General features: G+C 44.7%; 3 protein-coding genes and 1 long non-coding RNA gene across 6 annotated transcripts; 1 reads left to right on the forward strand and 3 right to left on the reverse strand.

Annotated features, from left to right (window-relative positions):
• Positions 1-16,800: 16,800 nt before the first annotated feature.
• LOC311521574 (uncharacterized protein) lies at positions 16,801-38,084 on the reverse strand. Of its 2 annotated transcripts, XM_084629943.1 has the most exons (4): positions 37,853-38,084; positions 19,063-19,138; positions 18,035-18,442; positions 16,801-17,350 (listed from the first exon to the last, which is right to left on the reverse strand). In XM_084629943.1, exons 2-4 carry the CDS (start codon positions 19,078-19,080, stop codon positions 17,240-17,242), a joined length of 537 nt encoding a protein of 178 aa, XP_084486069.1. In that variant the 5' UTR covers positions 19,081-19,138; positions 37,853-38,084; the 3' UTR covers positions 16,801-17,239. The 2 variants fall into 2 exon arrangements, 1 of the variants encoding a protein (XP_084486069.1); XR_014711915.1 differs by lacking the exons at positions 16,801-17,350; positions 18,035-18,442; positions 19,063-19,138 and adding an exon at positions 32,439-33,050.
• LOC311521573 (uncharacterized protein) lies at positions 25,236-74,752 on the forward strand. Of its 2 annotated transcripts, XM_084629941.1 has the most exons (5): positions 25,236-25,401; positions 50,565-50,824; positions 62,112-62,204; positions 72,569-73,628; positions 74,211-74,752. In XM_084629941.1, exons 4-5 carry the CDS (start codon positions 73,016-73,018, stop codon positions 74,291-74,293), a joined length of 696 nt encoding a protein of 231 aa, XP_084486067.1. In that variant the 5' UTR covers positions 25,236-25,401; positions 50,565-50,824; positions 62,112-62,204; positions 72,569-73,015; the 3' UTR covers positions 74,294-74,752. The 2 variants fall into 2 exon arrangements, with proteins under 2 accessions (XP_084486067.1, XP_084486068.1); XM_084629942.1 differs by lacking the exons at positions 25,236-25,401; positions 50,565-50,824; positions 62,112-62,204 and adding an exon at positions 67,886-68,008.
• On the reverse strand, positions 53,593-57,225 carry IRF2BPL (interferon regulatory factor 2 binding protein like). The gene has a single exon (XM_084632022.1). It carries the CDS (start codon positions 56,529-56,531, stop codon positions 54,330-54,332), a length of 2,202 nt encoding a protein of 733 aa, XP_084488148.1. The 5' UTR covers positions 56,532-57,225; the 3' UTR covers positions 53,593-54,329.
• Positions 74,753-111,358: 36,606 nt separating the features above from the next.
• LOC311523007 lies at positions 111,359-115,606 on the reverse strand. Its single transcript, XR_014712239.1, has 3 exons — positions 115,479-115,606; positions 112,726-112,922; positions 111,359-111,980 (listed from the first exon to the last, which is right to left on the reverse strand). It is a non-coding gene; the product is annotated as an uncharacterized lncRNA (long non-coding RNA).
• Between the last annotated feature and the right edge of the window lie 28,573 nt (positions 115,607-144,179).

A 144,179-nucleotide genomic window follows, 5' to 3' on the forward strand; every position in this document is an offset into this window, starting at 1 on the left:
TCTGCAGGCAGGTCCAGGTGAAGGTGGTTGGGGCTCAGCGGGGAAGGGTCTGGGTGTAGGGGGATCGAGTTCAGCAGGGGGTCCAGATGCTGGGGGAGTAGGGCTCAGTGCGGTGGGGGTCCAGATGCAATTAGCTGGGGCTCGGTGGAGTGGGGATCTGGGTGCGGGTAGCTCATCGGAGTGGTCCAAGTACAGAGGGAGCGGGGCTTGGGGCATGGGGGGTGTGTGGCTCTGAGGGAGAGTCTGGGTATGAGGAGGTCTATGGGTGTTGAGCGGATGGGGGAGCAGCTCCCCATACAGTGATCTCTCCCTCTGCAGCTGAAGAGTAATGGGTGGGGAGTTTGCAGAGCTTCCTGAAGCCTGGGGAGAAATCTGGAGGTGGGTCTGACCCATCCCCAGATGCAGTGCAGGGGAAGATGAAGTCCCATCCTCCCCAGCCCAGATGGGGACTAGCAGCTGAGCCTGGTGCACGGTAGGAGCCACCAGTTGGGTCTTCCCCAGTCCTGCTTCCTACCCCACAGTGATTTACCTCTCTGCCAGCTGCCCTGGGCACCCAAAAGACTCCCAGAAGCTTGTTCTCAGGTCACACCTGTCTTCAGGGCCCACCATGTTTCAGATGGTGCCCCTGGAGGTCATTACCAGTGGTGGCCACTGGAAAATCATGAAGTTCAGGGTGATCTGTGCCTTGCATTTACCAGTCATCCTTGGTGCCCCGGGTTTATTATCCACAACCCCCTAGTCTGCTGGTAATCAAGGACAATGGTCTTCTGCTCCCTGTGGTGCCAACAAGGATGCTTCCTGAGCCCCCATCCACAGTCAACCACACTCTATGGTGCATTCCAACCCCCCAAGATTCCCAGGGGAGCAACAGATCTAAGATTCCTGTCAAATGCCTGGAGTTAATCTCGGTGTTCAACAAACAGAAGGTAGACACCCTATCACCCCAGTGCAGTTATGACTGCCCTACTGAACTCCACCCAGAGACGGAGGTTGCATTTGGATGCATTTATGCTCTCTTTGAGTCAGAGCTTCCAGGCCCTCTGGGAGTATCTAGAGGAAAATCTACGGAAGGGATTTATTCATCCCTCCACCTCCCCAGCTGGTGCCCCTATATTCTTTGTAGACTAGAAGGATGGTTCTCCCCAACCCTGTGTCAATTACCAGCCATTAAATCAAATCACAGTACAGAATCAATATCCCCGTCTCCTTATCAATGAGTTCCTTGTGAGACACTGATCAGCCCAAGTCTTCACAAAAATAGACCTGCATGGAACTCATAACTTGGTCAGAATCTGGCAGGAGGATGAGTGGAAAATGACATTCTGATCTAGGTACAGCCATTTTGAATATTTGGTCATGCTATTTGGCCTCTGTAATGCACCTACTACTTTCTAACTTTTTATGAATGACTTCTTCAGGGATATCCTTGATCAGTTCATGGTCATATATCTAGATGACATTCTCTCATCTTCTCTGAAAATCAAGAGCTCCATGGCCACCACGTACGTATCATTCTCGATTGGCTTCACCAGAATCAACTCTATGCCAAGCCTGAGAAGTGTGAATTTGACAAGGACATAGTGGAGTTCTTAGGTTGTGCCCTCTCCCCAGCAGGGCTTCTCATGGACCCCTGCAAAGTAGAGAGAATAACAGATTGGAAGGCACCCTCAAATGTGCATGGGGTTCAGTGATTCCTAGGTCTTGCAAACTTTTACAGGTTTTTACATTATGGGGTTTTCCAACCTGATAGTTCCCTTTACATCCTTTCTAAAGAAGGGAGCCAAATTTGTCTGGTCCACTGATGCACAGGCTACATTCAATCACCTGAAAGGATCCTTCATATCTGCCCCCATCCTAACCCACCCAGACCCTATTGAGGCCTTCATCATTGCAATCCCAGGCATCAGTTTCAATCGGCATAGTCTTTTCCCAATTCATGGGTTCCTGACAGCTACTTCACTCCTGTCAAGGTTTCTTCCCCACTCTGAATGCTAGGGTACAGATGTGGGGACCTGCATTAAAAACCTCCTAAGCTTATCTTTACCAGCTTAGGTCAAAACTTCCCCAAGGTACAAAATATTCCACCCTTTGTCCTTGGATTGGCCGCTACCACCACCAAACAAATACTGGTTACCGGGGAAGAGCTGTTTGGAAAAGTCTTTCCCCTCAAAATACTTCCCAAAACCTTGCACCCCACTTCCTGGACAAGGTTTGGTAAAAAGCCTCACCAATTTGCCTAGGTGACTACAGACCCAGACCCTTGGATCTTAAGAACAATGAACAATCCTCCCAACACTTGCACCCCCCCCTTTCCTGGGAAATGTTGGATAAAAAGCCTCACCAATTTGCATAGGTGACCACAGACCCAAACCCTTGGATCTGAGAACAATGAAAAAGCATTCAGTTTTCTTACAAGAAGACTTTTAATAGAAATAGAAGTAAAGAAATCACCTCTGTAAAATCAGGATGGTAGATACCTTACAGGGTAATTGGATTCAAAACATAGAGAACCCCTCTAGGCAAAACCTTAAGTTACAAAAAAGATACACAGACAGAAATAGTTATTCTATTCAGCACAATTCTTTTCTCAGCCATTTAAAGAAATCATAATCTAACACGTACCTAGCTAGATTACTTACTAAAAGTTCTAAGACTCCATTCCTGGTCTATCCCCGGCAAAGACAGAATATAGACAGACACACAGACCCTTTGTTTCTCTCCCTCCTCCCAGCTTTTGAAAGTATCTTGTCTCCTCATTGGTCATTTTGGTCAGGTGCCAGTGAGGTTACCTTTAGCTTCTTAACCCTTTACAGGGGAGAGGAATTTTCCTCTGGCCAGGAGGGATTTCAAAGGGGTTTACCCTTCCCTTTATATTTATGACAACTCCTGTGTCTTTTTCTCCCAGAAACTGATCTCCCCACAGGTCACACAGGAAGTCTGAGGAAGAGCAGAGACTTAAGCCCACATCTCCTTAACCGCTGGATCATTCTTTCTATACTAGGTAAGCACTAACACAGGTTATTAATTAATATGTTAATTAGGCTAATAAAATGGGTCGGTGCTAGCCTGTAGACACAAGGACTTTTTTTTAAAAAAGCAACACATACAAGGAAACACAATAAATGCAGCCTCCTAATAAATCAGGGTCATCAATTTGACCCCCATACATCCTTTTCAACCCATGCATAAAAGTCTGCATGAATGAATTTGTTGAAGTCAGGCTCTAAACAGTGTGACCTAAAGTCCAGAAGACTCTGGTTCTTTCTCACCAAGTTCGGAAGTGATTTCTAGAGTTGAGGAACCCTCATTTAGCCCTTCCCTCAGCCCCCAACCATTTAAACCAGAAGACAGTTATCTCAAGTGCTTTCATGGATATCAATTACTGTGAAACTATATCAGCAGGTAGGTAGGTCTCGGAGACATCTAGAAAAAAACCTACTAAATCTTCATAGGCCAAAACTAGGCCATTCAGTTCTTGGGATTGGAATAGTTGAATTTCAAGACTGAATCAGCAAGTGTGTCTGGAACACTTGGAAATAGAATAATCATTAGGTTTGACTTGTCAGGGAGGAGGATATAGAGTGGATAAGGGAGAGGCTGAAAAAACAAGTGTACTTAACCTCTCTCTCTCTGGGTCCTTGCAGCACTCCCAACTCCCACCCAATCAGAGACCACTGATGACCTAGCATTCAAGACTGGGAACACAGGAGGAGATTCACAGGATTATAACAACAAAAAGATTGGTTTCAGAGTAACAGCTGTGTTAGTCTGTATTCGCAAAAAGAAAAGGAGTACTTGTGGCATCTTAGAGACTAACCAATTTATTTGAGCATCATGCTCAAATAAATTGGTTAGTCTCTAAGGTGCCACAAGTACTCCTTTTCTTTTAACAAAAAGATTATGTGTAGTTTCAATAAAGATGAAACCAGGAAATGTCATTGTGCACTACAGGGGTCATGACGTTACCAGGAAGCTTTGAAGGCAGACCTCAGCCAGACTGGGATAAACCTCAACTCAACATGTTCATCTTAACCTCAACCTGCAGCCTCACCTGCTATTCTAGCCCAGGGCTTCCCAAACAGCTTTGCTAATGCACTTTAATCCGGATCTGCAACACCCTCTTCTATTCCAGTCTTGGGCTTCCATTGCACACACTCCCTGCCCCCTCCTAAATTCTACCAAGGCTCCTCAATCCTGGTCTGCAGCATCCTTATCATTCTAATCCTGAGCTTCCCCCCCCCCCCGCCCCGCCCCGCTTCTCTCAAAAAAATCACCTCCTCCTCCTGCTTTCTATCAATACTCTCAATCCTGACATACAGCATTCCCTGCTCTTCTAGCCCTCGGTTATTCCTATATCTTTTTCAACACACACCACTCCTGACCTGTAGCACCCCCTACCATTCCAGTCCTGGGCTCCCCTGTCCCCCAGCCTTACTGATACATCACCATTCTAAGAAGCTCAGCATATTACATTCCTAATGGCTGCAGCCTGCAAGCCTCTGAAACAGAAAGTCAGGAGACTGCTGCATGACCTTGGGAATGCAAATTTCCTTTGTGAAGTCAAAGCAAGTCATTTCCTTCCTCAATCCCTTCTCTCTCCTTGGGCATGCAAGCCTGGCTAACAGGAAAACACACACACCCATTCGCATGTGCATGAACGCATACACACAGAGCTTTGTCAATGCTAATTGCCAGAAGCCAAGCCCCAGTCATCCTGTTGACTAATTTGTCAGACATTACTGACTCAGCATTTCTGGGGAACAGTTTTTTTGAAGCACTAAATGCAATTGGAAGTAAATGGCTCTTATTGTTTTTTCCTTCCCTTCACACGGGTGTCTGCACTTATGGATAATTCCTGCCCAAGGTTTGATCTTGGCTTCAGCAGTGACACAAGAGGCCTGCTTGCCAGGCTGGGAGAGCCTCTCATTAAATCTTAATGGAATGAACAGGCTCCAGAGTGGAGGGAAGGATGGGGGAGTATGTGACCTGGATTGGGAAACAGAGCATATGCATGATCAGACAGCAGCAAGGAGACAAGTGCTGACCTGAATTATAGGTGCTGTGTGGAATAAAGACAAGAGACACCAACAAGCAGGTTCTGTCTCGAGCAAATGCCCCAAAATCTGCCTGAAATATGCAGCACTTCCTCACTTAGTGTTGCTACTGCTTGTTGCTTAAACAGCAGCCCTGGATCTGTGCCCAACCAAAAGACTCCTAGCCAAGGGCAGAAAATTTTGCTGATGAACTGCAAATGACATGGAAAATGAACACACACCCATATGCACATCCATGCACCAATGTTCCATACACAGAAACACAAACCCATGGAACTACTCCACAGATCCATATGCACATAGACAACCATGCTGCAGACATATAAATGCACACCCATGAACCACTCTGTAGACATAAAAATACATGCCACATATACACATATCCCAAGCCACATTCATAGGAAAGCACACTCATGCACCAAAATCAGATACATATGTGCACATTCATGCATCCACATCACATTCATATTCATGCACACTCATGCCACAAACATATGCATGCTCATGTTCCTATTCCACATACAGTACTCACACATTCACTCATATACACTCATGCCATATACATACATACATGCCTATCTTTGCACACATGCATGAACCCATGCCACATTCACATACATGCACAAACATGTCACATGAACACATATATACACACACACACACACACCTAGACCCCTGCTACATGAGTTCACTGATTCTGTATTTTGTGAGAGTCTGTGTGTGCTCTGTGAATTTTGCTGTAGAAAAGTAGTCTGTTAGAGCAAAGGTCTTTATTCTAGCAATTTAGCTTCTTAGTTTTTTTATGACCTGTTCTTTCCATAATGCTTTCTACTTTCTTCAGGTTTTGGTCTGTGTATGAATATGTTTGCTCATTTGCTCATTATTCATTTCTCAGTTGGACTGTTTGTATCATGAGTCTTAGTAGTTAGTTAATAACAACTGGCTAAGTCCTGAGGTTTATATTCAGTTTTTATTTAGTCCTTACTAAAGCAAACTAGCACTGACGTCAATGAAAATTCTGCCTGAGTAAAAACTGCAGGTTTGTTAGTTGTGGTCTGAATGTGAAACTATTTAAGAGTGAAGTGTGTTCTTACTGCATTTAAGTTTTTGGCCTCCTAATGCTTTGTGAGGTAGGAAGCATGTGTTACTTCAGCTGAGTTGGTACCAGAAGTGCAGAATCATTCCTGTATATTGAGTGGCAGAGGCAATCCTGGCTCTGCCTGTAGGATTGTTGGGAGAGTGCTTGTGTGTGCATAATACCTGTTTTCAGAACTGTATGGGCAGGGATTCAATTGGAACTTTGTCTGGAGCCGATTGAATAATTCATTGCAAGTAATATTCACTATGAATTTTGGACTCTTTTTTAGTTGAATAAATATCACAAATACATATTTCCATCATTTGGAGAGCTTTGGCTTTGTTCCATTCAATTTAGTTTGCATTTACATCTGACTTCACTCTCACATAGTAGAATGAGCTGGATTCCATGGGTTATGTGGATTTCATTAAGTTTTAGCCAGCTATATCATCAGTAGATTGTATTTTTATAGTTGTCTCTTTATAATATAGAGAATCTGCAGAGCTCTTCCTCACAATGTTTTTTTAGACAGTCTGAAACTCCTTACTGCATAAAAGGTCCAGAAGTGGATAATTTGGGGTGTATTCAATTTCTGTCTCTAATAGAGTTTGTTTTACAGCTTTTCTCCAAGAATTATGATTTTGGTCTCTTGCAGGTTGACTTGTATGGCTCATCTGTTGCTGAATGTTTTTAGCAAATTAAGATTCTTTTGAAGGCTGTCTGGTGTGGATAATAATATGATCAGGTCATCAGAATATAGCAGACACTTTATCTGAGGGTTATTGTTTTGTGGGAGCCTTAAAAACCAACGAGTATTTCAAGTTGTTTTTGATGACAAAGTCCTTCAATCATGTCAGTTCAGCTACAGATTTAAGGAACTTTACAGACTAGTCCCATGCACTTCTGAACCTCTTCGAATTCAGCCAGTTCTTCTCCTTCCAGGAGTTTATATTATAATTAGTATGTCAAGAGGTCTGCTTTGGTTACAGACTCTGAGAAGTTTATACAGCAGGCTAACTGTGGACTTCTTGCTACCCATCCCAGTTTAGCTCTGCGCCCTTATGGCTCTCTCCGCCCCTGGGAATTTCTAAACTGTGCCAGTGAGCCTACTGACTTTATATCGTTTTATATATATAGTTTTATATAGACTTTATGTAGTTCAATACTCCACAATGAATGACTCAAAAAAGAATAATTCAACCTCCCTAAAATATTCAAAGACACTAACCCTGCCCTGGGAAACTCCTCCAGAGGTCAGTTAAAACAGGTCTAAGTCTCAACAGAATGTCAACAGAATGGCCCATAAATAACTGGTTCCAAAGAGAGAAGGTAAAGCTCCTTGGGCTGTATTGTATGTCAAGTGTTATAAAATACCAGACTCAGATTATATTTTTGTTCCTGCTGCAAAAATTCCTCAGGTTTTCCAGGGAAATTTTAAGTTCTATTTCCTTTGCCTGAGAATATTTTTCAGATGCAGAGAGAAATTCTCAGGAGGAGAAAATCCTGTCTCTCTTATCTCAGTGCATGTTCTTTCATTTTATTTATGAAAGGAAATGGCTTCTGCTTTCACCAGCTTCACCTAAGGAACTACTGCTACAGAAAAGTTGGAGCCTGCCAAAAAGAGGCCAGGAGGTGACCCTGTAATTCCATAGTCTCTCTCCCTCTCTCTCCTTTCCCTCTGCTCTCAGTCTCTCTCCAATATTTTATTAGTTTTTTTCATTAGCTGGGAATCAATTATTTAAACGATAAGAATTTTAGGGCCATAAACTGATCTCTGTAGGAGTTGCATGTGCATATCCAGGGCACTACACCAGCTAGTTAGCATCTACTTCTTTGAGCGCTGCTAGCATGCCCTTCAGTCCCTGCAGAGAAATAATTACACACATTAAATTCAGCAGAGGGTTCAACCCCTGCCCCTCTGCCCAAATGTAAGGTTGATCAGCCAGATTCCCATCCCATTCTTCCACTTCTTTTCCCTCCCATTTCCAGTTGTGACAGCTTATCCCAAGAGAGCTGAGCTGTGTGTCCTGCCTTTTCCCTGGCTGAAGAATGAGTTGCTAAGTTACATTCATAGGCCCCCTTCTGAAATTAAAGGCCTTTCCTGTCTGAACAGGCTTACCAAATTAAGGAGCTCAGCTTCTGGTGTTGTGGTTTTTAGTGAAGTCATGGGAGGCACAGGCAATGGTGTATATTGTCCCAGATCAGAACTGTTCACTGCTCTGAAGGAAGGAGAGAGAGCTACAACTCCTGGAGACTTAGGAAGGGAGAAAGCATAGATCCAGAGGTCCAGTTTCCCAACACAGAATGCAAGGAACTCTGTTTGATTTCAGGAGGAATCCTTCTTGCCACACATTAGGGCAACCTTGGGTGCCTAGTCCTGAACACGGTATCCTCCAGAGTCCATCAACACCACTCGAGAGAGTGGCCCTAGTGGAGCACTAGAGAACACCATAAGGTACTTCCTACTCTTTGGGTTTAGCATGCTCCCGTCAGCACAGCGCCTAGGAAGGATGAGACCTGAACTTGAATCTCCCCCACGAGACACATTTATTGGGAAACAATGATGTCCACTGGTTAAAGTAGGGGACTGGAAATCAGGACTCCAGGGTTCATTCATTATACATAATCCATCAATCAATTGATCAATGACATTTCTGATGCGCCCATCACTATACTATCTAGGCACCAAATACAAAATTAAGAGTTGTATTATATTTGTCCATAAACTGCTCTACTTTCCTCTTTCAGTGCTCCTGCTGCTATTCTGTAAAGATCTTTTTTTTTTCTTCTTTCTCTCCCAAAGTTTCTCCATTAGAGAGACAAGGTGGGTGACGTAATATCTTTTATTGGAGCAACTTCTGTTGGTGAGAGAAAAACAAGCTTTCAAGCTTACACAGAGCTCTTCTTCAGGTCTGGGAAATTTACATCACAGCTAAATATAAGGTGAAACAGATTATTTAGCATAAGTAGTTAACACATATTTCAAGGGACCATTCAAGGTGAAGTGGCCTGTTAACATCCCTCCAGTTGCAGAGGTGGTGGGGGGGGAGGAGGGGAAGGCAGCTGGGAGGGTGGTTGTTTCCATGATATTTATGTCCATTCTGGCTCTCTCTATTGTCACCTGTCACTGTCTTCCTCTGTGATCTAGGACAACCTCTCAGTGCCTCAGGTTCTCCACCTGGAAACTATAATTCTGACCTATGTCCTAAGGGGGAGGTTTCAGAGTAACAGCCGTGTTAGTCTGTATTCGCAAAAAGAAAAGGAGTACTTGTGGCACCTTAGAGACTAACCAATTTATTAGAGCATAAGCTCACGAAAGCTTATGCTCTAATAAATTGGTTAGTCTCTAAGGTGCCACAAGTACTCCTTTTCTTTCTAAGGGGGAGGGGTTCTGATGATTAATGAATTCATGTTTGCAAAGGACTTTGAGATCCTGTGATGAAAGTTGCTGGAGAACGGCAGAAAATTACTTTGATTATTACTCATCCTCCGTCAGGCTGCCCCTCTGTTTCAGACCAGTTTGGACCAGTGCACAAGACACAGGTATCCATTTTAACTGACTTCTTTTCCCTGTATACTGCCTTCATAATAAAAATTATGTCTGTATCACAGCTGCTGTATACTGGCTCCCGAAAGGTACTGCAACCCAAGAAAAGGTGATGCCTCCTTGCCCCGCCCTCCCAACACAGGCAATCTCCTACTTGTTGAGCCAGACAAGAGAGGGTGCTGCTGTTTTGCTCTCCACATTGTGAGCTGCTTCTTAAAATGTTTCCTGTTTCCCCTCCCCCATGTCTCCTGCCATGAAAACAAGTGATTGCTTGTGAGCTAATCCTGTGTAGGGACTTCATTAAATAAATACAACTGGTACTAGGTGGCTTGTTTGTCTGGAGTTTCTTTTTTTGCCTTTGTTATCTTTGGAAGGCTAATCCTCTGGAGGTCACCCAGCAATTTCAGTCACCTCCAAATAACACTTACTAATAATCTTAATAAATCTGTCTCCAAAGCAGCAGCCGCTTCTGCCTGGCACTGGAGTGTGACAAGCCCCTCAGCAGCACTGCTTTGGCTGACACCCTTGTTTATTTCAGTCATAAATGAAAACTAGCATTTACTCAATAAAATTCTGAAATCTTCCAGAACATGTCCCCTGGGCAGCCGTGATTGAATATTTGCTGTTAAGGAGAAGATGGTATTGGGGACCTGAGCTACATAGATTTCTTCCCCTTTTCTTCCATCAAAACAGTCAGCTGAGCCCCTCACTTATTCTCAAAAAGAAAAGCCTAGGCTTGAATAGAGACTGGGAGTGGATGGGTCATTACACAAAGTAAAACTATTTCCCCATGTTTATTCCCCCCCTCCACCCCCCACTGTTCCTCAGATGTTCTTGTCAAGTGCTGGAAATGGCCCACCTTGATTATGACTACAAAAGTTTCCCACCCTCCCCCCCGCGCTCTCCTGCTGATAATAGCTCACCTTAAGTGATCACTCTCGTTACAGTGTGTATGGTAACACCCATTGTTTCATGTTCTCTATGTATATAAATCTCCCCTCTGTATTTTCCACTGAATGCATACGATGAAGTGAGCTGTAGGTCAAGAAAGGTTATGCTCAGATAAATTTGTTAGTCTCTATGGTGCCACAAGTCCTCCTTTTCTTTTTGCGAATACAGACTAACACAGCTGCTACTCTGAAACCTCACTATTCTGCTTTACTTGGGTAACACAGAGTTGCAGCTGCCTAAGCTACCTCCATAAACCACACAAAAACATTGCTTGATGTTGTCTGAAAAATCAAAGCCTCCATGCCCCCATGGAAATAAGGTTACTAACAAAATTGTTGGAACCTGGGGTTATAGTCCACAAATTTCAAGACAGTGCTCTACTGAGCAGTGTAAGAGACTGGGAGTCAAGACTTGTAGGTTTTATTGCCATTTTTTTACTGTGGGCTTGTCTACACTTACAGAAGAGCTGCACTACTATAGTGCTTAGTGAAGACGATACCTATGCAAACAGGGGAGTTTCTTCTGTCGGCGTAGGTACTCCACCTCCCCGAGAGGCAGTAGCTATGTTGACGGGAGAAGCCCGCCCATTGACCTAGCAGTATAACTATGTTGCTCAGGGGTGTGGATTTTATATACACCTCTGAACAATGCAGTGATACCAACATAAGTTCTTAAGTGTAGACCAAGCCTGACTTACTGTGTGCTATCGCACAAGTCACTAAAACTCTGTTGTCTCAGGTTATCCTGTCTGTTAAAGAAGTCCATATATCCATTATTATATCCATCTCACAAATTGATTTTGAGGATTCATTAATACATAATAGTAAATATACAATTAATACTTATAGCACTTTGTATCTTCAATGAGCTTTAGAAATATTAATGAATTAATCCTCACACCCCCTTGTGAGTTATGAAGATGTTACTTGGGGGGAAACTGAAGCACAAAGCGGTGAAGGGAGCTGCCTAAGATGATATAGCAGTAGTAAGTCAGGTGCAAAGATGGAAATTAACTCAAAATTTCATGTGCTCATATCACTAGACTATGTTCCCTTTCCCAGGAAGCCTACTAGCACTCTAGTTTCAGACCCATCTCAAGTTCTTTTGTTTAATGGCTTAATTGGTGCTTGCTATGCACTCTAAGATCCTGGGATGACAGGCACTATGCATATTACTACTATATTCTGTCTATATGCCTCATTACATTTGGTTGACATGTGGGGCAGATTCCCCATTCTACCACTAGTGAACTACAATGTCTGTTAAGACCTGCCCCAAGTTTTCTTGACAGCTTTTCCACCTTCCAAGTTTCATAAGGGCTGAGTGACCATGCACTAGGGCAGGGCATGAATTCATCTTAGCAAACAGAGGAAAAAGGCACTTGAGAGCAATGCCAGTGGCTCAGCTTTGATTACACTAATGGGGCAGCTAGGTGGGTCCGACCCTCACTGACAGAAATCAATACAGAAAATGTTCACTACTGATACTGATCAATACTGGAACTGGCATAGTGGGGGCTGGACAGAAAGAGAGAATCCTGTTTCTAATACAAGCTCATCCTCCCTTACAGCCATCTCTGCAGAGTCAAGGCGAGGTTAAGCCGAACACTGAGAGATTTACGGGGTTTGCATTTTTATCCTACATTAAACTTTTGGCCTCACCCCTTCCAGCACCTGATTAGGGTTTTACCAACTAAACCTGCCTCCAAGATCCCACTGAGTCACTGGGGACAGACAGCTGCATTTTAGGTAAGTTATCTTTGTTTGCATCCTTTTCTATCTTTCCCTCCAAAATTATGAATCTTCTAGTCAGGTGCCAAAAGAAAGGGGAGACACATAAACCAGAACTGCCCACAGGAATTTGTGAAGTTGAAGCCTTCAACAAGTTTAAAAAGGAAAAAAAAGAAAGAGAAGAATGTACAAGGAGCACATTGTGGAAAGGAGCCTGACTCTATGAACAACCATGATAGATTAATTTTGAGACTTTTCTACAGGAACAAGAATTTAGATGGAAAGAGCTGAAGAAAAGAGGAATCAATGTTTGGGGGGGGGGGCGGAAGGAAGGAGAAGAAGCTGGAAACAAAAACAAAAGGGAGAGAAAGAAAAAGGTGACTGAATTTCCTTCTCACTCATGTTACTGAATCCTGAAACCTCTTGTTAACCAAGAACTATCCTCAAATTCACCGTTCTGTAGAATAATGGAAAATACATGCACATATACATACAGAGAAACACAGACCTACAAACAAATGAGACATACACAGAAATATAGACACAGAATGACAGACAAATATGGAGACATACAGATAACATATAAAGCGCCATATAGATACAGGAACACACACACAAATATGCAAAAACATAACACATGCATACATAGATATTATCAATAAAACCATCAATAAAATCCTGTTATTACTACAAGTTTCCTCCAACACTTGGCTCCCACTCTAAGGAGAAAAAAAAGCTTCTTTTTGCCAGAGATTCTCCAGAGCATTTCATTCCATTCCAACATGCAAAGATATCCCTTGTAACATGCTCTTTATCTCCATCAGCTGGGCGTGAGCAATACAACCCACTTGTGACCTTGCTCTGCAGGAGCAATAAAACCCACTTGTGACCTTGCTTTGTCACAAGTGCTTTAAAAGGGCAGCACTAGAGAATAAAGAATGTTTTATTCTGTTTACAAGTTTGAATTTTCTTTCTCCTATTTTCCTAACCCCCAACTTTTACTTAATCTATTTCCAACCCTTTCTGGCTAGCTCACATGCAATGGCAATGGCTGAACTCAGTACTGAAACATTCACAAGGGAACTGTATCTTAGCTACATGAATATAGACTGTGCATTCCCCTAAATGTGTTTTTCTCAACGAGATCGACATAGATACCTAGTGCCAGGCAGCGAAAGCTGCAGTTAGTTTCCCATCTGTCTATTTCTGCTGCAGTGTATGTGTGTGTGCATCAGGCTGTATATATATATATATATATATATATATATATATATATATATAACTCCACATGTTTTAATCTGAAGAGGTCATGAAATAGCAGCATAAACGCTCTTATTGTGGTAGATCGGAATGCGTTGGATCATCCACATTGTCAGGCAAGGGGCCCTGGGCAATGGAAGGTAGTGCTGACATCATTGTCTCTCTCTGGGTTTTGCTTGGAGCTGCAGACAGAGAATGCAGTGCAGTCAGTAACCCCTTCGTGCCCCAGTCCAGACTCTGTCAGGCTTTCCCCTCAATCCCTTCTTTCTCGTTCTGTTTCTGCAGACACAGCCAACAAGAACAACCACTGCTGGATTGGAGGAAGGACATTTTTGGAACTGAAAAATTCCCTTCTTTGCCTCTTTGGTGATTTCCTATCCCCCAAGAAATAAACACTACTGATTTCTACCAGAAAGGGAACAAAGGGAGTGTTTCATCTCAGTTTTACAACATCACAATAACTTTATGAAACCAGTGGTATTTGTCACACACAAATATACAGGCACACACAATGTATATATGATACATGTTATACATACACACATCTATATCTATTTATAGAAACTATGTAAAATTTGACATTTAAAAACCTTAGTCTTGAAGCAATTGATCTAGATCCAAGAAAACCCCCAAACTCTGTTCCTTCAGTATCTGTAGTGGGGGAAAGGAGGTTCCAGTTGCAATTTGGGCTTCAGGTAGTTTATTTAAATGTGAATGGCCACGTTATTGTTGACTAGAGTCTGCTTTGCCTCCCAGACAGCTGCTGTTTCTGACCTACACATGCACACATTAATCTCACACTTGGGCAGGTATCCACAATGTCACAAGAGTCATATTATATGGAAGGTGGCACTGGATCTGGGCAGCAGCCTACAGGATTTTCCAGAGGAATAGAGAATCCAGTGCTAGGTCTGAACAGTGGCACAGGGGACTTCAGGGAAATAAGGAAACCAGCATAGTTCAAGCACAGCCCTGGAGATTTCAAGTCACGTTTTGAAATGTCATTGTGCACCTGTATCACTGCATGGTTTTTAGGCTGTGTGACAGCTGGTACAATAGCAATTGGAAGAACTTTGCCCACTATGGTCTATGCAACACCTCATGGGAGAATCACTGGGGGCCCCTGAAAGCTCCTGGGCCTTAACCCTTTCCCTCACCATCTATATCTCACCCTTGTAGTGTTGAAACTGGTCAGGGAAGAATGGTCTTCATGAAGATGATTTGACTGTATATTTGCACAATTCCCAGATCAGCAACCCCCTGACTACCAAGTAGTCTCAGGGCAATTTTTTCTCTGCTCCTTTTTACTCTAGTGTAATGCAAAAAGAGAAACTAAAAAACACTTAGAATATGTCTACACAGCATTGGTAGTTACAGTGCCGCTCAGAGAGTGCTGAAGGGAAACTGCTGTTGTGTGTTCACACTGTCAGCTGCCTGCACAATAGCGTGTTCACACTTGCAGCACTTGCAGCAGTATTCAGAGCAGTGCACTCTGGGCAGCTATCCCACAGAGCATCTCTTCCTCTTCTGCTGCAAAGAGTTGTGGGAAGGCGGAGGGGGTCATGAGGCAGCCTGGGTCCTGTCCCAATGCCCTGCGATGCATTGCTTCGCCTCCCAGCAATCCCTGTGCTTCCATCCGCATTTGGCGCCATCTTTCAATGGTTTGTGTACTGCGCGCTCTGGAGGAATGGATCTCGCACTGTTGACCAGTACGCTGCTCGCTCTGACTAACATGTTACGAGTGGCAGTGGAATTGTTTCTTAAACTACAAAGGCAAGAGGAGTGCAACATTGATTTCCCCATGTGTAGTAGCTACAACACAAGATTGCTTGTGGCATTCACGGAGGTGCTGAACACAGTGGAATGTCGCTTTTGGGCTTGGGAAACAAGCACTGAGTGGTGGGATCACATCGTCATGCACGTCTGGGATGATGAGCAGTGGCTGCAGAACTTTCGGATGAGGAAAGCTACATTTATGGGACTGTGTGATGAGCTCGCCCCAGCCCTCTGGCACAAGGACACGATTATGAGAGCTGCCCTGCTGGTGGAGAAGCATGTGGCAATTGCACTGTGGAAGCTGGCTACTCCAGACTGCTACCGATCAGTCGCTAACCCATTCGGACTGGGAAAGTCAACCGTTGGACTCGTTGACGGAAGTCTTCAGGGCCATAATCGCATTCTGCTCCAAAAGATGGTGACTCTGGGCAACGTGCGTGACATTGTGGATGGCTTTGCACAAATGGGCTTTCCTAACTGCAGAGGGGCGATAGATGGCATGGCATATTCCAATTCTGGCACCAGACCACCTAGCCACCGAGTACATTAATCAGAAGGGGTATTTCTCTATGGTTCTCCAGGTGCTTATGGATCACTGTGGGCATTTCACAGACATTAATGCAGGCTGGTTCAGAAAGGTGCATGATGCATGCATCTTTCAGAACACTGACTGTTCAGGAAGCTGCAAGCAGGGACTTTCTTCCCGGACCAGAAGATCACCACAGGGGAAGTCAAAATGCCCATTGTGATCCTGGGAGACCCTGCCTACCCCTTAATACCGTGGCTTATGAAGGCATACACAGGGCACCTTGACAGCAGCAAGGAGGGGCTCAACAACAGGCTGAGCAAGTGCATAATGACTGTTGACTGTGCTTTTGGCTGTTTAAAGGCCCGCTGGCGCTGCCTATATGGGAAGCTGGACCTGGCCGATGACAGTATTCCTATGCTTATATCCGTGAGCTGTAGACTCCATAATATTTGTGAAGGGAAGGGTGAAAGCTTCACTCAGGACTGGACCACTGAGGCTCAACGCCTGGAGGCTGCATTTGAACAGCCAGAGACCAGGGCTATTAGAGGGGCACAGTGTGGGGCCATAAGAATTGAGGCAGCAATTTTAAGTTGAAAGCCACTAATATTTGTTGCTTTGCTCGGGATTGCAGTGCTTGTAATGCTAAGAGGTGATTCTGATTGGTGCAGACGATGCACTATGAAGGTTTAAGAAAATTGCCTATTGCTTTGCAGGGCTCTGCTTTCAATTAATAAAATAAAGATTGCTTTCAAACCAAAACAATTCTTGTATTAAAAACAACAACTGGAGGAGAGAGACAAACAAAAAAATACATCAGCACTGTGGAGAATGGGGGAAGGGAGGGTCCAAGAGAAGGAGGGATCCCAGGACGGTTAAAGATTTGTGTATGTCCAGGTATCATCTCCAACCTTCTCCTTTGGAGTACAGTGCAGCGGGTACTTTACTTCAGCAGGGCTAAACTGCAGAGGGACAGATGTTGAGTGCAGTGAGTACTGGGAGTCTGCAGTGCTGGACTGTGACTGGGGAGGAGTGGAATGCAGCAGGGACAGACTGGAGCCAGGAGGTCGATAAGCATGTGTTGGTGGTGTCTGTGGGGCACATAGGAAAGAGTTTTGCAACAGCGGCTGCAGGGGAGGGTGGGCGCGCAGCTGTTTGGTTTGCCATACTAGTAGCATCTGGAGCATGTCTGCTTGGCGATCCATAATGTTTAAGTGCCATTCGTGGCTTCGTTCTGGTGCACCGCATTATCCTTTCAGTCCCTCTTCTTGGTGTCCTGCCACTCCTTCAATTCTTGTTTTTCGGCCGCAGAGTGCATCATGACCTCACGCAGAAAGTCCTCTTTAGTTCTTCGTGGCCACTTTCTAATTCTGCACAGCCATTCAGCCGGTGATAACAAAGAGGGAGGCTGGGCTCCCAAGGTCTTATCTGTGAAGCCAAAATGCAACATTTTACAGAAGCAGTATTGTTTGCAACACAGAGACCACTGATTCAGTGATTTAAAACACAGCCACTATTCACATACCTATCATTAACTGCCTGACTCCAGGCAAGCACACATGAGCCACAAGACCCCCAGAACGGTGAGTAACCGCAGGGGCAGGGGAAATCCATGTTCCAGGACTGTACTGTACATGGGGCACGGGGCTCTTGGGGAGAGCCAGCACTGGTGGGGGGTTTTATAATCATTCCTGTCCCCACATTTTCCACAGGCTGTGTTCATTATGGAAGATATCTTGCTCTTGAGGGTGAGTAGGGAATCAAGGGAGGATCTTCTCCAAGACTGCGGCTTCTGCCCTGGCCTTTATGCGGCTCGCCTGTGTGCAGCAATGGTACCCCTCCCCTCCGGCCCCAGTGATGGCAGAGTGGTGCAGGAAAGTTACCATTAGTGGGGCAAGAAACAAAGCAGCGGATTGCCCAGTATCTCCATGAGAGTTTCCTGGAGATCTCTGAGGTAGATTACCATGAAGTGAGGGAGTCAATCAACACTCTGTTCCACAGCTTAGACTAGGCATGTGGTGGTACACGCACCATACAGACACAAGCCTGCTTTCTGAAACCTTCCTTCCCCCAACAACTCACTTCAGCAATCTGCAAAATCAAATCACTTACCAGGGACCTCCTCTCCTGTTTGCACTTTGCCAAGATCTGACAGCTGTGACTGGCTAGCTTCCTCCAGGATAGACAAGAGCTCCTGGCTGCATGCATCTCTGAGTCATCCTCTGCCTCTGGGTCCTTCATCCACCTCCACATCCTCATCCAAGTTTTCCTCCTCTGGCTCGGTCCACTCTTGACTGGCACGTGAGCCACCGAAGTATCCACAGTGGACTTCACAGTGGAGGTGGGGTTGCCACCGAATATCGCATTCAGCTCTTTGTAGAACTGGCAGCACGTGGGCACAGCACCAGAGCGATGGTTTGCCTCCTCCGCCTTGTAGTAGGTGTTCAACAGCTCCTTCACTTTGACCCTGCACTGCAGTGTGTCCCGGTCATGGCCCCTTTCTGTCATGTATCGTGAAATCTGTCCGAAGGTATCATAATTCCTACGGCTAGAGTGCAGCTGGGACTGGACAGCCTCCTCTCCCCAAATGCTGACGAGGTCCAGCTGCCCAGCATTGCTCCAAGTGGGGGATCATCTGGTGCATGGAGCAGGCATGGTCACCTAGAAAGATGCGCTGAGACCACTGCACTTGTCACCGAGCAAACAGGAAGGGGACTTTCAAAATTCCCAAGGAATCTAAGGGGTGGGGATGATGGTTGGTCACCTGAGGGCAGGGCAGTAGAGTTCAAACTGATGACCAGAGAGGCAAGAACAGGCATTGTGGGACACCTCCCAGAGGCCAGTCACAGTGCTGTAATAGACCAGGGTGTCTACACTGGCACCATAACACTATACCCCCGGCGCAGAAAGCTGCACGCCTCTCGTTGGGGTGGTTTTTTTACAGCACTGCAACTGCACAGTTTCTGTGCACTAAGTGGCTTGGCAGCGTGTGCACCTCAGGAGTTACACTGCAGAAATCTCCTTTACTGTGCAGAAAATTGCCACTGTAGACAAGGCCTTAGTCACTATTCAAAGAACCCAAAGGGACTAACTCTCCCCTCCCCCCCCATTAATGCCATGGAATTGACAGAAACACTGACCTTTCCTCCACTCCCCATTTTGACCAGGAATTACAGCAGTTTCACTGCAGGCTTTTCCATACATGGATCATGATTCCTAGACACACAAGATTATTTATTAATGTATCAATCAGCCTTAATTGAATTTCCCAGATTTTCTGGATTCCAGCCAGACTTTTGATGCAAAAGTAATATACATGGTAAGGTCTTTGGAGCAGGAACCTTGTCCTTTTACCTGCTTGGAGAAGTGCATGGTCCTCTACAGTGCTATATATAAAGAATAATAATTTGAAATTGCACATACTGGATAAACCTACATGTAGGTTCATTCAGTATGTGCCACATGTATTTAAGTAGCATAGATATGTATCTTAGTAGTGTTCACGTGTGATAACAGTATGTGGTATGTGCTTATACAACATATTGCTGGTGTGTATGCAAGATATACCGGGTGTATGTATGGATGTATATACTTTATAGGCTTTTGTGGTCCCCAGCCAGCTTCAAACAAAAGCTACATTTTTGTTACAAAGTCAACCTCATCCCTTCTGAAATCCAGTTACATTAACAAAATGTAATTCTAAAATAACACTTCATGATCCTCAGCCCAAACTTTACCCCTGAACTCAGCTTCTCCAAAGGCAACTGGAACTCATCCTCCCACCACCAGACTCCAACCATCTCCCTTTTATTCAGGGTGCAGTCTAATGAGTCACACCTGCCCAGTGAGTCTGTATTAATTGAATCGCCAGTCTCTCAAGGGTTCAACACCTCTTAACAGGGTGTGATAGGAGAATCCTGGTGCTCTGTCACGAAGTGTATGTGGGTGGGGATTATCTGTTTTTATGTTATTTGAAAGGGGTATGGTGTAAATATTTGTATGTGTGTATTTGAGCACACGTGACTACTGGGCAGAAGTTCATTTTGTTCTTGCTGGAGTCACCAGAGAGTTTTGATTTTTATTGTTTTTGCCAGGAAGGGGTTAACTAGAATGCCCTTGCTGAGCTCCACGTCTCCTTGCATTCCAGGGTAAATGGTGTTTTGCAAAGCCTGGTTACCTATGGCAACAGCAGAGGGGAATATTGCAGACGAATCTTTTGAATCACAGGATTTACAGCCCATATGTTTATTCTGCAGTGAAACACTTCCAGCTCTCTGCTTCTGATGTGAGCTGGGAACCACGAGAGGACTTTGCAGAGCCATTGAAAAGACATTGTGAGTTGGAAGCAAAGGACTTTTAATCAGAGGACTGCTTCAAAGAAGAATAAAAAACAGCAAAATTACCGCAACCTTCAAGATGGGCTAAACTAGCACTATACATAGCTATATCTAACCCCGGGCAAAGACATATACATTCTCTCTCTCTATATATATATGTGTGTGTGTAAAGCTTCTCTGTCCAAGTCTTAGATTTCAATCCTCAACTGTGCCGCAGTAGCTTTGCACTAACCACCAATGCAAAGTGGCCCTGAAGCTGGCATTGCTGGCCATAGGAGGATCAACTCAGCATGAGGTGTCTTTCTAGTGCCATAGAGCCTCTTACGGAACTCCACTCCTGTTTGAGCTGTTGGCAGCTGGCACAAATTAAAGAAGCCCTCAGGCTGCTCCAATTTCTGCTGAGGGACTACTTTGGCGCAAAGGTAGTCCAGGATTGGAGGAAAGCAAAACCAACTTTGCACTTTCTTCCTGAGTTGTGCTTCAGGTTCCTTGGCCATAGCCCAGGATCACAGTCTCAATCTACAAAAAAATCTGCAAATATATACTTTAGAATTTAGATACAACCTGCTTTTATATATAACATGTGCATGTACTAGTGATATCGGTCTAGATCCACAAAGGAGACTTAGATGCCATGTTGCAATGGGGGGAACTACAAAGGGGACTTAGATACCATGTTGCAACTTTATGTGACTCAGGCATCCAGGCTCCCTATACTATGCACAGGGACAGTTAGGTGCTTAAGAATGGGGCCCACAGAAGTCAGCACACTCAGCAAAGAGCGGCCTAGCTAGTCAACAGGAAGTACTGAAGCTCCACCCCTCAAAGCTAGTTAGGCACATAACTGTGGGCCAGAGGGAGATGCTCGCCTCTGCTCAGGATTCACAGCTACAAGCCCTCTCCTGGAGTTAGGTGCATATGCCCTTTCTCACAAAAAATTGTAGTGGTGATGTCATCATTGCTCCTCACATATACTCAAAAACCAGTGGTATTTTCCACTGAATGCATCTGATGAAGTGAGTTGTAGCTCACGAAAGCTCATGCTCAGATAAATTTGTTAGTCTCTAAGGTGCCACAAGTACTCCTTTTCTTTTTTTCAAAAACCAAGTAGTTCAAGCACTCACTGACAGCACAGGTTCAAATGCCCCCTCTGCCTGCTGTGGAGTAAGGTTTTGAAGCCAGGGCTTGCTATTGCTACAGGTACCCTAACCACTGAGCTATGGGGTATTCTTAGAGAAGGTTTGGCAATCTCTCTTGTTAAAGCTGTTCCACGTTGTATGAACCACTTAACAGTCACTGGGCTAAAGACTGCACATAAATGACTCTGTAGCTCAGTGCTTACAGCACTTATCTATGATACAGCAAACCCAAGTTCAAGTCCCTGATCCCATGCTGTATACACTCATTGGAAAAGCTTTTCAACAGGAGAGCTTGAGACAGTGCCTCCTCTCCCCCCCCCCAATAATATGCTATAATGCAGTTATTGGGGACACTCTCCTGAGAAGTGGGAGTCTTAGGTTCAAATCCCTGCTTGATATTGTGTGAGGGGGAGTGAACCTGGGTCTCCCTTGTCCTGTATGAGTGCTTCAGCTTGTGGGTTAAAGGTTATAAGGGCAGCAGGTGTATTCTGAGTACACCTGCCAGATTGGGACTCACAGGCAGGGCAACATCTAATTTGAGGATCCTGCTGAGGCTTAGGCATTTGTACGTTAGGACTGAGGCAGGAGTACATATGCCGCGTGGCAGATATTCAGGCACCATGGGAACTTTGCCAGTGGAAATTAGCACCTAATAACTTTAGGTAGCAGGTGAGCAGAGCTTTTGAGGATATAAGTTTTGGATTTAAGTGTCTAAAGTAGCAGTTAGGTTCCTAAATCCCTTTGTGGCTCTAGCCCATTGTTATTTGTTCTCATACCTTTAATTTTTGGTTTTATATCAATCCAAATTAGATTCTAAAGCCCTCCTGGTCAGGAGTATGCCTTATATCTGTAAAGCAACATGCAAATCCATGGCGCAATATGGGAAATAAATAAATGTTTTAAACGTAAGGCTAAGATTTAGTCATGGGTGTTTTTAGTAAAAGTCATGGACAGGTCACGGGCAGTAAACAAAAATTCATGGCCTGTGACCTGCCCATGACTTTTACCATAAATACCCCTGACTAAATCTTAGCTGCTCCTGGGGTACTGCTGCTTGAGGGTGGGGGGAAGAGGTGCCACTGCTCTGGGGGGCACCGCTGCTCAGGCGGGCCCTGGGGCACTGCTGTTTCTTGGGGGGGCTGCTGCTGCTGGGAGGTGCAGGGTGGGGGGGCTGCTGCTGGAGAGGCGGGGGGCCTGGCACCGCTGCTGCTCCGGGACTGCTGCTCAGGCAGCCCCCAGGGCCAGCCACACTAGCCACTGCTGGGTGGCCCTGGAGCCAGCACCACTAGCTGCTGCGGCTGCGGTTGCGGAAGTCACGGCAGTCCCAGAAAGTCCCAGAATCCGTGACCTCTGTGGCAGACTCGTAGCCTTATTTATACACATTATATGTTAGTGTTCAAGGCAATAACACTACTGTAGTTAAGGCTGAGAAGAACAATTCATTGTAAACATGGACAGACAGACACATAAGATTAAATTCACATGGAAACGTGCAAATTACAATTTTCTCTTTGGAACTCTTGTGCCCCCATATGTTGTTCTACAACTTACTCAATAAAGAAGTAGCATGTTACATATTAACCCAGTTAATCTAGATGTTTGGGGGGGGGGAGGCTATTTTTGTTGAATGAGAAGCTGGACATTTTGAAGGAATCTTCTGTTTGTTTCTAGAAGATCAGAAGGCAGGTCATTGCAAACTGTACTTGCTGTAACCTAGGAAGGGTTTGCCTTGCTGGTAGATATTTAACAGTCATAAAGGTCTATTCTGTGATGCTGTCTATGGAGACCCTTTCAAAGATGTCTTTGTCCAGTGCTGCAGTTGGAATTTTGCACTCTTTGGGAAAAGGAAATACTAGAGAAAAAATAAAATACAAAACGTTTTTGTTTAATCTTAGGATCTTGGGGTTCTTGTAGCTTGATTAGAACTCTGACATGGGTGTACCTGTCTTACTAAGATTTTTTTTTATGAATGATTGATATTAAAAAGCAACAATTTTTTAAAATTAATTCCTTCCCCCAATTGAGAAAACAAAAGCAGAATTTCGGGTTATTGTTCAGGTCATGATTTATTTGTGACATTTCTTTGACGCTGTGGACCAAGGTAGATAGTTCATAACATATTTAGGAAATGATAATGCAAATAACAGAAAGCAGAGAAGAGGGGAGGAAGAATCCATCCTCTTGCTGGGAAGAGAATGGCTTTTTAGAGTAAGGGAATAGTTATCTATTTATCTACCTATCCTCACTATTTAATATACTCATCACCACAGTATCTAGGCACCAAATACAAAACTAACATTTGGATTAGATTTCTCTATAAAGTACCCTGCTTTGCATTACTTCTAGATTCAGTTTCTTTACTTGTTTTGTTTTTATTTGTTCTGTAGAATTCCTTATAGCAGGGTGGATTTCATTAAAAGGTAGGGTTTTCAGTGTGCCATCAAAACAGTCAGGCTTGGGCTCATTTTGATCTAACTAGGTTAGGGGGGTTTTTCCATACAAATAAATCACTGAATTTACCATTCTGTTTTCCTTGCTTCTGTCCACCTAGAATTTTAAAGCTTTTAGGAAAAGAATCAGAGGATCTGGAAGCACTAGGAATTGTGTATGGTTGAAGAACGGAGACTAAAAAGAGCTTTTGTTCAATAGTGTGTGTGTTAGTTTCTCATTCTCTACTATTTCCTGAAAACAGGGTTTTGCGGAAAAAGCTCACAGACATTTTTCCATTAGCAGAGCAAGCGGTGGGAGGTAATGGGCTTGGGGGAGGGAGGTGATAATCAGAGATCTGCTTAGTCTTCAGAGAAAGAAAAACGCTTGGGCGCCTGCTTTGCCATAAATTGCATCTGGTGGTTGGAGCTACAGCAAGTTATTAAAGCGACTGCATTAAAGTCATAATTCAGCAGGTCAGCACCAAGCACACTCTGCAATGCCTCCTCCATCATCCCTCCCAGCCCCATTTTTGGAGAGGACTAAACACCAATGGCCTGAATCAGCTCTTACTGCAGCACTTAATGACTTTTTTTGGGGTTTTTTGCCCCTTGAAGGGGTGGGGGGAAAGGGCAGAGACTTGAGGTAATTTGCTTTGGAGACTCACAGGGAGATGGAGCTGCCCATCCAAGCCTGGCTGAGGGGGAAAGGTGGAATTCCACTCCCCAAATTTAGTTTTCTCCACATGATGTATGAAGCTGTGGCAGCATCAGCACACACATCCACCAGCCCAGTGCCCCATCCATGCTGTCAAAATTCTGCTCACAGAGTGTGTTGTTTGATCCTGCTGAATGTAAGGGCTGGAGACTGAATTGCACAAACACCAAGATGGATGCAAGAGCATCAAGATCAAGGGCTGTGAGCTGCCAAGTTAACAAATAACATTTTACTATCATTTTGTTTTAATCTGTTTGTAAAGCTCCCATCCTTCTTTATCTGAGGAAAGCACCCTCCAAAATAAAAGCTTCTGTGTTATTTTTTTTTATAAAAACCAAATAAATAAAAACTCTATCAATGCCCCACAAGTCTGAGCAACCTTACATCATCCAACTTGGGTGCATCATCCAACCTTGTGATTAAGAAGAAAATCTGAGAAGAAAAAAGATCAAATAATAAAGCATATTTCAGCCTCAGGCTTCTAAAAGACCTATTATAAGCATGAAAAATATGTATTTTTAAAATGGTGCAAAACACCTTGTTGAGAGATCCTTCTAATTGCCATTTGGTGGGTTCTGAATGTTCAAGGCCACCATGGCTGGGGTTTGGTTGTCTTCTGTAAATGTGAAGCTTTTCTCTCATCTTCTTAAGGGGTAGAAATGCCCTGGAATCACTCTTAGACCTTCAGTATATGCTTCACAGAAAAGTGCTTTGGAGCTCTGTTTTTATGGGCCTGGCTGTGAGGAGAACAGCAGGACAAGCTTCTGAGACCACAGGGTCCCTTCCTTTCTTCGGATGTTAAATATTTTCTTCATGAATCTAAGGAGGAATAGTGAAGCTGAAACTGCTGAGATGACAAGTAAGTGCATGAGGTCACCAATGATGCCAGCTTAAAAAAACTCTGAGCTCTGTGTGTGTGTGTGTGCGAGAGAGAGAGAGAGAGAGAGAGAGAGATTATGTGAGAGAAACCGAGAGAGAGGTTTGCTCCAGTATTCTCAGGGACACAACAAGGAATGATTTCTGGATGCAGCAACCTGTGTATTAGGTATACAGTATTTGTTCTATCTTTCCTGAAAACTGTGTTTGTTTTCTACTGAGTGCATAAATACATCTCTTTTGGAGATAACACCAAAATACTGGGATTCTCTTTCCATTGCCTATCAAGTCTCTAACAAATTTTCTCACGGTTCCCTTGCTGTATGACAGCTACTTTCACCCATGAGTACTGAGGACAAACAACATCCCACTTCCTGCTGGGGTGTGTGTGTTTAATTTTTATTAAGAATTTAGTACAGGCTTAACATCTCAGGAGACTAAAATGTTCTGTTAGTTCACAGAACAGATAATGGCAAGGCAAACTTTCCATATCACTGACTCCTGCCAACATGACTCAGACTTGATCTACCTACCTTTAGAGGACAGAGTGAAGTTCATTCTCTATGGTCCATTCAGTCACTAGCCTTTCCAAACAAGGGGACAATTTAGAATCAATTGTGGTGATAACCTGCCAATCCAGAATTGGACTATGACCTGCCAAAATAATGTCATTTAGATTCCTGAATATACTACAGATGGCTCTACAGATCAAGACCAGCATGGAACCAGTAACCTGGAATTAAAAAGCTTTAAATCCTAACTCCCATTTTGTCTAAACTGCCCAGGACTGTGTTTTCTATATTCTGCAGGAGACATTTTATCATTAGAATCTTATTCTTGAGAATTCATTAATTTCATTCATGTTCAGAAAGTACTTTGCTAATGTAAAGCATTAGATACATGCTAAGCATCATTACTGTAGTTAGTGTTGTTATTCCAGGCACCAAAACAATGAGGCAGATATTCTCATGTAAGAGCTACCACATCCCCCAAAATGTGAGAATATCACTCAAGCTTGTAACATCACAACTGTGAAAATATTCTCCTGACAGTCTAGATGTTATTTTCACTGCCATTTCCAGCAACAAGGGGGCAGCAAGGAGCCTCAGTTAGAATTTGGAATTAAGCAAGAGCCAACATTACCGCACGGATATAATTTTTATTCCTTATTTATGTTATCTCCTTAGATCAGTGCTAGAAACCTCACCCCTTGAGATATTGGACATTTGAAATAGGCAAAGCCCAGGAGATGGTACAGAATCCCACTCTGGCTTCCAGCAGATGGACTTAGATGTGACTCAATAGGCCTTTCCAAATCTTTCTTCATTCAGCATTTATTATCATTTACAGTAGAGGCTATGTGTGCACTGCAGGCTTTGGTTAATAAAGTGGTTGAAGTGCTGAACTTTCACAAGCATGGACTGAGGTTCACAAATAGTGCCCTTACAATTCAAGTGGATTCAGGCTTGATACCAATATTTCACACATTTCTATCTGCAGATGCTTTGATCAGTGGACCAGAATTTCATTTACTTTCTGTGGGATTCTCTAATGCCCTCAGCAAACCCTAACCCTGCTAGCTTTAGGAACCCTGGATACTTTCTTGAGACCTCACCCAGTTTAATAGTGTACTCCTCACAGCATTATACTTCTGGCAGTCCCTCTGCACTCTCCTCTGAAATGCCATGTTGGATCAGTTCCAGTGAAATGCCCCTAGCTTTTGGGAAATGCTTAGGACCCAGATCTAAAAATATTTACTGAGGGATTACAGAAATGCTTGGGAAATGCATTGACAAACAATAGCAAACATTAATTTCAAATCTTTAGACAAAATGTAGATATGTTTGGGAGAAATGCTAAGGACCGTTTCATTTTTCAAAATGCAGTTTAGATTGATATGGGAACTTATGTAACTCTCTAAAGCAGTGTTCTCAATAAATCACAGCAGCTATCCCTCTGCCTCCTACTGCAACAGGACATAAGAGGAACTATTTTCCCCCTCTCTCTCCCTCCAGCAATGGGAGAAGCACACCAATGTCACAAAGCTGCACTAAGTCCAGGCTCTGCCGCATAGTCCATTTCTGAGACTGCCTCGTATTCTAGGCACATCCCTATGGCAATAAAATCCTCAGCATCACATCCCGGCCATGACAGCAGAGGGAATCTGGAGTAGCTAAAAATACAGATCCTACTGCCTCAAAAGCTTGCACACAGCAGGGGACTGCTTGTGACCTCCACACTCCCTTCCCCTGTGCCTGATGCAGACACCAAAGGCAGGTTGTGAGCAACCTCAGCTCCAAAGGCAAGTAAGAGCACCATTATTACATGGTGATGGGCACTAAACACAAACACATCAATAAACCCTTTTGTGTCTGTTGGGAAGAAACAGAATTCTTCTTTCCCCCCCAGACCTGCCTGGCACGTCAGGACAGACAGGTGGGGTCTGTTGCTTTGTTGTTGTTTGTGCGGTGATTATTTCTCATTTTGCTTTGCATAGTTAAACACCCCAAAGATCCCTGGCATTAGCATGCACTATAAATCTCCAGGACACTGCAGCTGTGACTGGATTATTTATAGCTCTGCTCTTACATTACCAACTCCAAAACATCACACAAAGAGGAAGGTAATGAAATCTCCATCTCCCCAGCCGTGCTCTCTAATCTGAAACGACATTTCTAGGAGCCATTTTCACTGAACCAGGGAGTCTAGAAACAAACACATTCTTATCCTCCCACTCACAGTCAGACAAACTCACAACTCTCACGCACGTACACAATCACACATTCTTCCTCTGCTTCTCACACACAAACTCAGTAACAGTCTCATATATTCACAATCTATTCCTTTCTCACGTGTACACATACACACACATATATATATCTCCTCTTTCTCTCTCGCCTGCTCATACAAACACAATCACGAACACACCCTGTACCATAACGAGGAGCAGAATTTAGCCCACTGAAATAGCCCATATTTACACCTATTAAAGGCTACAGATTTACAACCTTGTAAGTAAGATCAGAATCTGCCTCTCACTCTCTCTCAAACATAAATATCCATAGCTGCTCTTGAAGTTGTCTCTTTCCTTAGCACCCTCTCTATGCATTAATCATTCAACATTTAAATCATTATCCACTTGCTTCTTTTTGCTTTGTCAATGAAAATTTTTAAGCATTAATTATCAAACTCATTCTCTATGAGGTTTTCTTGGCTCTTTTTAATTAGTGGGTGTAAGTGTCAATTTATAGTCATCTTGTTCCATCTTCAAAAATATCCTGTGTATCATCTACATTACAGAACACATTTTGTGTGTGAGAGAGACTGTGAATGTGTTTGAGATTATGAATGTGTGAGCTTGTGAATGCATGGACGAGATTGTGAATGTGTGTGTGATCTGTGTGTATGTAGAAAATACATGGAGATGTTTCAGCATTAGAAAGCCTAGAGTCTTGAAGACTTTATTTTACAGTTTGGATTTTATCCTATGACTAAAAAATGCTATGGATTCTAATCCCAGTGACACACTGCATTGGATCAGCCAACTTTAGGTTACAGAGCAGGAAATCTGCTTTCTGAGCTGTATATGCTCAGAGGAAACAGTAGGAGGAGGATCCAATTTTATCTGGGGGTGCTCATGACAAAGCACTCAAGCTTCACTCTCATGGTTTATAATGGAAAAGATTGGACTTTTTGGGTCCAGCACTCGTGCAATCCTGCAGTACCAAACTTGCATATGCAATCCACTGCACATGAGCAGCCCTAAAATAACAAACTAGTTTGGTGCAAACAATAACAAATCATAGTGTAACAAAATACATAGACTTGAGATTTTAGGTTATAGTGAACATTATTTTGCCATAAAGATGGGGAAAAAGTGTGAGAGAGGCTGAACTGCATTTGAAAATATAAGATCATTAATTATAAACTGATTATGGTCACTTTTGCATGTACAGTAGACCCTCAGAGTTACAAACACCTCGGGAACGGAGGTCATTTGAAACCCTGAAATGTTTGTAACTCTGAACAAAATGTTATGATTGTTCTTTCAAAAGTTTACAACTGAACATTGACTTAATACAGCTTTGAAACTTTACTATGCAGAAAAAAATGCTGCTTTCCCTTTATTTTTTTAGTAGTTTATGTTTAACACAGTACTGTACTGCATTTGCTTTTTTTTTTTTTTTTTTTTTTTGGTCTCTGCTGCTGCCTGATTGTGTACTTCCAGTTCCAAATGAGCTGTGGTTGACTGGTCAGTTCGTAACTCTGGTGTTCATAACTCTAAGGTTCTACTGTATAACTTTCACAATTCTGAATGTTGTAGTCAACTATTCCAAAGCATAAGCTATTCCAGAGCATAAACGGTTCCCAATTTCTTTATTATGCTGGTAGGCTGCAGTTTGTATTTAATACAATGGGATGGATGTAATCAAGAAACAATTCGCTCCTTGGCAATCGTTTCCATTACCAGATGCATAGAAATGGTGGGGGCCCCATAGCTGCCAGTTTGGGATAAGACAGGCACTAGGGGGAAAGCCTTAGTTCTCTGTAAAAATAGATCACTAGACAATGTTAGATCTGAGTCAAGAAAGTAAAGTAAATAAAATCTCCAAAGCAATAGTGAAAAGGTGAGGGCTCTGGAATGCTTTCCCTCTGTTCAGACAATGTTCAGGTTTGCCTGTTCCAAGTACAGCTATTATGTCATCCCTTTTCATAAAGCCTCCACTTTGGGGGGAACTAGATGGTTAAGGGGATCAAGAATGTGATATGAAGCTTTTCACCCAAGGGCTACAGATATTAATTCTATCCAGATTGGTTAGTGACCAAAATGTGTTGCCATCAGATGGCTAATCAATAGTCTGTGTTTGCAAGATTATGATCATTTGTATTATCGTAGCACCTAGGAGTCCTACTCATGGACTGTGACAGAGAGACCACTTGGCAAAGGGTCCCCTGGCTTTACAAACTCATTATACCAAACACATGGTTTATAGGATATTTTGTATAAAGAGTAATACCTAAGGTTTATATATAGAAAGCTTGACTTGTCAAGATTAATAATCATTGTGAGATATATGTACAGGTAATATTTAAGGAATAATGTATTTATACTGAAAGTATGCTTTATGGACTTGGAGTAACAATTAGTCATCAGGGGAAAAAATGTGTCTAAGGATGGCCCATTCAGATGGGCCAGGGTGTCACCCCACTCCACTTGGTTGGTGATGCAATTGTTTAGCCTTGTGCAATACTGAGACTTTGAACGGGAAACCATCAGAAGCAAACAATCAAACCCACCTGAATGTAAAAAAGTAACTTTACAACAAGATGGGTTCACCTGTCTATAAAGAGAAACAAAGGCTGTTTTCGGTACAACACAGAGGAGGGAGAAGCACTCTGTATTCAGTCACTGAGGAAACCCCTTGTGGAGCACGGGTGTTTTCATGAATGTTTGGATCCTGGTTCTTGTGAAACCAGCCAGCTCTGCAACACACTGAACTTTGGGGGGAAAACATACTTTATTAGATAGGAAAGGCAACTATTAATAAGTGTGTGCCCTAGTTCATGTTTTATGATTTTATTTTGTATTGTAACCATTTGTTTCCATCACTCCCTCTTGTTTCTAGTTGAATTGCTATTCTTTTTTAAATAAACCTTTGTTTTATTACAAATGCTGAGTGTGATACATGAGCAGTGGTTTATGGCAGTAGTTCTCAGCCAGGGGTACGTGCATCCCTGGGGATACGCAGAGGTCTTCGAGCAGGTACATCAACTCATCTCTAGATATTTGCCTAGTATTACAACAAGCTGTATAAAAAGCATTAGCAAAGTCAGTACAAACTAAAATTTCATATGGACAATGACTTGTTTATACGGCTCTATGTACTATACACTGAAATGTAAGTACAATATTTATATTCCAATTGATATATTTTATAATTATATCGTAAAATAAGAAAGTAACAAGTTTTTCAGTAATAGTGTGCTGTGACACTTTTGTATTTTTATGTCTGATTTTGTAAGCAAGTAGTTTGAGTGAGGTGAAACTTGGTGGATACGCAAGACAAATCAGACTCCTAAAAGGGATACACTAGTCTGGAAAGGCTGAGAGCCACTGATTTAAGGTAAAATTAGTAAAATGGGTTATACTGCTCCTATGGGGCAGAGGAACTGGGATTTCTGTGAGTAGCCAGTGTCAGGGGCTGGATAACACAGAGGAATGATTCAAAGGGACTTGGTGACTGGGGTGCACCTCTTGTTAACCTGCAAGGCAAAGACAGGCCTGGTATAGCCCCTGGAGAGTGGCTGAAAAGCTAGTGGTGTTAAGAAGCTAACATCCAGTTACCACAAGCAAAACTCCCTCACACTGGAGGCAGGGGGTAACAAGCTGACACACAGTCCTGGGTGCCCCAAAACCCATCACATGGACTCCACTGTGCTAGGTGATATACGAATACAGATGAGTTTGTAGTTTCAGTTCAGTTGAACAGGACTGATGCCTGCCACAAAAAATACATCTCAACAGGCTCTAACTGATCCCTTTGCTAACAGCTTCAGTGAAGAGGCCAGGGTCTGAATGAGCCATGAAGACAAAACTAGCCGGTCACTCCTAGAGGCAGCCTCTCCAGTTAAGAGGTGAGGTACTGGAAACTGTAGCGAGTAGGAAGCTGGCACTGGTGTTACCCAGGCTATAGTTCTGTGAATAAACAGAAACCTTCAGTTTCCAGGGCTGTCAGCCAGCACTTTTAATTAGTACTTAAAAATAGAATAAATAAAGTTTATATTTTGTTCTACGGAGGAATATAAATAAGCAGAAACAACAGTATGTTTCCAAATAATGGAGCATCTCTCCAATGTAATGGAAGTTGTGTTGGGAATACAGCTCATGATTTTATTGCATTTATTTGTATACATATCTCTTCATGTGCATCTCTGACATGGTTAGCACACTACCAGAGCAGCAGTATAATGTGTTATTCAGCCAGTAACATATTCAAATGCAATATTACCTGTGTCAGTAATATGAAGGTTTAAAAGAATATGAGCCCAATTCTCATTTTTCACTAATGCCATTTTACTGGTTTGGCAGCGTAAAGGGACCTGCCAAAACAGTGTAAAGTGGTCTTAGCGTAAATGAGAATTAGGGCATAGATAAGCATATCTGCCTCCAAGTCTCTACTAATTTCTTTGACTGTTTATTCTGGTGTTATCACATACTGACCAGTGTATAAATAAAACACGACAAGGAATCTGAATAAGAGGGTGACAATAGCTTAATAGTTTCTCTTAGAATATAGCTGGGATCAGTGTAGAGACCATAAAAAAATTCTGGAGTTGATTAGTATCAGTCCAGTTCCTGGTGGACAACTGTTCATGTCATTACAAAAACCATCTGCAGCAACACAATTGATCCCACTGTTGGAAACTCAGCAGAGAGGCCAAGGATGAAATACGCCATGGAGTGTGATCTCCTCTTCTTCCCCTGGTATCTCCAGGTCAGGGGTGGAGTACATTGGTTGGACAGTATGGGTGAAGTTTGTACTTCCACTGCCTATGCTTTCTTTTTTTCCCCAAGGATAACTTCAGTCATTAGAGCTGTCAGTCCAATGCCTTTCATCAGCATTCAATTCTCTGAAAGAATTTTTAATGCACTCAGTTTTTCAGTATTGTATTTTTATAGGCTATTTTTCTTACCTTTCATTTTCTGTAAAAACCAACTTAGTCTTTTAAACTCACATTTCCTTCTGATTTTATCCTTTTCCACTTGGCAAGTGTTGATATTTTTCTGTGACTTTCCAATGATAAATAAAAGGGAATTGAAATCAGCACGACCCCTTTTTATTTACTTATCTCTCTGGGCACTTCCATCATTGATAATATCTACAGAAAAGTGCACAGGTCTGGGGTTTTTGCTCCTGCAAAACCATCAGAAGAAGCTTACATATAGTTTAGTCTGACCTATTAAAATGGTGATGAATTTAAGTTTTGTCTTTCTTAGAAAAAGAAAAATGAACTTGACAAATCAGAGAATTGATCTGATATCAACAAGATGAAATTCAAAAAGAACATGTGCAAAGCACTTCACTTAGGAAGGAAAAATCAAATGCACAGCTATAAAATGGGGAATAACTGGCTGGGTGGTAGTACAGCTGAAAAGTATCTGGGGTTATAGTGGTATGAGTCAACAATGTGATGTAGTTTTGAAAAAGGCTAATATCATTCTTGGGTGCATTAACAGGAGTGTGGCATATAAGACTTGGGAGGTAATTGTCCCGCTCTATTCAGCCCTGGTGAAATCTCAGCTGGCATACTGTGTCCAATTCTGGGCACCATGCTTTAGGAACAATGTGGATAAATTGGAAAGTCCAGAAGAGAGCAACAAAAGTGATAAAAGTTTAGAAAATCTGGCCTATGAAGAAAGATTTAAAAAAAACAACGGGTATGTTTAGTCTTGAGAAAAGAAGACTCAGAGGGGACTTGATAACAATCTTCAAATATGTTAAGGACTGTTATAAAGAGGATAGTGTTCTCCATGTTCACTGGAGGTAGGACAAGAAGTAATGGGCTTAATCTGCAGCAAGGGAGATTTAGGTTCGATATTAGGAAAAACTTTCTAACTGTAATGGTAGTTAAACTCTGGAATAGGTTTCCAAGGGAGCTTGTGGAATCCCCATCACTGGAAGTTTTTAAGAACAGGTTGGACAAACCTGTCAGGGATGATCTAGGTTTACTTGGTCCTGCCTCAGTCAATGCAGGGGGCTGGACTTGATGACTTCTCAAAGTCCCTTTTAGCCCTTCATTGGTATGATTCTATGAGTAGTTAAAATCTATCTAGTCAGGTCCAAATTGTCAGCCATTCTCCATTTTAGAGAGACAAAGTGGGTGAGGTAATATTTTTTATTGGACCAACTTCTGTGGGTGAGAGAGATTTCAGAGTAACAGCCATGTTAGTCTGTATTCACAAAAAGAAAAGGAGTACTTGTGGCACCTTAGAGACTAACCAAAGCTTTTGAGCTTACACAGAGCTCTTCTTTTACCGGAAGAAGAGCTCTGTATAAGCTCAAAAGCGAGTCTCTCTCTCACCAACAATAGCTGGTCCAATAAAAAAATATTACCTCATGCACCTTGTCCCTCTCATCCTGGGACCAACATAGCTATAACAGCACTGCATAAACCCTCCATTACAGGGATGTAGTAAATTTGAATGCAATCATTCGCATATGTACAATCTGCATTTATGCATGCAAATCAGGTAATTAGGTGCAAAATTACATGATTTGAATATGTAATGTTAGAACTGAGCAAGTAATATGCAACAAAAAAAGTATACTATTATTATTTTCTTCACAAAGTGTCTGCAACCAGACTGGGAAATAGTATTTTTTATTCAAAATGTGTCTATTTCATAAACAAATAATTTTGGGTCTTGCAGATTTGTTTGTGAACTGTTCATTGTGAATATTTCACGTTGAATTGTTTAATTACATAAGTGAAGTAGTATCGGTTCTGTTTTCTGTTTGGATACTCTGTATAACTAACCAACTCAGAACAAACTCTGAATTCTACAATCAAATCTACAATTTAAAAATTGCTGTCACTGAATATTAAAGCTTAAAATTCAATTTTTGTCAGTATTTTCACAAATAAAGCTTGAGTACTAGAATGTTCATGGAAAGTGAATAATAAAGAGTTGTAAACACAGCTGCATCAAAAATTGCTTTTGAATTCAAATATTCATTGATTTTTCTCCATTATTCATGCAACCCAATTGCCATTCAGTGTGTACAAATATGTGGTTTGCATACAAAAGCAGCTGCATATGTAGAAAAAAAGAAGCTAGCTGAAAACATTGTCCTTAGAGTCTGGGGGATTTTGAGGGGTATATATAACACAGACACTCCTTGGCAAAGGGTCACCTATTCTTTGCGACCAACTCTTGCCTCAAGCCTGACAAACTCACTACACCAAACACATGTCTTGAAGGGTATTTTTAATCCATAAGGGTAACCAGTAAGGTGTCTACAGAAAGACTAACCTATCAAGATTAATAATTATTGTGAGATGTTTATACAGCTAATATTTAAGGAATAATGTGTTTATATTGAAAGTATGATTTATGGTTGTGGAGTAAAAGTTAGTCACCAAGGGATAATATGTCTTGCTGGTGGCCCAAACAGGAGGAAGTTGTCATTCCATCTTAGTTAGCCAGTGATGTAATGCAAGCCTCACTCCGTCTCCAGACTACCAGTGGAAAATTATAAGAAAACTGCAAACAATCACATATTTGGAGGCAAAAATGGAACATTACAACAGAAAGGGGATCTCTGAATGGAGATAAGACTGTTTCAATATAACACAGGGGGAACAGGCACTCTGTGTACTTTCACTGAGGAAACACCTTGTGAGAGGGGGGTGTTCTCATGAATGTTTGGATCCTGGTTCCTGTAATGTCAGTCAACTCAGCAACAGAGTGAACCTTGTGGGGAGAACCTACTTTATTAGATAGAAAAGGTAACTGTTAAGGTGTATGCCCTACTGTGTTTGTTTTATTTTGCATTGTAATAATTTGTTTCCATCTCTCTCTCGTTTCTAGTTGAAGTTCTGTTCTATTCTTAAATAAGCCTTATTTTATGTTAATACAAGTGGTGTGTGTGACAAAGGAATGGTAGTTTAAGGTAAAACTGATAAATGGGGGTATACTATTCCTTTGGTATAGAGATTCCAGTATTTCTGTGAGTAGCCAATGTCAGGGGATGCATATCAATGGGGATTGATTCAATGGGGCTTGATTCAATGGGGCTTAGGAACTAGGGTGCACTTTTTGTTAACCTGCAAGGCAAAGACAGGCCTGGCATAGCCCCAGGAGAGTGACTGAAAAGCTGGTGGTGTTAGGGAGTTCACACCCAGTTACCACAAGCAAGATTCCCTCATGCTGGATGCAGGGGCTAACAAGGTGACTCACAGCCCTAAGAACCCTGAGAACTGCCACAGTACATTAATCCCTCACTGGGTCTAAAGGGATTAACAAGAGCCTGTGGGTGCAATCAGCCTCACCCCACTATACCTGCATAAGTGTAAAACCTGGAGGGAGGAGTTAAAAGGGCTGAATCTGGCTAAATTAGGCCCTGACCAGGAAGGCAAGCAGATCTCTGGCTTTCACTCTGAGAGAGAAGCCTAGCTGGAGTCAGGGAGCTGAACAAGACTGCTGGCAGATAGAATCTCCTGCAAGAAAGGTATATCTGCAACAGGGAGACAGGACCCATGAAGTTGCGAAGAGTGTCAGGAAGTGAGTCTGCCCACAACTCTATGGGCTGGTGAAGGGGCCTCAAAGGAACAGTAAGATTTCTGCTGACTCAGGGACCGCCCTGTGTGAGGAAGAGGATAAAACTGTCCTGCTGCAGAACCAGCTGAGGGTAGAAAGTGCTACAAAGCTCTGAAGTGAGCCTGTGAAAGAGACTCAGAGAGAGGAAAGCTAATGATACATTGGGAGTCCAGGAAGAGGTTGAAGCAAAGGCCTAAGACAGGGCAAGGTAGGAAAGAGTCCAGGGAAGCAGCAAAGAGTCTGTGTAATCAGCCCTTGACTGCCTATTCAAGGGTCACTGGACCAGAACCCAATGGAGAGGGAGGACCTGGGTTCCCCCACCAGCCAACTGAGGAAGGTGAAGTGGACACCACACCCCCAACAAGGGGTAAGGGACTAGTAAGTCTGAATTTGGATTGAGGTTCCAACTTGAAGCTGCAGCACTATTAGTTGTTGGACTACTGGTTTACCACTAGGGGCTGAGTCGCAAGAAGCAGCAGACTACTAGAGGGCCAGAACAGCTCTCAGCAGGCCCTGAGTCTGCCACACAAACAACACCAAACCCAGGCACCGGGGGATGCATCAGCCAGTGAGTCACATGCTTACATGGATACTTTCTAAAGAACTATAGTATAGTATGACAGGTTTCAGAGTAACAGCCGTGTTAGTCTGTATTCGCAAAAAGAAAAGGAGTACTTGTGGCACCTTAGAGACTAACCAATTTATTAGAGCATAAGCTTTCGTGAGCTACAGCTGTAAAGTAGAGCAGTCACATCCTAGGGACAATCAAATTAGAAGCAATCCCTCACATACAGACATGGGGGGCAGGGTTGGCTTAGTGCAAGATAAGCATATACCCAGAGAGGGCTTTGGGATCATCCCTGACTTTGAGCTCTTCTTCTCTCCCACATCTCCTTTGTCTGCCGATCTATCACATCTCTGCTACTCTACACATCTACCACCATGCTTCCTTTGGTTCATCGTCCTTTGTTGTGCTCTGTCTGGCTCAGAATGTCTGTTTCAGAAGGTAAACTTTTCAGGCACAGAGTGGTCTTATTGGTCTATAAGGCAGCATGTACACCTATGGTGCTCTAGTTGTAGAATGAATGAATGAATAAATAAATAAATTCACCTCTCCTGCAGTGAATAGCCAAACCTTCATCTCCTTTCACATCTGCTACAGCAGCTCTCTTCTCTTCATCTCCACAAGTCCCAGATCTCAATACTCCAGCATGTAAAGAATTCTGCTGTCTGTGCCCTAACAAATGCAAAGAAGCACAATCATGTTGCCTCATCCTGTGACAGCTCCGCTCGTTCCCTATTCATTTCAGGATTAAGTTAAAAATGGCCCTTCGTTGTTTGTAAAATCCGGCACAGACGGACTCCCATGGACCTTGTCTCTCTGTATTCCCCTCTCTGCTCTCTCCTCTTGTCTAGCATCAACCTCTTCTCTGTTCCTTCCCCCAATTTCACCAATGTTGTTACAAGAGCCTTCTCTTCTGTAGCTCCTGCTGTCTGGAACAAACTTCTGATATCTGTGCCTCACAGACTCTCCACCTCATTTCAAATAATCACAACTAATACTTTTGTTTTCTCTCTTGCTTCTATCTCATCGTTTCTTTCTCCATCTGCTATTATTTGTTTATTCCTGTAATTTAATTATCTAACTTTTCAAAACATTTTGGACTAGTTTATATGAAAAACACTATGTAAAATAAAATTGTATTGTGGGTAATTGTTTTGCACTATTGTTTCTATTTTCCCCAGGTGTTCTTTTGCAGCTAGTTTTTAAATATGCAAACCACTTCTGTGGCATGGGAAAAACCTGCAGAAAATGTTGGACCTTTGTTTATACTCTTCTTTCCAAAAGCAACATCTGCATTTCTGTAATACTTTTACACTCTGTGGATCTGTTATAACTTATAAATACAGCTAGAATGTGTTTAGATGTATTCAATATAGTGGAAAAGATTATTTCCCTCCCAAGAAAGTGTTATATGTTAATGATGACTCATTTCCAGGAAGGGGGGAAAGAGGACTGAGGACACCCCCACAGGGAGACATGCCTCTTGTCTGGACTGCATTCATTAGAACATAGGTACAGACATACTAAATCGCATCCTGTGTCCATCAAGTCAAGAATCCTGTCTCTAAAACAGTGTCCCACATTAGATGCTTCAGAGGAAGGTGCAAGAAATCTGCAGTAGAGAGACATAGGATAGTCTGCCCATGGCAATTTTATAACCTCTAATACTCTAATAAAGTAGAGATCGGCTTAAGCCCCGATGCGTGAGGTTTTAGATCTCTTCCAAAACTATTTTAGTATTTACTATTATAACTGTGGATATTCTTGTTGTTCATATAAATGACCAATCCCTTTCTGATTCTAGCTAAGTCCTTGTAATCAATGCCATTCTGTGCAATGAGTTCCACAGTCTAATTATGTGAAAAAGTATTACCCCTTTCCAATTTTGAATTTTCTACCTTTCAATTTCACTGAATGTTTCCTTGTTCTTGTATTAGGGGACAGGGAGAATACATGTTCCAAATCTATCTTCTCTGTATCATGATTTTATATAATTTTATCATGTTTCCTCTTATTCATCTCCTCTCTGAGATAAACAACCCCAAGGTTTTCTATCACTCTTCATAGGAAATCTTTTCTATGACCCTAATCATTCTTGTTGCCTGTCTCTGATCCCTTATAATTCTGCAATATCTTTTTGAGATGGGGTGACCAGTACCAAACACAGTGTACTGAGTTAGGACAAATCATTGATTTATATAACGGGCATTTCAATATTGTATGTATTATTCAACACCCCATTCCTTATGCATCCCAGTATTTTTGATTGCTTTTTTTGACCATAGTTGCACATTGTGCAGAAAGGTTTTCAGTGTCCACAGTGATGCCTAGGTCCTTTTCCTGAGTTAATACATTTAATTTAGAACTCAGTATGGTGTGATAATAGTTGATAATATTCCCGCCAATGTGCATATCTCTGCATTTATCATTAATTTCATCTGCCACCCATTTACCTACTATAAGCATGATCATTACTACTGCTATATAAGCTTTGTCTTTGCTCACACATCCCCTTCCTACTCTTCATCATCCCACTCATTGAGTCTCTTAAAATAAGGGACCATGTCTTAGTCTTTTGTGAAGCAACTAATACACCTTTAGCTGATACTAAATAAAAATTAATAATCAAGATAACTAACAAGATCAAAACTCAAATGCTGTCATCTTGTGACACCCTTGACTCTGATTATATGTTGCCCCCGTCCCAGAAACCACTGATTGTAGGTAGTCCCTCATTCTTGGATGTGTGATTGGAAGGGATGCCTCACCTCAAGGCCCAACAGTGGCACCTTTTTATTCTGTCTGCAGTGCCTTCACTGATTCTTAATGTCATGCAAATATTTCTATGTAGTCCCTCATTCTTGGATGTGTGATTGGAAGGGATGCCTCACCTCAAGGCCCAACAGTGGCACCTTTTCATTCTGTCTGCAGTGCCTTCACTGATTCTTAATGTCATGCAAATATTTCTATGTATCTGTCCATCCAGATATGTACATGTCCCTCATAACAGTGTATGAGCACCTTCCAAATACTTAGATAGAAAATAATAACAGTATTTCTGTCTTCTTTCCCAGCCTCCTTTTTCTCTGCCTATGGCACACATTCTCACTTCATACTCTACTCCAGATCCGGAGTCTCCACATCTCCTTGACATGTGATCCTAAAGAGCTATATTTTTATTTCTTGATCTTTCCTGACAGCAATCCTCCCCTCTCACACCCAGAAATTTCATTTATATAAGTGAAAAAGTACAGCAGCACATCAATGTAACCTTTATAAGTCTAAGCTGTGGTAAAAGGAATTAGAAAACACTGAAGAACAAGAATGTGAGTACAGTAGAACCTCAGAGTTACGAATACCTCGGGAATGGAGGTTGTTCGTAATTCTGAAACTTTTCCCATGGCTGCAGCACAGCTACAGGGAAGGGGTGTGGTGTGGTTTGGTCTCTATATGTCTTGGGTAGCAAAGTCTGAATTCCATTCTTGCTCTCCCTAAACATGTTGCTTGCCATTTTACACATGATTTCCTTGGTTTTCAAACGCTTCCTACCCGTTTGCTAAATACTGTAGATGTGAGTTTTTAAAGTGGACAGTGAAAATCAAATTTCGACCCAAGATCCTTTTTAATAAAAACAATTTAAAAAATTAATACAAATGTTCATTTTTTTAAAAAAATTTCAATTAAGAGAAAGTGCTTATACCAATATGTAAACTGTCCCCTGAGGTATATGCAAATCAAGCAGTGGGCTACTGTAATGGAATACAATTAGCCTGATTCATCTATCCTCACAGTTCAAAAATGAAATGCAGAATAAAAAATAATCACATTAAAGCAATATTAAAAAGTAGATTTTTAAAAATCACTTAATTATGAGTATTCAGATTTTCGTAGTGTCTAGAAGCCCTAGTCATGGACCAGGACCCCATTGTGGTAGGTGCTATATGCTTTATTTGTAACAGCAGGAAGGAGATGAATTGATTTTTAAATTATTTTTAATCTCACATTGTCCCATAAACAATGGTGCTGCATATCCACACCTGTCACTGCAGCCATACATAGCTGGACAGCAAAGACAATGCTTACTTTGATGTCATGTGCATTTCCATGGCAACCTACTTCTGTCATACACATATGATTCAGAGGGACCATGGATAGAAATGGTGTTTAGCAAGGTGCACCCAACAAAATATCCCAGTTAACTGCTTTGATCATGAGAATTCTTATAATGACCCCATTCATTTAAACAATATTTAGTTGTAGGTAATGTGTGGCGTGTTTATGATCCAGCAAGATTCTTTACACCTGCCTCCCTAGGCATGCCCCAACACAGCTGAGGATTGCAGATCTCCAGGGAAGAAGAAAAGGGTGGAGACCTACCAAATGACAGAACCTTCCACCATGAGGAGGTTTCAAGCCCTAACTTGTAAAATATGTGCAATTCACTAATATAAAAATAAAACCATAAGAACTAAAAAGATATAGGAAAGATGCTGCAACCCATTGAAAGACCTTATGCAAGTTGCTCCTTCATTAAACACATTCAGTTATCAAGAAGCACTGCTTCCTCATATGGCATAGAGATTTCTGCATTAAGAGAGACAGATACACAAGTGACTGGGAATTTCTGCATCATTTCCCAATACTTACCTGTCACCATAAACTTCCAGACAGCCCTTCAAGGAAAGATTAATTAATGGATTAATCAATTTGCCTTGGTTTCTGGTCCTTTTTAACTCAGCTTGATCAAAAGTCCATGGGAAGATAACAATTGATAGTGTCCCTTGTGCCTCCATCCCTTCCACCCCCAAAACAGTAATGATCAAGGGCTACAACTATACATTGGAGAGGTTGGCAGGGGGGAAGTTGATGGGGGAAAAAACTAAATTCAAGGCTACAACTGACATTTTTTCATGTCAAAAGCATAAGAGTACATACAACACTTATCAAGTTACATTTCTTCAAAGGATGCTTCCTTCTGATGTAGAAAAGGGAACAATCCTTCACTGAAGGAGGTGAGATAGAAGAGATGCACTAAATGCCCTTTTTCGTCTTTACACTGTAAGCTCTTCAGGGAAGGGATTATATTTATGTGTAGTGTGCAGTATCAAGAACATTAACAGCATTAAATAAGTAATAAATTACTGTAAAAATAAAGTCTATGGTTTACCCCTGGCTGGAGCCCATGCCAGAGCTTGTTCCTTAGTTTTAGTTCCACAGGTTTTGCCCCTTCCTTAAAATTATTTTTAAATGTTTTTTTCTTTACAGAAAAGTAAAAGGAGCCAAGGCCTAGTATGTCAAGTTGATCAGATCAAAGGCAGCAGCAACATAAGATCAGTCAGAGGCCTATAAATTCTAAGATCTATAATTTCCAACAATAGGCCAGATACTCAGTCCTCCTGCCCCTGTTTCCTTGCCCACAAAAAGTGGCTGCCCCACCCCAGCTGTACACCAGTCTAAACATGTTTAGTAAAAATCCAGGCTGAGGCATGATTTTTCTCCTTCACTCTTCAACATGCTTAGCGAAAGACACAATCACAGAAATGTAGGGCTGGAAGAGACCTTGAGAGGTCATCAAGTCCAGCTCCCTGAACTGTGGAAGGATCAGGTATACCTAGATCATCCATTATAGGTGTTTGTCCTGTTCTTAAAAACCTCCAATGATGGGAATTCCACAATGTGCCTTGGAAGCCCACTCCAGAGCTGGACTACCTGTATAGTTAGAAAGTTTTTCCTAAGAGCTAACCTAAAATCTTCTTCGGTGCAGATTAACCTCTTTACTCCCTGTCCTACCTTCAGTGGACATGGAGAACAACTGATCACTGTCCTCTTTATAACAGCTCTTAACATATAAGAAGACTTATCAGATCCCCCCTCAGTCTGCTTTTCTCAAGACTAAACATGCCCATTTTTAAAAACCTTTCCTAAGTCATGTTTTCTAAGCCTTTTATCATTTTTGTTGCTCTCCACTGGACTCTCTCTAATTTGTCCACAACATTCCTAAAGCGTTGCACCCAAAATTGGGCACAGTACTCCAGCTGAGGCCTCACCAGTGCTGAGTAGAGTGGGACAATTACCTCCTGTGTCTTACATACAAACATTCCTGTTAATACACCCAAGAATGATATTAGCCTTTTTTGAAGTTGTCAATTTGTGATCCACAATAACCCCAAAATCCTTTTTAGCAATATGACCACCTCTTGCCAGTTATCCCCCATTTTGTAGTTGTGCATTTGGCTTTTCCTTCCTACATCAAGTACGTATGACTTTTCTTTATTGAATTTCATCTTGTTGATTTCACACCAAATCTCCAATTTGTCAAAGTCATTTTGAATTCTAATTCTGTCCTCCAAAGAGCTTGCAACCCCATTCATCTTGGTGTCATCTGCAAATTTTATAAGCATATTCTCCCCTCCATTATCTAAATCAATATTGAAAATATTGAATACCACCGAACCCAGGACTGACCCCTGTGGGACCCCACTAGATACATCCTCCCAGTTTGACAATGAACCATTGATAACTACTCTTGAGAACAGTCTTTCAACCAGTTTTGCACCCACCTTATAGAAATTTCATCTAGACCACATTTCCCTAGTTTGAAAGATAGCTCAGTGGTTTGAGCGTTGGCCTGCTAAACCCAGGGTTGTGAGTTCAATCCTTGAGGGGGTCATTTATGGATCTGGGGCAAAAATTGGGGATTGGTCCTGCTTTGAGCAGGGGGTTGGACTAGATGATCTCCTGAGGTCCCTTCCAACCCTGATATGATTCTATGAATATCATGTGGGACTGTGTCAAAAAACTTATTAAAATCAAGATACATCACATCTACTGCTTCCCCCCATCCACAGAGCCAATAACTTTGTCAAAGAAGGAAATTAGGTTGGTTTGGCATAATTTGTTCTTGAGAAATCCATACTGGTATTTCCTTATAATCTCATTGTCCTCTAGGTGCTTACAAATTGATTAATAATTTGTTCCAGTATCAGAGTTAGGCTGACTGATCTATAATTCCCAGAGTACTTTTTCTTCCCCTTTTTAAAGACAGGTACTATATTTGCCCTTCTCTTGTCTTCTGGGACCTTCCCCATCCTCCAGAAGTTCTCAAAGATAATTGCTCATGAACTCTAAGGCCAGAAGGGACCATCATGATCATCTGGTCTGAGTGCCTACATATCGTAAGCCTCAGAACCTCACCTACCCACTCCTGTAATAGACCCATGACCTCTAGCTGAAGTACTGATATCCTCAAATCATGATTTAAAGACTTCAAGTTACAGAAACTCCACCATTTACTCTCATTCTGACCAGCAAGTGACCTGTGCCCCACACTGCAGAGGAAGGCAAAAACCCTGCAGGGTCTCTGCCAATCTGAATTGGGGGGAAATTTCTCCCCAACTCCAAATAGCAATCAATTAGACCCTGAGCATGTTGGTGAGATCCATCAGCCATAAACCTAGAAAGGAATTCACTGTAGCTACACATAGCCCTCCCCATCTAGTGCCCCATCTCTAGCCACTGGAGATATTTGCTACTAGCAGTCACAGATAAGCCACATGCCATTGTAGACAATCTTTTCATACCATCCCCTCCATAAACTTATCAAGCTCAGCCTTGAAACCAGTTCATATTTTTGCCCCCACTGCTCCCCTTGGAAAGCTGTTCCAGAACTTCATGCCTCTGATGGTTAGAAACCTTTGTCTAATTTCAAGCCTAAACTTGTTGATGGCCAGTTTATATCCATTTGTTCTTGTGTTAACATTGACCCTTAACTTAAATAACTCCTGGTGTTTATCCCTCTGATGTATTTATAGAGAGCGATCATATCTCCCTCTCAGCCTTTGGTTAGGCTAAACTAGCCAAACTCCTTAAGCCTCCTCTTGTAAGGTAGGTTCTCCATTCCTCTGATAATCCTAGTACCCCTTCTCTGCACCTGTTTCAGTTTGAATTCATCCTTCTGAAACATAGGAGACTAGAACTGCACATAGTATTCCAAAGGAGGTCTCACCAGTGCCTGTATAATGGTACTAACACTTCCCTATCTCTATTGGAAAGACCTCAACTGATTCATCCTAGGGTTGCATTAGCCTTTTTCACAGCTGCATCACATCAGTGGCTCATAATCATCCTGTGATCAACCAATACACCCAGGTCTTTTCTCCTCTTCTGTTGCCTCCTGTTAATATATCCCCACCCCATTTTATAGCAAATTCTTTTTGTTAGTCCTAAGTGTATGACCTTACACTTTGCACCATTACATTTCATCCCATTTCTATTACTCCAGTTTCAAGGTCATCCAAATTTTCTTGCACGATATTCCAGTCCTCCTCTGTATTGGCAATACCTCCCAACTTTGTGTCATCTGCAAATTTTATTACCTCACGTCTGGCCAAGATCATTAACAAAAATGTTAAATAAGATTGGTCCCAAGACAGTTCCCTGAGGAACTCCATTAGTAACTTCCCTCCAGTCTGACAGTTCATCTGTCAGTATGACCCACTGCAGTCTCCCCTTTAACCAGATCTTTACCCCCTTTTCAATTCTCATATTAATCCCTATCTTCTTCAATTTATTAAATAATTTCCTATGTGGAACTGTATCAAATGCCTTACTGGAATCCAGGTATATTAGATCTACAGCATTTCCTGTGTTCAGAAAATCTGTTATCTTCTCAAAGAAAGAAATCAGGTTGGTCTGTGGCAATCTACCTTTTGTAAAACATTGTTGCATTTTATCCCAATTATTGTTAACCTCTATGTCCTTAACTACTTTCTCTTTCAAAATTTGGTCCCAGACCTTGCATGCAATTGAGGTCAAACTAATGGGCCTGAAGTTTCCTGGATTACTTTTTCCCCTCCTTTCTTAAAAACAGGTACCAATTCTCCAGTTATAGGGTATGACCCCCAAATTTATGGATTTATTTAAAAATCCTTGCTAGTGGGCTTGCAATTTTATGTGCCAGTTCCTTTAATATTCCTGGATGGAGATTATCCAGGTACCTTGATTTGGTCCCATTAAACTGTTTTAATTTGACTTCCACCTCAGATGTGGTAATTTCTGCTTCCATTTCCTCATTCCAATTAGCCACCCTGTCAATATCCCTAAGATCCTCACTACCTTTATTAAAAACTGAAGCAAAGTATTCATTTAGGTGTTGGGCCATGCCTAGATTATCTTTAATCTCAACCCCATCCTCAATTCCACTTCTTTCCTTGTTTTCTTTTTATTTACATGGCTAAAGAACCTTTTACTATTGATTTGAATTTCCTTTGCAAAATCCAACTCTGCTTGGTTTTTGGTAGTTCTTATTTGTCTATAGTGTAGCGCTTTAGTATAGACAGTACCTATGCCAACAGGAGGGATTCTCCCATTGGCACAGGTAATTCACCTCCCCAAGAGGTGGTAGCTAGGTTGACGGAAGAATTTTGCATACCCCTGACCAACATTGTTACACCAACACAATTTTCTAGTGTAGATCAGACTTTCTTACTACCAAGCGGTAGCTTTCCCTGCTGATCCGTCCCTTCTTACATTCTTTGCAGGCTTTTTCTCTTCTCTTAGGCCTGGTTTACAGTAGGAAATTAGGTCGGTTTAACTACATTGGTCAGAGTGTGAAAAATCCACACCCCTGAGGGGTATAGTTAAGTCAATCAAATTCCTCGTAGACAGCGCTAGGTCAATGGAAGAATAACTCCATCAACCTAGGTACTGCCTCTCGGGGAGGTGGATTACCTACATTGCCAGGAGACTCCTGCCTGTCAGCATAGGTACTGTCTACACTGAAGTGCTACAGTGACACAACTGTGCCACTGTAGCGTTTTAAGTGTAGACAAGCCCTTAATAACCTGCTTAAGATGCTTGTTCATCCAGTTTGGTCTGCAAACCTTGCGTAAGAATTTTTCCCCCTTGCTTGGGATACAGGGTTCAGATATGTTCTGCAATTTTGATTTAAAGTAATCCCAAACCTTCTCCACTTTCAGATCCTTGAGTGCTTCAGTCCAATCCACTTCCCTAACTACTTCCCTTAATTTTTTTAAGTTTACTCTTTTGAAATCAAGGACTCCTTGTTGCAGACCTATTCAGTATTTTTCAAGGTATCGAAGTTAGGCTGACTGGTCCATAATTCCCCATGTCCTTTTTCTTCCCCTTTTTAGAGATAGGTATTATATTTGCCCTTCTTTAGTCTTCTGGAACCTCACCTGTCCTCCAGGAGCTCTCAATGATAATTGCTAACAGTTCTGAGATTGCTGCAGCTAGTATGCTAGGATGAATTTCATCGGGCTCTGCCCACTTGAATACATCTAATTTATCCAAATATATTTGAACCTGTTCTTTTCCTTTTTTGGCTTGCATTCCTTCGCCCTTTGTTAACATTAATTGTGTTGAGATGAGAGTGCCTTCGACAGATTTTGATCATAACAATTTAAAGCAACCCTCCTGCCTTTGATTTGAATGTACTAAGCTCTTACTGAAGCCAAGGGGAGAGCTCCTATCCTCTGACACATACCCACGCTATCCTTCACCCCAGCCCTTGGTGTATTGCATCAGCAAGAACTGCAGCAGGCTCTAGCCTTGAAACCATTTGTATGAAGGACACTGAAAAGAAGCAAACAGCCTGGCATTGTAAAGCAGTGCAAGCATTTCAGACTTTTTGTGTTTATTACACAGGTTTCATTATTCTTACCTAGGAGGGAGGGGAATCAGTAGTTGGAGCAGTAATCAAAGGGCACAGTATCTGACCTTGGCTAAATCACTTAGTGGAAAATGGGTAAACTAACACAGAGTGGGTATACCCTTGCTTCCTTGGTGTTGGGATCCTTAGTTAGTATTAGTAAAGCATTGAGAACTGTGTATGAAAGGACCTTGCTTATAACAGGGCAAAATATTAGTATTACCTCAGTGAGAAGCTTCTATGCTGGCCCCTATACCCCACTGGGCTCACCCTCCTCATGGCATTTGGGCTTCAGTACTCTAAGACCAGAAGTACAGTAGTACACACATTAAACTAGGAGGCAGCTGGCACAGTCAAAGTCAGGCTGCTTAAGTGGTTGTTTACCCAAAAAGACGGAGGAAATAGTGCCCTAAGCTTCCACCATGGCTGCTTTCTCTGCACATTCCTCCTGTAATTCTGATTATTACCCAGCGTGCAGATAACTCTGAGTCAAGGCTTTGGAATGAGTGTAGCTGCCAGGAGCTGCATGCTCTGAGTGGAGAGTTACAGTTTAAGCCAAGGTGAAGCTCCTTCCCTCCAGCCAGCTGTACCCTGCCTTCCTCTGCTTCATATAGCCACCCCTTCACCTACTTGCAGAAAAGGAGATTTAAACTCCTTCACCCCACAGAGCACACACAGGGATCAGTCCCATTGAGAATCTCTCAACCTAACAGTAATCCTGAGGAGTTTAGCCTCTACTAATAAATCCCACCCCATCCCCTCCCAATCTGCTTCCATGCAAATCCACTTGTAGGTTACTTGAACAATAGCAAAACTGTAAACAGTCCTCGGTCTGGCAGCCTGCAGGGAGGGGAGGAGGAGGATGACAGTGGGGAATTCTGCTCGGCTCCTTGAAGCTGCACAGACATGTTCCACATCCCCCATTCCAATCCTCTCTGCACAGGGCAGGGGGTGGGGGGTGGGAGTGTCACATGACTGTCTAGTCCGGGGCCCAGTCAACTGGAGTTAATTCCATCTGTGTGCACATGCCATGGCATTCCAGTGCCGCCTCTCCCAGGGTTTTGCCTCTGCAAAGCAGCCAAGAACAGAGCTGCTGCTGCAGCAAGAAACTGGGGTGGGGTTTCGAGCCTGAACCTTTATTCACAGCAGAGCTAAACAAAGCAAAGTTCCTTTCTCTTTAGCAAGAAAATAAACCAGCCTTGAGCTAGCCAATACCCCTAACAGTTCCAGGTATTTACTCACAGAATATTCATAGCTGGGGAGAAAACACAGCTTTTGCTCTAGCTCTCTTTTAAGAGAGGGAAACAATGGGAAAAAAACATCAGAAGAGGGAAAGGATAGTTATTTTCCTTCTAAGAAACCATTCTTAACCTAACATGGAGAGTAGCAGCAAACAACTTTTTGAGCTTTCTTGGTGAAAGGGCATAAAACCAACAGAGAATATGATTTAGCTACGTTTGGCTTGAAGGGAAGGGTTCTGATCTGATGCCAACTCAGCTGAAATGTAAGAAGCTTGACCCTCCTCACCCTTACCCCCCCCTCAAATAACCTTAGAAGGGCCCAATGAGAAGGCAATCCACACAGCAGCAGGAAGAATGCAATATCACCCAGTCAGCAGGCTTGTATGTGTGTATGAGACACTCACATTTCTTTGGCTGCTGCAGCCACCATCAGCAAAAGAAATCAAACAAGCTCCATTTCAAAAAGCCAGGAAGCTAGCTGGACTGTACAATATAGTTACCTATAAACTAGCTGGCACCAGGTAATCTAGCCCATTCAACCTCTCTGAAAATCATCTTGGACAGGCTTGTAGCAAGTGTCCCCCTCTACACCTCCTCCACTTATCTAACTGATCCCCTTTGCTTTTCTCTCTCTGTGGACTGGTTGTTGTTGTTTTTAATTCTGTGGATGGCTGACAGGGAGTGGTGGGTTTGCTAGCAGAAATTTTAAATAACATACAATCTCTCATTATTCTTTTAATGGGGTAAAAACCAATGTTCACCAAGAGAGAGTTTGATTCCTACAAAACCCTACGTGGAAAGTAAGGAATGTGGGTTTAGGCTGTATTGTTACATTCTCATGTCAAACACGTGTAGAGAGAGCCACTTTCCTCTGAGAAAAATAGTTGTGAAATAGCCTCACTACAGACATGCATTTTTAATTTTAAAGACAAACAGGGAAAAAATTACATCTGCAATTGCTTTCATATTACAATGCAGACAGCTCCATTCCCTCCAAATGTTCTTTTTATTAGCAATTCTAAATGCATGGGATGAATTGTCGAATGAAATCTCATTATAAAATGTCCAAAGACCTTATGCAAAAGACCAATATCCTTATGCAATTTATACCAACACTGATAATATTTTAAAATGTGTAATTTTCCTTTTATTTTGGAGGGTATAGTCACATCCTCTCCTCCTCCAGGGAATGAATATTAGGGAATATGTACAGTGTTTTTGGTAGAAGATGCATACCGTAATGGTTTCTGATGGCTGAAAGCCAAGGGGGAAGCTGTTTTACTTCAAGAATAGCCTTATAAGAGTCGGCATTACATTGACAGTTCAATACTCTACTGAAAATTTACAGGATGTGTCACTTTGGCACAGAGAGAGGCTGCTAAGGCACAACATAAACCACCCTACCGTGAATGGAGAATGGCTGCATACCAGCAAAAAGAAAATGGCAAGAACTGCACATCAACCACTACATAGTAGTACAGTTGTGAATCTCAGACCTCCAAAGAGACAAAGCCCTTTCCTTGAGGTGAAGAACATTTCTGCTTAGTTATAAGACACCAAAAGAAGTAAAGACAACGTCTATCCAGTGACTACTACACGTTTTCAAAGGTATGTTGCCAGCCAGCGTGAGTTTAAAGAGACTGTCATTTCAAAACAAAGGCACATATGACCAGTTTGGGGCTAAAATGTTGAGTGAAGCTAGGATCATGTTTGTGTGCATAACACTGCTAAAAAAAAATCACCACAAAGATAAAAAAGATTTGTTTTAAATAAGACTTGCCAAGGTTGCTATGATCACAGCTCCTAATCAAACTGTGCAACATTTTCAACATATATAACCCATCCCCTTTGCTACAATTGTGTTAAGTTTTGTTCAAACATATAAATCTCTAGCTAAGAAAGAGCTGCCAAGTTTTTAAAAAATACCCCCTGCCATGCTTATTCTGCCCCATTTCTTAGCAACTAAAGGTCCAAATCTGCTTAAGGTAATGGCCAAAATAATCTATTCTTGAAAAGCTGTTTGCAAAAAAGTTTAAATACTTCCCTCTTTTAAATGAAAAAAGAGAGATTAGAAAAATGAAAACCTAGAGAACCGAGTACATAATATTTATAATCACAAATTTCAGCAACGATTAGGTTTTAACTGACAAATCCTAAGGAGAAAATGACACTCAAAATATATATAAATCAACTAAATCTCTATAACTGAACCCCCCCCAAAAGATTACAGCTTGTGGACATCTTCAAAAAGAAAAAAGCTGATGGAGTGGGATCAAACAAACGCAGGCTGATATGCCCAGACTGGCTGCTTAATGGGTCACAGTAAAAGAAAAGGTCACATGGTTACACAAAAAAATAAAAAACCAACCCTCCATACAACAAATGCCTTCTAGCTATGGTTAACTTTAATTAACTACAGTATTACAATTCACTTCAAGCTTATTTTCCATACATGTCTACTGTCTTTCACCTTTCCCTTGTCTGCTAAAAATCAGACTGGCATGCCTTGAAAACTGATTGCTATTTTAAAAAATACTAAATAACAACAAAAGCTTTTGGAGAATACTTAGCTATAGTTCCTTTCAATTACCTAAATCCACCAAAACAGAGTTTTCTATAATTAATGACTGATTGGAATATTACAAAAGTTGCTCTACTTATATATTCAGTTAAATCAGGATATTCTAGTTTCTGTGACATGGTTAAATGCCGAATCACCAGCAGTGTTTTATGTTTTAATGGTGGGTTAAAATCCACACATTAATATTACTTTATTCTTATTATGTGTTAAACAGAAACTTCAAGCATTTGCAGTAGGTAAAAACCTTGTTGGACAGTCAATAAAACATCATTTTAATCCCGCTATCTCTGACTGGGGAATAAAATCCTATGTGGTAGCTCCATGTTCAAAAATATACACTTAAAAATACTATCAATATAAATCCACACTTTTTTAAAATGTGTAGTTTGTATTCAATAATTAACTCAGAACCTTCTGTTGTGCATTATTAGCCCAAGTTAATTACCTCAGAGGAATGGGTTATGAGATTCATAAGCAACAATACAACACTTGGTCCATGATTAAAAAAAATACAAGGTCATTTCCTTAAAACATGAGTATAATAATACCAAGGGATGAGTCTCAAAGCAGGTAGGAAAGGAAACCACAAAGTAGCAGGAGACTGTATCTACAAAAAAGAGTAAGGATGCATAATGCACACAAAAAGACCTTAGACTTAAGGCTTCCACCATTTCATTTATCACTTCTACCAGGAATAGAAACCAAGTTTATTATTAGCAGCAACCAGATACAAGGCCAAATGCCAACCAGACTGTTAAAAGTGCCTCTTCACATCAGAGTGTTTTTTTCCAAGGTCCCCAACGTTCAATGAAACTCACTGCTCACAACCTATGACACAATGCCCTAGGGATACCTCTCTGTTCTGTTAATGATACTGCAAAGGGACTTATGCTGATGTTTTTGTTTAAGATTTTCTATCCTTCCTCCCATTTGCCTCACAAAGAGGACAAAGTTCGCACTAGGTTTGTTTGCATTTTCTAGCCAGGAAGAGGCCTGTGTATTTACTTTGCCTGTTGACCACCTAATAGGTATTCCAATGCCCCACCCCTCATCTCCAGAAAATGCAAATGTCACTTAAAAAAGTTAATAAGATGAACAATCACATTTGCCCATTGCCAGTAAGAACAGATTTTAATGCAGTGCAGTTAGTAATCATTCTCCACCTGAGGGGGGAGGGGACACCACAAACCCTGAACTGCCTACCAACTTAGTTTTCATCAAATATTCATCAAAACAAAATAAAAATCCAGTTCCTAGAGGCATTAGCTATACTCAAGTGCAGCACAAACTGCATAAATTGTTAGCTGTCCTTTTTGTGCTGAGCTCAATTACATAGTCGTGCATTATCCAGAGTCCATTATCATTGCCAAGCTTCAATGAACACTTTTTAAATTTTCTAAAGTTATTAGCCACAATGCTGGACTTTTGCATAAAAGAAGGTTGAATTTTTCTAAGATTTCAGTCCTCATTAAATTGTACATGCAAAGGATGCATCGAGTGTAAAGACTTTGCAGCTGGAAAGCTTTAGGGGGGAAATGAGATGCAGAAAAAGTAAACAGAAAATGCTTAGTCAGCAACTGTTACTGCAACATTAAAGGTGAAATGTAAACAGGCACAGAGCCAAGATCTAGATAGGTTTGATAACATCATCATACATATATGCGAGTGTGTGTACAAATGCCACAATTATCAGAATGAAATGCAAGCTTTTGGATTAAACAGACTTTTTAAAAGGCAACATGTTTTGCATCTGTTGCCCAAGCTCTGAGAAAAATAAAACTTGCTACTCAAGAAGTATTAATATCAATTGAATTTATTACAATTTACTAAGCTCCAAGGCACATTACAGTGTTCTGTTAACTACAGAAATGTATAAAGGACAAACAGAGCATGTTTTCCATGTACAGCATTTTGCTCTACTGTTCAAAAGCATCCGTGCATCAATAAAGCAAAAACAAAAAACACATGAAGATTAAAAACGTTCAGATCAATAGAAACAAACTGAAACATTTTCCTTACAAACTTGCAACAAAAAACACCCCCCAAACCACCCGCACCGTTTGCAAACAAAAAACAAAAAAAGAAATAAAGTGAAAGACTAACACTCAGGGCTCGTAAAACATAAGCTGTCACCATTTTTGTAGCAATTTTTTTTTTTTAGGCATCAACACTGGCCTTGGCAAAAAAAAAAATTTTTTTTTGTATTTTTTGCGTTTTTTCTTTTTTCAAGAAGTGCATACATTTACAAAAATACACACCAGCAGCAGGTAATCGCTAAGGGCTATTAACTTTGTACCTAGCCAACACACTGCCAAAGAAATGAGAACAGGTATTATGGAATAACCAAACAATAGAATATTCTGTTTAACAAAAACCAGCTCTATCCTTCAAATGAAGAAGAGTACATACCTTTGTTTCAAAATATAGAAACATACGACGAAAATAATGTCTATACATAAGACTAACTTTTGCAGTTTGTTATATTCACAATTCTACATCTTCAGGAGGCTGAAGGAGTTTGATTTCCTATCTTTAAGGGTCTCTCTCCTTTTTCACTTTAACGTCCCCAGCTAAAATGGTAGCGATCTCGCCCTGCATAAATGCCCAAGGCACATTGGAACCTACTAGGGGGCACTTCTCTCCACTGGGGCAATAGACCTCGCCAGTTGCCCCTTGGGCCTTGATGCTCTCTCTGGAGCAGGGGAAGCAGAACTTGTGGCTGGGCACAGACGGACACTGGACGAAGTGGGTGTCCTCCAAGCGTTCGTGGCAAATGGTGCAGCACAGGGGCCCGCTATTGGCCATGGGGGAATCTGGAATGTTTTGGGGGTGCACTTGGTCCATACCAGGGTGGGCACTGGGGGGGGGAGGAGGGGCCACCTGCAGGTTCATGTCCCCGTTGCGGGAAGCCAAGCGACGCTGGCCCGGCACTGAGGCCGGGGACACCGGGCTGCTGCTGTTCCTGCGGGTGGAAGTGGTGGAGTGAACCGAGCTGCCATCCTTGGGCGAGTGGGCAGTGCCCAGTGTGTCGGCCACCGACATGAGCGCGGCCATGGGGGACTGTCCGTTTTGAGGGGCCGACTCGGGCGGGGTGGTCCGGTTGGAGTGAGGCCCCAGAGGCGGCGGAGGTGGGGGTGGGGGCCCCCCTCCGTGCACCGCCCCGAAGCCCCCAGCCGACATGGTGAGTTTAAGCGCTTCGCTCTGGCTGGCCATCCACTGCTGCCGCTGCTGCTCGTCACTCAGCTTCAGGGCCCCCTCGGCCGAGTCCGAGGGCTCCGGGGACGCCTTCCTTTTGCGCATTCCCCCGCCGCCGCCGCCTCCCCCGGGGCCCCTGGAGGCTGCCCCGGCCCCCTGCGCCCCGCCGACTCCAGCTCCCCCCCGGGGCAGGCTCACCAGGGCAGTGGGGAGCATGGGGCAGCTAGCGTCCAGGTAGGGCTGAGGCAACATATCCGCGCCCACCAGCTCCTTGAAGAAACGCACAGACTCAGGCAGCAGGTCGCCCAGGAGCCGCCAGTCGCCGGAGCCGTGTTTCTTCTCGTACTCCAAGTACTTGAAGCCGGAGGAGAGGCCGCGGCCAAAGTCCTTCATGCAGTCCTGGTACATCTGCTTGGCCACCCCCGAGGCGCTGGAGAAGACAGTGCCTGAGCCGCTCGGGTACTCAATGAAGAGCTTCAGCTCATAGTCCATGCCCGGCTTAGAGACTGCATCGAAGGCGAAGACGCGGCCGAGAAGTGCGTGGTCCTTCTTGAAGCGCACCTCGTAGGGGGTGCAGCCGGCCAGGGTAAGGAGCGTGTCCCGCACGATCTTGGGCTTGCTGGCCCACTCCTCGGCCCTGTTCCGCAGACTCTCGCTCAGCTCGGCCAGCGCCTCCGCGTTGCGCTGCTTCTCCTTTAGCTCCCGCTCCTGATCGCTGCTGGACACCGAACCTGGTCGCTTCCCGCAGGCCTCGGAGGACGAGCCGCTGCCACCCCCACCGCCGCATGTGCCCCCTTGGGAAGAGGCGGAGGAAGCTGGGGGCCCCCCGCCACGGCCGCTCAGCCCCCCGTGCGGTGGAGGTAGCGCCACGCCAGAAGCTGTGGGGCCGTTGAGTAAAGTCTGTGGAAGCAGGTTGGGCGGCACGTTCATCTGGGCCCCGCTAGCCCCCGGGGGGAGGCCGGGCACGAGGCCCCCGTGTGCCCCGCGGCGGGAGGAGGAGGAAGAGGATGATGAATTGGGGCTCTGGCGGTTCAACTCTGGGGGGCCGTCCTCAGGCGGCTTAGGGAAACCATTGGGGCCGCCCAGCCCGTTGGGCAGGCGGGCAGCGTGGCTGCTGCCCAGGCTTCCCGGGGGCGGTGGATATTCAAAGCGGCTGCGCTGCTCGGCTGCAGCGGCACTGAGTCCGTAGCGGTCCAGACTGGACTGGGGAAGCCCAGCAGAAGCTACTTTGGAGGAGGCGTCCACATGGTTGAGCTGCTGTTGGGCCGCCGCGGCCGCTTCTTTGGCTGAGAGCGGCACAGCCTTGACCCCGACAGGAGGCGGGGGGCCTGGGGAACGGCCGTCCTGGAAGCAGCCATGCGCCCTCTTCAGCTGCCGGGCAGTCTCGATCACAAATTCTATGCGGTCGGCACCCTCGTAGTTCACGCAGCCCCGGCACACGGGCTCTGTGAAGTCCCAGATCATGGCCCAGGGCATGCGGGGCAGGTCGCAGAGGTAGCATGACTGTCTCCGAGACGAGGACACCTGCGCAGCGGACATGGTGGAGCTGGCTGCTGGAGCTGCCTGCTGCTGCGGAAGGGGTGGGGGTGGGAGAGGGGTATCGCTGCGTCTACCACCCCCTACTGGTACTGAAGAGGGGGACTCTCAGACCTGGTGCTATTGCCCCTTTGGGCCGGGGTCGTCTAGCTTTTCACTCACTGTGGCTGATGGACGGGGCTTCTTCTACCTGGTGCTGACACTGTTGCCCTTGGGCTGGGGGATCTCTTCTACTGTTCTGATGGGGGTGGGGGTCGCCTTCGAGCCGCTTCTGTTTCCCTGCGTTGTCTTGCTCTCCGCTGCTCCTCCTCCGAGAAAGGAGGGAGGTGCACGGTGGAAGATGGGGGTCCCCTTTCTATTCGCAGCTGATGTCTTATGAGCTCGAACTCAGCTACCTGCTGATCCGCTGGTTAGAGAGGGGACCACAAGGAGCTGTTCGGTCCCGGGAGCCCTGGCGACTTTCCCAAGTGCTAGGCGCACAAGATGAGGGAGCAGCCCGAGGGCAGCGGCGGCGACTCGTCACGGCGGCAGCAGCATGGCGAGCGGCGCCGCCTGCTCCACACTCACATCCTCGATCGCTCCTCGGAATTCGAATTTGGAATCCTGAGTGTCACTGTGTGCTACTCTGCGTTCCAAGCCCGGCTCTGCCCCTCCTCCCCCTGCTCTCCCCCCTCTTTTCCTCCCTCCTTCTCTTTCCCCAGCTCAGATGCCACCTGGGTGGAGCCCTCACGTCACCGCCATGCTCTCTCCTCTTCCCCCTCCCTCTCTCCCCCTCCCCCCTCTGCAGTTCCCCTTTCGAGCACTGATCAGCTTCTTCCCCCTCCCCCCACTTCCTCTGTCTATGGACCTGGAGCCCACTTGTTGCTCTGAAATTGCGCATGCTCGGCATTCTGCCCGTTTCCTCCCTTCTTGTGTGTACAACAGCTGAAGCGATGCAAGTTACCGCTGGAAATGAAAGGGAGAGACATACCATGGGCTATGTTTGGAAACTTAAACACAAGATCGCTCCCTCTCCCTCCTCCTCATGGCAGCGTCTCCAAAACGAAAGCACAGCCAGGAAGCACATGCAGAATAATAATTTTTTTTTCCTGGCTGGGCTTTTTAAATTCAAATGTCTCGTTTTCAGGAGTTTAGCTACGAATCACTCCATTTAGACTCCCTGGCAATTGCACAACTTCCTGCCACCAAGTCTTTCGGTGGATTTTACATGCAGTCCGGCTGCTAAAGCAAACGTGCAAGGTTCCCAAACTAACCATGTTTGCAATCTTTATCTGATTTCGTTTTTTCAATGATCCTAATGACAGAATGACATGATTTCAATAATCCCATTAATACATCAGGAGCTCTTCCACTTTTGTTGTGTTTAAATGAGCCCTATTTGGTGAGTGTTTAAGATTGAACTGAGAAACATCGCGCTGTGCATTGCGCAGGGGTGTAAGGGCAAGCAGGTGAGTAATCGGTGTGATATCATCTCACTAATGCTAAGGGACATAGGATTTCCCCAGCGCTGTGAGAATTCAAGGCTTTCGTTTTTCTTTTACATAGCCTTGATACGTTTGCATTAAAGTAGTAACAAGCGTAATATTCAAAGTAGCCTACGTTAATGCAAATTAGTTGTGGGTTCGTTTGACTAACAGAAAATACCTTTTACTTTCTAAATTGCGATTCTGAAACCTGAATCGTTTCCCTCCCCCTCCCTGTTGTGCACGCCAGTGCCCATGCTCAGAAGGAGGGGCTGTGGATAACCCATTTTTATTCTCACTGCAGTCAGTTTCTGTTTTTGCAGACAATGAAATTGCTGTCCACTCCCAAAGAATAATAAACTTTCACTGTTGGGACTTGATTACTAAGAAACTTGCAAGTATTCCTCTGCATACTGCAAACAGCATTGCGTCACTCACTCATAATCCAGCTCATACAATGTAACTAGCTACCCAGTGTGAGTCAACATTCACAAGGGAAAATATTGTTACACTCAGTGAAGCTGTAGGATATTTCAGCTGGTTATGTTGGATAACCTATTCCTTTATATTAATATTTATTCAACTCTCTCCCTTATTGAGCAAAAATATTGAAAAAAATTGCCATTTGATTTTTCTCTCTGTCCTGTAAAGGCAGTTCTGATTTCCATGGCATAGTGCCACTTTCCCCTATATATACATGGGCATATATACAGCATTAGCAATTTACCGCTTTGTATGTTGATTATAACAATGGCTATATAAAATCAATTTATATTGTACTCTGTTCATATTTCACACTTTGGTGATATTTCTTTAAATAAATATATTCCCTTCAAATCACCAATACTTCTCAATTCACTAATTGTCTAAAACATCTCAGTATGTCTGCTGATAATCTATAAAGAAGGCAAAGTTAATGTAATAATTATATTTATATAATCTCTTATTTTTTAAGAGAAAGCTTGAAGAAATGCACACTATAAAAAGTTACAGAAGTGGCAGGAGCAGATAAAATACAATAAGAGAATCAATTTTGACAAAGTGACTATTTTTAAAAAGGGAAAGCTTACAGAGGCACCAGAAAAGTCCTTGAATTATTTGAGTCTCCTCTATGCAAATTTTCTGAAGGAGATGATCTCAAGGGAAAGTGGATTTCACACTTAGGAATTTCATAACTAAATTGTGGACAAGATAGAGCAGGGGTCAGCAACCTTTCAAAAGTGGTGTGCCAAGTCTTCATTTAATCACTCTAATTTAAGGTTTCATGTGCCAATAATACATTTTAACATTTTTAGGTCTCTTTCTATAAGTCTATAATATATAACTAAACTATTGTTGTATGTAAAGTAAATAAGGTTTTTAAAATGTTTAAGAAGCTTCATTTAAAATTAAATTAAAATGCAGAGCCCCCAACCTCCCCCCCCCCAGACCGGTGGCCAGGACCTGGGCAGTGTGAGTGCCACTGAAAATCAGCTCATGTGCCGCCTTTGGCACGCATGCCATAGGTTGCCTACCCCTGTGATAGAGGCTTCACAGAAGCAAGATTCAAGCAAGACAGCTGGAAAGCTAGTTAAAGTGAAAGTCTGCTTACAGCAAAAGTGATTTAGTGAAGGATGTAGGATTTCTACATTAATATGACTTCACTTGACTAAACAAGCATGTTCTCTCTGATTCATACTAGAAGGTCAGCTCTTCTATCCTTTTTACTGCTGTGTTGATCTTCATATGAGGAGAACTGGGCTATGGGAAAAGGTCACCTCTGCCCTTAAAAACTCAAATTGAGAGAGGTGAAGTTTTCCCCTTCATCTTGAGTGTCTGGGAATGCAGAACTCTAGGATATCCTGACTGTATTTCATCCCCAGGGTTATACAGACTCAACAAATGACAAGGCACTCTGTGTTTGAACCGCCCCTCATCCTGGCTCCTCGCTCCACTGAATCCTTCTTCAATAAAGTCCTTTTTTGGTAACACTCACCTCACAGTAACAGGCAGACTCCTTGCCTCAATAGAACAGTCTTTATAGAGGGTGTAAATAATCATCACCTTAGATATAATCTAGTCTCAGAAAACCATTTACAGGTGCTGTCAACTCCCTTTATAGTTTGTGTCTAGAAAGAAATTGAAGATTAGCATCTGTGACCCAACAGAACTGCCTTTACTTTTACTTGAAGAGATACAGAGTTGTGGAAATACGTTTGTTTTTCAGTCATGATTAAACCTTTATTTAAACTTTGGTCATGAGCATGTACTGTACCATTATGCAAGTAGCACTTAGGGATGAAATGCCAGCATTGCAACAATATGGCTAGCAGCAATGGTGATATCAGGAATACTGACTGAAGAAGAGAACTGCAATGTAAATGCAAATAAATGCCACAGCCGTGGCACCTTCAAAACAAACAGGTTGTCAGTATCAATCTAGTCTGTTAAAGGAAAATAGATTGAATGGTGGCAATGTAACGGACAAAGATAAAATCCATGGCTGCATTTGTCCTGGAAGGGTAGCAGTGTGCCTTTCTGCTCGCCTCCCTTCTTTCTTTCATGTCCTTTACCATGCTAGTGGTAGGACAAAAGGAGTCCAGCTCAGTCTTCCTGGATTTACACCAGACAAGTCTGATGTTTATTTAGCTCTGAAATAATCCTGGAATTAAAATTACGTTTGGAGGAGGAAAAGAAAGAATCCAAACAATTAAGATACTGATTTGGTTCAAACAAACAAAAACAAAAATCAGAAAACAAAATACACAGTAGCTTGTTTAATAATAGGGCAGAAGATTAGCTGAGAGAAGGAGCTAAAGCAGCAAACAACTGATACATATGACAGGTTTCAGAGTAACAGCCGTGTTAGTCTGTATTCGCAAAAAGAAAAAGAGTACTTGTGGCACCTTAGAGACTAACCAATTTATTTGAGCATAAGCTTTCGTGAGCTACAGCTCACTTCATCAAATAAATTGGTTGTCTCTAAGGTGCCACAAGTACTCCTTTTCTTTTAACTGATACATATGTATTTCTTTCTGGTCAGAATAATCAATCAGCACTTTAGATGCAGCTTTAGGGATTCTATTTAGATTACCTGAAGTTATGACCTGCCAGTAGCCCCAAAGACCAGGGGATATAATTTTCACTATCAGAAGTAAAATCTACCGTCTTCTTCCTTTAGTTGGTGGATAAATGTTACAGTCTGAGACCAATAACCCCTTTTGCTGTATTCCTATTTCCCATTTTATTTACGCAAAACATTACTTAAGAGCACAGGTGAAGCTTTAATATTAGAGAAGGAAACAAAATGATCAGTGGAAATATCAACTGAATGAATACAAACCAGCAGGTACCTTTCTAAATGCAATTAGAAGATATAGGAAGTAGAGAGTACAATGCACCATTAAGAAGCTATAAAAACAAATGTAATATGTGCCTGACTAAAAGCCAGTTAACTGGTCTCTGTTCCATGCCATTCTTGTGTATTAGCTTCTATAATACTGGAATTATTATTAATCTCATGGCAAGAGTATTATTAATTACTGATCACCAGAACATTGTTCATGATGCACAATACAGTACAACCCCAAAGTTTTCAGCAGTAATAGGACCACATGAACTATGCACTTCTAGAATAGAAGATTTGGTTCTAAATGGTCAGTCTAGGGATATGTTTAAATCTTTGTTGATATTCTGCTCTATTTGTGAATTATTTTGCACATAATCAATGCAGCAGTCATAAGCAAACTATTCCTTCCTTAGGAGCTCATCTACAGAATTGGCATTTCCCTCAGTGGTCAAAATAGTAGCTACAGCTGCAGAAAAGAAGCAGGAAGGAAAAGAAATATCGGGAGTGTGTTTACATAAATTGACCCCTGTATAGTAAAATACAAACAAAAATAATTCAGAATAAAATTTCTGGTTTTATTAAAACAATTGTATTAACACTGAAAAGTAGTCAGGCTGTGCAGGGAAGTGTGTTAGTGAAATCAAATCACAAACACTTGAGGAGGGAATTCCAGAATTTTGTCAAATTAAAAGTTAAACAGCACTGTATTCTTCTATAAACTGCCAGGAAGCATCAAAACACTTAATTACACTCTTATTCATTGTAACTATGTGTTTCTATTTATCATTTCAGTTAACTCTTCTCATCAGATTATAGTCCCTGTGCTAAAATTCTTCAGCTATTGAGTCCTCTTGAAAAGTGACGGACTTGTTTTCAGTCTACTAGGTAGGAATTTTCATTGCTTAATTTTTATTTTTGTAAATGGTGCCAATGATTTATCTCTTTATTCTATAGCCACATTTTCTCAAGTGACATTTTCCTCCCATGTGCTATCTCTGGGATTTTTTATTGCTGATTTTCCCCCTCCTTTTTTCTTGTCATATTACCATTTTCTGCACTATTGCCCACACAGTAACATTCAGGAATACAGGCCAGAGCTTTCTAACAGGTTCCTCTACCTATGAGCCCTGTTGCTGCTAATGATGATGTCAAAGACTGATCAGGGTGTACAAAATAAATCACTTTTCTAAACCACGCAAAGGTCCAGTTTCTTCCCCACAAAGCATACATGGCTCCTCTGTTATATCTGTTCCAACCAGTTTCCATACAGCTGTGAGCCCAGATTTCTGGTCATCAGTATTTGCCAAATTTTACAGTGCAAAATCAGACACCTATAATTAATTCTGTTTGCTCTGCAAATGACTTGTGACTGCTGGAGAGTGTATTTTATGTGGAATGGTCAGAGGCTGGGTCCTCCACCGTTGTTATTTTTATTTTATGCATGGATCATGTATTCATCTTATATCCTGGGGACAAAATAAACAGTCAACAATAATGAATAAACTGAATAGGTACATTCTGTTTTTTTAAAGGCTATTCCCACCGATAGCCACTTGCACTTTCATGACAGTTAAGAATCTGCCAAACATTAGCTTAGTTACCAGCAAGACAGTCTTCCCCCTTCCCTCCACCCCATATACAGATTGTTTATCAAAACGTGCTGCCAAGAAAAATATCCCTGCTTTTGGCCTCCACCAGTGATTAATAACACTTGAGAATTGAACAAAACTTTACTGTGTTTAAAAAAAAAAAGAAGTGGGAGGTGGGAAGGAGGAGGAGAGAAAGCCAAATTAGAAAAAGAAGAAACCAACCAAGCAAGCAGGAAAACTCAAATCTTTTAAGCTATTTGACAAAATATAATCTCCCATTCCCTCTGGAAATGGGCCATTTGAGAGAAGTGAAACACACACACCCCTGACCTCGTTATAAATGCTGATTAACACGGTGCTATTGAAAGAATGATGTTTAGGAGCACAAGACAAGGGTGGGAATAGGCGAGGGTGGGGAGGTTAAGGAGTTTTTCTTTTTATTTGGTCTTCTGTCGAGATGAGGTATGGGAGGAAAACAGAAAAAAATATAATTTACTTTTTTTTCTCAAAGACTGCCAGTAAAATTCCTAAGGGACACCAAGTGCCAAAATTAACTGTCTTGGTGTATTACTTTTAGACAGTATTGCTTAGATGAATCAAGTCAAGTCTTCAAGCAGCAGCCCAAGATAGCTGCAAGCTGAGAAAGAAGCACACATTTCCTTGTTGTTCTGTGGTAAAGCTCCGAAATATGTAGAGATGTGTTTGCTCTTGGGCTTCTCATCTCATTCTTTTCCCCTATGGGGTACTTGAATATTATGTCTCATGTTTGGTATGATGGATTTCTTTTTTTAAATCAGGAGTATAAGAAAAAAAGCAAAATATGAGAACAAAAAAGGAAAGGTGAAAAATCGGAATGTAAAACATATATATATATATATAGTATCTACTACAGTTTTCACTACTCTCCTAAAGAAATTAATATAATAAAAGGTAATAAACAGTTCTTGAACAGTGCGATATAGACTAGTGAAAACAGTTTACTGAATTTAATGGTGGTGGATTGAAGCAAACCTCCACTTTGGAATTAGTGCCAGACATAGTTTTCCTGAACCCTGTCCAACTGCCTGAGCGACAGACAATTTTCATTCTATTTGTGCTAAAGGCTTATGACTAGTGCTGGAAAATGAAGCCCTTGCCCTTGATCTCAGTGCAGATTAAAAAAAAAAGCAGAACTGTGCCAATTTGTTTCTTCTGCCAATAGAAGCCCTTGTGCCTTGGGCAATGCAAAACAATAAGAAGTTCTCATGAAAACTCTCCATTGAAAGGAAACCCACCAAGAGCCATGTCTCTCTGCTGCATTCATCAGCCAGTTTCTGAGATTCTCACAATGTCAGCAAAATGCAGAAGGCAAGGGCAGAAAATATCTACCAGCCGCTACTCAACTTTTTTTCTTTTCCATCTCTCACTTTTCAGCACTTGGTGACACTGGATATAACATGTATTCTATCATAAATAACAAAATTCCTTTCTCTGCTAATGCTGATCTTCCTACACTTCAGTACTGCGTGCAAAATTTGTGCTGTGCAGTCCCCGTTGTCTGAAGTTGATCCTATTTCTGAAGGATGAAATATACATTCGAGACACACTCATTCAGAGTTATAAACAGTGGCTACACTGTACTGCTGTCAGCCAACTAATCTGCAATTGCTTTTTCCTAGGTTATTAATAAAATCAGAATCCCAAGCAGCAGGCGTTTGCTTTCATTGTACAGTCTGCACTTGTGACATGGTACATGTGGAAAATTTTGAGTGCACTGCAGTGAATGGTCTGTGGGTTAGTTTTTAGCTTCCGCTAAGTACCTGGCAGGCTGCCATAGCTGAAGGATTCTGGGAACTGAAAGGCTCCCAAGTACAAACTGCCAGCATTAAGTAGTCCTGACAGCTCTGCTCCTTCCACACTTGGCAGCAGTTCAAAGTGCTCTTTCATTTGAAAGGCTGGAAGGCTGCCATGTGCAATGCAGATTTGCTGTGCCTGCTCTCATAAGGAACTGATAAATGCCGTTGCTGTTGCCATGGGGACAGGAGGCTATCAGAATGGCCTTGTGATCTGCAGCCTCTCAGCTCTGCAGGGTTGGGGTTTTTTTTGATGGTGAAATAAATGTTCTAGAAAAGGTTAACTCTTGAAGGGCACGAAGCGATGGTTTGAAGGACAGGGTGAGATATTGCACACTGCTCTTCCAAACAGTTTTGAACAAGATTAACATGTACCTGAAAACTATCCCAATTTGTGAAAGTCTGTCTTTGGATTTTTTGAGGGATGACTAGGAGAAGAGAGAGAAGGGAAATCCTTTCCCCTCATTCTGTCCCATCAGAAATCTCTTTCATTTCAGTGTTTTTCAACAGAATTAAATGGCTGCCCCTTTCTTTCTGTAAATATCCCTATTTGTAGTTTTCAGATGTTGGCAGATATGAGTTAATTTATAGCTCAATCCTGCAAGCTGCCAAATGCCATCAGATCTCCTTGACGTCACTGGGAGTTGCAGCGCTCAGCAGGATTGGACCCATTATGTAGACTCCATTATGTATGCAAAAAGAAAGAAATGCTCCTTTTTTAAGAGATTTTGGTGACAATATAAAACCTGAACGTGAAACTCAGCTCATCACAGTTCCCAAGATTAAAATAAATACAGCACTCAGCTATACACAGTTTAAGTATGGCTATGAATGAGTATGTATATCTATACATATAGATAAAGAAAAACATATAGATGGCATATATTTTAACCAGCAATTTACATCCAATTTAATGTGTATAATTTTCAACACATTACTCTTTCTGTTTCTGCAATAGCAATAAAATTAGGTCCTTTGAAGACATCTTGGTGAAGCACAGTAAATTCAATTCTGTTAAAACAAGGAGAATTCTAAGCATGACATCAAATCATGGAACAATACAGTATATCTTTTCTATTTGTGAGACCATGCTATACAACTCAGGGGTATAAGTACAACATTATAGAGATCAAATATAAGAATACATCTGTGGACAGAGTATACATAAAGAGCAATTCTGCAAACAAAAGCATACCATGACGGATATTTTAAATAAAACACAAAAACAAAACAATATTTTGGGAACTTTGTGCTTTGTCAAATACCTATTTTAATGCTTCCAGTTTTGAATGCTTAATTTAAAACAAAACAAAAACCTAATCCGGCCTCTCTGCCTTTGAAACCAATATATCTGTATCTGTGTATGATATTTTTTAATTAATTGTTGAGTACTGTCACCATGTTAGACCCTGAACAAACACAAAAGAAAGTGAATCCCTGCTCCATGAATTTACAGTCTAACTTTCACAGATTATACAGTTAACCAGTTGATGGTTAATCTGTAGTTTTTTCGCTTGAGATTATTCAGGTCACCCCATCTTCATTCTGGCCCTTTCTTAAGACCCATTTTTCCTATAAGCTTTCCAACATGTCCTTTAAATTTATAGTTGGATTTATTGTTAAAAAGGTTCATGGATGAGAGTGTCTGAAGTAAAGGTTTGAATGAGGATGGTGGTCATTTGGAAAAGGAGGTGCGTTTCACATTTGATATTTAATATGACTAATAAGGGTTGTATGTGCAAATCTAGATAAAAGCTACATGTACACATTTATGAAGCAATTTCAACACTGCACGCAATGCTGCACTTCCTAAGCCCCCACACCACACGATGTTAGGTCAAAGGAGATATTTCTTTATAACTGTGTGGTTAAAAAATAACTGAGAAGTTTACTGTAATTCAACTGTAATTTCTTTATGATTCTCTCTGGGTTCTTGCCTATGGTTGTCATGGTAATTCTGGCCCGCTCTACACATTCTGCTTCTCTCACTGGAATTTCCTGATTATTCAGGACCCCCCCCCAAATAAAAATCCACAACCCTGCTTCATTCCTATAACAGCAGAAGAGCTTATGATGTTAGTGTTAAAAATCAGTTAAAGCGAACCTGTTTGAGCCACTCACCTGGAAATGGAGATAATATAATAAACATATACATTGAAACAGCTGCTTAAATTTTCTTTCAGAGTCAACAACAGGGTATAAAAGTAAAGAGAGGGAAACGCTGGAAAGATAACTGCATATAGAATTTCAGTATCCTATTCACAAGGACCCAGATCCTAGTCATACCACATATTATTTGGTTCTTTTAGCTGCTAAGTTTCTGATTGCAGAAAACAAACAGGAAAATATATTTTTCTGCTAAGTGACAGACACATCTATACCTACAGTGAGAGCACTAAAATATATTCTCTCCACCAGTATGACAAAGTAGAAGGCCACATTTTTATCAAGGGCTTTTGGTGACATTTAAGCCAGGAGAACCAAGCTGAACATGATTTGGATCCATCACCGAACCTAAAGAAAGATATGCACAACCTTATAGTATATACAATTTGTGTCTGTATAGGTATTTATCAGTATGTACAACACTGATAACAACAAAATAAATGCCATGGTACTTGTTGTGTATATAATTATGTATACGTAACAAATATATATATGTTTATAAAAATGTACATATTTTGATTGTTCCTCTCTTCCTCACCCTCTGTATGTTGCTTGTTTGGGGGCAAAAAAATGAACTATGTGCAGCTATCGTTACCCTAAACACTTTGCTTGTATGTTCCGTGCCACACTCCTCCCTTTGTCTGTTCATTGTATGTTTAGATTAAAAACTCTTTAAGGCAGGGAATGTATCTCACCATGTGTTTGTATAGTGCCTAGCCCAGTGAAGCCCTATTCCTGACTGGGGCCTCTAGGTTTTACTGCAATACAAATCATTCATAATAATTGTAACTCATGTAACATTTATAAATTAGATCCAACAATTTCCATAACATACTTCTGTTCTGAGTGTATTTGTATATGATCTACAAAGCTCACTGCCCTTTTCTCTGTCTCTATCCCTTTCTCTTTTGTGGTTTCTTGCAGAAGCCATTTTGATGCAGTCCTATAACTGGATCCTGTTTAAGCATCATATAGCATTTCAACCTTGACATTCTCTTCTGTAGCAACATATTGCTGCAATCTGTGATATCAGCTGAGACATTTGTGACATCAGCTGAACCTGTAAGGCCAGAAAAGCTTGCAGTTCCTCAGGCTCTATCAGGTACTCAGGGACTAAACAGTTTTATAGGTTTTATTCTGCATGTGACCACCACGGATCTAGCTAATTTTAACCTAATAAAATACTGCCAAAGAAACCTTGTATGTAGAGAAAAGTAGCTGTAGGTCTGGATAAGGACTCTGCAGCCACACCAGTCTAACTTTCTTCCTATTTCTGTTTCCAAATTTTCATTTTTAAAGTAAAAATATCATATTTTACTAAATTCCTGGATAGTGTGATAAAACAGTAATGAATCCATTTTCACTTATGTGTTGATACACACACATATTCAGCAGCTGTTCAAAGGAAGAGAAGGTTTCAGTAAACAGTGTTAGGGGGCTTATTCCTTCTCCCACTCACTTCCCTGGTCCTTCTCGCATGAACAGAGAGCAACAATACCCAAAGTCCAAAGGTGCAAACAATTCGATGTTTATTGGGGTGAACTTCCAGCAAGAATGATTCCAGTTTCCTTTTTTAGTGTCCCCCTTCTCAGCTATGACACAACAGAGCCTTACCTGTGTCCCTGTTCCCATTCCTCCCCTTAGCAAAACATGATTTCAATTTCCCTGTTCCCATTCCCCCCCCCTTACTTCCTGATTGACTGCAGACTATATAGTAAAACTTGAGTTTTGCTTAGCTATACCTTAACCAATTATTTTCCTGAAATTTAACTAACCAATCCTAATCATGTTACAATATGTTATTTAATCAATTATATCCCACCACCTTAATTAGTTTACACCCAGCAAAATTAATTATACAGCAGACAGAAACAATTCCAGACAGAGATTATACAGACAAACAATCGGGAAATGGGGACTACAATGATAGAACAACACAGAAATGAGGATTTCACATCCCATCTATTGATAAGTGAGTTCTTGCCAGACAGGATGCTATCCAACTAAGTTTCCTTTTACATCTTCTAGGCACTTCCCTTTCTCTGGAGGTGATAGGCATTATTAGGACAGGATTGTATTCCTAACAGCCCAGTAGCACCTTCTTTCAATGTGACTAGTTTGGAATGTGAGGATGTGACCGTTCGCTTCCCAGCTTATGGCTGCCTCTGCTGCTTAGCCAAAGGCTTTAGCCTAAGAACAGGGCCTCAGACTGTTGCAGCAAGAGAAGGCCCTTACACTGGCAGACAGTGATTTTGATTCTTTCTTTTATACCTTTATAACTAGCTAAGTGATAAGAATACACCTAAATTCTTAGAGTATAGGCCTTTATAGACAGGCCTGCATATCTACATCCTAACACTCCACCCTTTTTTTTTCTTTTTCTTTGGGGATTCTCCTGCCCAGGTATCCCTGGAAAAGCATAGGACATATGGTGACACACTTCCTGATATAGCCAGGCATCAAGGCGGAATGCGTCATTGCTCCATCTGTCCCACTGCCCCTTGTGTAGTACCGTGCCCTGCACCTTCTCTCGTTTGGGCATACCAAACCTATTCCAATTAGTGTTCCAGACTTCCCATTACAATGGGCCTGAGAAGGTTGGGTCCGGCTTGCCTAGTACACTCTAGGGTGTGGAGAACTTACTACATTACTTATAGGTTATCTCCATATGCAACGTAACACAAGTACAGTTAACAATACAAAATCCACAGCAACACCGAGTCCTGACCACTACAGTGTGGTCCAACATTCGAGCCACCACCAAAACACTGCCTCTCCTCCTTCGACAGGGTCACAATCTTATGTGGCCAGTTGCTGGCAGTTGCAACAAGCTGCCCCTGCAGGTTTTGCGTGCTTTTGTCTATATCATAAGTCCATTGAATGTTTACAGAGAAATGTGTTATTGTTCAAACCAGCTTAACTACTTGGTATGGAATCAGGCAGTATGCCCTGGTTTTATTATTTACAGCAATAAGATTTACAGATCCATTTGTGCACCAAAGTTCAGATAGCAGCGTGTAGATGTGTGTAGTTTGGTTATGGGCTGGTGTAATTGTGCCCCTAGTAATACGTACATTCCGAGCAAAACACCTCATACACAGTACACTCAATTGTCCACCCCTTTCCATAAGGCCATTGATCCTGCTTCCCCATAGTCATAGGAGAGGAGCACATCCAACCATCTTCTCTTGATTTACACCATTTCGCATACCTCTCCATTGATTCCCAGTAAGCTCCTCCCCTTCTCATTATTTCCATAGGTCTTGTGGGGACCACCTTAGTTGCCATTCCATTTCCAGGTAACATGGTAGCTATTACACAGGTGCTGGCCTCCTAGTTGAGCATTTTGCATTCCCATACACATTTTCCCCCAAGGTCAGCCTTTTGAAGCCACCCCCCACCCATGTCATGAGGTTTTTTGTTTATTGAAACACAACAATGCTAGCAACAAGACAAGACAAACACCACAACACATAGATCCATGGTATTCTGGATTATTTTTCCGCTGGCACCAGCTTGCTTGTAGAGAGTTTGAAAAACAAAAGAAAATTTCCACCACCCCCTAGTGGGGACAGATTATTGCTTACTAATAATACCACTTCCTTTTACAAATTTCCTCGCTAATTGCAGAAAAAAACAGAAGAACTACCTCCAGGCTGTCCTTATTTTGTTCTATAGTCAGGCTAGTGAATTACCCCACTCACTGGTCATTTATTAAATTCATGAGGTGGTGTACCTCAGTTTCCCCTCTTGTATAACAGACCAGGTTTGCAATAGTTTCTCTGCTGTACCAAGCTTTAAGTTTATTCTCAGGTAACAGCTGAGACACAGCTTCAGATTTTAGCACTGTACACACACACACACACACCCCCCTCAGGGTTAACCTGTTCCCCTTACTTTCAAGCTTGACTTTCCTGGAGGGCCATAATCTGAGTAGTTTCTAGTAGCTTGGTTGCTGACCAGATGTATTCATTATTTGCAGCTCCTTTGTGCCCATCAGCTAGGTAATTTGCATTTACACAGAGGCTTTCTGGCTTGCTTTTGGATCCAAAGCTATTAGCAGCTCAGAGACTGTCTTAAAAGGGAAACATTCCACTTCCACTAGAGTTCTGATTACTTTCCACTTTCATCTCCTGCTCCAAAACACACAGAGATCTGAAAGAGAAAGCACAACCTATTGTGGCTCCTTTTGGAGCCCTAATAGGATTTTAATTAAGTACCATGTTTTGTTTGCATTTCTTTTACCCCTTCTCTAATATACACTGCACACATCCTGGGAGAATGCACATTCCTTCTATAGTTTAACCTCCATAACATTATATTAGCCATATTAATTTTACACAAGGTGTAACTGCCTCCCCCATGCCCACAGAGTTTTCATGCACACCCACTAAAGCGACAATCTGATCCCCAAGAGCCACCCCAAGTCTCAGTGTTCCCATCATTCCTCCCCTTTTCCTTTTACCTGTGCACACACAAAATTCTCTTTTTCCTAACATCCCTTGCACTGTGATTATTCTTTTTTACACAACTGTACCCTGATTACACTCCCATCTTGTACAACTAGACACAACCAGGGGCAGCCAAGTTAAGTTTCAATAGAAACCCCTTACATTACCCAAAAGGAATGTAATTAAAATCACTATAGTCAAATAATTTTGATCAAATTCTCTCTCTGCCTGCTGCCTGCAGCAGTCCCTTATAGACCATTTCTGTGGGAAAAGGGCCCATTTTCCCTCAGAATAGTTGTAAAGGCTTCTGGGGACAGAAGCATTGTGGTGGTAGTAGCCACTCTACCTGACCCCCTTGGATAATTTAATTACCAAGCTTCCATCCAATGTGACTGCACAGACTTGCACATACAGTTACATTTACATAACTGGGTTTTATCATTAAACAAAAACTTCCTTCTTGTAACACCACATCTGTTACTGTTTTAACATCTTCACAACAGTTACCTTTTACCATTTCCACAACTCCCAAATGTTTACTTTCCTTCAAACCCTGTATTAATTTTTGCAAAAGCTACTTTTAACTTTTCACTCACTTCTTTAAATCACTTACTCCTACATTTAGTTCTTTAAGGTGGTGCAATTTGTCTGTAACAACTTAGCCACCAAGTACAATTATTGCCACACAGCTGCCTTAACCTGTGCTGTCTTTACCTTGAGACTGTTCAAAAAAGCAGTAAAACATTTGTCTCCATGGATGCCCATGGATCTTTTACTCCAAAAATTCCAGTGGAATATAGCAGACCTCTGTCATACTTTGTCCAAAATAACCAAAAACATTTCATGTAAGTATCCAAAGTACCCTCCATTAAAACTTCAGAAAAACAAAAAAGTGTGGAAAGGCAGGGGGAGAGGAGGGGGAAGAGGTGGAAAGAAACCAATTAAGCCGGTCAGGTCAGTTTAAAGTATAGGCTACCAGCAGCAAATTAAGTAAACCGAGAAAAAGAAGAAGGAAAAGAAGAAAAGAACATAGTTAGCTCTGAGCCAAGAGTAGGCTCCCTGGGTTGAAACAGTTGGGAACCCTTATCCCCAGGTTCTTATTCTGGCTTTGGGAGAAGAGTGGGGGTTGTTACCTGCTCCTGCAAACCCTACCATTTTGCACTTTGAAACTTTTTTTTCCTCTCTTCCTTTCTTTCTCTCCACTCCCCCAGGACCAAGTCCCAGCTCCAGTCTCTAAAGGTAGTCTGTTAACTCTGCTTTTGACTTTAAACCCTGTTGTGCCAAATCATCTTTAACCACCCTAACTAAGCCCTGGTCTACACTAGGACTTTAGGTCGAATTTAGCAGCGTTAAATTGATGTAAACCTGCACCTGTCCACAAGATGAAGCCCTTCATTTCGACTTAAAGGGCTCTTAAAATCGATTTACTTACTCCACCCCTGACAAGTGGATTAGTGCTTAAATCGGCCTTGCTGGGTCGAATTTGGGGTACTGTGGACACAATTCGACGGTATTGGCCTCCAGGAGCTATCCCAGAGTGCTCCATTGTGACTGCTCTGGACAGCATTCTCAACTCAGATGCACTGGCCAGGTAGACAGGAAAAGAACCGTGAACATTTGAATCTCATTTCCTGTTTGGCCAGCGTGGCAAGCTGCAGATGACCATGCAAAGCTCATCAGCAGAGGTGACCATGCAGAGCTCATCAGCAGAGGTGACCGTGATGGAGTCCCAGAATCGCAAAAGAGCTCCAGCATGGACTGAACGGGAGGTACATGATCTGATTGCTGTATGGGGAGAGGAATCCGTGCTATCAGAACTCCGTTCCAGTTTTCGAAATGCCAAAACCTTTGTCAAAATCTTCCAGGGCATGAAGGACAGAGGCCATAACAGGGACCTGAAGCAGTGCCACATGAAACTTAAGGAGCTGAGGCAAGCCTATCAGAAAACCAGAGAGGCGAACGGCCGCTCCGGGTCAGAGCCCCAAACATGCCGCTTCTATGATGAGCTGCATGCCATTTTAGGTGTTTCAGCCACCACTACCCCAGCCGTGTTGTTTGACTCCTTCAATGGAGATGGAGGCAACACGGAAGCAGGTTTTGGGGACGAAGAAGAAGATGATGATGAGGTTGTAGATAGCTCACAGCAAGCAAGTGGAGAAACCGCTTTTCCCGACAGCCAGGAACTGTTTCTCACCCTGGACCTGGAGCCAGTACCCCCCGAACCCACCCAAGGCTGCCTCCTGGACCCACCAGGCGGAGAAGGGACCTCGGGTGAGTGTACCTTTTAAAATACTATACATGGTTTAAAAGCAAGCTTGTGAAAGGATTAATTTGCCCTGGCATTTGCGGCTCTCCTGGATGTACTCCCATAGCCTTTGCAAAAGGTTTCTGGGGAGGGCAGACTTATTGCGTCCTCCATGGTAGGACACTTTACCACTCCAGGCCAGTAACACGTACTCGGGAATCATTGTACAACAAAGCATTGCAGTGTATGTTTGCTGGCGTTCAAACAACATCCGTTCTTTATCTCTCTGTGTTATCCTCAGGAGAGTGAGATATCATTCATGGTCACCTGGTTGAAATAGGGTGCTTTTCTTCAGGGGACATTCAGAGGTGCCCGTTCCTGCTGGGCTGTTTGTCTGTGGCTGAACAGAAATGTTCCCCGCTGTTAGCCACAGGGAGGGGGGAAGGTTGAGGGGGTAGCCACGCGGTGGGGGAAGGCAAACTGTGACCTTGTAACGAAAGCACATGTGCTATGTATGTAATATTAACAGCAAGGTTTACCCTGAAAGAGTGTAGCCACTGTTTTATAAAATGTGTCTTTTTAACTGTCCCTTTTTTTTTCTCCACCAGCTGCATGTGTTTCAATGATCACAGGATCTTCTCCTTCCCAGAGGCTAGTGAAGATTAGAAAGAAAAAAAAAACGCACTTGTGATGAAATGTTCTCTGAGCTCATGCTGTCCTCCCACACTGACAGAGCACAGATGAATACGTGGAGGCAAATAATGTCAGAGTGCAGGAAAGCACAAAATGACTGGGAGGAGAGGTGGCAGGCTGAAGAGAGTAAGTGGCGGGCTGAAGAGAGTAAGTGGTGGGCTGAAGAGAGTAAGTGGTGGGCTGAAGAGAGGGCTGAAGCTGAAAGGTGGCGGCAGCATGATGAGAGGAGGCAGGATTCAATGCTGAGGCTGCTGGAGGATCAAACCAGTATGCTCCAGTGTATGGTTGAGCTGCAGCAAAGGCAGCTGGAGCACAGACTGCCACTACAGCCCCTGTGTAACCAACCGCCCTCCTCCCCAAGTTCCATAGCCTCCACACCCAGACAGCCAAGATTGTGGTGGAGGGGGGCCTCCGGCCAACCAGCCACTCCACCACAGAGGATTGCCCAAAAAACAGAAGGCTGGCATTCAATAAATTTTAAAGTTGTAAACTTTTAAAGTGCTGTGTGGCATTTTCCTTCCCTTCTCCACCACCCCTCCTGGGCTACTTTGGTAGTCATCCCCCTATTTGTGTGATGAATGAATAAAGAATGCATGAATGTGAAGCAACAATGACTTTACTGCCTCTGCAAGCGGTGATCGAAGGGAGGAGGGGAGGGTGGTTAGCTTACAGGGAAGTAGAGTGAACCAAGGGGCGGGGGGTTTCATCAAGGAGAAACAAACAGAACTTTCACACCATAGCCTGGCCAGTCATGAAACTGGTTTTCAAAGCTTCTCTGATGCGTACCGCGCCCTCCTGTGCTCTTCTAACCGCCCTGGTGTCTGGCTGCGCGTAACCAGCAGCCACGCGATTTGCCTCAACCTCCCACCCCGCCATAAACGTCTCCCCCTTACTCTCACAGAGATTGTGGAGCACACAGGAAGCAGTAATAACAGTGGGAATATTGGTTTCGCTGAGGTCTAAGCGAGTCAGTAAACTGCGCCAGCACGCCTTTAAACGTCCAATTGCACATTCTACCACCATTCTGCACTTGCTCAGCCTGTAGTTGAACAGCTCCTGACTACTGTCCAGGCTGCCTGTGTACGGCTTCATGAGCCATGGCATTAAAGGGTAGGCTGGGTCCCCAAGGATACATATAGGCATTTCAACATCCCCAACAGTTATTTTCTGGTCTGGGAATAAAGTCCTTTCCTGCAGCTTTTGAAACAGACCAGTGTTCCTGAAGATGCGAGCGTCATGTACCTTTCCCGGCCATTCCACGTTGATGTTGGTGAAATGTCCCTTGTGTTGGTGAAACATCCCACCAGAGCTTGCAGCACTACTGAAAAGTACCCCTTGCGGTTTATGTACTCGCCGGCTTGGTGCTCCAGTGCCAAGATAGGGATATGGGTTCCGTTTATGGCCCCACCACAGTTAGAGAATCCTAAGCTATTACCAGCAGCAGAGTGGGGTGGGAGGAGGTTGTTTTTTTTCATGCTTTGTGTGAATATAAAAAGATCTCCTACACTTTCCACAGTATGCATCCGATGAAGTGAGCTGTAGCTCACAAAAGCTTATGCTCAGATAAATTGGTTAGTCTCTAAGGTGCCACAAGTATTCCTTTTCTTTTTGCACATTTCCCAGGGTCACTACCCTTGATATCAGCAGATCTTTGATTGCGTGGGCTACTTGCATCACAGCAGCCCCCACAGTTGATTTGCCCACTCCAAATTGATTCCCAACTGACTGGTAGCTGTCTGGCGTTGCAAGCTTCCACAGGGCTATCGCCAGTCACTTCTCAACTGTGAGGGCTGCTCTCATCTTGGTATTCATGCGCTTCAGGGCAGGGGAAAGCAAGTCACAAAGTTCCATGAAAGTGCCCTTACACATGTGAAAGTTTCGCAGCCACTGGGAATCGTCCCAGACCTGCAACACTATACGGTCCCACCAGTCTGTGCTTCTTTCCCGAGCCCAGAATCGGCGGTCCACAGCATGAACCTGCCCCATTAGCACCATGATGCATGCACTGGCAGGGCCCATGCTTTGAGAGAAATCTGTGTCCATGTCCTGATCACTCACGTGACCGCGCTGACATCGCCTCCTCGCCCGGTATCGCTCTGCCAGGTTCTGGTGCTGCATATACTGCTGGATAATGCGTGTGGTGTTTAATGTGCTCCTAATTGCCAAAGTGAGCTGAGCGGCCTCCATGCTTGCCTTGGTATGGCATCCGCACAGAAAAAAGGCGCGGAACGATTGTCTGATTGATAAGAATACACCTAAATTCTTAGAGTATAGGCCTTTACAGACAGGCCTGCATATCTATATCCTAACAAACAGCATTTAGGACATTTAATTACAACCTGTTAAAAAGTTCTTAAATTGACTTTAGCCCCTTATTTTTCATTTCATACATTTGTACTACGTATACAAAACAACCTCATTAGTCCACACGCTTCATAAACAGCATAAAAATTACAGTCTCACTTCTCAGCAAAGTTTGAAGAGTGGAGTGCAGTAGCCACCTCTCATGTTAAAAGAAAAGGAGTACTTGTGGTACCTTAGAGACTAACAAATTTATTTGAGCATAAGCTTTCGTGAGTGACAGCTCACTTCATGGGATGCATCCAATAAAGTGAGCTGTAGCTCACCCATCTGATGAGGTGAGCTGTAGCTCACGAAAGCTTATGCTCAAATAAATTTGTTAGTCTCTAAGGTGCCACAAGTACTCCTTTTCTTTTTGCGGATACAGACTAACACGGCTGCTACTCTGAAACCTCTCATGTTAAGTCTGATATCTTTACAAAATACATTCCAGTATATCTATTTGTGCATTCTGAAGTATCAAATAATTACAAAGAAATTAGTTTTCAAAATAAAGTACATTGTGATGCTTTTCCATTTTTTAAAAATTGTATTTGTTCATGTATTTGCAAATTCACAAAATTCAATAATTTGCAAAGAGTATCCCAGTTAGTATAAATTAGGAAAGTTCTGGCATGCAAATTAGGTTCTCTATACCTTTAAAAAGCTGACATGCGCTTTAGCACAATATTATGTTATTACTATTATCTTTAGCTTTGAAAAAACCTTGGAACATTTTCCAGACTGGATCTATAGAGTATTTCTAGGGAAAATGTATAAAGAGAAAATCAGAACACAGACTATGGTTAGTGGTGCTGGAGTGATTTTGACAAGATAGGTCTGACGATCCAGCCTCTATGTGGAGTCCAGTCAGGCTGAAAAATTCAGCAGTAGAAATATTTTACTTTCTAAACACTCTTAAACAAAGGTGTGGTATAGCTGAACTGCCTGCTCCTGACCTCTTCCAGCCTCTTATTATTGCAGCTGCTATGATGTAAGGCTGAGTATGGAAGAGCTAAGGTATCTCAGGCTCAGAGAGAAATGCTGAGAGCAGCTGTTTTACTGTAAACAGTAACAAGGGTTTGACTTCATTTGCAAGCTGCGAACATTCACACTTTTTGCATAAATAATACTTTAGGAATTTGATCTAGATGTTCACAGTGAAACAAATAAACCTAAACACAACACTCATGTCCCTTATGTATGTTCTCAACATGATGACTAAAGGTATTTCTTAGTACTGAGTTATTGCAGCAGTGAATGAAGCAAACTGCACAGACATGCTTACATGTGCACACGCACACACAAATCCACAAGGACTTTCTGTCAAGCACATTCATCCACAAATTCACACAAATACAGAAAAGAAGCAGGAATCTGTCTTCGTTATTTCTAAAGCTTCTATCACCTAGGTATCTATGTGACAATTACATACCAATTATATTCTATGCTGTAGCAGACACTGCTGTCTACATATTACAGAGCTACAAACAGGATCACAAACAGGATACATTAGTGCATAGACAAATTTGAATGATTTCCCCGTAGCCTGCTGCTGCGATTCATGGATGTTAGGGGTGAATTTCAGTCACCATTTTCTCCATTACATCCCCACAGATTATTTTATCCAGAAGCAAGCTAAAAATCCTAGACAGGCAACAAATTGACCCTTAAGGCAATTGAGGGAGGATCACTGACACCACACAAATGTGTGCACACACCACGTGCACACACAGACACACACACATTTGGGGCCAGATCCTCCAGTCCATTAAAGCTGTTTTGTGTCACTCTGTCAATACAAAGAAGTCCTAAAAGCATCTTAATCAGTTACTTGAGGATCCCCCAGTATAGGGTAGAGAAATCTTCAGTCAGCATACAGACACTCTAGTGGCTCCTACAGCACTCCTTCTTTCAGGTCCCCATGCAAGGGTTGTAGCTGGGAAAAAGGGGGACTACCCAGAGCATCTCTATACCTCAGTTATGTCCAACTGCTGGAACAGCCCCTTTCCTGGCACTGGCAGCCAGTGTAAAAACACAGTAGGCCTGATGCTATTCTAATTTACACTGGGGACTACTTGCTGGCAGTCAGACACCCCCAGGATGATGCAAAGATGGCTTAAAGCTGTCTTTGCACCACTCTCTTCTGAGCAGTGCTAAGAATAGTTCAGCCAAAGCATGTGATCTGGGCAAAAGTCTCTCATCCCAGAGGCTTTTCAAAAAATACCCCATATTAAATAGAAAACTATACAAATCCTAAATCTCTTTCCCCTTTAATACTACAGATTACAGATCTGTAATACTACAGAGCATAAGGTTTGGTCAGTCCTTGGATAGCAGACCAGGGAAAACTTGGGTAGTTCAGGAAGTGTTGCTGAAGATTCAGTAGGTGTACTTCTAACCAAAACACTAGTTACATGCTAATGCTATGCTGCTGGATGTGCAGTCTTTTGAATCCGAGACTAAACTAATGTCACGGCCACCTGAACTCCTCAAAGATCCCATGGCACTCCCACAAATGTAAAGGTGTTAATTCCAGTGTCCTAGTCAAATTCCAAGGTGGTTAACTACATTCTGCTTCTCTGTTTGTGTTTTAACTGGAGATGGGATTCATTTTCACTCTATGGCCTAAAAAGTTGTGTGTAGAGTTGATGTGTGCTGTTTAACAGCTACCATGTTCAACCCGACATGTGGCTGTATTTCTTCAGGTGATGTTATCTATCTATACTTTGGGATCCTGAAGCATGAAAAAAGAAAAGGAGTACTTGTGGCATCTTAGAGACTAACAAATTTACTTGCGCATAAGCTTTCGTGAGCTACAGCTCACTTCATCGGATGCATTCAGTGGAAAATACAGTGGGGAGATTTATATAGAGAACATGAAACAATGGGTGTTACCATACACACTGTAAGGAGAATGATCACTTAAGGTGAGCTATTACCAGCAGGAGAGTGCGGGGGCAGGGGACCTTTTGTAGTGAAAATCAAGGTGGGCCATTTCCAGCAGTTGACAAGAACATCTGAGGAACAGTGGGGAGTGGAGGAGGGGAATAAACATGGGGAAATAGTTTTACTTTGTGTAATGACCCATCCACTCCCAGTCTCTTTTCAAGCCTAAGTTAACTGTATCCAGTTTGCAAATTAATTCCAATTCAGCAGTCTCTCCTTGGAGTCTGTTTCTGAAGTTTTTTTGTTGAAGAATTGCAACTTTTAGGTCTGTAATCGAGTGACCAAAGAGATTGAAGTGTTCTCCAACTGGTTTTTGAATGTTATAATTCTAGATGTCTGATTTGTGTCCATTTATTCTTTTACACAGAGACTGTCCAGTTTGACCAATGTACATGGCAGAGGGGCATTGCTGGCACATGATGGCATATATCACATTGGTAGATGTGCAGGTGAAGGAGCATCTGATAATGTGGATGATGTTATTAGGCCCTGTGATGGTGTCCCCTGAATAGATATGTGGACACAGTTGGCAACGGGCTTTATTGCAAGGATAGGTTCCTGGGTTAGTGGTTCTGTTGTGTGGTGTGTGGTTGCTGGTGAGTATTTGTTGCGAATACAGACTAACACGGCTGCTACTCTGAAACCTGTCACTGCAGCATGAAAGACACCCTAGAAATGTAAGTTATTAATGTTATCTCCTTCCTCTTCCCCTGCATTTCCATCCATGGGGGTGGGGGAACAAAAAAGCTGAAACATTTTGAGTGACAAACATTCTTGGGCTCCAATCACATTCAAAGCTCTAATTAAAGTCGCATCATCTATAGCTAACATCGGGTCATTGATGGACAGATGGAAATGGATCTCTCCTTCTGAGCCCTTTTCTCTGATGGAAGTTCTAAAGGGATACAGAGACTCACAAAGTTATATATTGCCAGATTCCTTTCCCTTAATCAGAATTTTTCATGAACAAATGTACAGTCAGTGACAGGCAAGTTGCTCAGTCATTTGCCCAGATGTGTAATGAAAACCAGGAAACATTCTGCCCTCCCCCCTCTGCCCATACACATAACTCCATCTCAAACTGAAAGCTTTCCCAAGTGGTGCTAAAGCCAAATAGTCTCTGCTAGTCTGGGTTGCAGTGCAACACTACTGCCTCTGGGGCTGAGTCTGTTCCAGGAGAGTGATGCAAATATATTAGGGAAGGAAAGAAACATAGGAAAGAAGTCGCTGCTTGAGAGAGCAAAATAAAAAATAATAAAAACAACCAACCCCATCTTGTAGTGAGATGAAGGAGCTTCTTGCAGCACAGGGACTAAAGGGACATACAGGAAGCTATTTAATTTCTGAACCACGGAAGTCACTCACCTCTTTCCTCTCCGGCCTGGCCAGTCCTCAGACAAGTAGTGAGTCCAGTCAAAAGAGATACTGTTCTGAGTTCCACAATAACCCTTTCCATAGGTCACTGACTGACTCTTGTCATCCTGCCACAGCATCCTCCTCCTCATCTGTGCCACTAGGGGCTGTGCTTTTAAGTGCTGAGCTTCCCAGACAAAGAATTTGGGTGGACACTGTAACGTTCTTGTTGTTATGCACCAGCAGTTGGAATCAGTTCTTGCAAGCACCTTATTAAGCACTGTTTGATCACTGAACACCATATGGTACAAGGCATAAAACAAAATAAGAAAATATCCAGAGAGAAAGAATTGGGCAGTTAAATTCCAGCTCCCACTAGAGCTGGAACTCTTTGGAAATGCGGGAAACAACTGGGGAAGACTTAAACAGTGCTTCACTCTGTATCTGCAAGAAATGCGGGCCAGCAAAAAGCAAGACGTCAGAAGGTAGTCTTATTTCTGACAATAGCTAGTTCTGAAGCACTTGATGTGTTTAATAGTTTTCAGTGAATTTAGGCATAGGAGGATAACTATGAAACTGTATTACAGAAATTTGAGGCGTTCTGCGCTCCCTATAAAGATGAAATATGTAAGAGATACTTTTCAAGTACAAAAAGAAGGCGAAACCATAGAAAAGTTTGACTGATCTAAGGTTGAAGAGCCAATTTTCCAATCTTAAAGGGCTCACAGAGTCCTGGATAAGAGACCAGATTTTGATTGGGATCTGGGACAAAACACTCAGAGAGAGACCACTGGATGCCCAGAATTAAAACTTTGAAAAAGCAATTAGAATTTGCTCAGCAAAGAAAGAGACCCAGTCCAGAATAAAGGATGAACAGTGCTCTCACACTGTGGACATGACAGAAAATCCAAAATACTTCAAGAAAAGAGACCTGAGGCAAAAAGGCACCCAGGGCTCAAATTCAGAGTCTACCAAAAACAGCACATGGGGCCGCACATGCTGTGGCAAACAACATAAGCCAAGACAATGCTCACCATATGGAAAAAGATATAAAACTTCAATTAATTACATCACTTTGCAAGAGTTTCCACTCACCAGCAGAGTCTGCACAAGCATGGGCAAAGAGGATGATAACAGCAACACTAACTCAGTGCTAAGGTGCCACAAGTACTCCTTTGCTTTTTACTAACTCAGTGGAATTCTTCATAGGTGCAATGGACAACATTGCAGCACAATATGAATGGACTATCACCTAAATGTATCAAGCCCTTGGTCTCATCAAGAGGGTATATTCATTGAAGGAACAGGGAACTAAAACAATTGAGAACATCTTCCAGGAGATAGGAACGCTGTTGAGAATACAGAACAAAGCGGAAACAGCCTTAAAGGTCCAAGCAACAGCACAGAGCACCTCAAAGATTAATTTAATATTGTTAGAAAGTTTATGAAGTTAGTTATAAGTATTTGTAATTATGTGTTATATTAACTTTTTAAAGTGGTGTTGTTAAGTTTTGGCTTGGAAGGGAAGATGTGCCTTTAAGGGCTAAGCTTCCTAGTCAGAATCTGGGAAGGGTGTTGTAACAAACAGCCAGCTGGAATCAGACACCAAATAACACTAGGAAAACCTTCCAAACAGACATTGGGATCACATATCTCACAGCTCCAAGCAGGTAAAAAGAAATCCTACTCTAGAATGGTATGCTAGTGTTATGCAGAACAAATGTCCACACAGAACTAGCGTAAATCTATGTAATGAGGGGGACTGGGCATTTGATGCTCCCTGCTGGAGGTCCCACTGCCTGAGAGCACCCTGCCCAAAGAAGATGTCCTTTTGGAGGAAAAGGACAGCAGGTTAAGATGTCCAAAAGCTGCCTAGAGAGGCCACCCAGGATCAGCTGCTGGGAGAACCAATGAAAACTGATCCAACTCCTCCACCAGCAAGAAGAGCCAGAAGTGAGCAGAAGCCAATCAGGGCCCATCACACAGGGTAAAAAGAGCTATCTGCTGCCTTCAGTGGGCAGCTGTGAATGAAGCAAAGGAGGAGGATCTCCCATCTTAACCCCAAAAGCCTGGCCTGCTTGGGTGCCTAACGCTGATTGCACCTTTTTGACTGAGTCAGCATGTAATAATATGTCCTCACCTCATGAGTGACCTCCCATCTGCGGTCACAGCGTTGCACAGGATGTTACTCCTTGGTGCCCCCTATTGTGCTCTCCCTCAGCCCTGCAATGGCTTTTCTCAGCCTTCATCTTCTCTAGACTCACCCTCTGGGTGTTCTCTGGCTTGGCGCTCCAGCCATGTCACAAGAAAGTCTAAATCCCTTCTGGGTTGCACGAATAAGTCCAAATGAAAATCCAAATAAATCTGCAAACAAATGCCTCTGCTTCCCCTTTGAGGCTCCACTGTAGTTCTCATGTTGGCTCTCCCTCAGGGCTTCTGCTATAGGGGCCTAATATGCTCCTGTAGTGGTTTTCCTCCATTGCTTCCTGTCTGTTAAACTCTATCTCAGGGCTTCTCTTCCCTAGAGAGACCTGTCTCTTCCGCAATCTCTCCCTAACTGAGCTCCCTCAGTCTACTTACAAGGCCTAGCGCCCTTTCCTCTTGCCAAGAGACAACTAGTTAATCACCCCCTGGGATGGAAAGACTGTGGTTCTTTCCCTTGCCTTGCAGTTGATGGTGGTTAAGCCTCATCACATAACCCCCTTCTCACCCAGATAGTACCTGTCAGTGTACTCTACGAGTTACTGTGCTGGGCCCTGCAGGCATTCCAGCTCTTTCTGTAATTCATGTACTTGGACAAACAAATTGTTTTTTGTCATCTAGCACATCTTCATAATGTTCTTTCCAATATTCTTAGTCTTGCATGTCTATTTGCAGGGCCTCCTCTGCAATGGCTAACAGATCCCAGAGTTCTCAAATCTGCATAGAGTCAGCTGCCACCCCAGCTGCCAGGTCAGGGTCCCCGATCAGGAGAAGGTTCCCTCGTCTCCTCCCTCAGGATGCCTATTGTTTTCCTCTCCTGCAGGGGCCTGCTCTTAGCCTCTAGAGGCTGAGGCCCCATTGTCATGTGATTTCATGCTTCACAGTATAGCTAGCACCTGTTTGAGTTGTTGCCAATTCTTCTCATATACTAGGTCTAGTCTTGCCTGACCAATTCTTGCTCTTGTTTTGTTGCCTCCTCCATTATTTTCTGTCATGCAGCTTTCATCTCTTCCAGTTCCCAGTTTGCCTCAAGCAATTGTGTTGCTAGGGCTTGTAATTGACTTGACATTTCCTGTTTGGCTCTCCTGACCTGCTTGATACAGCCTGTCGATTTTTTGCTCCTCGCGCTGAGCCATCCAGCCCAACAACCCATGTCCAGGTGAAGACTGTCTTATGATCAACTGGTCCAAGCACGAGTAGTACCCTGTCTGGTAACAGGACCAGGAAATCAGGCCAATCTCTGTCTACAGTTACAGGCCAGCGGAAGTCTATTACCACGCGGGCCCTGAGCTTGCTCATCCAACCTTGTTGTTCCATCTCTCTCTCTCTCCTGTAGGGTAGACCTGTGGTTCTCCATGTGCACAAGAGATGTGCATTGGAAAATGCTGATCTGTTCTCACTATCCGGAGCTATTCCCCCAAACTAGCGTTTGCTCACACCTGGAGTCAATCAGTCCTCTTATTTTCCATCTAGACACTTTAGCAATTACCTAGTAGGCTGCAGTACACCCCTTACTGACAGAACATCCCAAGCCACAGACTTAGCTGTAGTAGCAGTTCAAAGCCAAACTCCATGAGCAGGCAGTCTTTTTTTATATGACCTGATTGGCCAGATGAGAAACACACAATAAGTTTCATCTGACCAATTCCTGGGTGCCAGTCCCAGGTACCTAGTAACAACTGAGGCACTGCTACATCTTCTAGTTTCTTAGGTACAGAACTGTTTCTATCTCCATGTGTCCCCCTTGCTACCACAGTGGCAAGGTTCACTGTTTCCTTACTTCCCTTGGTATGGTCCCTTCAATCCAATCCCTCATTTGGGCGGCTCAGCTTCATCAGCTTCCATACAGCCCTCCGCCCGTGTCAGGGGCTCATCGATAGATGTTGGCCGAAACCCCTGGACCCAACTTTGGACCCCTAGAAAAAGTTCCGGGACTGTAAGGTCCACCACTGTGTCTAATGAGTTTGTGGTGGGCTGCAACCATCGTGTTGCCAGGCCACTTTAGGGCACGATTGCGGGGGAAAGGGTCTATTCTAAACTAGTGGAGGTATGCTTCCAGGGTCAGCCCCAGTCTATCCAGAATGGCCCCTTTTACAAATGTGTAGCACCTCACCTGCTTGTTGGACAAAGCTCAGTAAGCCAATTGAGCATCTCCTGACAGGAATGGGGCCACTCAAGTTGCCCAAGATGATCAGGTCCACTCTGCCATAGCTGCTACCTCTTGAAGGTGCACAAAAATGCTTCTGGGCCAATTTTGAGAGGCCCGCTCCTGGTCTGTCCAAATTTTTTTCTCCCCAAACTACCTGGTTCCCTGGGGTCCACTTTTCTAGGCATTGCAGGAAGTGTTCCTGTTGCACATCTTGCTGTTGTTGCTGCCCTTGTAGTAGGCACAACTGAAGAGCATGTGTCTGCTCCTGTTGCTCCACCAGCATGAGGACTACACCCTCCATCTTCCCCAAACTCCAGAAAAAGCATCTTAGCCTGTCCCTCTTCCCCTCACCTTTAGGGTAGTTGGTATCTCCCTCCTTCCTTGTGGGAGAAGGGTTTCAAATCCCACTTCTCATACCACATGTAATAGCACATCCACACCTCATGGGCACCCCTCCCCCATCTCTGGTCACAGCATTGCATGGGATCTTCATCTCTGGCACCCCCTGCTAGGCTCTCCCACAGCCCTGGAATGGCTTTTCCCAGCCTTTGTTTTCTCCTGATTCACCCTCTGGATATTCTGTGGCTTGACCCTCCAGCCAAGTCACATGAAAGTCTAAACCTTTTCCAGGGAAAGCCGAACAAGTCCAACTGAAAGTCCAAACAAATCTGCAAACTAATACCCCTGCTTCCCCTCTCAAGCTCCACTGTAGTTCCTTTATTGGCCGTACCTCAGGGCTTCCCCTGCAGAAGCCTAACCTACTCCGGTAGTGGTATTCTTCCATTGTTTCCTGTCTGTTAAACCCTATCCCAGGTCTTCTCTTTCCCCCAGAGAGACCTGTCTCCTGTATAGTCTCTCACCAACTGAGCTTCTTGAGTCTACTTATAAGATTTAGCTCTGCCTCCTTTGGCGTGAGGCAATTAGTTAATCACCCCACAAGTGCAGAACATGACTAATTGGGGTTATCTCATTTGCCTTGCAAATCATGTGGGTTAAGCCTCATCACACAGAAAAAAGACTGTTTTTGTTTTACCTTGTGGAATTTAAAGCCCAACTGGCCATTCTGAGTTGGATATCAGTTGACTTAAAGGGATCTTGCCTCGTGAGATGCTCCACAGGCTCTGGCAAGGCTGTGACAATCAGCAAACTTACCGCCCTTGTAACTCACAATGCCACTGACTGCCCTCTTCTATTAGGAAAATTCTCTCCTGCTTTAAAGCATACCTGTTAAAGAATTTAGGCTTCCAACATTAATGCAGTTAAAAACTCATGGCAAACAATCTCCAAATTCTAAATATTTATTTATTAACCCCAGCACTCAACTGCTCTGAAATGGAACCCTAGCTCTTAAATGAGATACTATATTTGCTAGACCCATATAAATCCTTTCTTTTTACCCAGGGCGTTGGCCCTTGCAGAGGACTTTCCTCATTCCCACTTTTTACTCTGCACACTGCCAAAGACCCCTCATTCCAATGACCCATCTCTGATCAAGGAGGACTGGACATAGGACCTAGGAAAACTGTAAGTAGCATTACTGAGATTGTTGATCTAAGGGGAACCACTCCAAAACCATATAAGATGTTCTCTCTGCCAAGAGGAGCTTAGGTCTGGAACATGAACCTTCTATGAGTTAGCACATTGCATTGTTACTAGACCAGCCACAGTGTAATGTTGAGTTATTGTGCTTCATTTCTGACATTGCAGAAATTTCAACTTTCTCGGAAAAGCATTTCCCTCCCATGTCAATTTCTTTTCTCTGAGATCTTGGATCTGCTGATCCTTATCTTATGGGTTGAGTCCTTTAACCAAAGTGAAGGGGTCCAAATACCTGCTTTCTCTTCCTGAAAGAGTTTGTCCAAAGCTGCAGATGCTAAGATTAATATGACTTAATTTAAGATTATCAGCAGTCAATGCCAAAATATTTGAGGAAAATATTTTTACTGAGCATTTTGCCTCCAAAACTATCTAAATTCCCTCTTACGGGAACTACAGTCCCCAACTTCATGCACACTGGAACTCACATCTGGTTTACACAGAAGGTGAGATAACTTAACACAAGGGGCCACATTCACAGAGAAAAGAAACCTAATAAAGTAAGTATTCAGGTCTCTTCTGACATCACAAGTATCCCCGCTTTTTCCTTATTCACGTTTTGACATTGGACAGTACTCCCATCATATTATCTCCATAATTCTAGGAAAACTCAAGTCAATTTTGGGATGAAGTCATCCAGAGTTCAAAGAACCCCTTTCTCTATGTGAAAAGTACAGTATTGTTCCTTGATCAATAATGCATCAAGTTTTGAGGCCCATCAGGTGGAGGCTATGGCAACCAAGGAGGCCAGATTTTTAGATAAGAAGATTCAGTGAGGCTCAGCTTATATTTGGATTGATTTCAAGACTAAATTCATGATTCATACAGGGCACTTGAATCTCCTAGGTAGTTTTAGGATTGAGCCTCCAGAGCGGCTTCAGCAATGCTACAGATGCCTGAACGTTTGCAACTGAATCAGAGTCTGATTGCTTTCTTGGGGACTGAACACTAGTGCTTGATGCTTTTTTCCTAGGAGTGTTTGGGTTCTCCACTGTCATCTCCTTCAGGTCAAAGAGGCCCTCAAAGATAATCTTCCTTGGGGGCAAAAGAGGCATCTCTTTCCCCCTCACAGGATGTGAGGGGAGATTTGCACTGAAAGCAGGATCTAGTCTTACTTTGATTCTTCTGCTACATGCTTCTGTGTTTGGCCATCCACATTTCAACTCCCAAGCAGACGTGAAGGCAACTTGAACTAATGTAGGCAAGTTGGCAAAAGATGGGGGGAAAGTTTAGGGGGAAAGTGTAGAAAAATGTGAATGCTCTGAAAGAAAGCCAGAGAGTTCTAAGGTACTGTGCATAGTGTAGATGGGCAGCCCTCTTCATCCTGTTGCCAATGTTTGACAGTTCTATGTGCTGTTTTAAATTATCAGCAAAGGGATCCATCCCATCCTCTAAGGATCAGTTGACCCAGACTCAAAAGAGAATGGAGTTATATTAAGAATCCCCTTCCCCAGAATACGGCTAGGTGTCCTTTACTGCTCTGCAACATCTGCAGTTACACTAAAAAACCCCATTCCCACAGCTAGGCTGGGCAACCCTTCGTGATCCTACACTAGCAGCAACATGAATAAGCTCTATTTCTAGAGCTGGCCTCGGCACCCCACCCCCCCAGCTGGTCAGCAGCACCAATTTGAATCTAACAAACACTATTCCCAGAGCAGCAGTAGGAGCCCCCTGCTGGCCTTCCAGAATCAATTACACTAACAAAACCTATTCCTAGAGAAGTATGTATCCTTGATGACATTTTCCGTGGTGCTAGTGCACAAACAGGAAAATAAACAAAAGGAGAGTCATGTTGTCTTCTGCCCCTGTTAGAAACATGGGGTGGAGCAGAGAGGGAATGTGGAAGGAAATCACTGGCCAGCAAATGGAAACTGTCAAAACTGGGAGTGCAAGAAAATGTTCCTATTTCTTTTAGAGTATTACAAACAAATGAAAAATCCTAAATAGCTGACAGTTTCTGTCTAACTAGATGAGCATATTTAACAAGTCAGAGCTCAAAATGTCTTTCTTTGGCTAGCTTCCCTCTGAGAGCCATTTAACATTGACATGAGGACAGCCACTTGTGCACAGAGTACATGAGCCTCAGTTAAACTACACATACTGCAAGCCTTCACATCAGATACAAACAGCACAATCTTCCAGCTATCCAAGGGCTTGACTGTGGTCAGTAACTGGATGAAAAGCAATGGCTGAAGATACATCCTGGAATGATACAGTTCTGTGGTGACCTGGAATCCCATTTTCGACGTCTCCGATTCAAGGAATATTTCCAACATACCTCTGAACAACATACTAATCCACAGAGACCTCCCTACCAACACTACAAAAAGAAGGATTCTAGGTGGACTCCTCCTGAAGGTCAAAACAGCAGACTGGACTTCTACATAGAGTGCTTCCGCCGACGTGCACGGGCTGAAATTGTGGAAAAGTGGCATCACTTGCCCCATAACCTCAGCCGTGCTGAACACAATGCCATCCACAGCCTCAGAAACAACTCTGACATCATAATCAAAAAGGCTGACAAAGGAGGTGCTGTTGTCATCATGAATAGGTCGGAATATGAACAAGAGGCTGCTCGGCAGCTCTCCAACACCACTTTCCACAAGCCATTACCCTCTGATCCCACTGAGAGTTACCAAAAGCAACTACAGCATTTGCTCAAGAAACTCCCTGAAAAAGCACAAGATCAAATCCGCACAGACACACCCCTGGAACCCCGACCTGGGATATTCTATCTACTACCCAAGATCCATAAACCTGGAAATCCTGGGCGCCCCATCATCTCAGGCATTGGCACCCTGACAGCAGGATTGTCTGGCTATGTAGACTCCCTCCTCAGGCCCTACGCTACCAGCACTCCCAGCTACCTTCGAGACACCACTGACTTCCTGAGGAAACTACAATCCATTGGTGATCTTCCTGATAACACCATCCTGGCCACTATGGATGTAGAAGCCCTCTACTCCAACATTCCACACAAAGATGGACTACAAGCCGTCAGGAACAGTATTCCCCGATAATGTCACGGCTAACCTGGTGGCTGAACTTTGTGACTTTGTCCTTACCCATAACTATTTTACATTTGGGACAATGTATACCTTCAGATCAGCGACACTGCTATGGGTACCCGCATGGCCCCACAGTATGCCAACATTTTTATGGCTGATTTAGAACAACGCTTCCTCAGCTCTCATCCCCTAACACCCCTACTCTACTTGCGCTATATTGATGACATCTTCATCATCTGGACCCATGGAAAAGAAGCCCTTGAGGAATTCCACCATGATTTCAACAATTTCCATCCCACCATCAACCTCAGCCTGGTCCAGTCCACACAAGAGATCCACTTCCTGGACACTACAGTGCTAATAAACGATGGTCACAGAAACACCACCCTATACCAGAAACCTACTGACCGCTATTCCTACCTACATGCCTCCAGCTTTCACCCTGACCACACCACACGATCCATCATCTACAGCCAAGCTCTGCGATACAACCGCATTTGCTCCAACCCCTCAGACAGAGACAGACACCTACAAGATCTCTATCAAGCATTCTTACAACTACAGTACCCACCTGCGGAAGTGAAGAAACAGATTGACAGAGCCAGAAGAGTTCCCAGAAGTCACCTACTACAGGACAGGCCTAACAAAAAAAATAACAGAACGCCACTAGCCGTCACCTTCAGCCTCCAACTAAAACCCCTCCAACGCATTATTAAGGATCTACAACCTATCCTGAAGGATGACCCAACACTCTCACAAATCTTGGGAGATGGCCAGTCCTTGCCTACAGACAGCCCCCGAACCTGAAGCAAATACTCACCAGCAACCACATACCACACAACAGAACCACTAACCCAGGAACCTATCCTTGCAACAAAGCCCGTTGCCAACTGTGCCCACATATCTATTCAGGGGACACCATCACAGGGCCTAATAACATCAGCCACACTATCAGAGGCTCGTTCACCTGCACATCCACCAATGTGATATATGCCATCATGTGCCAGCAATGCCCCTCTGCCATGTACATTGGTCAAACTGGACAGTCTCTACGTAAAAGAGTAAATGGACACAAATCAGATGTCAAGAATTATAACATTCATAAACCAGTCGGAGAACACTTCAATCTCTCTGGTTACGCGATTACAGACATGAAAGTCGCTATTTTACAACAAAAAAACTTCAAATCCAGACTCCAGCAAGAAACTGCTGAATTGGAATTCATTTGCAAATTGGATACAATTAACTTAGGCTTGAATAGAGACTGGGAATGGCTTAGTCATTATGCAAGGTAGCCTATTTCCCCTTGTTTTTTCCTACCCCCTCTCCCCCAGACGTTCTTTTTAAACCCTGGATTTGTGCTGGAAATGGCCCACCTTGATTATCATACACAATGTAAGGAGAGTGGTCACTTTAGATAAGCTATTACCAGCAGGAGAATGAGTTTGTGTGTATGTGTGTGGGGGGGGGGGGGTGAGAAAACCTGGATTTGTGCTGGAAATGGCCCAACTTGATTATCATACACATTGTAAGGAGAGTGATCACTTTAGATAAGCTATTACCAGCAGGAGAGTGGGGTGGGAGGAGGTATTTTTTCATGCTTTGTGTGTATATAATAAGATCTTCTAAACTTTCCACAGTATGCATCTGATGAAGTGAGCTGTAGCTCACGAAAGCTTATGCTCAAATAAATTGGTTAGTCTTTAAGGTGCCACAAGTACTCCTTTTCTTTTTGCGAATACAGACTAACACGGCTGTTACTCTGTAAAGTGGTACTGGTAGAGAAAAGGAAGCACGTTAAAGAACTTGTCAATTCTGTAACATCACGATTGAGGTTATTTGCCCTCAGATGATTTAATGCTGGTGGCCACCTGGACTCCTCAGAGCTGGATATCCAAATAGCCACCACTGCAAAAAACCCTTTTCCATCTATGGTAACAAAAACAGCATGCAATGGTTCTGGGGTGCCCAGGACTGTGAGTCACCTTGTTTCCTCCTGTCTCTAATGAGAAGTAGCCAGGCCCATGGTGGCTGGGCGTTCGCTCCCTAACACCACCAGCCTATCAGCCACTCAAGCACTCTCTTCTGGGATGTGCCAGCCCTGTCTTTGACTTCCAAGTTAACAGTAGGTGCACCCCAGTTCCCAAGTCCCTTTTAACAATTTCCCTGTGATATCCAGCCCCTGGCACTGGCTACTCACAAGAACCTCTGTCCCCAGAGATGCAATGTACCCTGGTTTACTAGTTTTACCTTAAATCACCGCTCCTGTAAAATCACTCAGCACATGTGAGCACTTACAATAAAAAAAAAAGATTTATTTAAGAAAAAAATAAGAGTTAACTAGAAACAAGAGAGTGATGGAAACAAATGGTTACAATACAAAACAAAATCATAAAACGCTAGCCTGGGTCTATACTCATTGCCAGAAGATTGAGGGAAGTGATTATTCCCCTCTGTTCTGGACTGGTGAGGCCACATCTGGATTACTGTGTCCAGTTTTGGGCCCCCCACTATAGAAAGGTTTGGACAAATTGGAGGGAGTCCAGCGGAGGGCAACAAAAATGATTAGAGGGCTGGGGCATATGCCTTATGAAGAGAGCCCGAGGGAACTGGGCTTGTTTAGTCTGCAGAAGAGAAGAGTGAGGGGGGATTTCATAGCAGCCTTCAACTACCTGAAGGGGGGTTCCAAAGAGAATGGAGCTAGGCTGTTCTCAGTGGTGGCAAATGACAGAACAAGGAGCAATGGTCTCAAGTTGCACTGGAGGAGATCTAGGTTGGATATTAGGAAAAACTATTTCACTAAGAGGGTGGTGAAGCACTGGAATGGTTAGCTAGGGAAGTGGTGGAATCTCCATCCTTAGAGGTTTTTAAGGCCCGGCTTGACAAAACCCTGTCTGGGTGATTTAGTTGAGGTTGGTCCTGCTTTGAGCAGGGGGTTGGACTAGATGACCTCCTGAGATCTCTTCCAACCCTAATCTTCTATGATTCTATAATTATTAATAGTTAATTTTCCTAGCTAATAAAGTAGGTTTTTGCACAACTGGGGCTGGCTTCACATGAACCAGGATTCCATTTTTCATGAGTACATCCTGAATCCCCAAGATGTCTCCTCAGTTAAGCATATGCTTTTCTCCACCCTGTGTTATACTGAAACAGTCTTCTGTCTCTATTCATAGGCAGGATGATGGATGGCTCTGTCTGTTGTAACGTTCCCTTTTTACCTCCAAGTGGTTTTGATTGTTTGCAGTTCTCTCTGATGGTTTTCCATTGAAAGTCTTGGGATGGAGCAAGGCTAGACAACTGAGCCTTGCGTTACGTCACCAACTAACCAGGAAGGGGTGACAACTCTCTTCTGCATGAATGGGCTACCAGCAAGAGATATTATCCATAAGGCTATGATTAGGTCACAGGTATTTTTAGTAAAAGTCATGGACAGGTCACGGGCAATAAACAAAAACTGACAGCCCGTGACCTGTCCATGACTTATACTAAAAATACCCGTGATTAAATCTTGGGAGAGGGTGCTGGGGGCATGGATGTGGGGTGGCGCTTGGGGCCTGCGGCACCAGCTGCTGCGGGCTGTAGTCTGTGGCTGCACTGGCTGGCCGGCACAGACCACTGCTGGGGCCAGCAGACTGCGGCTGCTCTGGCCAGCCAGGGACCGCTGCCCAGGGCCGCAGACCATGCTGCTCCGGCTGGCTGGCCGGCCGGGGACTGCTGCCCAGGGTCGCAGACAGTGGCTGCTCTTGCCAGCCGCCCAGGGACTGCTGCCCAGGGCTGCGGACTGCGGCTGCTCCAGCCGGCCACTAGGGGACCATGAACTGTGGATGCTCCTGCCACCCGCCCAGGAACCGCTGCCGGGGCTGCTGGAGCAGCAGCTGGTGTGGCTGTCCATGGCCACCTGAGCAGCTGGCCATGGAGCCAGCTGCTTGGGCAGCCCTGGGATCAGCCACACAGGCCCCTGCAGAAATCATAGAGCCCTAATTATCCCCTGGTGACTAACTTTTACTCCAAGTCCAGAAAGCATAATTTCAATATGAATACATTATTCATTAAATATTACCTGTACATATATCTCACAATGATTATGAATCTTGATAAGTTACAAGCTTTCCATAGATACCTTACACATTACTCTTTATTGAAAAATATCCTGCAAGATGTAGGTTTGGTGTATTGAGTTTGAAAGGTCTGAGGTGAGAGTTGTTTGCAAAGCATAGGAGACCCTTTGCCAAGGAGCCTCAGTGTCATACCACATACTCTCCCATTGGATTCAGGCTCAGCCACAGTGATTGATGCATCTGTGACCTCCAAACTTTATTATTGTTATGCTCTACTCTCAGAGGTATGAACTGCTTCATTCATCTAAGTGGTTGTTATCTCTGAAACCCATTGCTCTAGGGCCCTCCACAAAAAAATTACCCCAAAGGGGGACTATGTGGGAGGGAGGACCCTGCTGTCGTCACTGCATCATGAATTTGTGGGGATGATGTCATCAGAAACTTTGTGGGATGATTTTGAGACATTTTTAAGGTTGTAAGATACTTTTACAAAAGATAAAAGTACACTTTTTAAAAAAATGTGCTGATGTCACAACTGCCAGCTTCTGACTCAGTGACGAATATTTCTTAGGGTATGTCTACACTATGAAATTAGGTCGAATTTATAGAAGTTGGTTTTGTAGAAAGAGTTTTTATACAGTTGATTGTGTGTGTCCCCACACAAATGCTCTAAGTGCATGTAGTCGGCGGAGTGTGTCCACAGTACAGAGGCAGCTGTCGACTTCCAGAGCGTTGCACTGTGGGTGGCTATCCCACAGTTCCCGCAGTCTCCGCCGCCCATTGGAATTCTGGGTAGAAATCCCAGTGCCTGAGGGGGCTAAAACATTGTTGCGGGTGGTTCTGGGTACATATCGTCAGGCTCCCGTTCCCTCCCTCCCTCCGTGAAAGCAAGGGCAGACAATCGTTTTGTGCCTTCTTTCTTGAGTTACCTGTGCAGACGCCATACCACGGCAAGCATGGAGCCCTCTCAGCTCACCGTCACCGTATGTCTCCTGGGTGCTGGCAGACGTGGTACTGCATTGCTACACAGCAGCAGTTTATTACCTTTTGGCAGCAGACAGTGCAGTATGACTGGTAGCCGTCATCGACGTAGTCCTGGGTGCTCTTTTAACCGGGCACCTGGGCAAACATGGGAGTGACTCAGCCAGGTCATTTCCCTTGTTTCGTCTCGTGGCGATTGAGTCCTACCGGCAGTGCACTGTCTTTTAACCTCCAGCTACCAGAAGATGATGGCTAGTCGTCATACTGCACTGTCTTCTGCCGAGCACCCAGGAGATGAGGATGGCTAGCGGTCGTACTGCACAGTCTGTTGCCAGCAAGATGTATAAAGATAGATGAAGTGGCACAAAACAAGAAATAGACCAGATTTGTTTTGTATTCATTTTCTCCTCCCTCCCTCATTCCCTCTGTGAAATCAACGGCCTGCTAAACCCAATTTTGAGTTCTATCCTTGAGGTTTTGAGTTCTATCCTTGAGGGGGCCATTTAGTTTCTCGCAAAGCCACCCCCTTTGTTGATCTTAATTCCCTGTAAGCCATGTCGTCAGTCGCCCCTCCCTCCGTCAGGGCAACAGCAGACAATCGTTTCGCGCCTTTTTTCTGTGCAGACGCCATACCACAGCAAGCGTGGAGCCCGCTCAGATCACTTTGGCAATTAGGAGCACATTAAACACCACGCGCAATATCCAGCAGTATATGCAGCACCAGAACCTGGCAAAGCGATACCGGGCGAGTAGGCGACGTCATCACAGTGACGTGAGTGATGAGGACATGGACACAGACTTCTCTCAAAGCACGGGCCCTGGCAATGTGGGCATCATGGTGCTAATGGGGCAGGTTCATGCGGTGGAATGCCGATTCTGGGCTCGGGAAACAAGCACAGACTGGTGGGACCGCATAGTGTTGCAGGTCTGGGACGATTCCCAGTGGTTGCGAAACTTTCACATGCGTAAGGGCACTTTCATGGAACTTTGTGACTTGCTTTCCCCTGCCCTGAGGCGCAAGAATACCAAGAGGAGAGCAGCCCTCACAGTTGAGAAGCGAGTGGCAATAGCCCTGTGGAAGCTTGCAACGCCAGACAGCTACCCGTCAGTCGGGAATCAATTTGGAGTGGGCAAATCTACTGTGGGGGCTGCTGTGATGCAAGTAGCCAACACAATAAAAAATCTGCTGATATCAAGGGTAGTGACCCTGGGAAATGTGGAGGTCATAGTGGATGGCTTTGCTGCAATGGGATTCCCTAACTGTGGTGGGGCCATAGATGGAACCCATATCCCTATCTTGGCACCAGAGCACCAAGCAGGCAAGTACATAAACCGCAAGGAGTACTTTTCAATAGTGCTGCAAGCTCTGGTGGATCACAAGGGACGTTTCACCAATATCAATGTGGGATGGCCAGGAAAGGTACATGACGCTCGCATCTTCAGGAACTCTGGTCTATCTCAAAAGCTGCAAGAAGGAACTTTATTCCCAGACCAGAAAATAATCTTTGGGGATGTTGAAATGCCTATAGTTATCCTTGGGGACCCAGCCTACCCCTTAATGCCAGGGCTTATGAAGCCATACGCAGGCAGCCTGGACAGTAGTCGGGAGCTGTTCAACTACAGGCTGAGCAAGTGCAGAATGGTGGTAGAATGTGCATTTGGATGTTTAAAAGCGCGCTGGCGTAGTTTACTGACTCGGTTAGACCTCAGCGAAACCAATATTCCCACTGTTATTACTGCTTGCTGTGCGCTCCACAATATCTGTGAGAGTAAGGGGGAGACATTTATGGTAGGGTGGGAGGTTGAGGCAAATCGCCTGGCTGCTGGTTTCGCACAGCCAGACACCAGGGCAGTTAGAAGAGCACAGGAGGGCGCGGTACGCATCAGAGAGTCTTTGAAAACAAGTTTCAGACTGGCCAGGCTACGGTGCGAAAGTTCTGTTTGTTTCTCCTTGATGAAACCCCCCACCCCTTGGTTCACTCTACTTCCCTATAAGCTAACCACCCTCCCCTCCTCCCTTCGATCACCGCTTGCAGAGGCAATAAAGTCATTGTTGCTTCACATTCATGCATTCTTTATTCATTCATCACACAAATAGGGGGATAACTACCAAGGTAGCCCAGGAGGGGTAGTGGAGGAGAGAAGCACCAGGAGGGGTGGTGGAGGAGGGAAGGACAAGGCCACACAGCACTTTAAAAGTTTAAAACTTTAAAATTTATTGAATGCCAGCCTTCTGTTGCTTGGGCAATCCTCTGGGGTGGAGTGACCGAGTGGCCGGAGGCCCCCCCACCGCGTTCTTGGGCGTCTTGGTGAGGAGGCTATAGAACTTGGGGAGGAGGGCGGTTGGTTACACAGGGGCTGTAGCGGCGGTCTGTGCTCCTGCTGCCTTTCCTGCAGCTCAGCCATACGCTGGAGCATATTGGTTTGATCCTCCAGCAGCCTCAGCATTGAATCCTGCCTCCTCTCATCACGCTGTCGCCACCTTTCAGCTTCAGCCCTCTCTTCAGCCCGCCACCTCTCCTCCCGGTCATTTTGTGCTTTCCTGCACTCTGACATTGTCTGCCTCCACGCATTCGTCTATGCTATGTCAGTGTGGGAGGACAGCATGAGGTCAGAGAACATTTCATCATGAATGCGTTTTTTTCGCCTTCTTATCTTCACTAGCCTCTGGGAAGGAGAAGATCCTGTGATCCTTGAAACACATGCAGCTGGTGGAGAAAAAAAAAAGAGACAGTGGTATTTAAAAAGACACATTTTCTAGAACAATGTGTAGACTCTTTCACGGTAAACCTTGCTGTTAACATTACATTCACAGCATATGTGCTTTCGTTCCAAGGTCGCATTTTGCCTCCCCCCACCATGTGGCTAGCCCCTCCCACCTCCCCATGGCTAACAGCGGGGAACATTTCTGTTCAGCCACAGGCAAACAGCCCAGCAGGAATGGGCACCTCTGAATGTCCCTTTAAGAAAAGCACCCTATTTCAACCAGGTGACCATGAATGATATCACTTTCCTGAGGATAACACAGAGAGATAAAGAACGGATGTTGTTTGAATGCCAGAAAACATACACTGCAATGCTTTGTTCTACAGTGATTCCCGAGTACGTGCTACTGGAGTGGTGTGGTAAAGTGTCCTACCATGGTGGACGGAATAAGGCTGCCCTCCCCAGAAACCTTCTGCAAAGGCTTTGGGAGTACATCCAGGAGAGCCGCAGATGCCAGGGCAAATTAATCATTAAACATGCTTGCTTTTAAACCATGTACAGTATTTTAAAAGGTACACTCACCAGAGGTCCCTTCTCCGCCTGGCGGGTCTGGGACAGCCTTGGCTGGTTCGGGGGGTACTGGCTCCAGGTCCAGGGTGAGAAACAGTTCCTGGCTGTCAGGAAAACCGGTTTCTCTGCTTGCTTGCTGTGAGCTATCTACAACTTCATCATCATCATCTTCCTCGTCCCCAAAACCTGCTTCCGTGTTGCCTCCATCTCCATTGAAGGAGTCAAACAACATGGCTGGGGTAGTGGTGGCTGAACCCCCTAAAATGGCATGCAGCTTATCATAGAAGTGGCATGTTTGGGGCTCTGACCCAGAACGGCCGTTTGCCTCTCTGGTTTTCTGGTAGGCTTGCCTCAGCTCCTTGAGTTTCACGCAGCATTGCTTCGGGTCCCTGTTATGGCCTCTGTCCTTCATGCCCTGGGAGATTTTGACAAATGTTTTGGCATTTCGAAAACTGGAACGGAATTCTGATAGCACGGATTCCTCTCCCCATACAGCGATCAGATCCCGTACCTCCCGTTCGGTCCATGCTGGAGCTCTTTTGCGATTCTGGGACTCCATCATGGTCACCTCTGCTGATGAGCTCTGCATGGTCACCTCTGCTGATGAGTTCTGGCCAGTGTGGCACGCTACAGGTGACCATGCAAACAGGAAATTGAAATTCAAAAGTTTGCGGACCTTTTCCTGTCTACCTGGCCAGTGCATCCTTGTTGAGAGTGCTGTCCAGAGCGGTCAAAATAGAGCACTCTGGGATAGCTCCCTGAGGCCAATACCGTCTCATTGCATCCACAGTACCCCAAATTCGACCCGGCAAGGCCAATTTAAGCGCTAATCCACTTGTCGGGGTGGAGTAAGGAAATCGATTTTAAGAGCCCTTTAAGTCGAAAAAAAGGGCTTCATCATGTGGACGAGTGCAGGTTTACATCGATTTAACACTGCTAAATTCGACCTCAACTCCTAGTGTGGACCAGGGCTTAGTGGACAATTTATTCTCGTACCCTAGTGTACTGAATGAAACACAGAACAAGTGTTCTTAACATTCTCTTTGAGCTAACAAACAGCTTTGCTAGTGTCTACCCTCATTCAGCTTTTCTCTTCACTCCAAACACTGTTCACCACACTAAACACTCATTCCACTTGACTATTCCTGTTAAACAGGTTTGGATATAGCAATATGTCTTGAATAAACATTTTGTACTTATGAAAATGAGCATTTTGATTTATGAAATGAAAATTGGATGTTTCAGTTCCCTAAGGAAGTATCTGGGACACTGAGATATTGTATGAAAAACTGGGACTGTCCCAGTATGGTCACTTTACCCATCTGGAGTGTGCTGAGGGCTCCAGATTGCTTTAATTCAGCCTTGTACTTCGGACCCGGGGGCATCGAAGAGGTACTTTGAAAGAGATACTGGAGGGGCTGGAGGATAGGGGTCAGGATGAAGTCAGGGAAAGGAGAGTAAGGAACAGATGAGTGCAGGATGGATGGTAGGGAAATTCTGGTATGGCAACGTTCTGCTGCAGTGAGGACAATTCTTGGCAGTTTGCTGCCCCCTTGACTCCCTGAGAAACACAAAAGAAAAATTCCCACAGGATGTAGCTGCTCTTCCTTTAGAATAGCATCTGGAGAGAGACCCCCCCAAAACATTTCAGTTTCTCCCTTCATTCGTCTTTCTAAGAATTAGCCTCAGTAAGGCCGGCCTTAGGGTGTGGGTGACTTCCAAGGCACCATAGTCAGGGGGCCACCATGGTGAAAACGCAAGGAGCTCGGCCTCCCCCTTACTGCCTGCAAGGTGCGGCCTGGTGCAACAGGATCACCCGCCTCCATGCTCTGGAGTGGAGGCCCCCTGCTTGCCATCCGACCTGGTTTCCCCCCTGGCTCCTAGTCCCACCTCTTCTCTCTGCAACCCGGTGGGCTCTTTCCACCACCCTCTGGGACTGTCCCAGCCTGGGCTGTTCCTCCTTCCAGGGGAGGCCTGAATGAAAACGATTCTTCCCAATGGAAGGCAAGTGTGGCATCATGATCAGCCAATGGGAGCTGAAAGCTACCAGCTTCTTGCAGATTGGGAGGGGAAGGGAGCTGAAAAACTGCAGGAGAAAGAGACAAGTCGGGGGGGGATATCCTGACCTCACACCCCAGCTCTCAGGGGACCCCTCCCTGTGCCTTAAGGTCCCAGCCCCCCTCCATGCCCACCCAGCTCCCAGGGGGCCCGTCCCTGTGCCCCAAGGTCCCAGCCCCCCTAGCTCCCAGGAGGCTCCTCTTTCTGCCCCCCCAGGTCCCAGCCTCCCAGTTCTCAGAGTTTCACACAGGTCTTCAAGGTCCCCCTCCCCTATGCCACATTCTGACCCCCCCAGTTCCTCATGCTCCCCAGCTCTCAGGAGTTCCCCCTTTTTCTTGCTCATCCCAAAGTGAGGTATCAGAGAAGGAGGTTGGGGATATTTCAGGAGTGAACCTTCCACCATCACCACCCTCCCTAGCTACCTCAAGTGCACTGGAGTGTTTAATTTTAACCTCTCACCCCTCCCCCGCAATAACCCACCTTCCCTGGGACTGGGAAGGGGCACTTGAATATTGGGGATGCTCAGTACTGGGATGTGGAGAGCGATCTGGCCTTCTGGAGCCCCCATGTCACTGCCACTCCTGTATCCCCACACCAGTGAGATGCTATCTGTACTCCTCTGGTTCCTTCCCCACTTTCTGGGGCTCTCAGGTCACCATGCTCCCCTGCCACCACAGCCATCTGGTGTCCTCCTGTCACTGTGCCTACCTTTGGGCTGCTGACCCATTGTGGGGAGCCCGGGGAGGCAGCGGGGGCTAGGGGCACCAAAATACAAGTTCACATTTTCCTTAAAACCAGCCCTGAGCCTCAGAACTGAGCAATGCATGATACATGACCTGCATCAAGACAGGGGGACCACTGAGGACATTTCTGTAGCTTCTAATTTTACTCTCCAGTCCTTGCAACATTCTTTTATAATCTTGAAAATATCATCGTAGCCCGCCAACCCGCACTGCCCAGCACCCGATTTTGTGCTTCTCTGGCAAATATTGATTCCTTAATCTGTTTGTTTTTTCAGTTTAAAAAGTTAAGTTAATTTTGTACTGATAAAAAATGGATTGACAGCTCTGGAATCTCTATTAATCCACAGCACAGAGAGCATCAGGGTAAACTTCTTCCACACTTTTATGAACATGTAAGCAATGTCTTCAACCCTAGAATGCAGAGACCACCTCTAGGACTCAAAGCAAAGTTCAGTCTCAATGGACCATTCAGTCCTTGGTCTCTCTGCAGCAGCCAGCATCAATGAAACTAGGAAAACAATTATCATTGGTACTAAACAATGTGGACACATGTCAGGTGGGATCTAGACTGAAGACTCCCCCGCCCCCAACTCATTTCAGATAGACTAGCAAACAGCTCTAAAATGGTCATGGCTTTGCGTCACTGCTGACTTGGGCTGAATTTATAATATTAACCTGGAGGTAAAGTTTTTGTATCACCATCCAGTTCAGTTCTCTGTCCGTTGCCTCAGGATTCCAAGGAAATAGGAACTGCCATTCTGTACTGCTGAGGAGTCAGCATAAGGAGAAAACAGGAAAAAATTTCTGTGCTTACAAATACAATCAGATCAAATGGGAAAGCGTAGGATAGTTACTCCCATGACTTTCAAATAGTTCTTTGAAATCAAAATATGAGGAGCCAGCCAGCCATTTCTTACCATTTATCTTGGAAGAATTCTGTTTTTCCAGAAAGAAAAGAGCAAAAATCCCTGAAATTTTGAAAAGGAGTTAGACGGTGCTAATGTTCAATGCCAGGTGAAGTACCTGTGATCTGGCCCACAACAGAATGTCATAAATTAAAAGAGCCAGTGACCCACCTTCATGATGCCACAGGATTTTGACAAATATAGTTAATAGAATTTTACTCTTTCCTTCAATATCAACTAGTTTTTTTAAAAAAGGAAACAAAAGTAATTTGTATTTCCAGAAACCATTTAAAATCAGATTGAACAAATCACTGGAGAATACAGTGCAGCGAACATTTTTGCACTGACAGAAGAGGAAATGATGAGGATGCCCTGGATACTCCTAGTTTATTTTTTTCATCTCTGATTTCTAATAGAGAATAACAAGGAAAAATGTAATAATAATGATGATAATGATTGACATTTATAGGGTACCTTTATGAGATTCTAAAGCAAACTATGGGTCACACTGAGGCATGTATGTCTTTGGTCCCAGCAATGTGAGGTTCCTACAGTGACTAGAACCCGGGTCTGCAGGGAGGTTGACGCCTCTGCACCCCTACCCAGCAGCTATGATAGGGCTGTGCACATTAGTATATAAACCTCGTGAAGAAAAAAAAACCCAGAAAGTACCACCTTGGAAAGCAGACTGACAGCCTCCCTCGTGGGCCCTGACTGGTGCAGGAACCCTATTTAAGCCCAGGAGGATTCCAGGAAGAGTTCCAGGAAGTATCTGTGCAACAAGGTGGATTCCCCTGTGTTATAAATATAAAGGGAAGGGTAACCACCTTCATAGATTCATAGACGTTTAGTTCAGAAGGGACCATTATGATCATCTAGTCTGACCTCCTGCACAACGCAGGCCACAGAATTTCACCCACCACTCCTGCGAGAAACCTCTCACCTATGTCTGAGCTATTGAAGTCCTCAAATCGTGGTTTAAAGACTTCAAGGAGCAGAGAATCCTCCAGCAAGTGACCCGTGCCCCATGCTACAGAGGAAGGCGAAAAACCTCCAGGGCCTTTTCCAATCTGCCCTGGAGGAAAATTCCTTCCCGACCCCAAATATGGCAATCAGCTAAACCCTGAGCATATGGGCAAGATTCACCAGCCAGATACTACAGTAAATTCTTTTCTGGGTAACTCAGATCTCACCCCATCTAATATCCCATCACAGGCCATTGGGCCTATTTACCATGAATATTTAATTATCAAAACCGTGTTATCCCATCAAACCATCTCCTCCATAAACTTATTGAGTTTAATCTTAAAGCCAGATAGATCTTTTGCCCCCACTGCTTCCCTTGGAAGGCTATTCCAAAACTTCACTCCTCTGATGGTTAGAAACCTTCGTCTAATTTCAAGTCTAAACTTCCTGGTGGCCAGTTTCTGTATACAGTACTATAAAATCCCTCCTGGCCAGAGGCAAAACCCTTTAACATGTAAAGGGTTAAGAAGCTAAAATAATCTCGTTGGCACCTGACCCAAAATGACCAATGAGGGGACAAGGTACTTTCAAATCTGGAGGGGAGGGAATAAAAGGGTTTGTCTGTCTTTGTGATGCTTTTGCCGGGAACAGATCAGAAATGCAGCCTTACAACTCCTGTTAAATTAGTAAGTAATCTAGCTAGAAATGCGTTAGATTTCCTTTTGTTTAATGGCTGGTAAAAGAAGTTGTCCTGGAGGGAATGTATATTCCTGTTTTTCTGTCTTTTTGTAACTTAAGGTTTTGCCTAGAGGAATTCTCTGTTTTGAATCTGAAATACCTGTAAGGTATTTACCATCCTGATTTTACAGAGGTGATTCTTTTACCTTTTCTTTAATGAAAATTCTTCTTTTAAGAACCTGATTGATTTTTCATTGTTCTTAAGATCCAAGGGTTTGGGTCTGTGTGCACCTGTACAAATTGGTGAGGATTCTTATCAAGCTTTCCCCAGAAAAGGAGGTGTAGGGCTTGGGGGGATATTTTGGGGGAAGACGTCTCCAAGTGGTCTCTTTCCCTATTCTTTGTTTAAAACGCTTGGTGGTGGCAGCATTCTGTTCAAGGACAAGGCAAAGTTTGTACCTTGGGGAAGTTTTTAACCAAAGCTGGTAAGAATAAGCTTAGGGGGTCTTTCATGCAGGTCTCCACATCTGTACCCTAGAGTTCAGAGTAGGGAAGGAACCTTGACACCCTGCCAGTTGTAGTGGTGGTCCTACCTCTTGGCTTGCTCTTAGACGCCTGATCCCAGCTCTGCCTCCTGGTTCTTGACTCTGACCTTTGGCATTGCTCCAACCATTAGGTCTGACCACCCAAGCACCAGCTGTGACAAGCACAAGCTCCTGGAGGCAAATTATCTGAAATAGCACGCTGTACAAAGGCTACTGCTACAGTCTTTAAAAGGGTGGAGCATGTGTTTATCCTGCACTTGGGGCCAACCACTTCCATGGGGCAGCACAGAGGAATGGGCCCATGACACTGACACCTCAATATCCAGAAAGCCTTTGACAAAGTCCCCCACTAAATGGTCTAAAGCAAACTAAATAGTCATAAGATAAGAGGGAAGGTCCTCTCATGGATCAGTAACTGGTTAAAAGACAGGAAACAAAGGGTAGGAATAATGGTCAGTTTTCACAATGATGAGAGGTGAATAGGATCTATACTGGGTCCTGTGCTGTTCAACATATTCATAAACGATGTGGAAAAAGGGATGAACTGTGAGGTGGCAAAATTTGTAGATGATACAAAATTACTCAGGATAGTTGAGAACATAAGAAAGGCCATACTGGGTGAGACCAAAGATCCATGTAGCCCAATATCCTGTCTTCCAACAGTGGCCAATGCCAGGTGCCCCAGTGGGAATGAACAGAACAGGTAATCATCAAGTGATCCATGCCGTTGCCCATTCCCAGCTTCTGTCAAACAGAGGCTAGGGACACCATCCCTGCCGATCCTGGCAAATAGCCATTGATAAACCTATCCTCCATGAATTTATCTAGTTATTTTTTTGCACCCTGTTATAGTCTTGGCCTTCACAACATCCTCTGGCAAAGAGGTCTGCAGGTTGACAGTACGTTATGTGAAGAAATACTTCCTTTTGCTGCCTATTAATTTCATTTGGTGTCCCCTAGTTCTTGTGTAATGAGGAGCAAATAACACTTCCTTATTTTCTTTCTCCACACCAGTAATGATTTTACAGATCTCTATCATATCTCCTCTTAAATCACCTCTTTTCCAAGCTGAAAAGTCCCAGTTTTATTAATCTCCCCTCATATGGAAGCTGTTCCATGCCCCTAATAATTTTTGTTCCCCTTTTTGAACCCTTTCCAATTCCGATATATATATTTTTTTAGATGGGACGACCACATCTGCACACAGTATTCAAGATGTGGGCATACCATGGATTTATAGATGCAATATGATATTTTCTGTCTTATTATCTATCCTTTTCTTAATGATTCCCAACATTCTGTTAGTTTCTTTGACTGCTGCTGCACATTGACTGGATGTTTTCAGAGAACTATCCCCAATGACTCCAAGATACCTTTCTTGAGTCTGGTTCACCTGCCTTTTAGTATTTTTAAAATAGCTATTAGGATTAAAAGAATATGTTTAGTTTAGACTCTTTTGGATGCTTGTGAGTTGCTGCATGCATTAATTTCATGTATAGCATCTGTATCCAATATTGTACGGTAATATTTGTATATTTGTGTTTGTACTGTAAGCCTGTATAAATCATCAGACAGGAGAGAGACATTAACTAGTGTAAAGTGTTGTTCTCCAACAGAAGGTGTTATATCCTGGCCAACACGGAAGGCCCATCAACAGCAGCTGGATTACTGTAGAACATTAAAGAGAACAAAAGACTTTGCTGCTCTGCTCTTCCCCTCATGAAGATGAGTCATGCAAGTGGATTCCTCCCATCAGCTGAATTCACAGCTCAGAGCACAGGGTGGAAAGGGAATAAAAACCCCTTCCAAGAAGGAACTACATCTCTATGCTGCTTGGACTCTGGGGGTTTGGGAGGAAGGTTTTCTAGATACAAGCAAGAGAATCCCAGTGCTTTGGCTGCGTTAGTCCTAAAGGTCATATAGAGTTTGCTTATTACAGAAGTTTCTATTACCTTCTGAAACTTAAGATTGTAACTCATTTTATGTTTACCTCCTTTAGCCTTGTAAATAACTCTATTTCCTTTTCCCAACAATAAAATTTTAGATTATTATAGGATTGGCTACCTGTCTTTGGTGTGTGAGATCTAAGGCTATGTCTACACTACAAACATAAGTCAACCTGTATTAGGTTGACTTACAGCCACCACAGTAATTACTGAGGTGGTGCATGTCCACACTACTCTCCTTGAGTCAGTGGTTTGCGTCCTTGCTAGGAGCACTTCCGCTGACCTAAGAGGGGAAGTGTGAGGAGCTGAGAGTACCCCACAGGCTTCCGGGCTCCTGGCGAGCTGCCTCCTCCTCTGCTCCCCATTCGGGAGGAAGCCCCCTAGAGCTTCTTGCCCCCCCCCCACAATTCCCCACTGCTGAGAGGGGGGAAGCCACCTGAGACTTCTCACCTACCTGTTCCCCACTGGGAGCAGCAGGAGAGAGGGGGGAAGCTGCCCGGAGCTTCTTGCCCCTCATTCCCTTCTGGGAGCCAGGGGAAGCCACTGCGGCATCTTGCCATCAGGAAGTGGATGCTAGCTGCCGCAGCTTCTCCCCCCAGCTCACTGAGCCATAAAATTGAAAAGGCTGCCTGGCTCTGGCAGGGAGTGCTTGGCCTGGCTTCCAGCTGGGTCTGAAGCCATCCCAGCTTTACATCTGGGCTCCCAATTGGAAGTGGCATCCAAAGCTGCTCAGGCTTTGGCTCCCAGGTGGGAGTGGGGGAAGCCCACCAGGCTTCTAACCTGGGCTCCCGGCCAGAAGCAGGGTCCAGCCGCCCAGCTCTCCAGGGATTCCTGAGGTGAAATGGACAAGACAACTGATGTAAGGGATTCAGTGTCTACACAGACACTGTGTCACCCTAACTACAGTGACATAAGCCTTATGCCTCTCGTGGAGGTAATTATGGTGGTGTAGTAGGGCACTAAGGTTATGTCTACGTCTACAGTGTATCAACACTGTGGCGATCGATCCACCGGGGGTTGATTTAGAGGGTCTAGTGAAGACCTGCTAAATCAACCACAGATCGCTCTCCCGTGGACTCTGGTACTCCACTGGAACGAGAAGCATAAGGTAAGTTGACTGGAGAGTTGCCTGATGTTGACCTGTGTCATGTAGACCAGCCCTAAGGTGCAACTGACCTGGGGTAAGTGACTGGTTCTTTTGGACTGGGAGTAACCTGAATATTGCTGTGATGCTTGGTGTAAGGCACCATCTATCAAAAAGGCAGGCTTACCTGAGTGGCAAGACAGACTGGGGGACTGTCTGTGACTCCATGTTAAGGCTGCTATAATGCTTGAGGAGTTTACACTTGATAGTTTGTTGGTGAAATCTAAGTATAGAATTCACAACCAATTTGGGGTTTGAGACCTGGTTCTTAAGAGTCTGCCCTGAGGTTGGTACTCATGCTCTTGAGCCACTGCAGGACAGCTTGACAGATCTGTCCCCATGTTTCTAGTCTTTTGGGTAACGATGATACACTTGGTTTACACTAAGGTTAACTAATTAAGTGATGTCTTCCTAAGTCCTACAAATGAACCATGCTTCTCCAGAATGCATCTTTTCTCTATGGTCCAAATCCAGCAAAGCACTTAAACATAAGCTTAAGTGCTTTGCTGAATTGGGGCCTAAATAAAACTGTGTTTAGAGATAACAGTTCTATAAACAATGTATTTTAAGAATTTATGATATACTTTATCAAAATATGACCAAGTAATATTTTATAATTTATTAATATTCTGTGTGCATTGTTTTTTTCCAATTTGAATTAATGTAAGATTTCGTACTAAAAAATCTTAAGATTCACAAAAATGTGTGCTATGACTATAGGTTTTTAAAAAAAATTTAAAGCTAAAATTCTGGTTTTGCATTTTTTGCCATGACAAAATCATTATTTTTCCATTTTTTAAATATTATAAATAACCAGTCTTAGACAGGATTAAGCAAAGTCTCAGGTTTAGGACTCATCTGAAGAATGACACTTCCAGCAGGACAGTGCACCTCAGCATTTGGGATGAGCAGTGACTGACTCAGTGGAAAGAGTACCACATATACTGAGTGACCAAATACTACTTCCAGAAACATCTGTACATTTTTGCTTCCATTTGACTAGTTAACTGTTAACACACATACGTATTGATACTCCTTTGATGATATTACAGCTCACAGGTAATTAGAAGTTCAACAGGACCAAGATCCTTCTTTCTAACTCACATACACAAAAATATACACACTCCCATCACTTCAATTATGTTCAGTCTTTACCCTGAGTTCTGGGGGGAAAAAAGTGTGGAGGAAATACATAATGTACACTGGCTATCGGATCTTACAAGGTTTCTTTTCACTAATGAGCAGACACAACATAACTCACCTGAGGTTCTATCACACAGGGACTGGTTGAGCTTTATATGTTATAGGTAGGATTTCCAAAAGCATTCAGCACTGGCCTAACTCTGCTCCCATTGGCCATTTGTCTAGACTAGGAAAAACGGTATTTTAATGCAAGTAAAATCTTACTGTGGACAAGGCTATTGTAGTTTATGTGTTAGCTGGTCCAGGTAAACCCTGTGAGGGAGTCTCAGGTAAACCACAAATGTAAATGTACTTTGGATAAAAGTATGGGGAGTGTCCAATCTATCCTTTACGAATATGTTAATTACCTTGAGTTAATTAATTTGTGGTCCAAAAAGTCTAGTGTAGACATATCAACTGAAGGCAAAGATTAACCTCCATGGGAACATAGGCTAATGCTGAATGCTTTTGAAAATCTCCCATAAGCTTTTTAGTGCTTGTCTACACTTGAAAGTTGTATCAGATTAAAGCAGGGTATGAATTTAAAGTGCAACAGCCATTCCTGAACAACTCTATGTGTGGACACTCTTATTCCAGAGTAAAAGTGTTTAGCTAAGGGTATATCTACACTACGAAATTAGGTTGAATTTATAGAAGTCGATTTTTTAGAAACTGATTTTATACAGTCGATTGTGCATGTCCCCACTTAAGACCATTAAGTCAGTGGAGTGCGTCCACAGTACCGAGGCTAGCATCGACTTCCAGAGCATTGCACTGTGGGTAGCTATCCCACAGTTCCCGCAGTCTCTGCCGCCCATTGGAATTCTGGGTTGAGATCCCAATGCCCGATGGGGCAAAAACATTGTCGCGGGTGGTTCTGGGTACATGTCTTCAGGCCCCTCCCTCCATGAAAGCAACGGCAGACAATCGTTTCGCATCTTTTTTCCTGGGTTACCCGTGCAGACACCATACCACGGAAAGCATGGAGCCCGCTCAGCTCACCATCACTGTACATGTCCTGGGTCCTGGCAGACGTGATACTGCATTGCTACACAGCAGCATCTCATTGCCTTGTGGCAGCAGACAGTGCAGTACGACTGGTAGCCATCATCGTCGTCGTCTCCTGGGTGCTCTTGGCCGACCTCAGTGAGGTTGGTCAGGGGCCCCTGGCCAGACATGGGTGCTCCTGGCAGACCTCAGTGAGGTCTATCAGGGATGCCTGGACATAAATGGGAGTGACTCCAGGTCATTCTCTTCTTAAGTTTCATCTCATGGAGATTCAGTCTGGCTGGAAACGCTGACGGCTACAGTCATACTGCACCGTCTGCTGGCGAGCACCCAGGAGATGACGACGGCTAGCAGTCATATTGCACCGTCTGGTGCCAGCCTACCCCTTGCTCCCCACTTCCTCCCTCCATGAAAGCAACGGCTGACAATAGTTTTGCGCCTTTTTCCATGCAGGCACCATATTGCTGTCAGCATTGTCATCCACCCACTGCTTCTGCTGCCACTCTGCTCTCCTGCTTTCCTGCAGCTGCCATACCACGGCAAGCATGGAGTCTGCTCAGATCACCACAGCAGTTATGAGCGTTGTAAACACCACGCACGTTATCCAGCAGTATATACAGAACCAGAGCCTGCAAAAGCAGGAGAGGAGGCGACGGCAGTGTGGTGATGAGAGTGATGAGGACATGGACACAGACTTCTCCCAAAGTATGGGACCCGACAATTTGGACATCATGGTGGTAATGGGGCAGGTTCATGCAGTAGAACACCCATTCTGGGCCTGGGAAACAAGCACAGACTGGTGGGACCGCATATTGTTGCAGGTCTGGAACAATTCCCAGTGGCTGCAAAACTTTCACATGCGTAAGGGCACTTTCATGGAACATTGTGACTTGCTTTCCCCTGCCCTGAAGCACAAGAATACCAAGATGAGAACAGCCCTCACAGTTCACAAGCGAGTGGTGATAGCCCTGTGGGAGCTTGCAACGCCAGACAGCTACCGGTGAGTCGGGAATCAATTTGGAGTGGGCAAATCTACTGTGGGGGCTGCTGTGATCCAAGTAGCCAACACAATCACTGAGCTGCTGCTATCAAGGGTAGTGACTCTGGGAAATGTGCAGGTCATAGTGGATGGCTATGCTGCAATGGGATTCCCTAACTGTGGTGGGGCCATAGACAGAACCCATATCCCTATCTTGGCAGCAGACCACCAAGGCAGCGAGTACATAAACCGCAAGGGGTACTTTTCAATGGTGCTGCAAGCATTGGTGGATCACAAGGGACGTTTCACCAACATCAACGTGGGATGGCCAGGAAAGGTACATGACGCTCACATCTTCAGGAACTCTGGTCTGTTTCAACAGCTGCAGCAAGGGACTTTCTTCCCAGACCAGAAAATAACCATTGGGGATGTTGAAATGCCTATAGTTATCCTTGGGGACCCAGCCTACCCCTTAATGCCATGGCTCATGAAGCCATACACAGGCAGCCTGGAAAGTAGTCAGGAGCTGTTCCACTATAGGCTGAGCAAGTGCAAAACGGTGGCAAAATGTGCATTTGGACATTTAAAAGCACGCTGGCGTAGTTTACTGACTCGGTTAGACCTCAGCTAAAACAATATTCCCATTGTTATTACTGCTTGCTGTGCACTCCACAATATCTGTGAGAGTAAGGGGGAGACGTTTATGGCGGGGTGGGAGGTTGAGGCAAATCGCCTGGCCACTGATTACGCGCAGCCAGACACCAGGGCGGTTAGAAGAGTACAGGAGGGCATGGTGCACATCAGAGAGTCTTTGAAAACCAGTTTCATGACTGGCCAGGCTACGGTGTGAAAGTTCTGTTTGTTTCTCCTTGATGAAAACCCACCCCCTTGGTTCTCTCTACTTCCCAGTAAGCCAACCGCCTTCCCCTCCCCCCTTCGATCACAGCTTGCAGAGGCAATAAAGTCATTGTTGTTTCAAATTCATGCATTCTTTATTAATTCATCACACAAATAGGGGGATAACGGCCAAGGTAGCCCAGGAGGGGTGGGAAAGGAGGGAAGCACTGAGTGGGGTGGGGGAGGAGGGAAGGACAAGGCCACACTGCTCTTTAAAACTTATTGAATGCCAGCTTTCTGTTGCCTGGGCAGTCCTCTGGGGTGGAGTGCTTGGGTGCCTGGAGCCCCCCCCCATGTTCTTGGGCATCTGGGTGAGAAGGCTATGGAACTTGGGGAGGATGGTGGTTGGTTACAAAGGGGCTGTATCAGCGGTCTGTGCTCCTGCCTTTCCTGCAGCTCAACCATATGCCAGAGCATATCAGTTTGATCCTCCAGTAGCCTCAGCATTGCCTCCTGCCTTCTGTCAGCAAGCTAACACCATCTATCATCTTCAACCCACCACCTATCATCTTCAACCTGCCATCTGTCCTCGCGTTCATATTGTCTTTTCCTGGACTCTGACATGGCTTGCCTCCACGCATTCTGCTGGGATCTTTCAGTGTGGGAGGACTGCATGAGCTCAGAGAACATTTCATCGCAAGTGCATTTTTTTCACCTTCTAATCTTCGCTAGCCTCTGGGATGGAGGTGATAGTGTGAGCGTTGAAATATTTGCAGCTGCAGGAGGGGAAAAAAGGGAGAGTAGTAGTTAAAAAGATACATTTTAGAGAACAATGGGTACACTCTTTCACCGTGAACCTTGCTGTTAACATTACATAGCACATGTGCTTTCGCTACAAGGTTGCATTTTGCCTCTGATATTGAGGGTCTGCTGGTTTGGTGTGAGAGATCAGACACGCAGGGCCGGGCAACAGAATTCGGCTTGCAGGCAGCCATGGTAAGCCACAGTCTTTTGGCTTCTCTAACCTTCATAACATGTAGGGATGGTTTCAAACGGCAGCGTCCCCATTTCCCATACCAAGCAGCCATTGGGTTGGCCATTTAAAATGGGTTGGCAATTTAAAAGGAGGGGCTGCAGATTTCGGGTTAACGTGCAGCACAAACCCAACTAAACCCCCCCCACACACACTGAATTCTCTGGGATGATTGCTTCACCCCTCCCCCCACCACGTGGATAACAGTAGGGAATATTTCTTTTCAGCCACAGGCACCAGGAACGGCCACCTCTGAATGTCCCCTTAATAAAATTACCCTGTTTCAACCAGGGTGACCATGAGGAGTGACCATTCAGGAGAGCTTTATGGAGATGTCCCTGGAGGATTTCCGCTCCATCCCCAGACATGTTAACAGACTTTTTCAGTAGCTTTACTGGCCACAAATGCATCCCAAGTCTTCAGGGCAAATTAATCATTAAACACACTTGCTTTTAAACCATGTATTATATTTACAGAGGTACACTCACAAGAGGTCCCTTCTACGCCTGGCGGGTCCGGGAGCCTGCCTTGGGTGGGTTCAGTGGGTACTGGCTCCAGGTCCTGGGTGAGAAACAGTTCCTGGCTCTCGGGGAAAATGGTTTCTCTGCTTGCTTGCTGTGCGCTATCTTCAAACTCCTCCTCCTTATCATCGTCCCCAAAATGCGCATCCCTGTTGCATGATAATCTATTGACGGAGTCAAAGCACAGGTGTGGGGTAGTGGTGGCTGCACCCCCTAGAATGGATGCAGCTCATCATAGAAGCGGCATGTCTGGGGCTCTGACCCCGAGCAGCCATTTGCCTCTCTGGTTTTTTGGTAGGCTTGCCTGAGCTTCTTAAGTTTCATGCGCCACTGCTGCAAGTCCCTGTTATAGCCTCTGACCTTCATGACCTTGGAGATTTTTTCAAATGTTTGGGCATTTGGTCTTTTGGAACGGAGTTCTGATAGCACGCATTCGTCTCCCCATACAGTGATCAGATCCCATACCTCCCGTTTGGTCCATGCTGGAGCTCTTTTGCGATTCTGGGACTCCATCATGGTCACCTGTGCTGATGAGATCTGCACTCACGTGCAGCTTGCCAAGCTGGCCAAACAGGAAATGAGATTCAAAAGTTTGCAGGCCTTTTCCTGTCTACCTGGCCAGTGCATTTGAGTTGAGAGCGCTGTCCAGAACGGTCAAAATGGAGCACTCTGGGATAGCTCCCGGAGGCCAATACCATCGAATTGTGACCACACTACTCCAAATTTGACCTGGCAAGGTCGATTTCAGCTCTAATCCCCGCGTTGGGGGAGGAGTACAGAAATTGATTTTAACAGCCCTTTAAGTAAAAAAAAAATGGCTTCGTCGTGTGGATGGGTGCAGGGTTAAATCTATCTAATGCTGCTAAATTTGATCTAAACTCGTAGTGTAGACCAGGGCTAATGCACTTGAAAGTTGGGTTATGCTAAACAGGAACAAGGCACTCTTATTTCAGAATAAGATTGTCCACACATGAACTTAATCAGGAACAACTCCACATGTAGACAAGCCCTTATTAACTGGTAATGTATAGTGTGATGTTCTGAACCATAACAACGTACTATATCATTATAGGAAATGATGTCATATACACAGTAATGATCTACTCTAACTTGTTACAGATGAGGTGACACATATAAGTCAAAATATTTTTTAAAATGTCAGTTACTAGAGCAAAACATCTTTGAATGGGCTGATTGTAAATCACCTGAAGATGAACATCACTATATAAATGTTAAATATTATTTTTATTTTTTTTTTAATCAGAAAAGGGTCATATACAAATACATTAAAGAATATGGGGACTGATGGAAACAGTTAGATAAAAATGTGCCAAGTTTATATTTGGCATCTGTTGTTTTGTTTCCACCTAAGAATTAAATGACACTAAATTGTTTTGTTATGGGCCTGTATTTTATATTAGAGTTCTGATTTCTCTCAGAATTTATACTGTGATTAGAAACCTGAAGGAAGGCATTCAACATAAAGTTCTTTCCTTTTTTTAAAAAAATCCTTCTCTGTTACTAACACCACCTGTGATTATTTAATCTGGAACAGTCTTTAAAATCTAATTTACTTTTCACCATTTATGCTGTTTATTTTATTTATTTGTTTCTCTCAATATGAGCACTAAAACAAAACTGGTCAGTTTCACTTTTGTTTCTGTGTAGTTTCACTTTCTGGTTCTCAGACCCACATAAATCCGCTTATCTGGGTTTCAAACACTACAGGGAAGGTTTTATAGGTAAAGCTGGTAGCAACATACTTATGCCTAATACTTTCCATTATAATATTTTGTTTGATTTCTTATAACTATCAAACTTTTAACCATTCAGGCTGAAATTTTCTATGCCAGGTGCCTGCCTCAGACTGTTTTTGTTTGTCTGTTTGTTTATTTTTTGTAGAAGTTCAGTATAAATGATACAGCAATCTGTGAGAATCAAGTTATGGAAAAATATATTGTTGTGCCCATGTTAAAAAATTCTTACAATTTTTTTTGAGAAGTTCTAACAATTCCATACTTTGGAGCAGGGACTTAAAAGGCAGGGGATTGCCCTGGAGTCAGGGAGGTACCTTTGTTTGTCTACAGGAAAAGCCACCCAGATTTGGCCAAGTTATAAGCATCTGAGAATCACCATTTGCACAAATTCGGAAGAGACTTGTTAGAGGCTCTCAGCTAAATTCATTTATCATGTCATCTGTACTGAGCATGCTCAGTCCAGAACTGCAGTGCAGGGGCTGAAAAGACTTTTCTCTGCAGTTGTTCCGCCCCACCTCCCAGGGGTCTTCATGACACCAGGCACCAGAACTGAAAGCAGGGACACTATCTCTCCTGTGCTCTCAGTGCACCCAGGGAGTGTGACTGTGAAGAAGAAAGAGGACGCAATCTGACTCAAACGCAGGAGGGTGAGGCCCAGAGGCTGGCTAGAGGCAGGGATAGGGACAGGCTGATAGACGGGAGACAGAAGCAGAAGGGACAGAAGCAGAGGGAGTCTGGCTGCGGCAAGGGGAGGTGGAGCTGAACATGCTAGAGGACAGGGGCAGAAAGGGACAGGCTGAGGGGAACAACCACCAGTACACAAACATCCAGAACATGGATTCTATTATGCTACTGTCTAACAAATAGCCATGAAACCAACTGGCAAAGTATATTTTATGCCCCTTGACAGGCTGGTCCACAGAGAAGATACCAGCCTGCTACTGCTGTCAGTTACTCTGTTACCTCAAGTAGTAGAAGTCTGTACTTCGGATTTAAGTGTTCCAATCCAACTAATGACCCATGTCAGATTCAATATATTGCCACATGATGGAACTTCTGGGGTTTTTTCAGCTTGCATTTTCAAAAACGTATAGCCACTAAAAAAGATGTAAACAGAATGTTAAAATTGAAAAATTAAGTCATCAGACGTATGAAATGCAAATATTAACATTGCTTAATTCAGCTTCTTTCAGAATATGCATTATGATACTGTCTTTAGTTACATAATCACATACTAGTTTTTCCACACAATTCCTGCCTTATTCAGAACATGGGATGGATGGTGTGTCTAACTCTGTGCATGAGCAGTCCCCTTGAAACAACTGGAATCAATGGGACTACTCACATTAATATTTTAATATTAATATTAATATTAATATTAAGCACATGCTTAAATGCTTTGCTGAAATGGGGCATTGGGAACTAAAATTAATTGACAGTGATAATGAAGCTTTAAACTTTTTATGAAAATACATCCTCAAGTAATGCAGCTGATTACAACTTATTCTCAATAGCTATTTTCAAAATGTATACACTGTAAATTAATCTATAGGGTAATTTCATTCCTTATATAACTCCTTTGATCATTATTGTCAATAGTTTTTCCTAATTGTACTTATCTTAGGCCTGGTCTACATTATGGGGTTAGGTTGAATTTAGCCGTTGTGACAGGGTCATGCCAGATGGCTATAGGAGAGTCATTTTTTTTTTTGAAGCAGAAGAAAATTTATTTGCGTAACACACTTACACAAATCGCCAAAGAAGATAAAACAAAACTATGCAACAAAACAAAAGCAAACGCAATGTATAACACAGCAGCCTTTAGGGGCGAGAAGTGTTCAGGCTTGCCTGGGCCCAGAGCGGGGGGGCTTCCTTGACACTCATGGTCTTCCACCCTCCTGAGTTACCTGGTGGCCTAGAGCGGGGGGGGCTTCCTCGACACTCATGGTCTTCCACCCCCTCGAGTTACCTAGTGCCACGCCCAGTGTCACCAACTATTCCTCTCTTGAGAGTGCCCAACAAGATGGGCAAGGCTGCGGGGTGGGCAGTTTGGGGGAGGGCGAGCACCCATGTGTGAAAGGGCCCCTCCTAGGTGGTGGTGGTGATGGTATCCACAGCGGCAATGGCTGGGGCTGGGGTCTCTCGCTCTTCCCCTCAATCAAAGGGTCAGATGGAGGGAACCGGATGGGGTCACTGAGCAGAGAACCTCGGACAGCGCCCACTGCTCCTCGAAGGTGTCAAGGGAGTCGGTGGACGCCGCCCAGAGGAACTCCGCCCGGATACGTGAATGTACTGAGGATCGGAAAATGGCCCTACAGTCGCAGGAAGCTTCATCGGCCAACCTCCTTTCTCTGGTTTTATAGATGGCTGTTTTAGCTAGGACTAGGAGGAGGTTAACCAGGAGATCCGGCGACTTTGTGGGGCCACGGATGGGGAGTGTGTAAATGAAAAGGTGAGGGGAAAAGTGCAGCCAAAAGTGTAATAAAATATTCGTGAGGAGCCGGAAAAGGGGCTGCAGCCTGGCACACTCTAAATATATGTGTGCCAGGGTTTCCCTCACATTGCAAAAAGGGCAAGTATCTGGGATGGGGGTGAACCGTGTCAAAAACATGCCCGTGCTCACAGCTCCGTGAAGGAGCCGCCAACTGATGTCCCCGATGGGCCTCGGGACCAAGGTGGAATACAGGCTGACCCACCGGGGCTGCTCACCCTCCAAAGGTGGCAGGAGGTCCCGCCACTTTGTACTGGGGCAGGACACCAGGGTGAGGGCGTGAAGGGTGTGAAGCATGAGTGTGTATAGATGTTTCCTTGGCGCGGTTTGGAAGCTGACCGGCTGCAGTTCTTGCAGTGAAAGGGTGAGGGGTTTGTTGGGATCTACGGGGTAGGGGCCCAATTGAAAGGTCCGGCGGGCCTGGGGTAGAGGGTGGGCGGGGTGCGCCCTCGCGCAGGGCTCGGTTGAGATAAGCCCGAGCAGCGGGCGTCAAAGCAGCCTTCACCTCCTGAAGTACATGCCGGGGGGTACGAGGTCTGGAGAGCTCCATGCACCGAGCGAGCGTCAGGGGATCCAGCCAGTCTCCCCGGTCGTAGTCCAGGAGGTCTCCGACTCTTGTGACTTCCGCCAGGACCAAACTCTGGCGCACCGAGCGGGACTCCGCCACCTGTACACGGAGGTGGGGGTTGTATAGTAGGGGCTCCGCGAGGAGATCTGCTCCCACGGTGGCCGCCGTGGACTGGTTGTGGAAAACAGTTTCCAGGTCCGGAGGAGGTCCTGGTAGAAGACCGGCAGCCCAGAGAGGTCTCGCAGAAAACCTCTCGGACAGAGATAAAAGAGCTGCCAGTCGTATCGGAGCCCTTGGAAGCAGCGTAGGAAGGCGTGCGCCAGTATGCTCCACATCGAACTGCCTGCACTATAGAGGAGCCTCTGCAGGGCCTGGAGGCGGAAGTCACAGACCTGAGTGTGCAGACACTTCAGGCCCTGCCCTCCTTCCTTCAGGGGTAGATGAAGAACCCCAACAGGGGCCCAGTGCATTCCTGATCAAAAGAACTCCAGAATCGATATCCGGAGGTTGGTCAGGAAACCCGGGGCCGGGACCCGGGACAGGACTAGTTGGTTAAGCACCAGCGCTCTCCCTCGGAGGGAAAGACATCGGAGTAGCCTTGTCCATTTCCGGAGCCGCTCTATCACCCCGCCTTCTAAATTTTGCCAGTTCTCTGGCGGAGAAGGGTGCGTGGCGGAAAGGTAAATGCCTAGGTAGAGCAGCGGACCCGCGCTCCACCGGATGGTCTGAAGCGCGGGTGGGAGGGAGCTCACCTGTCGCTAGTCCCCCACCGCCAAGCCAGAGCTCTTGACCCAGTTGACTCGGGCGGAGGAGGCTGCCGAATAGATGGCCTGGCAAGCCTCCACCTGTGCCAAGTTGCCCGGGTCCTGGATCACGAGGAACACATCATTGGCGTATGCCGACAGGACCAGCCATAGCTCCAGCTCCCGCAGCACCAAACCTGTCAACCTCCTTCGGAGGAGACAGAGGAAGGGCTCGATCGCCAGAGCATACAGCTGGCCTGAGAGGGGGCACCCCTGCCATACTCCTCACCCGAAGCTGACCGGTTCGGTCAGGGTCCAGTTGAGCCTAACCAGACACTCCGTGGAAGCGTACAGCACCCGGAGAAAACTCACAAACTGAGGTCTGAATCCAAGCGCCTGCAGAGTGCCCAGAAGGTACTCATGGTCCACTCTATCGAACGCCTTCTCCTGATCAAGAGACAGGAGGGCAAACGACATACCGTCTCTACGCCCGAGTTCCAAAAGGTCTCAGACTAGAAATAGGTTGTCAAAAATGCTGCGGCCTGGGACAGTGTAGGTCTGGTCTGGGTGGATCACGTCTGCCAGCACGGACCCTAGCCGCAGCGAGATTGCTTTCACTACGATTTTGTAGTCCGTGCTAAGGAGTAAGACGGGAGGCCAATTTCGTAAGTCGCAGAGATCCCCCTTCTTCAGCAACAAGGCGAGCAGCGCTCACCTGCACGAAAGAGGGAGGACCCCGCCCTGCAAAGACTCGGCCCAGACAGTGGCTAGGTCTGGGCCAAGAATGTCCCAGAACACGCGGTAGAACTCCATGGTCAGCCTGTCCATGCCCGGAGATTTATTGGTGGGCATGCGACACAGGGCTTCCGAGAACTCGGCCAGGGTGAGAGGCAGCTCTAGTCGGTCTCGGTCGCCCACGCTGACCGTAGGGAGTTCCTCCCAGAGCACCCTGCAAGCGCCAGGATCGGTCGGATCCGGGGAGAAAAGGCTTGTGTAGAAGTCACGGGCCCTCCCACACATCTCCACCGGATCCGTGAGAGGGGTGCCGTCTTCTGCTAGAAGGCAGGTGATGTGTTTCTTGGCCCCCTCATTTTCTCCAGGGCGTAGAAGAAGCGGGAGCCGCGATCCATCTCCCGAAGGAGGCGGATGCAGGCTCGAACAAAGGCACCTCGGGCCCGATGGTCCTTGAGGGCCTGGAGCTCCTCCCGCTTCTCCCGGCATGCTCCGCAGAGGAACAGGTCCTCGGGGTTGGCGGCCAGACGCCTCTCCATCTCTAAGACCTCCCGTTCCAACTGCTCTATCGCCGCATTTCTCCGTTGGCTGGTGCCCTGGGTATAGTCACGGCAGAAGAGCTTGGCGCGCACCTTTCCTAGATCCCACCACTGTCGTGCCAAGGGAAAGGCACGCCGCTGCTCTCACCAGGCCAGCCAGAACTCCCAGAAAGACATCACGAAGACCTCATCCTCCACCAGGCTGTTGTTAAAATGCCAATAGGCCGGCCCCGGCCTCTCTGCACGGAGGGAGGCTGTTATGGTGGCTAGATGATGGTCGGAGAATGGGGCCGGCCGAATGTTGGAGGAGTGGGCTCGTGAAAGATGGAAGCGTGATAAATAAATACGGTCCAACCGGGAGTGGTGTGACCGATGGGCCTCCACCTGGACAAAGGTGAACATGGAAGTGTCATCCGGGTGGTGGTCACACCAGAGGTCCACTAGGGAGTGATGTTCGACTATTTCTCGGAGAATGTTCGCAGCGGCCAGGCTCAGCTCGGCCCCTGAGCGGTCCTGCTCCTCGAGGGTGGTGTTAAAGTCCCCTCCCAGGACTAGGCACTCGTGAGAATCTAGGGTGCTGAGGAAGGCGGACACCCACTGATAGAATTGCGGCCGCTTCGGGCTCGTTGTCAGGGCAGAGATGTTAACGAGGTTGATCGCGAGCCCCTCCATACGGACCCGGAGATGCAGCAGGTGGCCCGGCAGCACCTCAGGCTGTAGGTCGGGGTGAGAACAGGGTCACCACTCCAGCCTGTCAAATCATGAAATGGCTAAAGTAGACCCGTCCCCCCACTCCAGCCGCCAGCTGCCCTCGGTGGTCGGATCCGTATGGGTCTCCTGCAGGAAAACCACAGAGTACCCCCCTCCCGAAGGAAAGAGAGCACCTGGGACCTGCGGAGAGCCATCCTACAGCCCCAGATGTTCAAAGTTGTGATAATGAGAGGCGTCATGAGGAGGGCTGGGGGGGGCGGGGGTTCCTTGTTGGCGGGGGTGTTCGCGGCCCCCAGCGGGTCGCGCAGCAATCCATGACCCATCCCGTAAGTGAATAGATTATCACGGAAGCTGTGGACCCGCCCGTACGCCGCGGCACCCTGCTTTCCTGTCCCTCTACCCTCCCTTATGAGGGCCCTTGTGGCTTGGAGATTTGGTCAAAGTCCCCCCATCGCTGGAGAGCTAGCTATACCTTGTTGCGGGAGCCACGGGTGTCTTCTAAAAACTCCCGCAACGCTTTTCGCAGCTCATGGGCGGGTGGGGTTGCAATTTCTCGGTTATTCCCTGGCGAAGGGGCCCTTGGTGCAGCCTTGTGGTCCACTGAGGCAGGCAGGCAGGGTGCGGACCACCGACGGGGCGTCTGACAGGCTAAAGTTATTAGGTCCGTCTCAAGCCTTGGGGTAAGAAGGGGTGGCGGAGGGAAAATTGCAGCTCCTAATGGGTTGCGGCAGGAAAATGCAAAGGCTGCTCCTTGGGGGGAATCTGCTAAAAAAGGGAAGGAAATAACCCCAGGTGTGGCAATAGCATTACAGGAGGAGGTGGACTGGGCAGGGACAGGGGTAGGGGCAGGGGCAGAGGCGAGGTTCTGGGCTTCGGGAGGCAAGCAGCTGAAAGGTAGCGTCTCCTGATCAGATTCGAGGGTTAAGGGGGTGGGGAGGGGGCTCCCAGTGATGCCAGGCGCAGGCTCTGTGGTGGATTTGGCAGCTACGGCATCAGGTGGTGGACTACCTTCTGTAGGGTCCCCGCCCGGGAAGACGGTTAGGGGGAGGGAGCATGGGGAAAGGGGGACTGGAGTGAGGTTGCCCAGATCGAGGCCAGCTGGCAGAAGGTCATCTTCTCCCTGGGTGACCGGGGTCAGACCTAGAGCCTCGATCGCCTCATACATGGAGGAGAGGTCGCCTTCCGCCACCCCGGGGGTCTCCCCTCTGGCGCCCGCCTCGATGGTTGCCTCGGGGTTCGCGGGGGTTTTGGGTGATGTCCGGGCAGAAGGGGCTTCCTCAGGGGTCTCGGAGGGGAGGGTCTCCTGTGGAGGGGAGATCCTACCTTCCAGTGCTATCTTGTCTTCCCCACCCGACACTGGCGGATGGATCTCACTTGTGGGCAGAGCGGAAGGCTCAGTGTCAGTGCCCTCCTTCCTGGTCTTCCGGGGGGCCTCCGCATCGGATGGGTAAAGTGGAGCTCGAGCCTTCTGCTTGCCTTGCTTCCCCTGGACTAGGGTCCATCCCTCCATAGCATCGTCTGGGGGCTGGTTAGCAGGGGTCGTGTTGGGGGGCAGAGGTGATGGCTCAGGGGCTCGGGGGGGTAACGGTGAGGCAGCATGGGAGGGGGGTTCCCTTGGGGCGGGCCCTCTCCTATGCCCGGTAGTATCTTTGTTGCACCCTCCTCCATAGGCTCTGCCAGATTGTTAGCAGCGAGGGCAGGGCTCCCTCGCTCGTCTGGGCGTTGTAGGGGAGGTGTCTCTTGGGCCCGGACGGGAGTAGCGGTGGATCGAGCAGGAGGAGAGGTGGTTTCAGGTGCCGGGTGGCCAGGGGCGTCGGCAACGATGGAGCCGATGTCCTGCCGGGTCTTGGGGGTCTTGGGTGCCCCTCCCTGCCAGGCAAGGGGCAGTCTCTTCGGACATGCCCCGCTGATCGACAGAGGTAGACCTGGGCCTCTCCCATGGAGCAGTAGACCCGATAGCGGGCTCCCTGGTAGGGGACTAGGAAGGACCCCTCAAGCGCCTCTCCGTCACATGCTGCTGGCAGCAGTAAAAGCTGCACTTGCTGGCGGAACGAGAGGACGTGACGGAGGGTGGGGTCCTTGCAGCCCAACGGGAGAGGGCTGATGACAGAGACGGGTTTCCCCAGGGTGGAGAGAGCAGGTAACAGGGCAGCATTGGGTAGAAAAGGAGGGACGGAGGTCAGGACTAGGCAGACGCCCAGGTCCTCTAGTGGCTCCAGGGGGATGAACACCCCCCCCACCGCCAGGCCCTTCTCCACCGCCTCTTGGGCAGCAGGCTCCGATGCTAAGAAAAAGACAACCATCCCGTACATTTTGGAGGCTGCCACAATAGCTGTGGGTCCTACCACCCTCGCCAACGCCTGCACGTATGTCTCCACGTGGGGCGAGGTGGGCACCAGGAGGCAATGGACACCATGCTTCCTGGTCATGGTGGGAAAGAGGCCCCGGCAGCTATTGTATAGTGGAGGCGGTGGGTGGGTGAGATGACGAGGCGGCAGGCGGGGGGAGGCTGCTGCCGCCCGGGCATATGCCCTGGGGGCTGGTGGAGGGGTGCTAGCAGAGCTGGTGGAGTGAACAGCGGGGAGGGACTCCGTGGTCGATGACGGGGTCACAGCGGTGGGGGCAGCCCCTGCCATGGAGGGCCTGGTGGTTGTAGCGGGGCCCTTTCTTTCCTTCTTACCCTGGTCTTTCCGGCCAACTGGGGGGGAGGAAACAGGAGTTGGGCTCAGGTAGTGGGGGTGAACTGTGGGGTGGACAGTCTGGGGGGAGGCACGTGAACCCACGCACATTTGTCTAAAGAGTCTCGTTTGGTCGGCTGTTGTTTCTGGTCCGAACGGTGGAATCAGGGAGAGCAGCTGGATCCAGAGGCAGATGGCAAGTTGCCAGCAGGGACGGACGGCGGAGGGGCCGTGACGGTTGTAGTAGTGTTGGAGGTGGGGGGGGCACCGATGGATCTGGGGGGCAGCTCCGTGCCACACCCCCTGTGCCCCTACAACGTAGTCAAGACACAGTCAAAACCTCCCCTCACACAAGAGTACAGTTCAAAAGTTACTCAGTCTTACGTCCCCCTCCACAATGGTTCGTAGCTTCCCTGGGCGGTTTCTCTGTTGGCTGTCTTCTCTCCCGGGCTTTGTGGAGCATTCCAGAAATGCCAGACAGATAAGAGAAATTCCTCTCGGCTGGTATGAGTCCACAAACAAACAGCAAAACTGTTGGGTCTGGGGGCTTCCACTCCCCTCCTCCGGGGAGCGGGTCAGCAGTCCCCCCCCCCCCAAGGGTTTCATCTGGAGCAGTAGCAGCGTCCGAGGGCAGGCGTGGGGGGGCTGGCAGCTAGCTGGAAGCTGACCAGCACTCGAACGGCAGCAGAAAAACAGCAAAAAAAACAACAACACGAAGAAAAAGCGTCTTGCCTGGTCGGGGGGGGGGGGAAGCTGAAGCAGGGGCAAAAAGTAAGAAAAGCCCAGGCCAGGGGGCTACAGGAGAGTAATAGAAGGCAAATATATGAGCCCCAGGCTAAGGAGGTCCCTTTTCCCTGGGTAAGGTAACAGGGAAGGTTCCAGAGCAATCAGGAACCTTCTGGAGACAATTAAGACAGGCTGATTAGAACACCTGCAGCCAATCAAGAAGCTGCTAGAATCAATTAAGGCAGGCTAATCAGGGCACCTGGGTTTTAAAAAGGAGCTCACTTCAGTTTGTGGTAGGCATTTGAGGAGCTGGGAGCAAGAGGCACTAGGAGCTAAGAGTGAGAATGTGGACTGTTGGAGGACTGAGGTGTACAAGCATTATCAGACACCAGGAGGAAGGTCCTATGGTGAGGATAAAGAAGGTGTTGGGAGGAGGCCATGGGGAAGTAGCCAAAGGAGTTGTAGCTGTCGCACAGCTGTTCCAGGAGGCACTCTAGACAGCTGCATTCCATAGGGGCCTGGGCTGGAACCCGGAGTAGAGGGCAGGCCTGGGTTCCCCCCCAAATCCTCCCAACTCCTGGTCAGACACAGGAGGAGTTGACCTGGACTGTGAATTCAGAAAAACGGCCAAGCTGAGGGCTGCCGTGAAGCTCCAAGGTGAGCAAATCTGCCAATAAGCGCAAGACCCACCAAGGTAGAGCAGGAACTTTGTCACACCATGTTAGGTCGATTTTAAAATGAATGCGTCCACACAACGAACCCCATTCCGTCAACTTAAAGGGCTCTTAAAATCAACTTCTGTACTCCTCCCTGGTGAGGGGAGTAGTGCTAAAATCGACCTTGCTGGGTTGAATTTGGGATAGTGCGGACGCAAATTGATGGTATTGGCCTCCGGGAGCTATCCCAGAGTGCTCCATTGTGACCACTCTGGACAGCATTTTGAACTCTGATGCACTAGCCAGGTACACAGGAAAAGCCCTGGGAACTTTTGAATTTTATTTCCTGTTTGGTCAGCATGGTAAACTCAGCAGTACAGGTGACCATGCAGTCCCCCCAGAATCGCAAACGAGCTCCAGCATGGACCAAAAGGGAGACACTGGATCTGATTGCTGGATGGGGAGAAGCATCTGTGCAGGCAGAACTCCGATCAAAAAGAAGAAATGCTAATATATTTGCCAAAATCTGTTGGAGAGAGGCTACAACAGGGACACACAGCAGTGCCGCATGAAAGTTAAGGAGCTGAGGCAAGCCTACCAAAAGATAAAGGAGGCAAAAGGTCACTCCGGGTCAGAGCCCCATACATGCCACTTCTATGATCAGCTGCATGCCATTCTAGGAGGGGACCCTACCACTACCCCACCACTGTCCATGGACACCTGCAAGGGGGGGGAGTCTTACGCAACAGCGAGGAGGATTTTGTGGATGAGAAAGAGGAGGAGGAGAATGCGCAGCAGGCAAGCTGTGAATCTGTTCTCCCCGGCAGCCAGGACCTTTTCATCACCTTGGAGCCAATACCCTCCGAAGGCAGGATCCCTGACCGTGAAGCTGGAGAAGGCACCTCTGGTGAGCGCACATTTGTAACTACAGTACAGGATTTAAAAGCAATAGTGTTTAATATATGATTTGCCCTGAAGAATTGGGATGCATTCGGGGCCAGTACAGCTACTGGAAAAGTCTGTTAATGTGTCTGGGGATGGAGCGGGAATCCTCCAGGGACATCTCCATGAAGCTCTCCTGGAGGTACTCTGAAAGTATTCTGGAATCATTGCAGCACAAAGCATGGCAGCTTGGTCCTGGGTTCTGGTCACATTCAAGCAACATTCGGTCTATATCTTTTTGTGTTAGCCTCAGGAGAGTGATATCATTCATGGTCACCTGGTTGAAATAGGGGAATTTTTGTAAGGGAACTGTAAAAGGACCCCATTCATGCTGGGCTGTTTGCGCTTGGCTAAAAGGGATCATCCCGGAGAATAGCCACGTGGTGGGGTGGGGGGAGGTGTGTGCTACACATCCACCCGAAAACCGCAGCCCCTCCTTTTAAATGTGAAACCCAGCCCATTGCTTGCTATGGGAAAGGATGGCGCTGCAGTTTGAAACCATTCCCACATGTTATGCCTAAGGAGCCAACCCCACGTACCCTTTGCCTTATCATGGCTTCATGGAAACCGAATTCTGTTGCCCAGACATGTGTGATGTGTCACCAGACCAGCAGGCGCTCAATATAAAAGGCAAAATCCGACCTTGTATCTAAAGCACATGTGCTGTCTGCTGTGAATTGCTTGATTCACTGTGAAAGAGTCTCCCTTTTGTTCTCAGAAATGTATCATCTTAAATATTACTCTCCCTTTTTATCTCCCCCAAGGTGCAAATGTTTCTAGGATCCCCCTATCATCTCCGTCCCTGAGGTTATCACAGATTAGAAGGCGAAAAAAATGCACTCGCGATGACATGTTTTCCGAGCTCCTGCAGTCCTCCCGCACTGATAGGGCACAGCTGAACGCATGGAGGCATTCAGAGTTAGAGGCTAGGAAAGCATTAAGTGAGCGCAAAGAGCACAGGCAGGAGCACGAGGAGCAGAGGCAGGAGCGCGAAGAGTGGAGGCAGGAGGCGATGCTAAGGCTAATGGGGGAGCAAACGGACATGATGAAGCATCTGGTACAGCTGCAGGAAAGCCAAGAAGAGCGCAGACCCCCGCTGCATCCATTGTACAACCGCCTGACCTCCTCCCCAAGTTCCATATCCTCCTCACCCAGATGCCCAAAAACACGGAGGGGAGGCTCCGGGCACCCAGCCATTCCACTCCAGAGGATGGCCCAAGCAACAGAAGGCTGTCATTCAAACAGTTTGATTTATAGTGTGGCTACAATAAGCAATGTGGCCTCGTCCTTCCCTCCTCCCCCACCCCACCGCACCCAGGCTACCTTGTCAGTTATCTCCCTTTTTTTAAAATTAATAAAGAAAGAATGCATGGTTGCAAAACAATCGTTACTTTATTTCGAAGGGGGGAGGGTGGTTGGCTAACAGGGAATTAAAATCAACAAAGGGGGTGGGTTTGCATCAAGGAGAAATACATACAACTGTCACACTGAAGCCTGGCCAGTCATGAAACTGGTTTTCAAAGCCTCTCTGATGCGCAGAACGCCTTGCTGTGCTCTTCTAATCGCCCTGGTGTCTGGCTGCTCAAAATCGGCCACCAGGCGATTTGCCTCAACCTCCCACCCCGCCATAAACGTCTCCCCCTTACTCTCACAGATATTATGGAGCACACAGCAAGCAGCAATAACAATGGAAATGTTGGTTACGCTGAGGTCTGACCTAGTCATCAAACAGCGCCAGTGAGCTTTTAAACATCCAAAGGCACATTCTACCACCATTCTGCATTTGCTCAACCTATAGTTGAATTGTTCCTGACTACTGTCCAGGCTGCCTATGCATGGCTTCATGAGCCATGGGAGAAAGGGTAGGCTGGGTCCCCAAGGATACCTATTGGCATTTCAACATCCCCAAACAGTAATTTTCTGGTCTGGGAAGTAAGTCCCTTCTTGCAGCTACTCGAACAGCCTGGAGTTCCGAAAGATGCAAGCGTCGTGCACCTTTCCCGGCCATCCCACGTTGATGTCGGTGAAATGTCCCTTGTGATCCACCAGTGCTTGCTGCACCATTAAGTACCCCTTGAGGTTTATGTACTGGTTGGCAAGGTGGTCCATATGCGTTCCATCTATCTTCCCACCACAGTTAGGGAAACCCATTGCAGCAAAACCATCCACTATGACCTGCACATTTCCCAGAGTCACTACCCTTGATAACAGAACATCAATGATTGCATTGGCTACTTTGATCACAGCAGATCCCACAGTAGATTTTCCCACTCCAAATTGATTCCCGACTGACCAGTAGCAGTCAGGCGTAGCAAGCTTCCACAGGGCTATCACCACTCGCTTCTCAACTGTCAGGGCAGCTCTCATCTTGGTATTCCTGCGCTTCAAGGCGGGGGAAAGCAACACAGAGAGTTCCAGGAAAGTGGTCTTACGCATGCAAAAGTTTCGCAGCCACTGTGAATCATCCCATACCTACAACACTATGCGGTCTCACCAGTCTGTGCTTGTTTGCCGGGTCCAGAATCGACGTTCCACTGTATCAACCAGCCCCACTGCCACTATGATGTCCCAATTGCCACAGCCCATACATTCAGGAACGTCTGTGTCCATGTCCTCATCAAAATCATCCTCGTGCCGGTGTCTCTTAGCCTGGTTCTGCATCTACTCCAGGGTAACGTGCGAGGTGTTTACAATGCTCACAACAGCAGTGGTGAGCTGAGCGGGCTCCATTCTTGCTGTGGTATGGTGTCTTCAGGAGAGCAGAGTTGCAGCAGAAGTCATGGATGACGACGGATGCCACAAGAATAGATATTTATACAGAACGACGAGAGGACCTGCGAGGTGGATTCATGGCACCAGGAGAGCAGAGTTGCAACAGAAGCAGTGGAAGATGACGGTTAGCAGTCGTACTGCACCGTCTGCTGACAGCAGCACCTAGGACACAACAGCAGCGGTGACGGTGAGCTGAGCTGAGAGGGCTCCATGCTTGCCGTGGTATGGCGTCTGCACGGAAAAAAGGCACGAAATGATTGTCTGACATTGCTTTCATGGAGGGAGGGGCGACTGACAACATGTATCCAAAACCACCCATGACAATGTTTTTGCCCCATCAGGCATTGGGAGCTTAACCCAGAATTCCAATGGGCAGTGGAGACTGCGGGACCTGTGGGATAGCGACCCACAGTGCACCGCTCCATATGTCGATGCTAGCCACGGTAGTGAGGACGCACTCCGCCGACTTAAAGCGCTTAGTGTGGACATACACAATCGACTGTATAAAATCGATTTCTAAAAATCGACATCTATAAAATCGACCTAATTTCATAGTGTAGACATATAATATCATATAATATATCAGAGATATAAATTCTTTCCCTAACGCCTGGAAAGTTTAGGCTTAATGAAATTAATAATAAGAAATAATTCCTTAATTCAACAAATAATCAAATTATTTACAAACAAACTATAAAATGCAAAATCTGGGTTATGAATAAACAGAAGCTTAATCCTAGGAAATCCCAGTCCTAGCTTCTGGCAACTTGGGCTCCATTCTGGTGTTTTATGGTGTCACTAGAACTCCTAATGGGCTTATTGCTTTCAATTACATGACTGATTATCAATTATTTGTACACGTTTATAAGAGTCTTTACCAATAATTAAGCATTATAATTCTGAATCATCTTTGACTGATGGACAGGAAAGGCCAGTACCTCCAGAGCCTTGATATGTTACTGTGTGATTATGTGAGAGTTGATCTCTAATTGCTCAATCTGAAGATTATTTCTCTTCTTTCCAGAAGACTGTCTCCTCCTAGCTCCTTATAAAATGGATCCAGCAGCAGTATACCCCAATTGAACTTCAAAGATCAAAATGTTGGGTGTAGAACAACTTTAGGTTCTGTTTCTAACAAAATGTATTCCTTCTGAAATATTTGGGTTGCTGAGCACTTGTTAAAGATCCTGAGCCCTGTATACTTAAGGAAAACACTCAGTGAAATAAATGGGAGTTCCGGGTGTGCAAAGAATGTCAGAGTGGGCCCCTTGTGATACTTGTTAGCAAGAGCAGAGGAAAAATCCCCATTTTCAGAGTCAAATTTAAATGTGGATATTTATAGTCTTCATCCCAAATTTCCCCTATAATTTTATCTGGGAATATTTTTCTTAACTTCCTGTCCTGAATTGTCATGTAGTGTTGCTCTCATGTTCCACCCCAGCAGTGGCTATGTTTCAGTGGTGAGTGAACAGCCACTTGTATACAAATGTTAGTGAAAGAAAAAGAAAAAAAACAGATGCAAAGATGATATGTAAAGCATTTTTCTATTCTTTGGGATGAAAGACAGTAGAGAAATTTTTTTTTCACAGATTAGTAGTTTGCAGAAACAAAAGAGAGATTTGTAACTCTTGCTCTTGTTCTCTCTCCACAAAGGCATACACATTTATAATGGACTTAGCCTTCTGATCTTGATAAAGAGCCCACTGCCCAAAGAGAGAGGCAAACAAATTAGCAACAAGAATAGGTTGCTATTTGATACTGATGCTGTCATAAATGTAAAGGGAAGGGGAAACCCCTTTAAAATCCCTCCTATCTTGTCTCCTCATTGGTCATTTTGGTCAGGTGCCAGTGAGGTTACCTTTAGCTTCTTAACCCTTTAGAGATGAGAGGATTTTTCTTCTGGCCAGGAGGGATTTTAAAGGGGTTTCCCCTTCCCTTTACATTTATGACAGATGCTTAGAAATCTTTTTGCATAAATCAGGAGCTATTTCTCAGAATACTCCAGTAAGAACAAATTCAATGGGTAACTGGTATATTTGTTTTTTATTTATTTATTCTCTCCTCTGCCCCCGCTCACTTGTCCCATGATGGCTATCTTCACAGACATTTTAATTCATTAAAGAATGACTAGTTGGCAATATGGAGGAAGACACCAGATTTTGGCTAGTATTTCCAGACCCACCTTATACCAACAAACAAAAAAAAAGAAAACTGTAAAGTATTTTCTCTTCCTTTTCTTTCTGTTTGCTCTCTCTCTCCCCCGAGACATATTAATCAGAGGAGTGGATCGAGAGTTGTCGCATAGAGACAGCCTCCTCTCAATACCTGCCCTGTATACTAATGAAGTGCTTCCACCCTGCAGGCTGGGACATGGAGTCAGTTTTTCAAGTAATCTCAAGGCTGAGAATCAAAAGCTGCAGAACTCACTCAGCAGAATGGAAAACGTAACGTGGCTGGCAAATGGCACTATGCAGGTCACCTCAATGAATCCCATGGAAAGGAATAAAAAAAATCCCTCAACTATAAGAATGCAACAGATTCAGGGCCTTTTCTTGGGGAGTAGGGTATGGATTCTGAATTCCAGCTATTGATTTAAATAATATCGTATCATTTTCAAATTTTGCCATGTCATTGCTCATCTTCTTTTCTACATCATTGCTCGATATATCGAATAACCAAGTCCTAGTACAGTACCTTAGGGTATCCCCCTTTTAACCTTTTGCCATGTAGAAAATTTTACAATTTCTGCCTCTTAGTCGGCATTTAATCCATAACTCTATTTTACATCTCAGCTGAGACAATTTAGTATGCTTAATAGCCTCTTCTGACACCATGTTGCAAGATTAATGATTTGTAATGGTGTGAATCAAATTCAACATAGCACCCTGTAGCAAGGGGCCGTGGCCTCCCTCCAGGCCTGATGGGGAAGAACTGCCACCCACCCTGGCAGAGCCAGGTAAGCAACGCCTGCCCTGCTGGATGCAGAGGGGCAGAACAGGAAGTATAAAAGGTGGGCCCTACAGCTCAGTTCGGCAACAGCTGGCGAAGGAGACAGATGCCTCCTGCCTGCTTTTGGGGGTGGCGCTTGAGTGAGACCTCTACGGCATTGAGGACCTGAAGGGACTGCCAGAGCTGACAGCCAACAAGGATGCCAAAGACCTGTTGGGACTGCCACTAGCTGTGTATCCCATGGAAATGGAGAACACCCACTAAGTGCAGGTACACAGCGAGGGGACTGTAGGAAGTAGTCCAGGGATACCAGATAATAATCTGGTTGTAGCGTCAGAGTGCTGGTTGGTGTGCTGTGGTTGGACCGCCACTGTTAGGGCCCTGGGCTGGAACCTGATGGAGTAGGGTGGGCCTGGGTCCCCCTATCCCCTATGGCTGCCCCATCCCTGGGGTGGCCACTTACCCACCTTAGGCCAAGAAGCCTGCATTTGTCAGCTCTCTGCCTGAGTCGGGATGTTAGATGAAAGACTGTATATACCCTGAGGGCCTGAGCCCCTAGACTGGTTGGTGCTCTGCCCTGCCTAGAGGGTCAGGGTCTCCGAGGCTGCTTATTCCCCTTTAAGCCAGTCTTTGTAGAGATGCAGCAGCAAAGGGGTGTGGCCTCCTGCTAGGCCTGACTGGGAGGGATGGACACGACCTCCTACACACCCTTACAGATTTCAAATAAGGGGCAACAACAGGACTTTCTTGATCTTCTCAAATAATCTTAAGAAGTTATCAGATGAAGGGACTTGAGGTCTGGATATGCCACCCAGCTGCTCCACTAGAACCAAGAGTTCTTGGTCTAGATCCATTGGTACAATAGAGAAGCTCTGTCCCACTCCAGCAGCACAAAGCTGCCCTAAAGCTGCTGAAACCAGCCCCTAAGGGTTCTCTCTGCCTAGGGTAGTCCTTAGAGGATTAGAGCTGCGATAGTGCCCCTACCGCTTCTTCAGGCCATTGAGACCTGATGTGGCCAGTGAAATGGGCATGGAATACAAAATTATTATGTGCCTTAGCTGAAAATTTCCTTTCTTGGAGTAATGAGGTCCACAAACCAATGGCACTGGGTCTCTGTTCTATGCAGTCTTGAAGGCAGATCAAGCCTGTCAATCACTGGCAGGGGAGCTATTTCCACAGCCTAGGAAATCTCTAACCACTCTATGTTGGCGTGAGTGAGACGAGCCTCCCCCTATAGCAGACAGAGTCTGTGGTGTCAGCCCCGCCCCGCAGCATAGGGGTAGGGAAATCCTGGCCCTTCCATTCCACTAGGCTCCAACCCAGGGCCCTCTTGGGCATCGTAAGGCAGGAATCCACTACCTATGGTCCAGCTAATGCTCTCCCCTGGATCTCTTCGTAAAGCTCTGCCCTCTCTCTACCGAGGCTCATTGTGGCTGGTTGTGGTCTCCGGCAACCTGGTCCACAGGTCTCAGCAGGCCAGGGAGTCCCAGCTCCATGCAGTAGACCAGCCCCCCCGCACCTCCTGGAATGCCTTCCTGATATAGCTCCTCTGCAGCAGTGAGCACAGATCTGCCTTTCTTCACCCACCATACTACTGTACTGAAGAGATTCCCTTTTCAGTCCCTCCTCCAACTGGTCGTGCCTAGCAGGCCTACTGTTCCTGCACCCTTAATTCTCCAGTGTGGGGTTTATCAACCCAAGCACAAATGGTAAGGAAAATTAAGCATTAAGACTAAATAGAACAATCGTCCTGCAGAGCAAGGTATTCAATTAACAACAAACTGTGAGTGCCTATTAATAATCCCATATCTTTCCTCAATTACCAATTCATTCAGTATGGGTTGGATTTCTGTACATCATTACTTCAAGAAAGGACATTTTCATGGATACATTTTCCTATTCTTATTCATAATGAGGTTCACGGATCCATGATAATGGGATTTTCATAGTAGTATCCACTCAGGAGAGGAGGGAGAAACCATATGCAGCTAAATGCAGATGAGAAAGGGGATAACCCTTTCCTAATAGTTACTGGGATACTACAGCAAGGAGCACTCCTCTACCAAAGGCAGCATTAGATGATGGCTGGATGTCCAGCTTGTAGAATTTGGACACAGATGACCAGGTGGCTTCTTTACAAATTCTTCGTCTGAGGCACATGATCTTTCTGCCCATTAAGTTTCCACAGCTCTGAGGGACTGAACTCTGATTTTGGAAGATGGAATATGCTTTTTGTCGTGTATGCTTCTGAAATGCAATACCTTAACCACCTGGAAATGGAAGATTTTTTTAAGCCTTCTTTTCCTCTGACACCAGCTGATGATGCACCAACAAAGCACTTACCTTTCTGAACTGAAAGGTGAATATACTTTGAGAGATCTGTGGACATCCAAGTATGCCACAATTTCTCTTTGGAGTGTGATGGAGCTAGACAGAAGGACAACTTCCCATGTTCTATGGCCTGGTGTTAATGTTAATGGAGACATGGTCGACTATGAGTTTTGATATCTTTATGTAGGGTACAGCTTTGAGGTTTCAGGAAAAGGGCTCCCAACTCAAACACCCTGTGAACTGACATGATTGCTATCAAAAAGGCCACTTTAATGGTTAAAAAGTAATGATATACTCATGATTGGTTCAAATGGAGGGCCTGTAATGGCAATGAGAACCTGGTAAGATTCCATAAAAGAACTCTGTGCACTTCAGGACAATGTAGAAGAGATGCTGCTTTCAAAAAAAAAAAAAAAAAAAAAAAGCTGGACATCTGGGTAAGACAAAATCTACTACTTGTCTGCTGCACTAAGGATGCCAGACAAAGCAGAAACTTGTCCTTTGAGTATCTGAGCTGCCATGCCTACCGTGAGTTCATCTTTAAGAAATTCAAGAATCCATGGTACCAATGCAGATGTGGGATGAACCTTATCTGGGCCCTTGAATACACTAAATTAGGATATTTCTTTCTGGAAGCTAAAAACGTAGGTATTACTTGTTCTGTATAACCTCTTTGGTTTAAGAGGCACCGTTCAAGAGCCAGTCAGTTAGGCTCAGATACTATTTGGGTTCTAATGCATAACTGGCCTTCACAATGTCAGATCCCTTCTGAAGGAAAATGGATAGGAAGACTTTGTGCCATGTTGAGGAGGTCAGAGAACAAGGCCCCTTTGACCAGAATGGGGCTACTAGAAAGACCAGTGCTGTGTGTCTCCTGATTTTCTGTAGCATTCTGATGAGAAGAGGAAGTGGAAGGAAGGCATGTAAGATTCCCTTTGGCCATCTTTGTGATGTGGCATCTGTTGCCTTAGCTTTGTGATCTCTCTGGCAAGAGAACACTGAAATCTTGTGATTCAGGTGGGAAGCAACCAGATCTATTGCTAGGAGACCAAACATCTTTATAAAGAGCTGGAAACCCTCTGGGTGCAGTTCTCATTCTGGATGATCTAACTTTTGCTTGGTGAGCTAGTCAGCCAGACATTCATTTTCCCCTGACTGTGAAGGGAACCAATTGACTACTAGATTCTCCTCTGCCAAAGTCATCAGGATGTTAACCTCTTTTTGAAAGACTGTAGACTTTGTTCCCCTTTGTCTGTTTATGACATGGCTGAAGTGTTGTCTGTCATGATCAGCACATGAGGGGAGCCCAGATATAGGAGAAGAGCCTTGAGACCATATTGCCCTGAGTTCAGTTTGTTCCATGCTTGCTTTCTTGTTTCGAACAGATCCCTTGGACAGTCCTTGATTCTGGGTGACCAGCCTATCCCTCCAGGTTTGCATCTGTGGTAACTATTACCCTGACTGGCTCACCTGCTGAGAAGCCCAACTTGAAGTTGCTCAGGTTCATCCACCATTTGAATGACCTCAGCATCTTTTCGGGGAGAGAGACCTTCTCTGAAGGATGGGTAAGAGATAGTTGTGGAAAGAGAAATAAGGAGGGTGCTCTTTAGTGGCTTCATGTGAGCACAGGCCAACTAAAGAATATCCACACAGGAGACCACGGCTCCCAGAAGAGATAGAAGCATATAAATGGGTAGTTCCCTTGGAAGGTTGATTGCTTTTATAAGATCCCTCAGCTTCTCCTGTCATTACTGAAATAAGAAAATTTGGGGAATCAGACTGTTAAAGTACTCCTTCAAAAGCCCACGGCTCTCCAGCATTCTTAGTGTCTGGGTGGTGCCATCTATGACTGACTATGGATGAAGCTCAAAGAAGGACATCCAGGGAGCGGTACATGTGGACCCCTTATTGTTTGAGAGCTGCTATTAACTTGACCAACACTTTTCTAAACACTTGCAGTGCTGTTACAAGACCAAAGGACAAGGACCTGAATTGCTAGTGTGCCTCTAACAGCAAAGCATCTCTGACACTGTCAAATTGGGACATGGATATAGGCATTTCAAATCCACTGAAGTCATGGAGTCCCCTTTGTTGATGGCAGCTAGTGTGGATTAAGTCTCCATCTCAAATTTTGATTTATTAAAAAATCAGGGGGCTCTTTCTTCTCTAGTGTTTTGTTTGTTTTGTTTTTTGTTGGGGGCAACAGAGGAGTCTGAACATCTGAGAAACCCCCTTTTTCTTATGCTTCCCTTAATGATCATCATCCTCCAATGGAGAGAGAAATTTCAGACTGAGGATCCCCTGGAGAGGAGGAGAACTGCTGTGATTACTCTTTCAAGCAGCTTTCTTTCCCTGAGAGACGGGGTGTGTGTGTGTGTGTGAAGGGCAGTGTTCAGATTGGAAGGTTGTCCTGGCCTGGGTCCAGAAAGGAGCTTCTCAGGGTCCCACACTTTGTGTAACCAAGATTCCTGGACATGACTGACTCCACCCTGTGGGGCACCAGGTTCCAATCCTGGAGTTTCAAAGGGAATCCTTGGCACACTTACTGCACTGGGAGACAGAGTTGGGCTGACACTGCTGGCAGATAATAGACCTGAGCCACTGCACGGCTGGGTAGAGGGTGCATACTGCAGAATGGATGGAGGTGTCGGGCCCCTTCGCAGGCTTTCCTTGCCCTATCTACCCTGGATCCTGTCATTAGCTTCCTACTGCTGTAGTAGCTAGTTTGCTGCTGAAGTGCTGCCACTGCTTCCTGGGAACAATCCTGGTCAGGGAGGGAGCTGCAGGAAATCCCAGCTTGAGCACTTGAGAGGAGCCTGGGTCTCTGCAGAGCAGACACAGATCTCTACCCAGGCACTCAATTCACAGAGAGGTGCAGGAGACAGTGTCTCATTTATTCTCTCTTCTTAACCTTCTCCATCATTCTGTACTCCATTTGGGTAAGTAGAGGGGCATGGAGAGCACCAGTGACTATGAGGAGAAAGGGAATCCATCTGCTAATAAAGGGAGAGCCTGGAGATTTTAAGCCATTTTTTTTCTTCTTTAAATTTGCTCGCAGCAGGTAGGAGCTGGTCTGCAGCTATTGAGGCTCTGGGGGAATAGGCAGACTTGCATCTACCCATACCTTAAGGTGCCCCCCTCCCCAGATGAAGGGGAGGAACTACTGGACTCAGGGCTCAAATAATCTCAGGGACAACTAATGAAAAAACAGGGATGGGCGTGAGGGTCACAGGGATCCAGAGGGAGACACCATGGAGAGAACCCTGTAAAGCACCTGCTGCTCTTCGAAGACATCTTAGGAGCCAATGGACGCAGCCCAGAGGAACTCTACTTAGAGATGTGATGTCAGAGAGGATTGGAATCTGTTTATCTGCAGCTGAAGATGCAGATGAAAAACAGGCTGTTTCTCAGATGTGGAGCCACACTTTCCTGCCAGTGATTGAAAGGTTTGGTCTGGCTCCAACACTGCACAGAGTAGTGACTCAGCGTCTTGGATCTGGTTTCAGAATGGTAGCCATGTTAGTCAGTATCAGCAAAAACAACGGGGAGTCCTTGTGGCACCTTAGAGACTAACAAATTTATTTGGGCATAAGCTTTTGTGGGCTAATAGTGCTGTCCTCATTATGAAAAAGACTGCCTCCTGACAAAACAGAGGCAGCCAAACACCCCCTTTTCTGTTCAGGTAATATACGGCAACACTTTTATCTGTAAGAATCTGCTTCCATTGCCATGATCGGGGGGGGGGGGGAATGTAGAACCAGTCTGACCTTCAACTTTAGTAAGTTTATGGGAGCCATGTTTCTGCAGGTCTCTGAACACCACAAATAGCCAAAGATCCTAGATGTGCTTTTCTAATCACACTGGAGACCCCATGCCAATCATGATCTGAGAAGCAGGCTGAGAGAAGGGCATCTCCTGAAGGAACACTCAGGCAGTGTCAACCATAGTCTTTGATCTGCTGAGGGAGAAACACATCAGGTCCAAGGTGCGGATATTTGGTTTGTACAGTAGATTCAATCACCCTTTCAAGGGTCACATCCAAAGCTGCACATTGTTAGACCTAAAACTCACAACTAAAACTTCACTGAAACCTTTTGGCCTGAACCTAGCTAAGACCACTGCCTTGATTACCTCTCAGAATCTGTCCGGAGGTAGGCAGGCAATATAGAACCCGTTTGGTATCTAAGGTGGTCTCCATGAAGGTAAGAACCTGAGCTGGGACCAAAGTAAATTTTACTTCACTTACTCCAACTGGGAGACTTTGAAGAAACAGCAAATCTCCCAGAAGGCATGAACTACCCTGCTGTAAGAATGTACTCTAATGAGCCAACCATCTACATTACTGATATTTCTCCACACCTTAACAATGCAGATGAGCTGCAACTATCACTAAGCACTTGATAACCTGGGGACTACTGCCCTTCTAAAGGATCACACCTTATACAGGTAGTCACTGTCCTCCATGAACCAGAAGTAGTTTCTGTGTGTTTGTCCTATTACGATGTGGAAGTAAGCAACCCAAAGGCCAAGAGCCCCAACCCAGTCTAACAGTTGAAAAGAGAGATTTTGCTCTCCAGACAAACCAAGTGGAATTTGATTTTCCTTGGGTATTTGATTCAAATTAGAGTTCCAGAATTGGTGTTTCTTTTGGGAAGAAGAAAATATTGGGAATAAAAACCTCTCCCGCAGTAAGGCTCTGGTATTCTTCTGTGGCTCCCATTCTTAACAGGGCCAGGCCCTCCACTTCAAGCAGTTTTTTATTAGAAGAATGCCCAAAAATGGAATGAGCAGAGTGTGTGTGTTTTGGTGTAGCTTCTAATTGGAATACCCATTTTATGATCTCTAGAATCTAGTGGTTCTAAGACCTGGCTTGCTATACTTGAAAAAATTGGGATAAACAATAACCAAAGGAAGAGGTAGAAGAGGAGGATGGATGGACCTCTGGGTGTTGCAGGACTGCCTCTAAGTCCAGTCAGACACATGGATATTTGCAAGCTATGTTTAACATAATGAGTGGCTTACAGTCCGTAGGCCAAGAAGGAAGATTTTGGTCTCCTGCAATGAGGATTGGAGGGCATCCCAGTTCTCTGGGTCTCTGCTGGTAGCCACTTTCTACAGAGGACTTCTGCTACTGTCCCTTATTGAATCCAAAAGTTTTATTGCAAAAAGCAGGTTGATTCAAGCCCTGAAAACTGCCTGAGAACTTTGTGGCTTTCAACTTTTCCAAAACCTTGTCTGATTGAGTTGAAGGGATCTGTGCTTTCAAAAGACTCCATAACACATCAAATATCTCAGATGCAAAGTCAGAACTTTCTGGATCTATTTAAGTTCTTAGACTGGGTCCATCACTGTGACATCTGAATCACTAATCTCTCCCAAAGGGACAGCCATACCTAACGACAAGGCAGCAGTGTCAGATATCAAGGAAACCCCTCCAGAAATGTTTGGACACGTCCTAGCTTTCTTTGAACAACTCCAAAAATTCTTGAGTTTTATCCTCAAGGTTGCCCTGGGCCCAAGTGGCAGCTCCAAGTTGCAGCTTTGAATCAGAGTGAAAGATTATACCTGGTCATAAACATCTGATAATTGGCAGCTATAAGTATCTGGGCAGCCAAAAAATAAATCTGTCTTTCAAATATGTTCAGTTGTACCCAGAGACCAATGACATTTTCTCAGCTCTAGACTCTTCACTTGCAGCAGAAACCACAAATAGGACTGGAGTTAGAGTGCTGGAAAATGCCCTTTCTAGACATTCCTTTTCTGGCAGCCACTTGGCATCTTGGTGTGGACTGGAAGGTTGGCAGACTGAACACCTCGAAAAAGAGAGAGAGTTGGCTGCCACCACCTACTGGCACTCCAAAATCAACTACCCCTCCTTTGGGCCTTCTTTGTCTTGCTCCTTGAATGATATTCAGACAAGTTTGGGAGAGAACAAGGAACAAGATGAGATAAATCACTTCCATGATGTTCAGCTGACTTCTTAACACCTGGAATATGAATCTGAGGTTCTCGCTACTATTTCTTCCCCAATATCATTTTTCCCCTTCCACCACCTTCTTTCTCCTCTTATCTATCTTCCTTACGTTGCTTTCTCTCTAATAAAAATCTGGCTTACCAGCCATGACACCTCTACTATTGCGAGACAGTGATTTTTAAAGAAAGCTTAACAACGTCTTAAACAACACAACCCTGGTAAAAGTTAGCCAGATCTTCAAGTATCTAATAAATTTCTATTCTGTGCCTGTAATTTACCAGCAGTTAGGTTGCAAGCAAGACTTAAACAAAAAAGATGCATTTGATATCTTCATGATTATTTTGTGTGTGTGTGTCAGTCTTGTTTTGCCTTAAATTGAAACAGGACTGGACTTCAACAGCAGCTAAAGACCATCTAAATCAGGGGTTGTCAATTATTTTTTGTCAAGGTCTACATTTCTTGGTCAAGGTATAGTCAAGGTCCAGACTCCAGAGAAACATTTTTTTCACACCGCAATAATAATAAGTAAATAAAAAGATTTTTGCGGTCTGTTCAAAAGTGTCTGGTGGTCTGGATTTGGCCCATGGTCCACCTATTGACTACCCCCATCTAAACTAACTTTTTATCTCTTCTGCAACAAGGACACTTAATACCATCTTTTAACACCCACTGTAGAACTGTCAAACAAGGGAGGTATTTTCCCTGTGAGAGAGATTTATATATCACAAGGGAAAGGGAACAAGAAAACGTTACTTAGCTTTTTAAGTTTACAATGCTTTAACCATTTCCCCTTCTTTTTGTGTGTTTAACAAAAGGTTAAACGTTATTTTAATGATTGTTGTTACAATGTGAGTAAGCCAGAGGCCACACAAAACACCAAACCATTACCATGGGTGGTGGGTATCAAAGGCTGGGCAAGGCTGAGCCTCCCCAAAAAGCCTTGTGTGGCCCCGCCCATGCTGCGTCTCCAGGTCCCTTCCTGCTTCCCAGCACTGTGCTGTGGTTGCGGGGGGAGGAGGGGATCTTTCCCCCGTGGCCAGGGCCACAGGCTGGGGCTAATGGGGGCCAGATGGCGCTCAGGCCACCCACCTGGGGCTGGGGGAGGGAGGCCGTGCCGGCTACCCGGTGCTCCAGGGCTGGAGGCTAAGTCGCCCGCCCAGTGCTCGGGGGTGGGGTTTTGGCAGAAAGGTGTGGGGCGGGGTGGGGACTAGCCTCCCCGAGCCTGGGGTTTTCCCCGCCTCTCTTGCCGGAGCCCCTGGGGGGCTTGGGCAGAAGGGGCAGGGTGAGCCGGACCTTCCCAAGTCTGGGATTCCCCCGCCCCCCCTGGCCCATGACCATCACCCTACATACACACTTATGAATATAACAGGCCCCTTCAGGAATCTTCTTAGGAGGAAGACACCATCTAAGGTAAAAAGGTACTCAAATACCCTGGTGACGAGTATGGTATAAGAACCTAAAATAAAATGGAAAAGAGGAGACCACTCCTCTCCTCAGCACTCCTTGCCAAAGAAACCACTGACACAGGAGAAGGAGAATCTTAGGGCCTGTGAGGGATCTCAGCCCTTTCACCTGTCCTTGGGCCCCTTGAAATATAAGTTTGTCCTTATATTACATCGGCGTGTTTTGTATGTGTATTTTAAATCACAGTTTCAACCAGTTTATCTAAGACTGAAGTAAGGCCATTGTTAAAGATAGGTGCAATCGTTGCTACTCTGCAATCCTCTGATATACCATAGTAACTTATTTCAGATTTTTAATAAAAGACTGCATATTTTTCTCAGCAGTTCAGTCATTTCAAGAGTTCTGAAGGGCTTTAAGAATGGATGTATAACAAAGCTGTTTTCATAATGCCTTTTACTTCATTTAACTTCCATCTTATGTTTTATCTGCCATAGTTTATTCTTTCTGTGGCTTCATTTGGGCTGCATTTCCATTTTCTGAAATGATATATATATTTTTTGGCTTGAATCGTTCCTTGAACTTTGTCATTTAATCCTTTCCCTTACCTTTGTCTGTTTTTGTTTGCAGATTGTAAACTCCTTGAGACAGAGAACATAGTTTCTTAAATGTTTGAAAAATGTCTACAAATTCTAGGCATTAAAACAATTTAAATAATGATACTAGTAATAGTAATCTGTTAATAATATATGTAAACAGGGTCTGAATGAACTCTCCCCTAACAGCTATTTGGGGTGGGGGAGAGACTTCAGGAGCAAACCGTATTTACATGAACACACCTCCTGTCTGCTGGATACCTACGCAGAGTAGATGTGTTGCTCAAAGTGATCAACTTTGGTTGGTGGTGGGTTACAAATCGGATGCCATCACGTGGTTGAGGGACATTTATCTAGAACACATCACCGGATATCAGCAATACCAGGAAAGATGAGCTGGAGCGCCACTGAGAAACAAAATCAGGAAAGTAACTAAAATACTTCTCTGATGGACTGTATTCACTGAGCAACAACCAATTGTAAATGCTCAATTACTGAGGGACAATCTCCACTCATTGCTGTATTTGCTTTCTAAACCAACTCTCTGTATAACTTTTCATGAGTGATGTACCTGAATATTTGGATGCTAATAACTAAACTGCGTCATTAATTTTTAATCTAAATTTGGGTTATTGCAGATTATGTACTATATGTATTTTACAACTTTTAAAACTAAGGTTGTATTTTTGGATAATCTAAGCACTATACCCAGATGGACAGACACTCTTTCCTTAACCTGTGTATTATATAATTTTAACATTAGCTGAATGCAGGGGTACTGAAATGTTATCTTTATTGTATGAGTAGAGGGGAGCAGAACTCTGCTGAGCCTGTCCTGATTGAGGGGTCACCCTCAGTTGAAAGGAACTCGCTAAGCCAGGGGCTTGAATACCAAACCCTTGTGAAAATAAGAGGGTAACCAGGAGGTGTGGATTGGATCTCCGGTCTGGTTTAACCTGTTCCTCCCCACTGTTCAAAGATAGAGCTAAATAGGTTCCATTCGGACTCTGTTATGTTAAGTGCTTACTAGAGCTAAAAACACTTGTGGTGGGACAGCATTTCTGCATAGCCTGCTTCACTAAGAGCTGAAAGTCACTAAGAGTTGGGTGGACTCTTAAGAGACTGACCTGCAGATATCACAGCAGAGAGGCAGGTGGCAAAAGGTGACCAGTGAGCAGAACGGCGGCTGGCCAGACAGCAAGGAACAGCGGCTGGCTAGTGAGCCAGCCAGAGCAAGTGGTCAGATTGCGGAGCAAGCCATGTGCTTTCTTCCCCAGGTGGAAGGTGAAATCACACAGATGCACCTCTGAACCCTGGGTCCTCACTGAGCAAGGACAACCAACGTGAGTGGCTATGATAAGGGAGCAGAGAGGGACACAGTAAAGGAACTTTTAGTTGTAGAACTCAAGAACATGAGGCAGAAGACACCATCCCACATACTCTGGGGTTGGTGTCCTGCTCACAGTTTTATGTTTATGAATCCTGTTTGTGACATTTTCCCTAATTAATGTCAGGTGACTTCCCTCCTTTCATTAAAAGTTTCTTTTCTACACTCAGACTCTGTGCTTGCGAGTGGGGAAGTATTGCCTCTCAGAGGCGCCCAGCGGTGGTGTGTAATTTTCCCAGGTTAGTGGGTCAGGGCTCATGCCGGTTCTGTGTTGTATTGTTGAAAAGGAACCCCTAGATATCGAATCTGGCCCTAGTTGCTGGCAGCCCCACCTGCTAGAAGGGTTACATATAAAATGACAAACAATGTCTCATAAGAACATAAGAATGGCCATACTGAGTCAGACCAAAGGTTCATCCAGCCCAGCATCCTGTCTACCAGCAGAGGCCAATGCCAGGTGCCCCAGAGGGAACGAACCTAACAGGTAATGATCTAGTGATCTCTCTCCTGCCATCCATCTCCACCCTCTGACAAACAGAGGTTAGGGCCACCATTCCTTACCCATCCTGGCTAATAGCCGTTAATGGACTTAACCTCTATGAATTTATCCAGTTCTCTTTTAAACCCTGTTATAGTCCTAGCCTTCACAACCTCCTCAGCCAAGGAGTCCCACAGATTGACTGTGCGCTGAATGAAGAAGAACTTCCTTTTATTTGTTTTAAACCTGCTACCCATTAATTTCATTTGGTGGCCCCTAGTTCTTATATTATGGGAACAAGTAAATAACTTTTCCTTATTCACTTTCTCCACACCACTCATGATTGTACAACCTCTATCATATCCCGCCTTAGTCTCCTTTTTTCCAAGCTGAAAAGTCCTAGCCTCTTTAATCTCTCCTCATATAGGACCCATTCCAAACCCCTAATCATTTTAGTTGCCCTTTTCTGAACCTTTTCTAATGCCAGTATATCTTTTTTGAGATGAGGGGATCACATCTATACACAGTATTCAAGATGTGGGCGTACCATGGATTTATATAAGGGCAATAAGCCATTCTCCATCTTATTCTCTATCCCTTTTTTAATGATTCCTAACATCCCATTTGCTTTTTTGACTGCCGCTGCATACTGCCTGGACGTCTTCAGAAAACTAGCCACGATGACTCCAAGATCTTTCTCCTGATTAGTTGTAGCTAAATTAGCCCCCATCATATTGTATGTATAATTGGGGTTATTTTTTCCAATGTGCATTACTTTACATTTATCCACATTAAATTTCATTTGTCATTTTGTTGCACAATCACTTAGTTTTGTGAGATCTTTTTGAAGTTCTTCACAGTCTGCTTTGGTCTTAAGTATCTTGAGCAGTTTAGTATCATCTGCAAACTTTGCCACCTCACTGTTTACCCCTTTCTCCAGATCATTTATGAATAAGTTGAATAGGATTTGTCCTAGGACTGACCTTTGGG

The sequence above is a fragment of the Lepidochelys olivacea genome (genome assembly GCF_965140295.1).
Source record: "Lepidochelys olivacea isolate rLepOli2 genome assembly, chromosome: 6".
In the NCBI taxonomy this organism is placed as follows: Eukaryota; Metazoa; Chordata; order Testudines; family Cheloniidae; genus Lepidochelys; species Lepidochelys olivacea.

Excerpts from the sequence above, each read along its gene's own strand:
- LOC311521573 (XM_084629941.1), top strand. The coding sequence starts at position 73,016 with ATGACCATGCAAAGCTCATCAGCAGAGGTGACCATGCAGAGCTCATCA. Across the intron at positions 73,629-74,210 it reads AGGCGGAGAAGGGACCTCGG|CTGCATGTGTTTCAATGATC; the intron begins GTGAGTGTACCT and ends TTTCTCCACCAG.
- LOC311521574 (XM_084629943.1), bottom strand. Across the intron at positions 17,351-18,034 it reads AACAGGAGAGGAGGTCCCTG|ATAAGACCTTGGGAGCCCAG; the intron begins GTAAGTGATTTG and ends TTGGCTTCACAG.
- IRF2BPL (XM_084632022.1), bottom strand. The coding sequence starts at position 56,531 with ATGTCCGCTGCGCAGGTGTCCTCGTCTCGGAGACAGTCATGCTACCTC.